The sequence below is a fragment of the Notolepis coatsorum genome (genome assembly GCF_963971535.1).
Source record: "Notolepis coatsorum genome assembly, chromosome: 5".
NCBI lineage: Eukaryota > Metazoa > Chordata > Actinopteri > Aulopiformes > Paralepididae > Notolepis > Notolepis coatsorum.
Window position 1 is genome coordinate 109,710,568 of NC_140169.1, and position 144,179 is coordinate 109,854,746.

The 144,179-nt window shown below is 44.3% G+C and overlaps 2 protein-coding genes across 2 annotated transcripts; one reads left to right on the forward strand and one right to left on the reverse strand.

Annotated features, from left to right (window-relative positions):
- Positions 1 to 34,021: 34,021 nt before the first annotated feature.
- Positions 34,022 to 50,207, reverse strand: LOC311229331 (mitochondrial basic amino acids transporter-like). The gene is made up of 4 exons (XM_084315415.1): positions 49,895 to 50,207; positions 40,146 to 40,189; positions 39,046 to 39,129; positions 34,022 to 37,952 (listed from the first exon to the last, which is right to left on the reverse strand). The coding sequence occupies exons 1-4, from the start codon at positions 49,920 to 49,922 to the stop codon at positions 37,176 to 37,178; spliced, it is 933 nt and encodes a 310-aa protein (XP_084171541.1). The 5' UTR covers positions 49,923 to 50,207; the 3' UTR covers positions 34,022 to 37,175.
- Positions 50,208 to 50,957: 750 nt separating this feature from the next.
- Positions 50,958 to 105,460, forward strand: slc25a47a (solute carrier family 25 member 47a). Its single transcript, XM_084313976.1, has 6 exons — positions 50,958 to 51,106; positions 66,773 to 66,816; positions 68,008 to 68,079; positions 69,625 to 69,807; positions 92,738 to 93,002; positions 102,598 to 105,460. The coding sequence occupies exons 1-6, from the start codon at positions 51,070 to 51,072 to the stop codon at positions 102,909 to 102,911; spliced, it is 915 nt and encodes a 304-aa protein (XP_084170102.1). The 5' UTR covers positions 50,958 to 51,069; the 3' UTR covers positions 102,912 to 105,460.
- The last annotated feature ends 38,719 nt before the right edge of the window (positions 105,461 to 144,179 follow it).

Genomic DNA, 144,179 nt, shown 5'->3' on the forward strand with positions numbered 1-144,179 from the left:
AACGGGTTACAACACCCAGAATGGAACTTACTGCTGCAGTACTAGCAGTGAAAGTGAACAGGAATGTGGATGAAGATACATTCAGAACCCAAGTGAACACCAAGATCAACCCTGCAGACCATGTGTCCTGAGGTCTTACAGCTGATGCATTCTGGAAGAAGGGACCGGACTTCCTACAGGAAAAAGAAGAGACATGGCCTAACTTACCTGCTGATCTCACCCCCATACCAGCCGACGATCCGGAAGTCAAAAGAGAGAAGGTTACAGTCAATACCATTCAGATGATGGATCAAGATTCTACTAGCACTCTCATACACCACTACTCAAGTTTCTACAAATTGAAAAGAGCTGTAGCATGGATGCTGTATTTGAGAACTCACCTTTTGCAGTTGAGTAAAAAAAGGAAAGATCTGATGCAAATTCAAGAACCAGACGCAGACAAACAAAGACAGACAATTGAAGTGGAGATGAAAAAATTTAAAAACACTGTAAAGGCATGGCGGTTAGGTGGTCGAGCGGAGATTGCGTTCGTCACCAGCCCCGGAGCTGTGAGCTTGGTTCGCCTGTTCGAATCCAGCTCACAGCTCCGGGGTTGTCACCAGCTTGGCTGGCCGTCTGCACTGATACAATTGGCTGTATCAGAGGGTGGGAGAAGCTGGCGGGGTGGGTCCGGGTCGTTGTAAACAGCGACTCCTACAGTTCGGTCGGGGCGCCTGCTAAGCGCGGATTGGACGTGAGGGGGATAGTGTGGTCCTCCCACACGCTACGCCCTCTCAATGAGAATCCGCGCTGCCAGGTGAAAAGAAGCGGTGATTGGCTGGACGTGTGTCGGAGGAAGCACGTGGTAGCCTCCACTCTCCCAAAATGATCTGACTGTGGGGGGTAAAGCGCAGCGACCAGGAAGGGACTGGGAATTGGCATACGACTAACAATGGAGGGGGAAAAAGACCAATAAAAAGAAGAAAAAAAACACTGTAAAGGCACACAACCTCTCTCTGGAGGAACTGGACACTTCAGAGATAGCCGTTGTAAAATTCTGTCTCAACCAAGGATTTCAAGAGGAAATCAAAACATTGCAGAAAGGAAGTTTGAACGTGCAGAAACACAGTTCAACCTACAAGCTTGATCCCAAACTTGAAAATGAAGCCATAAGAGTGGGTGGGAGATTAAGCAGAGCAGCCATGCCAGAAGATGCAAAGCACCCTGCTATCCTCCCAAAAGACCATGTGTATGCAAAGCGCCATTGGAGACAAGTACAGTACCTGTCAGATCTATTTTGGACTAGATGGATAAAAGAATACCTACCTCTTATGAATGTACGTCAAAAATGGAACCGCATCCGCAGGAACTTTGAAAAGGAAGACATTGTGATCATAGCTGACACGAATGCACCAAGAGGATCCTGGATGTTGGCTAGAGTTCTGGAAACAATGCCAGACTCAAGAGGACTTGTGAGAAGTGTGCGTCTTCAGACAAAAACCAGTGTACTTGAAAGGCCCATCAGCAAGATTTGCCTGCTGGTGCCAAACTCAAATTAGGTACTGAAGATTCAAACAGGCCTATACACCATGCCTGTTTCCCACCTCACAAGTATTTATTTTGTTTTGAACATTTTGTATGGCTCCAGCAGTTTTTTGATTTTGTATTGTTATTAGAGCCTGCCCATAACAATAGGGGCGGTTATGTAGGAGCCATTTCATTTGACTAAATAGCGCCGCCACTGGTCGCCTCGTAAAATGGCACCATGGTCCTCCTATTAATTATGGCCCAGCTGTGTGTAGGGACACGCCAGACGAGAAACAGATCGCTCGCTTGCTACACACACACACAGCGCAGATTGAATGAATGAAAGACTGAAAAGAAAGACTTTGTTTAGAATCATTTTGAGTTTATTTGAAACCCTTTTGCTGCGCCTGTTTGTTTTGAAACCCTTTTAGTACAAGTCTGGAGCCTGTTTTGTTTCATTGTTTTCTCCGTTATTATTTGGAACTTTACGCAACACCTTCCATAAAACTCAACCGGTTCGAACCCCATCAGATGCAACTATCAACAAACATCAAACAGTGAGTAACAAACAGCCCAAGTCAATGTGGTGTGAGCGCGTTGAAGACGTATCCTGGCTTAGATAGGCAAATTGAGCCTACAGTTGCTCCTGGTAGAAAAATATAGAACAAGAAGATCTATTGTCTAGTACATTTATTTAGGTGAGTACAAAGACACAAGTGTGGACACACACACGCACATACACACGTGCACACTCACGAACGCACACACACAAACACACGGTTGAGTTTACAACTGGTTCTAGAATTATGTTTGACCTAAAAGGTTTTTCATTTACAATTTTGAGAAAAGATTTTACTAGAGAATGGTCATTATCATCAATAAGTAGTTATCAGTAAGTAAGAAAATGAATAATTAAGTAAATACATAAATAAAGATCAGTTGTCACATGAAATCAAGTGCAGACTCACATCGGTTCAATGTCTTATCTGCTATGTGAAACACAAGTGACATATACAATCCCAGTTCAGTTAGTTTGAGCTTGAACTATGACCTCTGCCAGTGGGTCTTGGACTTCCTGACGGGCAGACCCCAGGTGGTGAGAGCAGGCAACTGCACCTCCTCATCCATCACTCTCAACATAGGGGCCCCCCAGGGCTGTGTTCTGAGTCCCCTCCTCTACTCCCTGTACACACACGACTGTGTGGCTCAGCGGAGTAGCAATACAATCATCAAATTTGCTGACGACACAGTGGTGGTGGGCCTGATCTCTGCCAACGACGAGAGGGCCTACCTGGAAGAGGTCAAGGTCCTGGCGGGATGGTGCCAGGAAAACAGCCTCTCCCTGAACGTCAGCAAAACAAAGGAGATGATTGTGGACTTCAGGAGGTCGGGGGTCAAGGACTACAGCCCCCTCAGCATCGACGGGGCACCGGTTGAGAGAGTCAACAGCTTTAAGTACCTCGGAGCCTACATATCCGAGGACTTGACATGGACCACACACATTGACAGTGTTGTGAAGAAGGCACGACAACGCTTCTACTTCCTCAGGCGCCTAAGGAAGTTCCAAGTCAGTCAGAAGATCCTTAAGAACTTCTACTCATGTACAATAGAGAGCATCCTGACTGGCAACATCACCTCCTGGTTTGGGAATAGCACTGCACAAGACCGAAGCAGACTACAAAGAGTGACACGTTCAGCCGAATGCACAATTGGAGGGGGGCTCCCCACCCTCCAGAACATTTACAACAAGCGTTGCAGGGGCAAGGCTAAGAGAATCATTAAAGACTCCAGTCACCCGAACAACTGCCTCTTTGAACTGCTGCGGTCAGGCAAGCGATACCGGAGTCTCAAGGCGAGCACAGAAAGACTCAGAAGAAGCTTCTATCCCCAGGCCATCAGGCTGCTAAACGAACAATGAACACTACACACCAACAACCATCAAACGCACATAGCACACACATCCACACGCACACACTCACTTTAAACAAACACACTGTAGCACCCACTCCACACACTTTATAGCACACACCCACTTTAAACAAACACACTGTAGCACCCACTCCCCACACTTTATATTTATTAATGAAGGATTGCACTACAACTCGTACACCTTACTGTAAATTGTACATAAATTGTACCTCATCCCATTTCTGCTTTGCACTATATAGTACTGTACATTAGTACACTGCATAGTATTGTATATTATATGGTAACTCAGTTACGTCTATTCTGCATCGAACATTGTACATATGTCTATACTGAACACTGTGACCTCATTTTCTACTTCTAAATTACATGCTATACTATGTTATTTGATACTATCTTGTCTAGCACAGTCTCTGGAGCGTAACAGTAAGAAGCATTTTGTATGAAAGTATTCTGTACTTCTGTATGACAACTATTAAAGAAACTTGAAACTTGAAACTTAACCATTTGTATCCCCGTCTGACAAAGTGGCTTTGCAGCGTTGCAACTCAATAGAAAGAAGCAATACTTGTGTTTGCGTTGTGTGTCTTGCCTTTCTGTAGACGCAGCACTTCACAAGGAAGAATTCACAGGCGTCCAGAGACGTGTCATTGTGACATTGTCACGTTGGTCCATTCCAGACTCTACTATGACCATATAAGTACTTTTGGTAGAAAAATAGACAGTGTTTGCAAAAAAAATTAAAAGTGACAGTAAGGAGCGTGCAGTGGCATCATTGGGGGGGCAACAACAGGGCAGTCAGCCTCACACCTACAGTCTTTGACAGGGAGGGGTGGGGTGCCTTTTACTATTTTGACAGATATCCTGGGCCCTCTATGTCCATCGTTTGTGAAGTTCTTGTGAGGGACAACTGTCTATTTCGTCTTCCTGTGAGGGATAGCTCAGCTGTCAATCACTGGCCTCTGTGTTTAATTGCCTCATGGTAGGGCAGGTGTGTGGGCTTGATTGCACCTGATTCACAGTGCAGCTGTGCCTATGGTAAAGCTGAGTATTTAAGTTTGAATCTCGCAGTGTTAGCTGCTTTCTCATTTCGTTTCATGTTGGCTACCCTTCCGGCCAGCGTCTATACTTTCCGCAACAGAGCTCGGTTTCCGGGTTCCTCTGATTGGCCGCGACCCCCACGTGACCCGCGCTAGCACGTCCCCTTAACCACCGCTGCTGCTGCCCCTACAGCTCGCCGCTGTGTTGCAGCGCAGAGCGGCTTTGACGCTCGCTTCCTGAGTCAAGAAACGCGCCACTCTGAGTCAAGAAACGCGCTGTTGGTAACACCACCCACTTCAATGACAGAGCTCTCTTGTTTAATAATATTGTCGCGTCATCTTAATATGCTGCTTATGCAGTTATCAGCTGTACGCTCGCTTCCTGAGTCAGGAAACGCGCCACTCTGAGTCAAGAAACGCGCTGTTGGTAACACCACCCACTTCAATGACAGAGCTCTCTTGTTTAATAATATTGTCGAGTCATTTTAATATGCTGCTTATGCAGTTATCAGCTGTACGCTCGCTTCCTGAGTCAAGAAACGCGCCACTCTGAGTCAAGAAACGCGCTGTTGGTAACACCACCCACTTCAATGACAGAGCTCTCTTGTTTAATAATATTGTCGCGTCATCTTAATATGCTGCTTATGCAGTTATCAGCTGTATTTGGCATAGACGCCTGAGTCAAGAAACGCTATTGTCGCGCCCGCCACTCTGAGTCAAGAAACGCAGTCATCTTAATATGCTGCTTATGCAGTTATCAGCTAGCTGACTAAATGTAAATCTTATGCAACGCCAGTCAAGAAACAACCGCCTCAGCAGCATCACGCATCAACTGTAATGTGGAGTGGACTTAAACATATTTACAATTAGCATTTTATAAAGTAGAACTGTAATGTTTACTTTCTTAGTCAGCGCTAAGTGCAGCATCTGCCGCACGCGCGTCAACACACAGGCGAGCGTCAACACAGCGGCGAGCTGTAGCGGCAGCGGTGGATAAGGGGGCGTGCTAGCGCGGGTCACGTGGGGGTCGCGGCCAATCAGAGGAACCCGGAAACCGAGCTCCGTTGCGGAAAGTATAGACGCTTCCGGCCAGGCTTTGCTATATTAAAGTGTATTGCTGATCTCTGCCCTATTCAGCATTTAGCCTTTTTCTGTAGCCATTCTGGTTTTAGGCTACTGGCTTATTTTAGCACTTTATTTTCTAGTAGCTGAACCTTTTATTGTAGTGTGTTTCTTTTTATGACAGTTTTCTTTTGTTTCCTTTTTAACTGTCATTAGTCCACTACTACATAAACTCCCTTAGTGGAGGTTTATTGTTATTTAGGTAATTTTTTGTATGAACTCCGATATTAGGAGGTGCCTTTGTGGCTTATTTCAGTTGTTTCTATAATACCTCTTTATTGAGTGTTGTCCTGTTTTTTGGACTTGATTTATTTTCTTAAAATACTCATGTTGAGGCTTCCACCTGAAAAGGTTGTTTTTTGTTGTTTACTTTCCCCCTTCTCCAACACTTTGGATGCCATGGACGATATATATATCGTTATTTCATGCCCCCCGTTGGGTGCCGACGATGCTAACTATAGTAATTCATATTTCATCAATCGAGCCTCCCGTTAGTGCAGCAACCTCTCTCTGAGCTCCATTGTGAAAATACCGCCCCTACCATCTATCCCTGTGTAACTGCACCCCATTCTATTAGACTGGTGGATGGGGGGGGGGGGCAGCTTCCTCATTCTACTCTGCAGGCAAGCCGTCTGATGAATACCGAAGTGATTGCGAGATGGAAAACAAACTGGAATATATATTTACAGTAGCCAATAATCAATCAATAAATGCGATCGATATTTGGAATGGCGATCAGGAATTAGAATAATCTTTTTGGAGAACATCTGATGTGAGGTAAGGAATCTATGTTACCAGTCTTGGGGTAATCGGAGCTGTTTTGACCTATATCATTCTCAGCATGTCCCATATGTGTGTGTGTCGTTGATCAGGAAATGAGATAATAGGTTTTTCAGATCGCTTCTATAGCGTGCATAAGTACACATATACTATCGATAATCTAGCGTTTATTTGAAAACGATTCATAAATAGGCCGAAAAATGACAACGTTTTAGTGTGTTCGAGAATATTCCAGTAAATGTCGTTTGACGGAATATTTCTATTTTCCTGAAACTTTCGAGAAAACGACAGCTTTTCGAAATGCTATAAAACGGAAATGAACCGATTAAAAAACAATCCGTTTCGACAATGTTGACTGCAAACAAGTCATTGATAAGCGACGGGCAGATTAGACACATAGCCATAATTTAAGACATAGATTATGCGTTCAGAACGCTATCATTGAAGTGGGTGCTGGCATCTAAGGACATTTTACCATGTTAATGAACGGCACTGAAAGTGTGTCTGCTTAGCAGTTTAGTGGTTATTCGTTACACGAATAACTTAAAGAGTCCCTATTATCTGCTCATGACCCAAACACCCGCAGCCCTCACACTCTATGCAAGAACAACATACAAAATGATGTACAATAAAAAAATGAATGTATTTGGGTCATAACAGACAATAAATTGAGTACTGGAGGTAATCCAGTTTGACACAAGTGAATGATGGACATTTACATTTTACTAACTAAAACACACTTTAAAGACTCAATTGACTCAAATGATAGATAATACCTGAAACTATTTTTACTTTACCTGTAGCTGTATATTTAGAGACAACGCCTGTGGTTGGTTCAAACATTTCAAGTGTGGAGAATGTTGCTCCGCCCAAGCCCTCTGTAAAACGGGGCATCAAGTTTACTGCAAAAGGGTTGGCATTTTACATGCAAACATGTCAAGAAAAGAGGTCTGCGAAAATCAAACAGGCCAAGAAATACATTGAACCAATACGTACCTTGCTGAAATCTACTGACAATGTGAACTATGTGCAAGCTCATTTGAGTAACTTCATCAATTGTTATGAGGACGCTAAGGACATGCATGAGTCTTTCATAAATATGGATTTGCCTGAGGAAGAGGTTAAAAGGCAAAATACATGTTTCAATGCAACAATAATGAAATTTTGTAATTTCACAGAGGATGTAAGGGTTTGGTTGTCTGCTGCTGGGCACCCTCAGGTGGAATCAAATGCAAATATTGACAATGAAACTAATGATGTTGTTGAAACAAATGAAGATGATGATGAGGCTCAATCTAAACAAAGTGTTGTTATTGATGATATCAATCCTGAGGACAGTGCCTCTAACATTTCATGTACAAATGAAAAGCAACAAAAGCCACACTCCAGTGTATCAAAGACATCATCCACCGCGTCTACCAGGCTAAAGGCGGAGGCTGACAAAGCATCACTACTGGAGCGGATGAAAGCTTTAAAAAGGAAACATGAGTTGGAAACAAAGCAGGAGGAACTAAGGGCAAAGCAGGAGGAACTAAGGGCAAAGCAGGAGGAACTAAGGAAGGAAAAGGAACAGTTTGCTCTGGAAACTGACCTAGCTGCAGCCAATGCAAAAATCAATGTGCTGGAAACCAATTCAAAATGTAACTATAAAAGGTCGGATGGAATGAACTCGTATCTGGACAGGAATATAGCTCAAAGAATGACAGGCCAACTCAATCCTCAAGCTGGTCAATTTGTCCCGCAGGGGAATAACATGCAAAATGAATTTCATCCTGAGGCCCAGGCTGTCACTGTAAGGCCCAAAGGACCATCACAGACTGTCAGGCCTAAACAAATGGCAGTATTACAGACGGACCTCAGACCACTATACACTCAAGCACCAACACAAGTGGTCCATGATGCTCAACAGACAGGACGAGCATCCTCCCTGAATATGGCATGCAATAATGACACCCAAATGACATTGTGAATATCATGCAATGCCAAACTGACATCACTACAATGTTGGTACAGCAAAATTTTGGCATCTTCTCTACCGGTGAGAAATATAGCCATATTTGATGGTGATCCTCTTCAGTATCATTCCTTCATCAGATCCTTTGAAAATTGTGTTGAGGTTAAAACCGACAATGCAAGTGATTGTTTACACTTTTTAGAGCAGTACACCAGGGGACAACCAAGAGACATGGTGAAAAGCTGTCAGCACCTACCCTCTGTTCAGGGATATCAACGCGCTAAATCCCTGCTTGCTGAACATTTTGGAAATGAATACAAAATTGCTTCTGCTTATATGGACAAAATTGATAGCTGGCCTCTGGTTAAAGATGAAGATGTAAAATCACTACAATCATTTTCTCTGTTCTTGCGAGAATGCTCTAATTTAACACAGAGAATCATGCAAATGAATGAGTTGGACATGCCATCAAACCTCAGGAACATTGTGATGAAGCTTCCTTATAAGCTGAGGGAGAAATGGAGGAACGTCGCATGTGATTTGCAGGAGCAACGTGGTTGCAGAGCACTATTTATTGACCTTGTGAACTTTGTTGAAAAACAAGTTAGAATTGCCTCTGATCCACTGTTTGGAAATATTCAGGATTCAAAATGTACCAGCCGCAACAAACCCCCCATTGACAGTCAACCAAGGCAAAGGAAACAGAGCACCTTTGCCACCAGTGTCACTGCAATGAAAGAAGGAAACAACAAAAGGTACATGGATAATAAGATCAAGTCCTTCTCTGCCCAAAGTCACATCAAATGCTGTTTATTCTGCCAACGAACAAGCCACTCACTTGAAAAATGCTCACAGTTTAAGTTAAAGATACAAAAGGACAAAATACATTTCATAAAGGAGCATGGAATTTGTTTTGGTTGCTTGAAAGTGGGACACATAAGCAAAGACTGCAGGAGTCGATTGGATTGCAGTGTGTGTCAGCAAAAGCATCCATCAGTCCTACACATTGAGCAGAAGGGTATAAGTACACCTTTTAATAAGGCAGAAGAGGCTGTGAGCCATCTGAGTGTAACATCTGTTCAGTCTCAAACATGTGGCCATATAGGGGCCGGAGATGAGGACAATGCTGTGTTTTCAATTGTTGCAGTTCAAGTGAAAAGCCAAGTGACTGACAGAGTTGTGCAGACATATGCATTTTTGGATCCCGGAAGTTCCAGTACTTTTTGCACTCATAACCTGGCAAAGAGACTGGGGCTAAGTGGCAAGCCAGCCAATATTCTATTACGAACAATGGGGCAAGAGAAAATTGTGAGCACCAATGTATTGTCTCACTTGGAAGTGTCTGGCATGGATAAGGAGGATTTTATTGAATTGCCCAATGTCTTAACCCAAAGAGCTATGCCAGTGTCACGTGTGAACATTCCACGACAGGATGATGTGGAAAAATGGCCTTACTTGAGTAACATAAAACTGCACGGCTTGAATGCAGATGTGGATTTGCTCATCGGAACCGATGCAGCAAAAGTAATGGAACCATGGGAGCTGATCAACAGCCAAGGTGAAGGACCATATGCAGTCAGAACAAGAGTCGGCTGGGTCATAAATGGACCACTTAGGAGTGGAAGTAACAGCAGAGTTAAGACTGGCTGCTCTGTTGTCACAACAAATCGAATATGTGTGGAACATCTGGAAGAAATGCTCATGAAGCAATACAACCATGATTTTAATGAAAAAACATCAGAGGGGTCATTGGAAATGTCAAGGGAGGACATTAAATTCATGAAGATAATGAGAAGAACAACAGAGTTGAAAGATGGACATTATTACATTGACTTACCTTTCAGAGAAGAGGAACCGGTCTTGCCAAATAATCGCTGTGTTGCAGAGCAGCGACTTCAAGGCCTGAAGAGGAAATTTGAAAAGAACATCAAGTTTAAAGAGGAGTACACCTCATTCATCAATGATATGCTGGTTCAAGGTTATGCTGAAGTTGTACCCATTGAACAGCTGGAACAAGATGAGGGAAAAGTGTGGTACATTCCCCACCATGGAGTACATCACCCCACCAAAGGAAATCTGAGGGTTGTATATGACTGTGGAGCCTCATTCAAAGGAACATCTCTGAACTGTCAGCTCTTGCAGGGCCCCGATCTCACCAACACTCTTATGGGGGTCCTCATTCGCTTAAGGAAAGAGCCTGTCGCAATCATGGCTGACATCAAGGCCATGTTTCATCAGGTGCGGGTGCCTGATAAACATGTGAACTTTCTTTGCTTTCTTTGGTGGTCCCACTGACCAGGAACCAAGGGAATATCGAATGAGGGTACATTTGTTTGGAGCTGTTTCGTCCCCCAGTTGCGCCAATTACGCCTTGAGGCGAACTGCAGAGGACAATGCAACTCACTTCCCTCCTGAGGTGATCAAAACAGTCAATCACAACTTTTATGTAGACGACTGCCTGAAGTCTACATCCTCGGAGGGAGATGCAATTAAGCTTGTAAAGGATTTGACTCTGCTCTGTAGTCAGGGAGGATTCAGCCTTCAAAAATGGGTGACAACCAGCCGTTATGTTTTGTCATCGATCCCAGGTGACATCAGAGCAGCAGAGATGAAAGAGCTGGATTTGGACAAAGATCACCTGCCTATGGAAAGAGCACTTGGACTGCAATGGTGCGTTGAGTCCGACCAGTTCAGCTTTAGGACTTCATACAGCCACGCCCACAAACCAGGAGAGGTATCTTGTCGGTGGTCAGCTCTCTGTATGACCCTATAGGATTTTTGGCTCCTTTTACAATGCCAGCCAAGTTACTGTTGCAGGAGCTTTGCCGGCAAAACCTGAAGTGGGATGAACACATTTCCCCCTCCTTCTCCAAACAGTGGTCTGATTGGCTGAGCGACCTCCAAAGGATGAGTGTATTCAAGGTGGAACGCTGTATCAAAACCCTGAACTTTGAAACATCTGTGACAGCACAAATTCATAATTTTGCTGATGCCAGTGAAGCTGGTTATGGTACAGTGTTACGTTCTGGACACCGACCTCGGTCGGTGACCACCCACATTCCTGGCATATGTCACTGGGCTTGTCACCTGTCATTTCCCTGTCAATTAGTGCTGTCACTTAGGGGTGGTTCCTGATTGGCTGTCACGGGGGTGTGTGTGGAATGTTGGTATTTGGTGTCTATGTAACATACCTCTCTTCTGCTTGTCCATTGTCAGGTCTTCACTAATTGCGTTCGGGGATAACGCGGACGGTTCTACTCTGGACCTCCAATAAGCTCCCATTTACCTTATTTTCCACTTGTGCTATTAGCACTTGTTCTCTCTTAGAATTTACTCTGTGTTCTTACTATTAAAGTCGAACCTGTTCAAGAGTAAACACTCTCTGTCTCTGTGATTGCCTTCACCCATTGGAATTCACCTACCTGCATTCTGACAGAAGACCTGACCATCAGAATTCCATGGAGGCCATCATGGAGATGCTCCGGACGCAGGGAGCAGCCCAGACACGGATGGAGGAACATCAGCAGCTGGTCAGCGCCGAGTTAATCCGACTCAATGGGGTCGTCGGATCATCCCAAGCGGTGGCGCAGTCGGCGTTGGCCACAGCCCGACAAGCCCAAGAAGGAGTGGCTGGTGTTCAGTCGGCGGCGGGAGAAGCAGCGCTCCACGCAGAGGAGAGTCGGGGGGTGTTCGGGGTCCAGGAGCGGTCCCGCGAACCACATGTGCAGGCGCCCGCTCGCTATGACGGATCACCGGATGGTTGTCGGGAATTCATCACCCAGTGTCTACTCGTTTTCCGGCTGCAACCACGATCATTTCCATCGGAGACAGCGCAGGTAGCGTATATTATCACACTGCTCACCGGTCAAGCTCTCTCCTGGGCTACGGCGGAATTAGAGGCAGGGGCGATAATCTGCGACAGTCTGGACGCCTTTACCCGGGAATTGAGAAGAGTATTCGATACTTCCCGGGTACTCTCGATCTTCGAGGCTGGTGGTTGTCTTCTCGACTGCCGGCAGGGCCTCCGCACGGTCGCAGCTTATGCTATCAATTTTCGGATCTTGGCTCGGGAGACAGCTTGGGCGGAGAACGTCTGCGTGGTTCTGTTCGTCAGGGGACTCTCAGCGCGGATGCGAGATGCGCTCTCCGCGCGTGAGATCCCCGAGCAGCTGGAAGTACTGATCAACACCACCATCAAGATGGACAATCGGCACCGGGAGAGGGAGAAGGAGCATGTCAACAACACCCAGCCCCAGGTATGTTTTCCTTCTTCTCCTGGTGTTGATAATTCCATGCATTACACGAGTGGGCCACTGGGTGATGAATCCATGCAGCGGACGACGAGAGGCAGCGCTTCATCAAAGAGCGACGCTGCTTCCGGTGCGGCCGCACCGGTCACCGCTTCGGCAGCTGTCGGGTCCAGGCTGTATCGGCTCGGCGCCAATCGGGGATGGAAGGTGCGCCGTCGGGCTTCGAAAAGGCGCCAGCAGGTGGGCTCATTCCTGCCAAAACCACGGATTCTCGTAAATTTTTTGAGGTGGCGATCGACTGTGGGGGTGACATTAGGGGAACTAAGGCTCTCATTGACTCAGGGGCGGCGGGCAATTTTATTCACGTGGGATTGGTGAAGGAGTGGGGAACCCCAGTGGAGGATTTAGGGGTTCCCTTACCAGTTTATGCCCTGGACGGTCGGCCTCTGGGCAGTGGGAGCGTCACCCAGCGCACAGTTCCCTTACACATCCGGGTGGAGGGTGGGGAGTGGGAATGGGTTACATTTTTTGTCATCTTTTCCCCCTATTCTGTCATGGTGTTGGGTCATCCCTGGTTGTCGTCATGTGTTCGTGTCATTAATTGGAGCACGGGCGAACTCTCAACGGCGGCCGACGTCAAGTCGATCGTCAGCGGGAGTTTGCCCAAACCCTTGTCTCCCCCCCCTCTTCTCTTTTGTCTCCTCCCTCTTTCTCCAGGATGGTGGGGAGCGTGGCAGATTCTGATCTACCCTCTAATCCCGATTTAATAGGGGTGCCTGAGATCTATTGGGACCTGGCGGACGTTTTTAGCAAGACGCGTGCTAAAGCACTTCCGCCTCATAGATCATACGACTGTCCCATTAATCTTCTACCCGGTACCTCCCCGCCTCGCGGGCGAATGTTCTCTCTCTCACGCCCCGAAACCTTGGCCATGAACACCTACATAGAGGAGGCATTGCTTGCGGGGCACATACGCCCTTCCACTTCCCCTGCCGGCGCTGGCTTCTTCTTTGTTGATAAAAAGGATGGGGATCAGCGCCCATGCATTGATTATAGGGGATTGAATGACGTTTCCATCAAGAACCGATATCCTTTACCCCTCATGGACACGGCCTTTGAGTGCTTACAGGGGGCACAGGTCTTTTCTAAACTTGACTTACGTAATGCATACAACCTGGTCAGGATTAGAGAGGGAGACGAGTGGAAGACTGCATTTAACACACCCAATGGGCACTATGAGTATTTGGTCATGCCCTTTGGTTTGGCTAATGCTCCGGCAGTCTTCCAAGCCCTGGTTAACGACGTGCTGCGAGACTTGATTGGGGTGTCGGTGTTTGTCTACTTAGATGATATCCTGATTTTTTCTCGCGATATGGTGCAACACCAAATGCACGTTCGGGAGGTGCTAGACCGTCTCCTCAAGCATCAACTATTCGTTAAGGCTGAGAAGTGTGTGTTTCACACGGACACCGTGTCCTTCCTGGGCTTTGTGTTGACGAAGGGCGATCTGCGCATGGATCCAGCTAAGGTGAGTGCAGTTTTGGACTGGCCACGGCCTTCGTCGCTCAAGGGGTTACAACGGTTTTTGGGCTTTGCAAATTTTTACAGGCGCTTTATTCGCAATTTTAGCGCCTTAGCCAATCCCTTAACAGCTCTCACTAAGGCCTCTCTCCCTGGCTTTGAATGGTCGCCTAGGGCTGAGTCGGCCTTCTGCGGTCTTAAACGTCGTTTTACATCCGCTCCTGTATTGATCCGCCATGACGCAGAGGTTCCGTTCATTGTGGAGGTGGATGCCTCTGACGTCGCGGTGGGGGGGGTGCTCTCTCAGAGATGCTTAAAGGATGGGAAAGTGCACCCGCGTGCTTTTTTTTTCTCGCCGTCTGTCACCAGCCGAGCGTAATTACGACGTGGGTAATTGTTATTGGCGATCAAATTGGCACTGGAGGAGTGGAGACATTGGTTAGAGGGGGCGGCACATCCTTTCATTATTTGGACTGATCATAAGAACTTGGCTTACATCCAAGGGGCTAAACGCCTTAACGCACACGATTTCGATATACCATCTCCTATAGACCCGGCTCCAAGAATATCAAACCTGACGCGTTGTCGCGCCAGTTTGATCTTCCTGGTCGGGAGGAGCAGCCCCATCCCATTATTCCACCGGCCTTGATTTTGGCACCCGTGTCTTGGGGCATAGAGAAGGTGGTAAGGTCGGCGCTAACGCGGGAGCCCGATCCTGGTGGGGGTCCTCCGGGACGGTCGTATGTTCCCAAGGTGGCGCGCTCACGCTTGCTACAGTGGGCACATGCGTCATCCCTCACCAGCCACCCAGGGGCAACCAGGACCCTGGAATTTATCCGTAGGAGGTTCTGGTGGCCGACAGTGGAGGGGGATACGCGTTCCTTTGTGGCGGCCTGTCCGGTGTGCGCACGTAGTAAGACCTCTCGACGGGCACCGGCGGGTCTCCTCCGACCACTTCCTATTCCTAAACGACCCTGGTCACACATATCTCTGGACTTTATTTCTGGTCTTCCCCTTTCGGACGGATTCACCACCATCTTGGTGGTGGTGGATCGGTTTTCTAAGGCGGCTCACTTTGTCCCTCTCCCCAAGCTTCCTTCGGCCCGGGAGACTGCTGATTTAATTATACAGCATGTCTTTCGGGTCCACGGGCTGCCAGTAGATATCGTGTCGGACCGGGGTCCTCAGTTCGCCTCCAGGTTCTGGAAGGCGTTTGCCGCCGGCCTCGGCGCCTCTGTCAGTCTGTCGTCTGGGTTCCATCCACAGTCGAACGGGCAGACGGAGAGGGTCAACCAGGATTTGGAGGGGGTCTTGAGATGTTACGTTGCCGGTAGTCCGGCAACGTGGAGTAGGAGGTTGGCTTGGGCTGAGTACGCGCATAATACCCTTCTCTCCTCTTCTACCGGTATGTCTCCCTTTCAGTGCCAGTATGGTTTTCAACCTCCTCTGTTTCCCTAGCAGGAGCAGGAGGCGGAGGTGCCCTCGGCCCAGGCACATGTGGCTCGCTGTCGCAGGACGTGGAAACAGGTTCGGAAGGCGCTACAGAAGGTTTCGGTTAGTACCCAACGGCAGGCTAACCGTAAGCGTCGTCCGGCTCCAGTTTACCGTCCAGGGCAGCGGGTTTGGCTTTCCACCCGGGATCTCCCTCTCCGGGTGGAATCCAAGAAGCTGGCTCCTCGCTTTATAGGACCATTTAAAGTGATTCATCGGGTTAATCCAGTGGCTTACATGCTACGACTTCCGAGCTCTATGAGGGTTCATCCGACGTTTCATGTGTCCCTGTTGAAGCCATTCCTCTCATCGCCCTTGGCCCCGCCACTGCCTGTGGTTCCTCCGCCCCGGTTTATTGGCGGTCAACCCATTTACACGGTGCGGAGGATACTGGGTTGTAGGCGGAGGGGTAGGGGGTTTCAGTTCTTGGTGGATTGGGAGGGGTACGGGATAGAAGAGCGTTCTTGGGTGCCTCAAAGGGATATTTTAGATCCCAGCCTGATCGTTGATTTCCGGCGGCTGAATCCCGAGGCTCCTAGGTGAACGTCTGGTGCCGTTCGTCAGGGGAGGGTACTGTTACGTTCTGGACACCGACCTCGGTCGGTGACCACCCACATTCCTGGCATATGTCACTGGGCTTGTCACCTGTCATTTCCCTGTCAATTAGTGCTGTCACTTAGGGGTGGTTCCTGATTGGCTGTCACGGGGTGTGTGTGGAATGTTGGTATTTGGTGTCTATGTAACATACCTCTCTTCTGCTTGTCCATTGTCAGGTCTTCACTAATTGCGTTCGGGGATAACGCGGACGGTTCTACTCTGGACCTCCAATAAGCTCCCATTTACCTTATTTTCCACTTGTGCTATTAGCACTTGTTCTCTCTTAGAATTTACTCTGTGTTCTTACTATTAAAGTCGAACCTGTTCAAGAGTAAACACTCTCTGTCTCTGTGATTGCCTTCACCCATTGGAATTCACCTACCTGCATTCTGACAGTACAGTATCGTACCTGAGACTGAAGGATAAAGATAGAGACGATAAGGTGCATGTTTCATTTCTTGCCGGAAAGGCCAGAGTTGCACCTCTGAAGCACATCACCATTCCTCGTTTGGAACTCACAGCAGCAGTCCTTGCTGTCCGAATGGATGGCATGCTTCAAAGGGAACTACAGTGGCCACTGGAGAAGTCAGTGTTTTGGACCGATAGCACGACTGTCATCAAATACATCTCCAATGAAACCAGACGTTTTCATACGTTTGTTGCCAACAGAGTCACTGTAATCAGAGAAGCTACAGATGTTGACCAGTGGAAGTATGTGGGCTCCAAGGTAAATCCTGCTGATGAAGCATCACGTGGATTGAGAGCTGAAGAATTTCTCACACACGGAAAATGGATTAAAGGCCCAGATTTCCTGTATTTGCCTGAAAATGAGTGGCCTACACTGGAAATGGATTTAGTGATTCCCATTGATGACCCGGAGGTCAAAAGAGAAGCGGCAGTGAATGCCATTGTTAAGGATTCAGAAAATCCAACAGACCATCTAATCAGCTACTTCTCATCTTGGAAGAAGCTTAAAACGTCTGTTGCCTGGTTCCTTGAACTTAAAAGACTTCTGTTGCTTCTGAGTAAAAAAAGAAAGGAACTTAAAGCTACTGAAGATGACAAAGATGCTGGAGTGAAAAGTACAGTTGAACAGAAACGCAAGAGCTTCAAAGCCACACTCTGTGGAAAACATTTGACTCCAGACGATTGTGATGAAGCAGAAAAGGCAATAATTTGTTTTGTTCAGAAACACAGGTTCAAGAGTGAAATTGCCTCCCTCAAACATGGCTTAAATATCGTCTCCAAGGACAGCCCACTGTACAAACTAGACCCCATACTGGAGGACAACATCCTCAGAGTTGGTGGTCATTTGAACAGGTCTGCATTACCACCAGAAACCAAGCACCCTGTCATTCTTTCCAAAGACCTGCATGTCTCCCAGCTCATTTTACGTCATATCCATCAACAACTAGGACACGCTGGGAGGAACCACATGTTGTACAGACTTCGACAGAGGTATTGGATAATCAATGCCAATTCAGCTGCAAGGAAGACTATTACAGAGTGCATGGTGTGTAGACGGCACAGAGGAAAACTTGGGGAACAGAAGATGGCAGACCTGCCTGAAGAGCGAGGTGTGCCAGACAAGGCTCCTTTTACTAAAGTGGGAGTTGATTATTTTGGGCCCATAGAAGTGAAAAGAGGAAGAAGCCTTCTAAAAAGGTATGGAGTGATTTTCACTTGTCTGACCAGCCGTGCAATACACCTGGAGGTGGCACATTCACTTGACACAGACTCTTGCATTAACGCCTTGCGGAGATTCATATGCAGAAGAGGCCCTGTGTCAAATTTAAGATCTGATAACGGCACAAATTTTGTTGGAGCAAACAAAGAATTGAAGCAAAGTCTTGCTGCTTTGAATAATGCAAGGATCCAGGATGCCTTAATTCAGGATGGAATTAAGTGGAGCTTTAATACGCCAACAGCCTCACACCAAGGTGGCGTTTGGGAGCGTCTCATTCGATCAGTAAGGAGTATACTGACCTCTGTTCTTGGACAGCAGGTTTTGGATGATGAAGGCCTGCAGACACTGTTTTGTGAAGTAGAGGCGATACTAAACGATAGACCCCTCACAAAAGTGTCTGATGACCCTAATGACCTTGAGGCCCTCACCCCAAACCATATTCTCCATCTTTCCCCCAGGACTCTTTGAAAAGAGTGACCTGTACATCAGAAGAAAATGGAAGCAAGTACAGTATATCGCAGAGCTGTTTTGGAAGAGATGGACATCCGAATACTTACTTGTGATGCAGGAAAGACAGAGATGGGCAGCTCCAAAAAGAAACTTCTCCCCAGGAGATATTGTCATTATTGCCGATGCTACAGCTCCAAGAGGATCCTGGAAGATGGGTCGAGTTTTGAGTACCAAGTCTGACTACAAAGGATTGGTCCGCTCTGTGTGCATCCAAACTAAAACCAGCGTTTTGGAGAGACCTGTAACAAAGATCTGCCTGCTGGTGGAGGCCACAGAATAATAATAATACCTGTTCTATCTATTCTCTCTTTCTATCCTGTCTTCTTACCATCTGTTTTCTTTCAGTGGCAGCAGAGAAGGAGACACAGAAGACGCTTGAATAGAAAGAATAGCTCCCTTACATGTTATATATATATATAAGGGTAATTGTGACTCACAATTAGGGGCCGGTTTGTGGGAGCTATTAACTATTTTTACATTTATTTAATATATTTTTTATTTGTTATGTGTTTTTGTAGTATTCATTTGTTTACGGCCATATTATTTAAGTTATTATGAGTCGCAGCTAAATGCTTTTACTTTGAAGGGGTTCTGGGCAATTGGGAAGCACAGCTGGGTGTATTTAGGTAATTAGAGTTGATAGCACAGTGGGCATCAGGGAAGGTACATGGTTTTTACCAGAGTCAGGAGATCATATAGAATCAAACATAATTTTTCTGTATTATTTGATTAACAGACAATAAACACCACAAAACTGTCAAATGCTGTCTGGACAATGGACTTTCTGATCTGCGTGAGATTCGCTGCCCTGGTGCTTCAGTGGCTTTTTAGTTTTTATTAGTTGTTGTTGACAAATAGCCACTACAATCTTCATGTGTAACATTTCTGATATGTAGAGAGCATGCAGAACCTACACTTAGTCTGTCTGCTGTTGACTGAGGGCTATCTCTTTGAGTCTCCTCCCCATTGTTAACCTTGGCAATTGTAAAAGTACCAGTTAATTTGCTTAATTGCCAACTAACAGAGGAGCAGACTGGATCAAGGTCATCACCACATGATAATGTGACATCATCGCCCACTCTGCCTAATACTAGACCATGTTGTCCTCTTGCACCTGTACAAATGAAAAATCATAGGATGAATAAATGTTTACTAGTACTTTACAAAAGAGGAAGTACGTCAATATACTCTAATAATACATTACTATTACTACACTATTTGAAAACAAAGGTAATGTGAAAGTCCTCCTAGCCTATCACATTTATCTCATCCAGACATTGTCTCTCTCACCTGTATTGAAGAAGGTGAGCAGCATCAGCCCTGTAAGAATATAAAGCATCCTGAACACACTGTCAACTATTCTGTCAACCCTCTATAATGCCAATGAAGCTCTGTGTTGTTTATAGGTTTAGTTATCATTGGTACAGCAAGTCACCACTTCCTACATTTGCTAATATCCTGAGTCTACTGGTATGACCAGATATGGTGATGTACACAAGACCCGTTCACTCATTGATCGCATTGAATGATACATTTAAATGAAATGTATTGCTAAACTACTGAAAATGTGTTTATTTAGACTTTTATTGAATGTGCATTTGTCTTAAAAATAACTTATTTTGTATGTCAATGAAGCTCGTTTCTATCATCATTCTTCACAGTTTAGCCTAAAATGTAACCCGGTCATATGAGTTCTCAGATGTTAATGGTAACATATGACTAATTATCCGTAGGTGCTGACAGACCCTGTGCTACACGTGTCATCTCAGTCCCTGGATATTGAATTGGTGCACGATGGACTGTGGTCAATGAGCAAATACTTAAAGGCTCAATCAGTGATCCAAACATAAACAAATGGGTAGCCCCACCACCAACAATACGAAATAGGAATGGAGGCATGTTTTCATTTGAGCTGATTGACTGAGCTCTTGATGAAAGGAATAACAAGTAAATATGAGTTTCTAATTGTATTTGTTGAATTTTGTGGCTGTAAAAGGTCTGTTTATGTTTGTAAATGCTGGAGTAAAACAGATCAATATTCTGATTTGCAACAGGTGGAGAAAGTAACAAATAGCATATTATCTATCTTCAAACCAAACTCTTTCAGGATGCATCCTATGTGAATACAATCATAATTTATAATTTTCCAAAAAAATCTAGATTGGGCCTTTAAAAGAGACGAAAAGGATACTACTGAGTGTAGGAGCTATTTGATGGTTTTTGTGCTTAGTTTGTAGTTTGTTAAGTTGATCACTGGGTGGCAGCACGGAGCACTGGGTGACAGCACGGAGCTCATATGTTTTGAATAAAGGCACAGGTGTAGGCTATGTCAATCAAGGTATCTAGGTATGGGTGACGGAGAGATCTCACGGTTTTTACCGCATGAACACACGCACGTAGCCTCGCTCGTTTTCAGTATTATTAACAGCATTATGCAGACATTATTGTTTTGGCTCATCACATGTATTAAGTTGAATACTTCAATTAAATGGGAATTTCACCCAACGGCAGGTGACACGGACTCGACATTGTGTTTTTTCTAATCGCGCGTCAAAGACGAGGAATCCCCGCACCCAACCGAGCGTCTATCAGAACATCAAGATAGCCGCTACACAAGTAAAAACCTGATCTTACTTGGACAAATGGAGGATTTTGGAACCTGGCTTGGAATGCTGCTTCTGGATAAAGATCATCATCCCGAGATAGCACACCAAAGGAGGACTGGTTAGTGTATCGCACTGGGTTGCTTGCTAATGGAGCAGCAGCATTGAAAGTTTTGTTGTTATTGTATTGACTTTTTTTCACGAGAGAGACTCCAGTCTCTTAAAGGAACAGTACGTATTATCAAAAATTTGTTTACGTCATGATATTGTGGAGCCCAGCCAAGGGCAAAATGTTTGTGAGCCAAGAATAAGAAAGCCTTCTTTAAAGGGATTATCAATTTTGATTGAAAGGCTCCAAACGGACAGAAATGCATATTGTACACAAGCAAGGAAATTGAAAAGGGAAATCATCACTCTTCTAGTTTCCAATGACAATGTAAATCTTGTGCACCAAAATCTAAAACAGTTCAAAGCTCTATGTCAAGTTGCCTCTGAGGCACATAATACATTGATGACTGAGTATCCTACAACTGAGGATACGCAGAGAAAGCAGGACGAATGGTTTTATGCAACAAAGGAAACAAATGATACATTTGTAAATGAAGTATCAACATGGTTGAGCGAAAATGGGATTTTTCAGGTCAATGATGATAATGCTGAATTGGAGAAAATTAAATCTGATTTGCATGAGGAAATTAAAGCTGGAGACAGTGCGTCTAATGTGTCTAGTAAAAGGTCAAGCAGAAGAAGCAATGCCAGTAGAGCATCAGGTTCTAGTACTGCATCTGCACGTTTAAATGCCATGGCAGAGAAAGCGGCTTTAATGGAGCAAACCGCTGCTCTGCAAAGGAAACATGAAATAGAGGCACAAGAGGAGAAACTCAGACAGGAACAAGAGAAACTCAGAAAAGTTAAGGAGCAACTGGAGCTTGATACACAAATGGCTGTTGTTACTGCAAGACTTTCTGTGCTGGAAGGCAGTGCTGTTGGAGGAAAGGCCCCTTCAGATGGAATGAATTCCTACCTGAGCAAATCTATGAAAGAGCTGAGACCTCAATTCAACCTACAGGCAACTGCATTTGTGCCGAAGGAGAACACCCTGATTTCGGATCAAGGCTCAAGAGCGCCACCTATCTTTTCCACATATGATGTGCGACCAAAGGTGAATATGCACACACACTTTCAGGAGAAAGTACAACATCATGGAATTCCACAAGCAAAAGATACTACTCTCATGCCACAGTGGCAACCAAACACTGGGACGTCTCTCACCACTACTCTAAAGCAGTGGTTCCCAAAGTCGGGGTCGCGACCCAAAGGTGGGCCGCGAGCAGCCACGGGTGGGCCGCGAGATGATTTAAAAAAAATAAAATAAAAATAATAAAAATAAAAAATAATTTTTTTTTTAATTTTTAATTTTTTTATTATTATTTTTTTTTGTCAGGCCACTGAACTAGAAGCAGGCCAGGACAGTGTTTCTAGTTGTATTCTAAAATTATATTCTATTGTATTCTAAAATGTGACTATATGGTTTTATATTAACTTAATAAATAAACAAAAACGAAAAATCTACTTATTTCAACGAACATTTCAAACTAAATAACAGATTATGCACATAAAACGCTGAAAACAACCGAAGCAACAATAGTATTTTAATGAGGCTATTATTATTATCATTATTATTTTGCAACAAGTTAGCCCTCTCATAAATAGCACATATAAATGAATAACTAACTTGAACTAACTTAATAGGATTGAAGTGATATTTGGCTTAAAAAATCGGTCGCCTAAAAAAAAAAAAAAAAAAAAAAGCCTGACGATGTGCATTGGGCCGCGGCTCTCTGACGCCTTATTTTCTGGGCCCTGGCCTGAAAAGTTTGGGAACCCCTGCTCTAAAGCATCAGTCTCAAAACGCTTTCACAGCCTCCACTGCTGCACCTCGTAGGTCAGTAGCTGCACAGGAACGACAGTCTACACAGAACGCTGCAGTGCAGAATACAGTGGACCAGGATGCCATTTGTGGAATCATGCAAAGGCAGAATGAACTCACCACATTGCTCATTCAACAGCAAATGTTATCTACTTTACCAAAAAGAGATATAACCGTATTTGATGGTGATCCATTGCACTTCATTTCCTTTGTTAGGACATTTGAACATTGTGTTGAAGAGGTAACATGCAGTTATCAAGACTGTTTGTATTTTTTGGAGCAGTACACCAGGGGGAAGCCCAGAGAGCTGGTGCGAAGCTGCTTACACATGCCACCACAACAAGGATATCAAAGAGCAAAAGGTCTTTTGAAAGAACACTTTGGTAATGAGCACAGGATAGCAACAGCCTACATGGAAAAAGCCTTTCGCTGGCCTGTTGTTAAAGCAGAGGATGTAGAGGCACTGCAGGAGTTCACACTGTTCCTAAGAGGGTGCTGCAACGCTATAACAGAGGTACAGTACATGGAGGAGATGAACGTTCCATCAAACATGAGGAATGTTGTGATGAAATGGCCGTACAAGCTGCGGGAGAGGTGGAGGTCTACAGCTTGTGAGATACAAGAACGGCAAGGCTACAGGGCCACCTTCCCAGAGATGGTGAACTTTTTAGAGAAACAAGTCAAAATCTTGTCTCATCCCATTTTTGGTGACATTTCAGATGCACGACCAAGCATCACAATAAAGCCTGTAAATAAGAGCGCGCCGCTACCCAGGAGCAGCATTAAAGGAAGCAGTTTCGTAACAACCATTGCAACCAACCAAGATGAAACTGCTAAACCAACAGTGCACATGATGCCAAAGCAGCCTACTGTAACTAAGGAGTTGTCCTCAGAGTCCTGCCTTTATTGTGAAGAGTCGCATCCATTTTTCAAGTGTTTTAAACTGAATAAAATGTCTCAAAGGGAGAAAATCTACTTTCTGAGAGGAAAAGGAATTTGTTTTGGATGCTTAAAGGCTGGTCACATGAGTAAGGAATGCAGAAATCGTCTGACCTGTGATGAATGCAATCTTAAACACCAGACTATTCTGCATATCCACAACAAAGACAAGGTGACCAAGTCACAGGAAACACCAGTCAGTAATGCACTTGTGTCTCTTCAGGCATGTGATTGTACTGGGGCCGGAGACCACGACTGTACCCTTTCCATCGTTCCAGTACAGTTAAGATCTAAAAAAGGAAATACAGTGGTGCGGACCTACGCTTTCCTAGACCCGGGAAGTACAGCAACCTTCTGTACCAACCATCTTATGAAGAAGCTCAATCTTCAGGGTACAAAGACCAACATTCTTATGCGCACTATGGGTCAAGAAAAGGTAGTCGAAAGCCAAATCCTTACAGGACTGGAGGTGTCCAAGTTGGAAAGTAACCACTTTATGGAGCTCCCAGAAACATTCACACAGGAAACAATCCCTGTTTCAAGGAGTAACATCCCTACTCAGCGAGATGTTGAAAGATGGGAATATCTGAAAGGTATCAGGATCCCAGAGTTGGACGCTGATGTTGAACTTTTGATTGGAACTAATGCACCACAACTCATGGAACCCTGGGAAATCATAAACAGCCAAGGTGATGGACCTTATGCCGTGAAGACCCTATTGGGGTGGGTCGTCAACGGTCCTTTGAGGGGTAATAGTGGTTGTCAGAGAAGCTGCTCGACCATATATGCCAATAGGATATCCATTGTTAAACTGGAGGAGCTGTTGATCTCTCAGTACAACCAAGAGTTCAACGAGAAGTCACTGGAGGAGAAGCAGGAGATGTCAAGAGAGGACCTGAGATTTATAGAGATCTTGGATAAGTCTATTTGCATGCAGGAAGGACATTATTGCATGGACTTGCCTTTTAAAGTGGATGACATCACCATGCCAAACAACAGGTGCATTGTGGAACAGCGCCTTCAGGGTCTGAAAAGAAAATTTGAACGAAATAAGAGCTACCAAAATGAGTACACAGAATTTCTTACTCAAATGATCGACAGCGGCTACGCAGAAATGGTGCCTCAAGACCAGTTGGAGTGCAAAAATGGCAGTGTGTGGTATCTCCCTCATCATGGGGTGTACCACCCAAGGAAGGAAGCACTGAGAGTGGTTTTTGACTGTGGAGCAGCATTTCAAGGAACTTCCTTGAACTGTCAACTTTTGCAAGGTCCTGACCTCACCAACTCTCTCTTTGGTGTCTTAACCAGGTTCAGACAGGAGAACGTTGCACTGATGACCGACATCCAGGCTATGTTCCACCAAGTAAAGGTGTCTGAAAAGCATGTGGATTTTCTTCGCTTTCTGTGGTGGCCCATGGGAGACACATCACAGAGGCCAGTGGAATACAGAATGCGAGTGCACATCTTTGGAGCAGTTTCATCACCGAGCTGTGCCAACTACGCTTTGAGAAGGACTGCAGTTGACAATAAGGATGACTTCAAAGTGGAAGTGACTGACACCATCTGCAACAACTTTTATGTTGATGACTGTCTGAAATCTTTGCCCACAGAGGAAGAAGCAATGCAGTTGGCGGTGGACCTTGCTGACATATGCTCAAAGGGAGGATTTCAGTTGTTGAAGTGGACAAGCAACAGTCGGACTGTACTGTCATCTATTCCCGAGGTAAAGCGGTCCAAAACAACCAGGCAGCTGAACTTGGAGCAAGACAACCTGCCTGTGGAAATGGTACTTGGCTTGAATTGGTGTGCCGAAAGTGACACTTTTACATTCAAGCCCAAAGTGGAAAAACGACCACACACCAGACGTGGAATTCTTTCAATCGTCAGTTCCATCTATGACCCTTTGGGGTTCTTGTCACCATTTACCTTGCCACCAAAACTGCTGTTGCAAGAAATGTGTCGAAGGAACATGTCTTGGGATGACCCCATACCCCAGACATTCTCACAATGGGCAGGGTGGCTTCTGGACCTGGAAAAGGTGGCGGAACTCAAGGTGGACCGCTGCATCAAACCAAAGGACTTCAGAGGACCCATACATGCACAAATGCATCATTTTGCAGACTCCAGCGACCATGGTTATGGCACCGTGTCCTACCTGAGGCTAGAGAACCAGGATAAAAAGGTGCATCTTGCATTCATGCTGGGTAAAGCCAGAGTTGCACCGTTAAAACAAACAACAATTCCTCGCCTCGAACTTACCGCTGCTGTGCTCACAGTCAAAGTCGATAAAATGTTGAGAAAGGAACTACCACTTCAGTTGGAGGAGTCGTGCTTCTGGACTGACAGTCAGACCGTCTTGAAGTATATCAACAACGAAACCAAACGATTTCACACCTTTGTGGCAAATAGAGTGGCTTCTATAAGGGAAGCAACAAATGTTGTTCAGTGGAGGTACGTCAGCTCGAAGAACAATCCTGCCGATGAAGCCTCCAGGGGTCTGACTGCAGACAACTTCCTGGCATGTAGGCGATGGATTGAGGGCCCAGACTTTCTTCGAATGCCAGAGGTGGATTGGCCAATACCCTTTGATTCGAAGCCCGTTTCCTCAGAAGATCCAGAGGTCAAAAGAGACCTAATGGTGAACCTTGTTGTACATTCCAAAGATGCAACTACTACACTCATGCACTATTTTTCTGAGTGGACTAAACTCAAGACCTCGGTCGCCTGGTTCCTTAGGCTCAAGACTATTTTTCTGGAGTTGAGGAGAAAGAGGAAGGACATTGTTGCTTCTTTAACCACTGCTGGCTCACCCACACAACCAGACAAGGTAGAAGAAGAAATGAAAAGGGCCAGAAATGCAGTGGGAAAGCAATCGCTATCTGTAAGCGACCTCTTCAGAGCAGAACTTGCCATCGTTCGCTTCAATCAGCAGGCAACATTCAAGGAAGAAATCTCTCTGTTGGAGAGCAGAGCATCTGGCATAAGGAAAACCAGTAGTATCTACCGATTGGATCCTGTGTTAGGGGATGGTTTGTTGAGAGTGGGTGGACGTCTCGGTCGGGCTGCCTTACCCGAGGAGCTGAAACATCCTCTAATACTCTCCAAGGGTCAACACGTGTCCAGCCTCATTTTGAGAAATATTCATAAACAGCTTGGACATGCCGGTAGAAATTATATGCTCTCAACCTTGCGACGGAAATACTGGATCACAAATGCAAACTCTGCCTGTCGAAAGATAATATCGGACTGTGTGGTCTGTCGACGGCACCGAGGACAGCCAAGTGAACAGAAAATGGGCGACATGCCGAAGGAAAGAATTAGTCCAGACTTGCCTCCTTTTACCAATGTAGGAGTGGACTACTTCGGGCCCATTGAGGTCAAGAGAGGCCGCGCTATGGTCAAGAGGTATGGGGTAATTTTTACCTGCATGGCTAGTAGAGCTGTACATTTGGAGATAGCCTATTCTCTGAATACTGACTCCTGTATTAATGCCATACGAAGATTTGTGAGTCGCAGAGGCCAGGTGTGTTGTATGAGGTCAGACAATGGCACAAATTTTGTTGGAGCAGAGCGTGAGTTAAGAGAAGCCTTAGCTGCCATAGAACACAGCAAGGTTCAAGGCGCTCTCCTGCAAAAGGGCATCGAGTGGACTTTCAATACACCTGGTGCGTCCCATCATGGTGGTGTCTGGGAGCGACTCATCAGAATGGTCAGAAAGGTCTTGTTTTCTGTTTTACGACAGCAATCTTTGGATGATGAAAGCCTTCATACTATCTCTCAAAAAACACCTACGTGAGACTGCAATTCGAAACTGGCCCCTACAAATGTCCTAACCTAGTTGTACAGTAAATGACCAAGTAAGGCTTTGTCAATATTCAAATGTACAGTGTAAAATGTGTGTGTGTCCCCTTCCCAACCCCCCCCCCCCCCCCCCCCCACCTCCAATGTACAGCCCTCACCCAACCCACCCAACCCCACCCCACCCAACCAACCTCCTCCAATGTACAGTTTCTATGCCAAATGTATATACACTCCTTTTCTGGACACTTTTGTATCACAAACAGTACTGTATTTGCAAATCTGATATGTCATAAATGTATAGATGTAGCAGTACTGTCTATCTGTATGTCATGTATGTCATATATGTTATGATGAATTGAAAATGGGGGACCCTGATGTAAACAAGTCGAAAGTCTTTCTCTGGTCTGCATCCCCTTAACAATTGTATGTATTGAGCTGTACTGTACTGTACCCATTCTGCAATCTGTTAATAAACTTTTCAATCAATCAATCAATCAATTCAATCAATTCAATCAATCAATCCTGTGTGAGGTGGAGGCCATTCTCAACGACCGCCCCATAACCAAGGTATCTGATGATGTCAATGACTTGGAAGCTCTCACTCCAAATCATATCCTTCTGCTCAAAGGGAAACCCATTCTTGCCCCTGGACTCTTTCAAGAAAACGATCTTTACATCAGGAGACGATGGAGACAGGTTCAGTACCTGTCAGATCTGTTCTGGAAGAGGTGGATCAGGGAGTACCTGCCGCTGCTACAGGAGCGTCAGAGATGGACGAAGCCTCGGAGAAGTTTTGTGACAGGGGACATTGTTGTTGTCATGGATCAGACCGCTCCTCGAGGATCCTGGCTCATGGGGAGGGTGACAGAGACGTACCCAGACAAGAAAGGGCTTGTACGGGCAGTACGGTTGAAGACCAAGACAGGGCATTTGGAGCGGCCCATATCCAAGCTCTTTCTGCTTCAAGAAGCAGTGTAAGGTCTGGCGGTAAAGGTCACGACCCAACGTTGAGTTACATGCTGGTAACCTCTGGCTCAGAGAAGAACCAAGAACACTTGTTATAGCTCCTTTTTTCTTCTTTAATGTAATTGTTTTCCACCTTCACATTTGGGGCCGGTGTGTAGGTGCTATTTGATGGTTTTTGTGCTTAGTTTGTAGTTTGTTAAGTTGATCACTGGGTGGCAGCACGGAGCACTGGGTGACAGCACGGAGCTCATATGTTTTGAATAAAGGCACAGGTGTAGGCTATGTCAATCAAGGTATCTAGGTATGGGTGACGGAGAGATCTCACGGTTTTTACCGCATGAACACACGCACGTAGCCTCGCTCGTTTTCAGTATTATTAACAGCATTATGCAGACATTATTGTTTTGGCTCATCACATGTATTAAGTTGAATACTTCAATTAAATGGGAACTTCACCCAACGGCAGGTGACACGGACTCGACATTGTGTTTTTTCTAATTGCGCGTCAAAGACGAGAAATCCCCGCACCCAACCGAGCGTCTATCAGAACATCAAGATAGCCGCTACACTGAGAAAGAAGGTTTTGTTTTAAATTCTGTTTTTATTGTTTAAAATGCAAAAGTCATAGCAGTGTTAGCAGTAGTTGCAGGAGAGACTAGTTTTGTCTCAACAATTCCAATTACATGTTATTTACAGGACTCAAAAAAATTATTTGCGATTTGGAGGTTCCTCTCCTATCCAGGCTGCTCCTACTAGCAAGGTCTCCAAGGTATCCTAACCCAACCCCCTCCAATGTACAGTCATTTACCTAGTATGGTTTTGTCAATAGTCCAATGTACAATTTTGTTTGTTTGTACAGTGTCTCCCCCCCCCCTCAATGTACAGTTTTGCTTGTTTATACAGTGTGCCCCCCCCCCCCCAACCACCTCCAATGTAAATTACCCAGAATGGTTGTCAATATCCCAACGTACCCAACCCCCCCACCCAACCTCCTCCAATGTACAGTTTCTACATCAAATGTATATACCCCCTTTTCTTGACTCCTTCTGTATCACAAACAGTACTGTATTTGCAAATCTGGTATGTCATAAATGTATAGATGTAGCAGTACTGACTATCTGTATGTCATGTATGTCATATATGTCCTGATGAATTGAAAATGGGGGACCCTGATGTAAACAAGACGAAAGTCTTTCTCTGGTCTGCATCCCCTTAACAATTGTGTGTATTGAGCTGTACTGTATTGTACCCATTCTGCAATCTGTTAATAAAGTTTTCAATCAATCAATCAATTCAATCAATCAATCCACTACATTTTCAAGAGCCTAGAGAAAGCTTGTGTAACTAATAATCATCATGGCATTTTTTATAATATCTTTGGATACCTATTTCAGAACACGCTGCATCTATTCTATCCGCGCTGCGTCTATCCATCTATTTGCGGCATTTTGTCTGAACGCACACACGATGACAGCATTATGCGAAGAGATTCCCCATCACATGTATAATGCTGTGAGTTCTGTGTGAAAAGGGCTCCAGCCATGTTAGTTGCATTTCCCACAGTCACCACAAGAGGGACCACCATCATACTACAGTAATAACAGGAGGTACTTGATTGAATTGATTGAAAAGTTTATTAACAGATTGCAGAATGGGTACAGTACAGTACAGCTCAATACATACAATTGTTAAGGGGATGCAGACCAGAGAAAGACTTTCGTCTTGTTTACATCAGGGTCCCCCATTTTCAATTCATCATAACATATATGACATACATGACATACAGATAGACAGTACTGCTACATCTATACATTTATGACATATCAGATTTGCAAATACAGTACTGTTTGTGATACAAAAGTGTCCAGAAAAGGAGTGTATATACATTTGGCATAGAAACTGTACATTGGAGGAGGTTGGTTGGGTGGGGTGGGGTTGGGTGGGTTGGGTGAGGGCTGTACATTGGAGGTGGGGGGGGGGGGGGGGTTGGGTAGGGGACACACATACATTTACACTGTACATTGGAATATTGACAAAGCCTTACTTGGTCATTTACTGTACAACTAGGTTAGGACATTTGTAGGGGCCAGTTTCGAATTGCAGTCTCACGTAGGTGTTTTTTGAGAGTGTTTTTGAAGGTGGGTAGTGATTCACATTCCTTTACAGCTTTAGGCAGGGCGTTCCACATTGATGTGGCATAATTGCGAAACGTGTTTAGTCCCTTGTTTGAGCCGAATCTGGGTTTTACATGATTTGTGGAGCTCCCTCTGGTGTTGTGATCGTGGTATTCACTGACCTTTGGGAAGTATTTTGACATGTACATGGGTACCTTGGTCGCGTAGTGTATCTTGTAGACCAGGCCCATTGCAAGTTGCTGTACTCTGTCGTCTACTCTAAGCCATCCTAGGTTGTCAAAGTGGGCAGGGGTGAGGTGGGTTCTAGGAGTCAGGTCAAGTAGTAGTCTGACTAGCTTGTTTTGAGATGTTTGTAATTTGTTTTTTAGTGCCTTTGAGGTGCTTTGGTACCATGAGGTGCAAGCATAGTACTTCTTGGACCATACATGTGTGAACTGTTTTACACTCTTACACTTGTCACTTGAATATTTGTAATAAACGTACTGAAATAATATTTAGGAATCCCTGTGTTTAACCAGAGCGAAACCAACCTTTACTTGTATTATTCTGTTAACATATTGATTAAATAATATCATATTGTTCCCACCATATTTCTTTCTTTTATGAATATGAACCGAAAGAGTTGAAAAAAGTAAAATAACTTTATTTCAGGGTGTCTGTGGAGCCTTGTTTATTCAAAGTGTCCATGGAAACGATGAGTCATAAAAGTATGGTTTCCTACACAAAAAAATACATAGCACTATAGTGCTTAGTGCTTCATTTTTGGTTATTAGTGTTACTCTGTATGTATACACCCAACTTATAGCCACATTCTCTATCAATCTAATTTGATCGAGGATGTCAGGATTAGGTAAACATTTTAGCTTTCTTGGACAGAGGTGTTTAGCAGGCTGTAATGTGCAGGTGTAGAGACAGCTCTCTGTAGGAGGGTGGTGTTTGACAGTTATAGATGGTATAGCTTTACGCTCTGCTCTATTGGAACTATCCCTTTATCCATTCTAATATTGAAAATAACTTTCACATGTACACACCCCTATTCACCTCCGCCTGGCCACACCCACATCCGCTCCTATATAAGCGGGGTCGTGGCCACACAATCAGCTCCTTGCCTCCTTCCCTACTTTCACCACGGAGAAGTGTCTGTATACACTACTTTAGTTTAGTGCCAAAGTAGTTTGTTGAAGAGAAGAGGAGCTGCGTTGACATTGTATCTTTGTTTTCTCTCTCACTATTTTTCAAGGAAATAAAGCGATAATGTCTTCACCACCGGAGAGTCTAGAAGATGATCATTCTGACCTCCACCGGCGCTTCGCATTAGGGGCGCGCGTCGCTGAGCAATCCCCGCCGGCATTGTCTCCGGCTCTGCAGCTGGCCTTGAGGGGCGGTCGGCTGTGTGAGAGCTGACGGTCCCTCTGGGCGGGTGATGTTTTTTGCGACGCGAGCCTCAGGTGTGTCAGTTGTGGGGGGACAACTGTACAGCTTGCATAAAGTCGGCTCCAGGCTAGAATCCCTTCGCAGAATGGGTACAGTACAGTACGGCTCAATACACAAAATTGTTAAGGGAATGCAGACCAGAGAAAGACTTTCGTCTTGTTTACATCAGGGTCCCCCATTTTCAATTCATAATGAGTTGAAATGAATGAATACAAATCTGATCCAATCGATGGATTACAAGTTTTGAACTCCTGGGCCCTGATGATGGTAAACTTAAATCTTTATCCAAAAAAGTACATTAATAAACACTTTCTGTAATGGCAGGCAAAGACTGGTGACCAAAGTGTTGACAAGGAAGTTAAAAGGGCAGTTCACCCCCTTATCTGGAGTGCCATCTATCCATCCAGATGGTTTGGGTGTGATTTGCTTAGTTTTGGGGATATCTGCCGTCACTCCAATACAATAGAGCTGAATGGCACTCGGCTGAATACCGTTTCTCAAGAACAGGAATTCCATTTATGAAAGGGGTGGGAGACGAGATGGAGACTGAGCGTACAATGATATATTTTTTGCTAGGGTAAGGAATGTATTAGGTGTAGCATTGACAAGACATTTAATTAAAGACATCAATCTTTGAGGTTGCAATATCAAAGATTGATGTCTTTAATTAAATGTCTTGTCAATGCTACACCTAATACAGTTTTTACAAAACAAAGCTTTTCTTTTGTGAAGAAGCGGTTGTTCCATAATATGGGGTGTGAAGCTGTGATTGTAAAATAATTGCCAAAAAAGTCAAACCTGCTGGTGCCATTTGGAAAGATTAAGACGATGTGGTGACATTTAATCACATTTTAAGATAAACTCTACACTACCCATCTCGTCAATTATAGTTTGAGGGAATTATGTGTACGAGTAATGGGATCTTGGGGTATAGCACCACCATGTGGCCAAATGACAGACCCTTGGCACACCTCTTCCCCATCATGGGCAAGGCTGATATAATCACCAGTAAATCACCCAGTGGGAGCCGTTTGGAACGTGTGCTTGTGCCCGTTTGGAATGGGTCAATTGCTTGGCCCTCGATATCGCTGCTTGCAGCTTTCTAGAGAACTGCTCATCCAATCAACTTCACACTAGACACTGCACTTACTTGGATCCTCAGCAATACACCAACCCAGTGGGAAGTTGATCGGATGAATGATTTTCGAAAAACTCAAAAGGACAGACATAAATTCCGTCCATTTTAGTTTGTGATGATACGATTTGGCCTAGCAACCTTCTGAATTGGACAATACAACAAGTTGTCCATATATGTGACACAGAAAGTTGTGAGAATTGGGTAAACAGCCTAGGAGTACTAAACACATTTATTTATAGCAGAAAATAAAATATGACAGACATGGGTGGTCCTATTGAAAAAGTTGCATATCAAAGAATATAGCTGCAAGTCTTGTCAATCACAATCAGACTTATAATGTATGAGTTACAGCTTTTCTCATTTTGACCTTTTATTATAGTGCCACCATCTGGTCAATTGGCATATTTGTTTGCATATGCAAACTTTTAGAAGATTATGTAACGGACTGGCTTATACTAGCTGCTTGGTTGCAGCAAAAAATTGTCTAATACATTATACAATATGCTAAACAATAAAGCCTTTCTTACAGTTTACCCATGGTTGAATATGTGCGTTAAGATATGCAGAACTATTAAAACCAACTACGTTTTAATTAAAAAGAGACAAGCAGCAACTGAAGTAGGAGTCAGTCATTTTATTTACCCACTTGTACAGATTGTCAAAATAGACAAATAGGTTAACTGGCTCAGCTTTATCAATACATTACAAAAATATCACATCTCAAGTCTCAGTCTTTGAGTCTCCTCTGTGTAATTTACCCCACTTGATTAGAATATATGAGGCTTTTAAAACTGCTTAAAAGTTTAGACTGAAAGATATGTCTTTTATTGTACTGTATATATATATAATACACTTTACATCACTTTTAAACAATCTAGCAAATGTCAAATTTAATCACATACTGTACATATTGCATTTTCTTTTAATTAGCTCAAGTCTGGAACTGGAATTTGACCAATGCCAATCACAAAGCGTTGCCTCTGTAAGAGACACAGGGGGAAACATAGGAAAACATGGGGGTAAATTAAATTAAATGTATGGATTCACCAAACAAAAGGCAGGTAATTTACATACATAATAACCATGACCTTAAATAGACATAATGGTTAACGTTTCAGAGGCGGGATAGATGATAAGAACGGCAAATTGAATATGCCTAACAGCTCTACATGTTCTCACAATAAGCCTATTTTTAAGATACTGCAGGAAAGCAGCAGATCAAAGGACCGTGACCTATCTGTTGCTTCCCTTGTGATTGGAGGATCAAAAAAGAGGGCAAGGACGGTTCAATAGTTCAGTTCAATTGAGAAAGTTATTTTTTGTTCAAGGTCTCCCATTTATTTTCAAGAGCATTTTTCGGGAGAGGTAAAAGTACTTGTGTATTACATTCAACATACTTTAGTGCATCCAACATCTACATTTTCCAGTCTTTCATAAATAGTCTTCATACACAAAGAACAATACAAAACCCATAGTGGTAAGATCCATAGCTAGCCATTTCAAACTTGAGACAATCCAGTGGGCTAAGAAAAGAAAATATATTTAGACAGGTTGTACATATTCCCACTTAAAAACAATATGAGACATACAGTGTGCGACTCTGTGCAAATAGGCTACCACTTAGTTGTTAGCAAACCAATAAAATGATATATCTCTAAGGTGGGAATAGAGAATCAGCACTAGAAAACTAGATTGTTTACCTAACATTCAAGACAAAAACATAAATACAAGACTAAATGTGATGTTGACAACACATGCACAAAGCAGAACATCTTCACATTAGCATTAGTAATACACAATATTTACCAGATAAAATAATTTAAACAAATATAAATAAAATATTGCATTAAAGCCGCAATCCAGTTTTTCTTCGTCGTCTACTGAAACACTATTTATTGAATGTTAGGACTTTGACTGAGAATGACTGACAACAATAAAATGAAAACAAACCATTGACATCTTTGAAAAACATTAAAAAAACTCACATTTAGCCATCCTGTACTGTCAATCCTCGTGCTCAACTCAGTGGACTGAATGTATGACCAGCACATGTGCCACTGTACAGTACCGGGTATGGATTGGGACAGTAATACACCAACAAATCAATTAGGGACAAATCTTCACATTAGTTGGTAAAACACAACACACCATCCAGACATGAGAAATAAATAAAATAAATAAAATATAAAATAAAAACACATACTGCCAACTTTAAAATGTGATTCGCTCGCAGAAACTTTCTTCAAAGATCCCTCAAGTAAAGTTAAGGGTGTGTTCTTGTCTGCTATGAGACAATGTGATATATAAATTTTTTTAGTGCTAGTCGTAATGTAACCGCAGTATCCATTTTTCTTTTGTTTTTTAGTTTTTGGTTTGGGGAGCAGACAGAGAATGACAAGTCTTATATTCCCTTAGTGTTCCCCTCCTCTTTAGAAAATACAGTATCAGTGCTTCAACTTCCTTATACATCAGAAAAGTATTCATATCAGTATTCATAAGGCTTTTGCTTTCAACATACATATAAAAGAAAGGACTCAAAATAACTATATATATATATACATACATATACTGCAGATCAACACTGCATGTTAAAATATATACATTATAAAGGTAAGTTACACGATTCCTTACGATAACCCAGTTGTGTGGCTCAGTGAGGACTAGACAGAGCAATAGTTCTCATGTGTATTGGAGTTATGATGCCGGCTACAAGGCTGACGCAATTCTTCTAGTTATTTCCAAAGCACGTCAGATAAGACCAACATTACTTTCAAGTTTAAAACGGGGGAATCTCAAGCATGTCTACCATTGAAATTATTATTAAAAATAAATATTTCATAATTTTGAAGCCAAATCCCCATATAGAAATAAACATGTAAAAAAAAAAGAAAGAAAGAACAATTTCTGACTCATAATTGACCAATCCCAAGCTCAGCATACCTTGGCAACATTATCTGCAGCGGATGTACCTGGACAGTGGACACATGCAGAAGTGAGGGAGAGGGGGCTGTTTTTATAATTCCATCTGTGTCCTTGTCCCATGATCAAGCTTTGCTCAAAGTTTGGCCATGTTACGTGAATTCGTTTTAGAAGGTTTGGACCTTTTAGTTCTAAACCACTGCCACTCCCGTTTTTTGCCAGTTGGCATGAACAGTTAATCAACTGTACTTTAGTTCATGACCCGACCTTTCCACAAAATCTGTTAATCCATTTGGAAGTTATGTGCCTTTTTGCGATATGCCACGTGCATTGCCACACCTCCTTTTAGCCAATTGGTATGAACACACAAACACTTGACCTCCATGCAAAATGTGAGCCTCCTAGGGCGAAAAAAACTATGGCCGCTAGAGGGTGGGGAATTTTGTGGACAGACCAATTGACCGACAGAGTGACCTAACAAACACAGGATCTAATGTTATGTCTGCACAAAGGTCAGTGACTGAATAGTTGCTATTCATGTACATGTACTTAGGCCAACGACTGCTAAAACTGCTATTGTTAGACATCGGTTTCACAGAATGATATTGTGGATAGCAAAAATAGTCTATCATCATCCGTCCTATGAAGTAGTATTAGCAATCGTAATGAATGCAAGGGCATGTTGAATCTGAAAAGGTTTTGTCGGGCTGAATGTGACCGTGGTCAAGCTAAGGCGCTTAGCAATGATCGTTACGGTATGATTGGAGGGTCAAGGAAACAAGGCAGCACTTGGGATCGGTCAATTGGGAAACACTGATCTGACGTTAACACAGAGTCAGACAGCATTGAAGGATACATGGGTTATTCCTTATCTCTCCTTTCTCATGTAAAGTGCCTCAGTTGAGGTTGAGACCTCCATCACCCTGTCACAGGCTTGAGGGCTGAGTCTGCTGCTGTAGCTGTGCATGGTGGCTGGGCGGGGCCGGCTCACAGTCTTTGGGTCCCACCTCCACTCCCCGGGCGTACATGAGGACGAGGGTGACCGTGGCGAAGGTGGCCGCATTGACGGGGAAGGCTCTGAGGAGCGTGGAAGTGAGGCCCCGCGTGAACACCATGTAACCCTCCTTCCTCACGCTCTGGCGCACGCAGTCGGCGATGCTGCTGTAACGGTAGACCCCGCCCACTCCGTCCGCCTGGAAGCGTGACTTGATGACGTCCACAGGGTAGGTGGAGAGCCACGACGCTATGCCCGACATCCCACCGGCGAACAGCAGCTTGGGGATCATGTAGGGGTCGTCGGGTTCGCAGCCCAGGGAACGCGTGAACACGTCGTAGGCCAGGAAGTACACTCCGAAGCCGGGGGTCTCGCGGATCAGCGTGGTGACCATTCCACGGTTCACCCCCCGCAGGCCCTCGCGCTTATAGATGCGTGAGAGGCAGTCGAGGGAGTTCTTGTAGAGCTTCCTGGTGGACCTGATGGACTTCTCCCCAGTGCCTTGCATCTGCATCCGGGTCTTGGCCAGCTCCATGGGGCAGCAGATGACACACTGGATGGCACCAGCCGCCGCCCCGGCCAGGAACTGGTTCATAGGGGTGTCTTGGTCCAGCATGCGCATGGTGTTGCCCTGGACGCCGAACACTATAGCGTTGATGAAGGCTAGACCCATCATGGGGGAGCCAATGCCTTTATACAAACCAGACAGCTGGGGTAGAGAGTTTTACAGCAGGGAGAAAAAAATGGGGGGGGGGGGGGGGTTATTATAAGTCATTGTAACTATGTAGTTTTGCAGGCCTATTCCAGTGGTACATTAACGAACCGAGTAAAAGCATAATTTACTGCACCTTGGGGTGACATTTTTTATTAAACGAATGATGATCTCTGCCAAAAGGTGACCAAAAACTGGCAGAAACCACTGGATCGTGCATGTGTTGGTCTAAGTGGAAAAAGGTATTGGTCCTTTTTGACCAAATGAACCATTCCGTGTTGTCAGTAATGTACTTATTATCAGCCTATACTAAATCAGAAGTAAAAAAGAAAATAGAGAAATAAAGAAGATTTTCCTTCATGGCTACGTGGGAGAACGAGCTTTCCTGGGTGCCAATATATAACCATGTCTTTATCTTGTAATACAAGTATCACTATTTCATACAAACTTGTTAATTTTCTTTAACTTTTTAAAATTGCTCCAAGGAACAATTTTGTTATTAACTAATAGTAATATACAATATGTATATCGTGGACGACGGTATAGGAAAAGATCCATACCTTTGCATGGATCCATGAAGGTATACCTTGATATTGGGTATACCTCCCCATCCTACTAGGTAGGCCTTGTCACAAGGGCTTAGGCTATTGACAATTTAACAGATAAAAACATTTGGAATGACACCAAATTCAATTGAACTTCAGAGTATACCTATGTGTTATTCACCCACGCATATTTCGAGACTTGTGTTCATGCTTACTATTGTACAAATTTGTACAATAGGCCTAATATTCTGACCTAATATTTGAAACACTAAGAGTTGCATTTGGTTTTAACTTAACTTAGGTGCAAATAAACATGGCCCAAACTAAAACAAGGAGCTACTTGTACGGAAGTGTTTTAAACCCATGAAAGAACAATATTACATCACTTGCGTCATACAATCACCCAGTCACCTACAGTCACTTTAAAAGCAGAAAACAATAGGCGTAAAACTGACATGAAGAGCAAACATGCTGAATATAAGCTATGCCAAGCCAGTATACGATGGTCGTTACATGTGAGATGCAAGTGAAAGGAATGGACGTACCGACTCCTGCCGTATGATGGACTGGAAGCAGTGAAAGGTCCCGCGATACAGTGGCTTGTCCACATTCTGGACCTGGAGTCTCACCTAGGACAGACACGGGACATAGATCAGTTGTCCCCAAGAGTACGGCTTCCTTATTTGAATATTATCATCAATCATCATCATCATTATCATATCCTGTTGAGATGAAACACAGAGAGGTGGGGGAAGGGGCCATGTACACAACACAGGTACTTTATATACTCTGATGATGTCACAACTTAAGGAGCAAAATACATTTAAGTTTGAATAATCTATATGGGCTGTGGAAGCAGAGAGGGTTGTGGAGGGTCCCTATTCTTGCTCTGATCATTTTTACCCATCTCAAACTCAAACCCTGCCATATTTTCATGGAGGATGAAGGAAAGAGGGCGAGGTTTGAGATAGGTCAAGTAACTAACTCACACGTCACAGACATGCAAAATTGCCTGAACTGCACTTACTACTGTGTATTGTTGTGAAGAGGTAAGTTTATCCCTCATTTACAAAACACATAAAAAAAATTGTCCAGTCCGGTATGAGTCCCTGTAAGCATCAAGGAATTATCCCACAGTCAACTGACCCTCAAACATGATTCATACAGTATTGGCATCATGCAATTCATAATAAGCGATTCAAAGTTATATTTAATATTTCCAAGTATTTAGACAAATAGCGTTAGTTCTCTAATTTTACAACAATAGCCTAAAGGGAAGGGAAACTTAATTTTAAACTTTAATTTAGGGATGCTCGATATTGGCTTTTTTACCGATACCGATATTCCGATATTGTCCAACTCTTAATTTCCGATACCGATATCAACCGATACCGATATATGCAGGGTTTCCCCGTCCAAAAAACTGAATAATTTCAGGTAACTAATCATTTCACTGGATATATATATAACAAATATTGTTATTGTTTTTTTTTTTTTTTAACCGATACCGATATTTTCCGATATCACATTTTACTGCCGATATCGGCCGATAATATCGGTCGGCTGATAATATCGGACATCCCTACTTTAATTTAATAGCCAAGTAATATAGGCCAAATTATATAATGTAAAACTCTTTGCCTACCTTAACCGTGTCAAATGGGTGTCCAACTAAAACTCCAGCAGCACCTAGAGACAATACAGACAGGGCATGAAATTAACTTTTTGACTCACCGGCCAGTGGCGGGTAGATGGGAAGAATCTACCCGCCAAGCATATTTCTTACCTGCCAATTTTTTTTTATATTTTATATAATTTTTTTTAATAAAATATATATTATATAATCATACTTGTAGTTGTATTATCTGCGAGACATCGCCACCACGCAATAAGTCAAAATGCTCGCCATCTGCAAACAGCTCCACTGTCTGTGTGTATACTTGAGTAGCCTCCAGCTCCAGCAAGGATTCTCCGGCGCTACAGCTAGACCCTATATTCAGCTAGACCAGGGGTCAGCAACCTTTTTGACATGGAGTGCCTGTTTGAAATATAGTTGTAACTAGTGTGCCTCAACAATATTCCATGCATCGTATTTTTTTTCCCTCATAATCGGGTCTTTTTAATGATAATTTTTACATTATTACATCATTATTGTTATTGTTATTATTAAAGGGGAACTATTTCACTTTCTTTCACTATTTGGGCACTTTTACACAATTCCTGTGAGTTTATGGAACACCTGTCATTTTTAATTTTTTTTAATTCATTGTTTTGTATTTCTAATCAAGTCCTCAAAAACAGCATTTTTCTACCTGAAGATCTTAAGCCGTTTTTGAGCCTGGGCGCCAACCACAATGGTAAACCTGAACCACCGCCTGAACATTATCATGCAGCGGTGTCTCTCTGACATCACAAATCAGCACATTTTCAGATGACTCAGTTCAGTGAGGGTGAATATTGTGAGAGGAGAATTGGAAGAATGCGCCAATATGAGAATTAGAGACATAGATCATATTAATATAAGTCCACATAGCTAGGAAACAATGCTAAACACTGAAAAAGGCCATTTATAAGATAGTTCCCCTTTAACAATATTATTATGATGGTTGTATCAACCCTAAATCTGAGTTGGGGGGGGGGGGGATGCAATGCAGACAAACAGCTGCATACAGTGCGACCATTTCACTCACATTTGCCCATTCATTTTTGGACACATCACACACCATCTAGCTATGTGCTGTCATAGCTCCACCTACAGGCCTAATGGATAACACCAGGAGAACACCAGGATGTGAATGGAGGGTGAATGTGAGGTATATCGTGTAAATAAGTTTTGATTGATCGCAAGACTACACTGTACAAATAATAATAATAATAATAATAAGTTACCAGAACTTAAAAATATTGAGTTCAGTTACTGTGCATTAACACTTTGGTTGCCTAAGGTTAAATTCATGATATACCATAGATTGCCAGCGCTATTTGTCTATGGAGAAAGTCCCCTTCTTTGCAGGGCTATAACTTTTTAAATTCTATTGCTACATTGCCATTATTAGGGCCCATTCAAAGTCCTATATGTATTGTTCATTGTGTAGCAACGTTAAACTTTTTCATTCACATATTCATAGTAAAGTATGGTCTCTAATGTATAAGTATGTTTTCATCTCTTTCTGCAGCTTTCTCCAGAACGTGATCTATAGCCCCAAATACATTATATTGATGATGCAATACAGTTTTATGGCAATCAGCGCGATATAAAAAATTACAACTAGACGTACTTCTAGAAGTTACTACACGTCATCTGATGTTGACCGGATGGGCTAGGGGCCGTTTATAATTCCGTGGGCAGCGTTATACCAATCATCTAATGTGGGTCAAATGTTGATAATAGCAGTTAGTATCGAAGACGCTAACGTTACACGCTGAAACTCACCCCAGTCTCCGCGCGCCGTTGGGCGATCATCGTAGAGTTGAAATCTTATCATTATGGGATGTAAATTTACCCGGTCCATCTCCAGCTTGTATAATGGTATATACGTCCAAATCATGTTGTTTATCGAGTTATTGGCAATCGATCACTGTGTAGCGTGACGAGCCAGAGTCGCGGGACCTATAGCGAGCACCCGGAAGTACTACGGACGTAGCACAACCTCTATGCCACTTCCTGTTAAAGCGATTGCGCCGATCGGCCACCAGATGGCGCTCCTGAACCGCCAGAGAGCTCAGTGGGTCCTGCTGGTGGATCTCAGGCCAGCGGAGGGGACATATGAATCCGATCGCAGATTTTTGAAATATTGATATAAGGACGCTGTACAGCGTCCCCCGGCAACTTGAGCATGGCCAGCAATGACGTCAAAACACGTTTCATGGCAGTCAAAGTGTTAAGGTTTTCAGTTTTCAATCCATAATAAGTTAACAGAAAAATAAGTACACAACCACATTATTTCAACCTAATAAAACTATGTTTATTGTCATTGTTTTAAGAACACAAGTTGACTTGGTAATACTCACATTTTGAGTAAAAAAAATGGCTTTTAACATGTGCAATGTTCAATGAAATAGAAAAATAAATAATAAAATGTGTTGAATAATCCCACTGGTCACAATGGTGACCGTAATAATGTTTTTGTTATAAGGCTCTGCAAATGTTACTGAATGATGTAGCAATGTATTTCCAGCTAAATTGAAATAATAAACAAATAAAGGGTCTCAATTAAATATGTGGTAGTAAAAAGAACCTGTGGGAGGATTTCAACAAGATAAATGCGACAACAGTGCAAAAAATTTCACTGTAATATTTCAAAAAAAGAAAAAAGAAATATTATATATATATTTTTTTTTCTTTTTTTTTTTTACTGCTGCCCCCTGTGCCTATGAAAATGCCCCTGCGTGCCTAGGGTTGCCTACCCCTGAGCTAGACCCTACATTCAGCATGCAAGGATTCCCCGGCGCTGCAGCTGGACCTTATTGGTATAATGTTACGGTTCTTTGGTCAAATCACATTCAACATGCCCTCAGCTAGAATACGCATTGAATCAATGTTATAAGACATTGATATCAGGAGCTATCTGTAGCTACTGCTAGCCCGCTAGATAACGTTAAGACAATTTAGTTTACTGGAACATATAGAGCTAACGTGAGCTAGCTAACGTGAGCTAGCTAACGAGAGAACGGAGGTATTATGCACTCGAGTCGACTATTGCTGGAGCATTTGTTATCAGCAGCTATCAGTAGCTAGCCAGCTAGAGTAGATACCGTTAGACAATGCCTCGTCATGTATTAAACTAAAAGTGAATAGTTGACTGGGTCATTGTTTAAACAGTAACGGTACGGTAGCTCATGGAGGTCCGCTCTAGACTAGAGCAGACTGCCTCTGTGTTGATACGAGCAGAAGCCAATAGTATCCCGCTGCAGGGCTTGGCGGATATGACTCGTTGCCACGTTTTTTTTCAAAATAAGAGTATCATACGAACCGAATGTTGCTAACTGCCGGAGCCATCGATATGACTGGAGATGCGCTTGCGGCGGAAATGAGACCCGCACAGATTTTCAAAATAAGAGTATCGTTATGAACTTGATTGATTGATTACAGGCCACACGGCGGGCAGACCTCTCAGTGGGAGGCGCCAAACGTAAAAACTGAGCGCCAATGGCGCTTGGCAGGCTCTAGTTTCGCCCCCTGAATACAGATAAGACATGGTATACGTGAGAATTGACCTAGCCACTTAAAACCACTTCACTTGTGTCTCAAAATGCAAAAGCAATCAAATGCAGTGCTTTTAGACATCTAGGGACATGAGGCCAAATTAAGGACTTTGAGGAGGAACCTCCTCTAGCCAAAATAATACTGCAACTGTATTCAATGTGTTGTGTATCCAAAGTGTTTGTCTCATCTGGGCAGCTTATTGGGCATCGTCTGCCTAAGGAACAACCCTTGGAACTTCTCTGAATCTTCATAACTTGACTGGGCTCATGCAATCCTAATGCCAATTCTGGCCCTCTGACTTCTCACCCTTAGCTTATGGTGTAACCTGATACACAGGGGAGGAAACTAACTTTTTGGCTTACCAGCCAACTGGCGAGTATCTGATTTTTTTTACCAGACAAACTGATTTTTTACCAGCCAAAAAAAATCGCTAATTGTGATAATTACTTCTTTGTATGTCTTCGTCTAAATTGATTTTCAATCATAGTAAAAATCACACCGTGTCTCTACTCTTTAAAATATTTATTAGCATAAAACATTAATAACAGTCTCTACTCTTCACAATATTAGCATACAACATGTATTAATCACACTGTCTCTACTCTTCAAAATATTAGGATATCACATATTAACATGAAAGAGGGAACTATTCTGGACTGGGTTGGGCTGAACTAGGCAGTGAAAGATGCTGGGCTGGGCTGGACTAGGTTGGACTGGGTTGGGCTGGTCTAGGTTGGACTGAGTTGGGCAGTGAAAGAACCAAGCATTTCACTGTAATGTAATAGCTAAATAAAACAACTTGACTTGTTACATTTGCACTCTGGTTGTATGCCAAATGTATTCTGGTTGTACTGTACTTGTGCTGTAAGATGACAATACATTGGAACCGAATCGACAACGCTAGGGGTTCAGCAGGTGTATTCTGAATGCCAAGTATGACAACATCACCGTTGTGAAGGGCATATGAGCGAGTGGTGATATGGGGGGAAACCCGGTAATAATAAAATGTCACTCGGCTGCATTTAAGCAAAGCCGCTCAGTATAGTCCACTATGTTGAACGCGCGTTATGGTAGCTTGTTACATGCTAGGTAGCTAGCCGGCTAATGCTGGTTGACTTGTCATTCTCATCCGACTCGAAGGAGACGCGTCGCATGCTGTTGTTCGCCCCCATGTCAGACCGCACTGATATCCGAAAGCGACGACTCTACATGCAATTATTTTCATCCACTGATGTGTTTTTGTCTAAGTTTGTCTACGTTGTCAAGCCGGTGGCAGGAGTCTGTAGGTCCGCGCGCAATGATCTGTCCACTTCCCCTAGATGGGCGGCATCTTCTAGAAAATGAGTGTTCATTGGAGGAGCTTAGAGCGCATCTGTACAACGATGATGTTCATTGGTTATGGTTGGATTATTATGAGGCGCAAATGGGAGGAATCAAGGGGGGAGTCAGAGTTCGGCTTGTGCCAGTGAGCGAATCAGCAGATTGCAGAATGATTTTTTTGTTTTGTTTTGTAATTACTAGTACTCGCCAGACTGGCGAGTGCTCTTCATGAATTACTCGCCAAACGTAAAAAATACTCGCATTTGGCGAGTAAAGTGGCCTAATTTCCTCCCCTGCTGATACACGTCTCTGGTCTGACTGAGCCTAATGAAAACGTACACCTGTTATACCTGACAGAGTGCCGGTCTATCGTACATCCCTAGAGGGGAAAGGGGTTTGGAATGGGATCCCAGACCAAAAATTTTCCTGCCCCATCGATTCAATACAAAACAATCCTAAGCAGAAACACGGGAGTCTGACTTTCATTAACGTTGGAGTGGCAATTCATTTGTGACAACAGCATTTCATATTTATAACATCAATTACAGAAATAAAAGGAATTTTCTTGGGAGTTATAGGGTCAGAAAACCAAACATGTAACATTATAGCTAATTATCCACCTATGTGACTCTGGGTAAACTACAAGTAAGTAGGCCTAATCCTCTTTAAGCACGTCTGCTTTGTCACACGGCACCAGCCAGGACAGAGTCCTTGTTGTAAGCCAAGAAAATAACACACGTAGGCAATGGCATATGTTTCAGAGGAAGACAGTCTCTCACTGACCTCAAATACAACAATGAGTTGTGCCCTTGAAACCAGGCTTTGCACCTGCTGCTAACCTCTATTGAATTGAATTTAAAACGTTATTAACAGATTGAAGAATGGGTACAGTACAGCTCAATACGTCACAATTGTTAAGGGGATGCAGACCAGAGAAAGACTTGTCATGTTTACATCATTTATGACATACACAACATACAGATATAAAAATACAGATATAAAAATCTAATCATCTAATCTAATCATGACATTTATGACATACAGATATACAGTACTGTTACATTTGTGACATACAAGAGATACACAAATATACAGTACTGTTAAACAGAGATCCTAACAGGAAATATATACATACGAGGGGGAGGGAACTGTACATCGGTGGGAGGGGGGGGGGGGGGGGGGGGGGTTCGGACATTTACGGGGGCCAGTTTAGAATTGCAGCCTCCCGTAGGTGCTCTTTGAGAGCCGTTTTGAAGGTGGGTAGGGATTCACATTGTTTTACGGCTGTGGGTAGGGCGTTCCACATTGATGTGGCATAATTACAAAACGTGTTTAGTCCCTTGTTTGAGCCGAATCTGGGTTGCACATGATTTGTGGAACTCCCTCTGGTGTTGTGGTCGTGGTATTCACTGACCTTTGGGAAGAACCTCGACATGTACATGGGTACCTTAGTGGTGTAGTGTATCTTGTAGACCAGGCTCATTGCAAGTTGCTGTACTCTGTCGTCTACTCTAAGCCATCCTAGGTTGTCAAAATGGGCAGGGGTGAGGTGGGTTTTAGGAGTAAGATCAATCAGTAGTCTGACCAGTTTGTTTTGTGATGTTTGTAATCAGGGAACAAAATAACTGGGCGCCCATCGCCAAATGTGTGTAGATTTACCATCTGGCGTCTAACAATAATAGTCTGCCCGCCAGCTGGCGTGTTCATATCGATACTCTTATTTTGAAAATCCTGTGCAGGTCTCATTGCCGCCCCAAGCGCAGCTCCAGTCATAATATCTGGGCTCCGGCAGCTAGCAACGTTCAGGTTCATATGATACTCTTATTTTGAAAAACCCTTAGCAACTCCGCGAGTCATATGATATCCGCCCACTCAGTGTTGTTTCTTGAAAACAGAGCAGCGTTGTAAACAGAGCAGCGCGCCTACAGACGCGAAATAAGTCTGTGATGTTTTTTTTCTTCTCACGAGTCCAATGCAGCTACATGCTTTGCACTGTCGCCATTCCTTTATGCCCACATCGCCCGAAATTAACGTTTATGTACCAATCACTACAACGTTAACGTCAGCTAACAAGCTAATCCTGATGATCAGACGAGGCAGAGCCACAGTGAACAGCACTGAGGAAAGGGAAATGGGGGGGGGGGGGCACTCTCCCCTTCCCTGTGTGTGTGTGTGTGTGCGTTTGGAAAGTCGACGGAGTCACTAGTCAGGACTCAGGACAGGAGTATATTATAGTAAACTGAGGATTACTGAGGATGGACAGATAATGTTGATATTCAAATATAAAAATGTTTGAGAGGAGTGGAAGTTTGAAGACAGACTACAATATGATGCGGGGGTGGTGAGTTGAAACACAGTGTGTGTGTGTGTGTGTCCCGACCCCACTTCTATGTTTCAATAAATTATTTGCATTTAAAACTATTAACGCTGACTCATTCCTTCAGTCCACTCAAAATTATGCTAATATTCCTTATGTTGTTTATGATATTAATTGAAAATAGCATATGAGAGTATTATATGTAATAATAACACATGGCGATATACTAAAAAGCTATTTATAATTTTTGGCTAGTAAAAAATCTGCCCGGCTGGTACTTTTAAAAATCTACCAGCCAAATGGCTGGTAAGTCAAAAAGTTAAGTTTGTTCCCAGTTTGTAATCTTGTTTTTAGTGCCTTTGAGGTGCTTTGGTACCAAGCATAGAAGTCATAGTACCCTTGAATGAGTGCTCCTGCTAGAGTCTTCAGGGTATTCTTGTTTACCAGAGAGGAGATCCGGTACAAGAATCTTGTTCGTTTGTTGACTTTTTTGATTACATTGTTTGCCATTTTGTCACAGGAAAGATTTGCCTCTAGGATGGACCCCAGGTATGTAATTTCATCTTTCCTTGTGACAATATTGTCACCCACTGTAACAGAGAAGCTGTTTGTCTTGCTGAGTTTGTTATTTGATCCGAAGAGAATGGGCCTGGTCTACAAGATACACTACACGACCAAGGTACCCATGTACATGTCAAAATACTTCCCAAAGGTCAGTGAATACCACGATCACAACACCAGAGGGAGCTCCACAAATCATGTTAAACCCAGATTCGGCTCAAACAAGGGACTAAACACGTTTCGCAATTATGCCACATCAATGTGGAACGCTCTCAAAGAACACCATCCTACGGGAGACTGCAATTCGAAACTGGCCCCCACAAATGTCCTAACCCAGTTTAGGGCTGCACGATTAATCGTTTTTTAATCGAAATCGCGATTTGGAATGATGCAGTTATCAAATCGCCAAGCCTGCAATTAAAAAAATATATATATATTTTTTTATTTAACCAGGAAGTCCCATTGAGATACAAGATCTCCTTTGCAAGGTAGACCTGGCCAAGATGACAGCAATAACATTTGCAATACATCACACAGCAATAAAATGTGCGATACATCACACAAGAACATAATAAATGTGCATGTAATACAATACATCACATGTAAACACAAAGCAGAATAGTCTACATGATAGTAAAAGTGTATAATACAGGGTAATACAGTAATTTTGCAGTTGGGACCCGACTACAGAAAGCAGCAACATTCTTCTTGTAATTTTTTTTTTAAATATGTTATAATCGCATCGCAAATCGCAATATCTGTCAGAATAATCGCAATTAGATTATTTCCCAAAATCGTGCAGCCCTAACCCAGTTGTACAGTAAATGACCAAGTATGGCTTTGTCAGTATTCCAATGTACAGTGTACAGTGTCCCCCACCCACCCTTTATGTCACACACACTATAACACCACGCACACCAACAGTGGGGACCGTGTGATTGGCCTATGGATGGGGTGTGTACTGCTGAGTATCTAAACTATCGTGTGTGCCCCAGTATGTAACGATACAGGACACCTATGTATGTATGCATGCCTCAAATTCTTCACACAATGTACAGAAGACATTTGGGACATGGGTTTTGGAATGCTTTCAATCACACTCCTATGCAGAAAGTTGGGACGATGTTCCACTGTCAACATGGGTGAAAGCGTTTTGCAGGCTATATGATGACGTATACAGGTGTAAGAGGCAACTTACACAGGAGTGTGGTTGTCAATAAACAGAGTCATCTTGACCACATTGAACGGACATAGCCTAAGTCTATATTTACTGGTGGATAGTAATACAGACTTCTATAAACCTAAACTGAAAATAACTTGTGTAAAAGTTATATGACCCTGCAGTGAAATCTATACAGAACATAATTGTCCTCACTACTACCACCCACACTGTCAATGGGATCTGCTGGCATATCAAATGTAATCAACTGCATAGGGAATTTGGAAAATGTGTTTAGTATGCCGACCTGCGCTGGAATTTTGAAAATGTTGAAAAACAAGCAATGGAATTGCTTGTGGGCGTTGCTGGCCGACTCATATGCAGCGAAAAGAACAAAGTAATAACTAGCTATTTGAATTATTCTAGACAGTATTGATTGAAAACTTTATTAATAGATTGCAGAATGGGTACAGTACAGTACAATACATACAATTGTTAATGGGATGCAGACCAGAGAAAGACTTTCGTCTGGTTTACATCAGGGTCCCCCATTTTCAATTCATCGTAAAACTTCACGTAACTTCACACCAAACAGAAAGGTGGATCGATATCCAGTCTCATCGTCCTTGCCCTCATATCAAGAGGGAAATACATTTTGATTCATTGAAAATGGGGGACCCTGATGTAAACAAGACGAACGTCTTTCTCTGGTCTGCATCCCCTTAACAATTGTGTGTATTGAGCCGTACTGTATTGTACCCATTCTGCAATCTGTTAATACAATTTTCAATCAATCAATCAATGGCCCGTGCCACAGAACTGTAAACTTACCTCCAATGCAGCCAGCAAGGAAGTCCATCACCACACTCTCCTACAGTATTTAGATTAGAGTTGAACTAAACACCACCTAGCTGTCGAAGCTATGTTATGGTTAGTTAGCGACAATTCAAACGTTTCGTTTGTAGCAGCTTTCGTGGCTGACTGAACACTGCTGCTAGGTGACCGGCTGATTAGATCACTTTGGCGTTATCTCAAGTTAGCTAGCTACGAGTTTCGTACGTTACTAGGCCAAAATGGCCTGACAAATCGCAAATGCCAGTCAGTTTATTATCTTATTACGTTGAATTAGCTTGCTGGCATTACCCGTGTCCTCCCCATAAACACAATAGCCTCCTATCCTACTAACTAACAGTTGTGTAGCTAAGCTAAGCTTCTATCACTGTGGACGCCGCTGTCAGCTGCAGTCAGGCTGCTACAGTAGCCGTCTCGCGCCACAGCCGACACCAGGAGGCGGGGGGACGGAGTGACGCGCCTCTGGTTAGATCGTATCCAATCACATCGAAGCGCATACGCCGACACCCCCCGCCACGAACTTACCCCCGCTCCTCATTGGCTGCGCGCGGGACCACGTGGGATGCCCTCTATCCTCAAGGTTGTGTCAGTTGTGAACAAATAATTATTACAGTCACCGCGTGATGGTTTGCTTTTGAATGGGAAGTGTCAGCGTGTCCAGCGTCTAGATCCCATCGTCCGAAGGACCTTGGTTGACTTGGCTGTGATTGATTGATTGATTTATTGAAAACTTTATTTAACAGATTGCAGAATGGGTAAAATACAGTACGGCTCAATACACACAATTGTTATTAATAAGGGGATGTAGACCGAGAAATACTTTCGTTTCGTCTTGTTTACATCAGGGTCCCCCATGTTCAACCTAAGTGGCCAAGCTCTACATCCACAAAAGGTCAAAATGTTACGAAACTCTATGTTAGCATATTTTAGACGTTTGACGTAATGACGTACCTAAATCGTTTCAGTATTTGCACATTCGTGACCACGTGCGTGAAGGGCAATAACAACAGTAACCCGCATCTTCGGCATTCTTCGTGTGAAGTCGGTTTCAATGTTTTGTAACGTCGACACTCGCGTTTATGCATACCCCGAAGAATGTAGAGGGACAGCCACACGTGCAAATGTACTAGAACAGAATATATATTTCGGAGAGGATGCATATTGCTGACTTTGTAGCTGGATCCATTGGAGGTAAGCGCTAGAGCTACTGCCATTAGTTTGGAAGGCTATTTCCTGCTATGGTATTAGTGATAATGCGATCTATTCTGATAGTATTTATACTATCACCAGAAATATATGAACCCATACAACTTCACACAACAACAGTAACGTTAGCTATTTTAGAGATGTACATTATCTGGTAAACCATGCCTTCGTTTATTGTGGTCATATACATTATGGGCTGTTCATTTGGTACGGCAGAAATTATGTATTCTAGGCTAAGCGCTTGCTTTATAACGATAATGTAAATAAAAACAAATAACTAACGTTACTGTTGTCTGGTGAAAACCTCCATAAGGATACGTTTCAGGAATTAGGAAAATAAACCTTGCTGTCACTAATGTATTTATGAAGTTATACACTGGGGGTGTTATTTTCTTTCGTAGCCGCATTTTGCGGAGACGCTCTCTGATTGGCCACTGACTGACGCTCTCTGATTGGCCACTGACATGTGCGCCCAATCGCGTGACGAGCTGTGTCTTTGCCCATTTCCGGGTCTAACAGCCTGCAAACTACCTAACGCCTAGTTTATGTAAGTAAGGGATTGATTGATTGATTGAAAAGTTTATTAACAGATTGCAGAATGGGTACAGTACAGTACAGCTGTAAAGGAATGTGAATCACTACCCACTTTCAAAAACACTCTCAAAAAACACCTAAGGGAGACTGCAACTCGAAACTGGCCCCTGTAAATGTCCGAACACAACCCCCTCCAATGTACAGTAAATTACCAAGTATGGTCTTGTCAATAATCCAATGTACAGTGTTGTTTGTACAGTTGTACAGTGTCCCCCACCCACCCCTCCTACCCAACTCCCCCCTCCCCCCCACTCCCACCCACCCCCCCCCCCCACTCCTAACCACCCCCCCCCCCCCCCCCCACCCACCCAACCACCTCCAATGTACAGTCCCCCCCCACCCCCACCTACCCAATCCAATGTACAGTTTCCACGCCTAATGTATATACTCTTTTCTTTCTGGACTCTTTTTGTATCACAAACAGTACTGTAATTGCAAATCTGGTATGTCATAAATGTATAGATGGAGCAGATCTGTATGTCATGTATGTCATATATGTTACGATGAATTGAAAATGGGGGACCCTGATGTAAACAAGACGAAAGTCTTTCTCTGGTCTGCATCCCCTTAACAATTGTATGTATTGAGCTGTACTGTACTGTACCCATTCTGCAATCTGTTAATAAAGTTTTCATTCATTCATTCACACAGCTCAATACATACAATTGTTAAGAGGATGCAGACCTGAGAAAGACTTTCGTCTTGTTTCCATCAGGGTCCCCCATTTTCAATTCATCATATGACACACATGACATACAGATAGACAGTACTGCTACATCTATACATTTATGACATACCAGATTTTCAAATACAGTACTGTTTGTGATACTAAAAAAATCCAGAAGAAGAGTATATACATTTGACATAGAAACTGTGCATTGGGGAGGTTGGGTAGGTGGGGTGGGGCTGTACATTGGAGGTGGGGGGGGGGGGGGGTTGGGTAGGGGGGGACACACACTGTACATTGGAATACTGACATACATTTGACATGGATAACGAGGTCATTGTCGCAAAATAATTGACCGACACGGAGTTTAAAATACCGAGCCGCCAGTGTCCGCCAGGTTCTGTGTTTGTTGGTTAGCTCCGTTAGCTAGCAGCCTATGAAGACCAGCCATTGGAATACTGTTTTCTAAATTGGGGAGGCTTTTAATCGTCAAGCTAAGAGGATTTTAAGTCATGGTATCCATAAACTTCAATCGGTTCGGATCCTTTGAATTAATGAGAATGTCAACAAACACGGCTTCACGTAGAAATCACTGACTGCGCCCAGAGACGAGTGCTTAGGCAAAAAATTGTTCAGAGTATATATTTGCTTAGAAAACGTAATTGTCGAATTCAATTATTTTGTATTTCTCCACGTGGTAAATACACAAGTCACAACATGTTTACAAGAACGTTTTGGAGTGTATTTCGTGACTGTAGGGCACTGTAGGGAACGTCAGGCTCTAACTCTGCCCCACTTCCAGTGATGAAGCTAAGCTACGCTAACGGAGTGACTGTTCCCTAAGCCTAATGCATGCACAGAGACAAAAAAGGTATGTATCTTCTTGTCTAACTCCAGGGAAGATGTTAAATAAGCTAATTTCCCAAAATGTTGGAGTTCCCCTTTAAGGTTAGAGTTTGGAATCAGGGCTGGTGTTCTATCGCCCTGCTCTAAGACAAACTCTAAAAAAATACTTCGAAAGAGTCGCCTAAGCTTAACCAGTGTAGAAACAGGCGTTACACGATTGGGCGCACATGTCACATGAAGTGGCCAATCAGAGAGCGTCTCCGCAAAATGCGGCTACAAAAAAAAAACGCACACTGGGGGGTTATGGGCTCCACTTTCTTGGTCCATAAAGGGACATTTCACTTTAGTAGAATTTAGCAGTCATTCTCACCTCTATCTGCTAGCGACCACTGTTGTCCATGTCGTCAGCTGGGTCATTCCTGGCTATTGGTGACTTTTCAATGTGCTAACCTTTGGGGGAAAATCATGTTTTTTTTGCGTTTTTAGAATTATATATCGGGTAAATAACATGTTTAACCTTCAGGTACTTGTATTGGTAGAGCTCAAGCATTTAAATAATAATAATAATAATTATGTGTGGATTGTTCAGCCATCGACCATGAGAGAGTTCCACCCTGTTAGGGACATAATAATAATAATAATAATAATAATAATAATAATAATAATAATAATAATAATAATAATAATAATAATAATAATAATAATAATAATAATAATAATAATATTGGATTTTAAGAGAGAAGTGCCTTTCTCAGACTCAAGGACACACTGTACAAGGAAAGGGTGGACATGTTTTTTTTTAAAAGATAAAAAAAAAAAAAAAAAAAAAGGCAAGTGTGAACAGGTGGGTTTTTAGCTTGGTTTTGAAGAGGTTGATGGTGTCAGAGCCTCGGATGGAGGGGGAGAGGGAGTTCCATAGTCTGGGGGCAGCTACAGCGAAAGCTCGGTCTCCCAGACAGTGTGGAACGCCTGGTGCGGGGGATGGTGAGGAGGTCGGAGTTGGAGGAGCGGAGGCCTCGTGCTGGAGTGTAGGGGTGGAGTAGGTTGGTCAGGTAGGAAGGGGCCAACCCGTGCAGGGATTTGTAGGTGAGGAGGAGGACCTTGTAGGGATTCGGTAGTTGATGGGGAGCCAGTGGAGTTTTTGCAGGGTGGGGGTGATGTGCTGCCAGGGTTTAGTGCGCGTGAGGACCCTCGCAGCAGAGTTTTGGATGTACTGTAAGCGATCCAGAACCTTCTTGGAAGCACCAAGAAGGATTCCGTTACAGTAGTCGAGGCGGGAAGTGATGAAGGCGTGAATGAGTGTTTCCGCTGAGGTGTCGGAGAGTGAGGGGCGGAGGCGGGAAATGGTTCTGAGGTGGAAGAAGGCGGATCTGGTGACAGACTTGACGTGAGGGTGAAATGAGAGGGTTGAGTCCAGTATTACGCCCAGGTTCCTTACCTCCGTGGAGGGGCAGATGGAGTAGCCATCCACGGAGAGAACAAGGTGGTCGATCTTTTGGAGGAGGGCTGGGGAGGCTACAACTATTAATTCGGTCTTCTTGCTGTTGAGTTGAAGGAAGTTGGTGGTCATCCATGTTTTTATGTCCTGGAGGCAGGCAGTGAGGGAGGGGGGAGGAAGGGGAGAAGAGGGTTTGGTGTGGAGGTAAAGCTGCGTGTCGTCTGCGTAAGAGTGGAAGTGGAGGCCGTGTTTCCTTATGATATCACAGAGTGGGAGGAGATAGATCATAAAAAGGAGCGGACCTAGCACCGAACCCTGGGGAACACCCTGTTTAACAGGTGCTGGAGCTGACCTGGACCCCCCGAGGGAAACATACTGCCACCTGTTGGTAAGGTAGGATGTGAACCAGGACAAGGGGGTACCAGTGATGCCAAGGACACTTTCCAGGTGGTCTAGGAGTATTGAGTGTGAGATGGTGTCGAAAGCAGCTGAGAGGTCCAGGAGGATGAGGATGTTGATGTTGCCAGCATCAGCAGCCATGAGGAGGTAATTTGTTACCTTGATCAGGGCGGTCTCGGTGCTGTGTTTAGCCCTGAACCCAGACTGGAGTGGTTCGAACAGGTCATGGTGGGCCATGTGACTCTGTAGCTGGGCGGCTACTGCGAGCTCGAGGACCTTGCTGAGGAAGGGGAGGTTTGAAATGCGGCGGAAGTTGTTGAGGTTATCGGGGTCCAGACCGGGTTTTTTTTTTAATTGGGGTGACTGCTGCCACCTTCAAGTCAGCAGGGACGGAGCCAGTGGACAGGGATGAGTTGATGATGTCTACCATGAGAGGACAGAGGGCAGGCAGGCCAGCCTTCACCAGGGTGGTGGGCATGGGGTCCAGAGAGCAGGTGGAGCTTCATAATGGAGTCTGTGTCCACCAGGGAGAAGGATGAAAAGGAGTTACATAGCTATTGAAAAGTGTTAATAATGTAAATATTCAACAATACTTAGCTTTTCTTACACCTTATGTGTGTGTCCCTTATTCCATCATATATATATATATATGTGGCACGGTGGTGTAGTGGTTAACACTGTCGCCTCACAGCAAGAAGGTCCAGGGTTCGATTCCCGCTTGGGGACCAGGTTTCCATGATGCCAGTTACCCAGGTGGGGTATCTCCCAGGCCTTTCTGTGTGGAGTTTGCATGTTCTCCCCGTGCTCGCAAGGGTTTCCCCCCCGATAAGATAAACCCAATGGAAAAACATGCACAACAACAAGATTGCTAACGCTGTGGCGTCCTTGACGAAGACGGACAGGAGCACTTGGATTGGTCCCCTGGCGCGGCTCACGTTGACGCCTGTCTGCTCCCGGCTGCCCTTGGGGGGGAAGGACGACGGGATGGGTTAATCGCAGATACGAATTGCATGCATGCATCGCATGTGTGCCAATTGATGACCTCGGAGCAGGTCCTAAATTATTATTATATGGTTTTATTTGAATAAAAATTATTGTGGAGTAGAACATTTGTTTTATTATTCAGAACAATCACATATGCACCCAATTTACCCAAAATGGTAAATAATTAAACAATCTTGCCTAATAAAAAAGATGTATGCTGTTGATCCTTTTCAACTGTGCAAATTAACATAAAAACATGTAAAACATTTAACATAGTTTTAAATGTTAAAAGATCACCTTTAGGCTCAAGCACTAAACAAAGGGTCGGTGCAATTAGATATAACAACATGGAGATACGTTGAGGAATCTATCTGGACAGTGTAGACAGAGACAGAGACAGGCAGAGAGATTAATGTAACGAAAACCTTAAATGGATTGAAGTGTAGTGTAGTATACTTATTACCTCAAATGTAGACAAGTATTGCAATGAATTACAGTTATTAAGACAATAGAATGCCTGAAACAATACAAAGTATCCTATACTTACCCAATTACCTGAAATCTAGTCATATATACTTACCTGAAACTAAATTGAAGAATGTGAGACAGACAGACAGACAGAGAGAGAGACAGAGACAGATAATTATTATAATGCAAATCGTATAGACCTTTTCAACTTGACAATATAAACATTCTAAATGGCCCCATTTGTGTTTCCTGTTGCAATGTTTGATAATACAGTATCTGACAGGAAGTAAACATAGGACAAAGCTGTTCTCCTATGGAATTAGAATGAAAAGGTATATAGACAACACTTTATAATAATGATCAATTACTGTGTAATGTATATTTACACAAGAGGGTAAATCAATTGATACATGATCACAGGTGTGATGTGGCAGGACAGAGGTATAAAGCCAAATAATGCTTTATAACCAATTTATAAAAAAAAAAAAAAAATAATAATAATAATGTGTTACATTATATATATTGGTCAAATACAGTTTACATGACAATTGGATATGTATCAGCATTTATATGTATTTCCTTACATTTTGTAAAGATTGTCCACCCTGTTAGGTGCATGTTCCACCCTGTTAGGTTCCCCCTGTTAGGTATATAAATAATAATATAAACCTAACAGGGTGGAACATTTTCAACCAAATTAGCCGTTGCTCTGTGAAACAGAAAACCTAGCTAGGTAGCTCTCCAGACTTAAACAATACTTTAGTATATATATCAAACACGTTTAACTTTATTTTTTTTATGTGGTTTACTTTCCTCATAATTTTGCCTAACAGGGCGGAAATTTAAGAGTGGGACATACAGACTAAAACCATAAAACTTGCACACACAAAAAGCAACAGATAGTTGGCGCTCACCTCAATTTGCTTCTTTGAATTTTCGGCCAAATGAGTGATTCCACTTCCTGAATGTTGGTTCATGGGAATTGTAGTTTTCTTTTGTTCAGAAGGCTAAAAAACACAAACGAACAGGGTGGAACGCAATTTTGGGGACACACAGTCAATTAAATAAAAATAATAAATAACATAAATGTATAAATGAGATTTTAACTTGAACTATATGATCATAAAGGCATATTTCAACTTATTTATAATTATATTGCAAATGTTTCTAATTGAAACTAAACATTTACTTTGGGGACATTGTAAAAAGGGGTGTATGTGCACACCAATGACACACAAAGGGCAGATAGCATAGGATTGCAGCCTACCTTCTAGTAAATCCAGTCATGTAGCCCCATGAGCTTGTGACAAAGCTTTGATATAATCAAGAACATGTAAAAAACAGGATTAACAGCGGCTGTCCAGCTTACTTTTAATGGAAGTCCACTGTAGAGGTTGGCAGTCTGAAAGGAATCTGAGGCACTCTGATCGTAAATCAAAAAATAAGTTATTCGGTCACAGATAACTGTTTCAACTCAAAATAGTCTTCAGGGTATAAAATACAATGTCAGAGGACAGGTGTCCAATTTAAAACGCATCAAATGATCGTATGACTAGAACATCACTAGGTCACATGACATGTAAGTACAGCACATATAAGACAACAGTGGGAAAAAAACACAAAACCTGGGCTCCCAGCTAATTCACATGCATACTGTAATAACCTCACAAGTATGATGGCTGAGAGGGAAGAGATGAGAGTCACTACTAGGGCTGCAACTAACGATTATTTTGGTAATCGACTAATCTGTCGATTATTTTTTCGATTAGTCGACTAATCTAACTATTATTTTTGTCATTCGATTAGTCGACTAATCTAACGATTATTTTTGTCACACCCTCAATCTCTGCTTCCTGTGGGCATGGCTCCTTCTCCAATGCATGTTTTACCTCACATGCTCAAGTCTGCACACCTGTGAATGTCACCCTGTTGTCCAGTCCCTCTGCCTTAACAGTTAACTTAACATAACATGATGATCCCATAGCAAATTAAAATAATGACTCATGAAACATTTGAATTTGGATCTTAAGCAACTTTAAATCAAAATGTATTTGAACAATACAACCAGGGGAGGAAATTAGGCCACTTTACTCGCCAAATGCGAGTATTTTTTACGTTTGGCGAGTGATTCATGAAGACCACTCGCCAGTCTGGCGAGTATACAAAAAAAAAAAACATTCTGCAATCACTGCACTGGCAAACGGTGCGCGTCTTCTGAGTGCTCGCTTTAGTTGACAGTGCCACGAGAGCACTGCACAAGACCACCCGCGGACATATAATGATAAAAGTCCTGCGTTACTAGGCTAGCCATCAGGAGCACTCTCAAACGGATAACGTTAAACACAGCAGAAGATGGAAAACAGACAGACTGACCAACGGGGAACTGCATCCAACCCTAGTACAACCCTCGAGTATAAGTTACTAAGGACACATTTAAATCACAGAGGTGTAATGTTAGTCTACTGGAAATGTATACAGTGGTTAGCTTCTAGTTTTAGCGATAGCTGCTTGCTAGCTAACGTTAGCCCCGTGTGCTCAAAGCAGCCAGCTAGGTGTATCTGTTATGACTATAATGTTTCCAAAAAAGCACCGGACTACGACGTAAGGTTAGACATTTTATTTCATGCTCAAAAGCCCCTGGCTTGCACATCGCAGTCACGAAAGGGGCTAGCTAAGCTCAACCAGTGCACTGTGTACAACAGCACACCAACCCAACTGACGTTATCACAACACTTGACGGCACCTGGACAAGAGGCAGGGGAACTATGTGAGAATGCTGTTCATCGACTACAGCTCAGCATTCAATACCATAGTCCCCTCCAAACTCATAGCCAAGCTCAGGGACCTGGGCTTGAACTATGACCTGTGCCAGTGGGTCCTGGACTTCCTGACGGGCAGACCCCAGGTGGTAAGAGCCGGCAACTGCACCTCCTCATCCATCACGCTCAACATAGGGGCCCCCCAGGGCTGTGTTCTGAGCCCCCTCCTCTACTCCCTGTACACACATGACTGCGTAGCACAGCGGAACAACAACACCATCATCAAATTTGCTGATGACACAGTAGTGGTGGGCCTGATCTCTGCCAACGACGAAAGGGCCTACCTGGAAGAGGTAGAGAACCTGTCACAGTGGTGTCAGGAGAACTGCCTCTCCCTGAACGTCAGCAAAACAAAAGAGATGATTGTGGACTTCAGGAGGTCGGGGGTCAAGGACTACAGCCCCCTCAGCATCGACGGGGCACCAGTTGAGAGAGTGAACAGTTTCAAGTACCTCGGAGCCCACATATCCGAGGACTTGACATGGACCACACACATTGACAGTGTTGTGAAGAAGGCACGACAACGCCTCTACTTCCTCAGGCGCCTAAGGAAGTTCCAAGTCAGTCAGAAGATCCTTAGGAACTTCTACTCATGTACAATAGAGAGCATCCTGACCGGCAACATCACCTCCTGGTTTGGGAATAGCACTGCACAAGACCGTAGCAGACTACAAAGAGTGACACGTTCAGCCGAACGCACAATTAGAGGGGGGCTTCCCACCCTCCAGAACATTTACAACAAGCGGTGCAAGGGGAAGGCTAAGAGAATTATTAAGGACTCGAGCCACCCGAACAACTGCCTCTTTGAACTGCTGCCGTCAGGCAAGCGATACCGGAGTCTTATGGCGAGCACAGAAAGACTCAGAAGGAGCTTCTATCCCCAGGCCATCAGGCTGCTAAACGAACAATAATCGCTAAACGAACAATAATCACTATGCAACAACCATCAAATGCACACAGCACACACACCCACACGCACACACTCACTCAAACAAACAACACACTGCAGCACCCACTCTCCACACTTTAGATCACACAAACACACTTACACTTTATATTTATTGATAAAGGATTTGCACTACAACTCGTACACCTACTGTGAATTGTACCTAAACTGCACCTCGTCCATTTATGCCTTGCACTATATAGCATTGTATATTAGTACACTGCACAGTATTGTATATTGTATGGTAACTACGTCTACGAACATTGTACATATGTCTAAACTGAACACTGTGACCTCTTTTTTTACTTCTAATTTTTACTATGTTTTTATTTCATACTTATCTTGTCATGCACAGTCTCTGGAGCGCAACAGTAAGAAGCATTTTGTACAAAAGTATTCTGTACTTCTGTATGACAACTATTAAAGAAACTTGAAACTTGAAACTACTGTCGTAAGACCACCGTGCTGTCTTAAAGGCACAGTGTGCCTACCCAGATGCATACACAACATTGACGAGGCTTGACAACCGAGGTTCAAAGTTAACTTGATTGATTGAAAACTTTATTAACAGATTGCAGAATGGGTACAATACAGTACGGCATTTTCAATTCATCATAACATATGACATACAGATAGACTACTGCTACATCTATATATTTCACATCTATCTATACACTTCACAACATACTTCGGTTTTTTTCTTTCACTGCCCAACCCAGTCCAACCCAGCATCTTTCACTGCCCAGTTCAGCCCAACCCAGTCCAGAATAGATACCTCTTTCATGTTAATATGTTTTATGCTAATATTGTGAAGAGTAGAGATTAATGTTTTATGCTAATACATATTTTAAAGAGTAGAGACACGGTGTGATTATTTTACTATGATTGAAAATCTATTTAGACGAAGACATACAAAGAAGTAATTATCACAATTAGCGATTTTTTTTGTCTGGTAAAAAATCTGTTTGGCTGGTAAAAAAAATCAGATACTCGCCAGTTGGCTGGTAAGCCAAAAAGTTAGTTTCCTCCCCTGAATACAACAATCACTCATAACAAGATAAATAAATAGAGTGGAAGTGTTTAAATAACAAAAAAAATATATATAGCAGACTTCTTAGCTTAACATCCCAGGGAACTAATGGGATAACTGGGGATGTTGTTTGCTCCTGACAAGAGTCTCAAAGTCTGGGGTGATGGTAGACAAAGCAACTCTGAGGTCATGCTCAATGTCCAATCTGTTCCTCTGCTTTGTCTTCAGCTGGACCAGAGCTGAGAAGCCACTTTCACAAAGATAGGTAGTGCAAAAAAAAAATAATAATTTATGACTAATCGACGCAAAAATTCTGCGTCGACAAGTTTTTATGATCGACGTCGTCGATTATGTCGACTAATCGTTGCAGCCCTAGTCACTACACAATCATGGTTTAATGGAATATAAGTTGAATACATTCCATAAATTATATACAGGGCCATTGACCTAAATCAAATCAAATGTATTTGTAAGGCCCGAACACACGTTAATGTCCCCATGGGCCGGACACGTCTTCTTTAAACAAGTCAATAAGGGCCCTTTCTCACTTACGTTTGGGGATCGAATCACTGCTCCCGGGAACGGGGGGGAGTGTTCTCACTCACCCCTTTTGGGATGCGAAACGGCGCTGATTCGTTTGACCCCCTGCTGAACGGGATCAGTTGGATTAGGTGGTCTCGGAATCGGGCCGTGCGGGTGCGGGGGCCGTGACACACAGCGTCGTTACTGTCATGCTTGCTTGAATTTTGGGCAGATAACACCACACAGCAACAACTGGAGAATACCCACAAAAACGATATTTATGGGCAATTTGAGAGTTCAGACCTCAACCAAAAACAAGTAGATGAAAACATGAAGCCACGTTACAAACGCACGTTAAAAAACGCACAGCACTTCCCTGGCTCGCATTAGGCCTGGCAATTTTTGTTTGCCATGCTATTTTCTATACATTAGTTTCTTGTTTGAATGTATTTATTTCTATTAGACCAGTGGTGCCCAACCAGTCGGCCGTGGTCGACCAGTAGATCAATGACATGTAATATAATTGCCACGAACGATGGGATAATGTTAGCTGCTGGACAGGCTAAGCTAACTAGCGTTAGCTTAGCGTTAACGTTAACCCTGCAAAACGCTCAAAAGCTGACTCTACAACAGAGTTCCATTTGTGAGAAAAGAGGCAGAACACACAGTGAATGTATCCGTTTTGTTTATTGCACGTTCTTTGCTGAAAAGAAAAAGTGCTACAGGCTATACTAGGCTAAGCTAACTAGCGTTAACCGTTAGCTTAGCGTTAGCCCTGGGAAACGCTCAAAAGCGAACTCTACAACACCATCCATTCGTGATAAAATGGGGTGGGTTATATTGACAAGGCTTGGCAACAGAGGTTCAAATATAACTTCATATTTATTGCTTATTTATTCATTTTATATCAGCATCCAATCTCCAGCGCCATGTTAACACTTCCTGTGTTTACATTTTCGAACGTGACATCATCACCTACGGCAAGCGTAAACGCTCAAAAGGCAAACCGTAAACAGAACCCGGAACGAAACAAGACTGCAGTGTGTACGCAAACTAGAGGGGGGAGAGGGGGGGGGGGAGTTCGCATCAGATCTCGGAACGGGCCAGAACGGAACGAAATAGAAACGAATAGGGTGAGTGAGAAAGGGCCCTCAGAAACATCACAATAAATCAAGGAACAAAACAAAAAAACATGAAATCCAAAAGCAATATAAAGTAGCATCACAGTATACAATATCTATAAAACAAAGTTTTGAATCACAACAACATTGAGAAGGGATGAAACCATGCCAAGTAAAGAGACACTCCACATTGTCCTTAGAACAGGCTGTCATCCCCACCTGCCTGAAGAAGTCCACTATTATCCCTGTACCCAAAAAATCCAAGCCTGCTTGCCTCAACGACTACCGCCCTGTAGCTCTCACCTCCATAGCCATGAAGTGCTTTGAGAAGCTAGTAAAGGGCTACATCTGCTCCTCCCTCCCCATCAACATGGACCCCCTGCAATTTGCATACCGCCCCAACAGGTCCACGGAGGACGCCATAGCCCATGTGCTGCACACAGCAGCATCACACCTGGACAAGAGGAAGGGGAACTATGTGAGAATGCTATTCATCGACTACAGCTCGGCATTCAATACCATAGTCCCCTCCATACTCATAGCCAAGCTCAGGGACCTGGGCTTGAACTATGACCTCTGCCAGTGGGTCTTGGACTTCCTGACTGGCAGACCCCAGGTGGTGAGAGCAGGCAACTGCACCTCCTCATCCATCACCCTCAACATAGGGGCCCCCCAGGGCTGTGTTCTGAGTCCCCTCCTCTACTCCCTGTACACACACGACTGTGTGGCTCAGCGGAGTAGCAATACAATCATCAAATTTGCTGACGACACAGTGGTGGTGGGCCTGATCTCTGCCAACGACGAGAGGGCCTACCTGGAAGAGGTCAAGGTCCTGGCGGGATGGTGCCAGGAAAACAGCCTCTCCCTGAACGTCAGCAAAACAAAGGAGATGATTGTGGACTTCAGGAGGTCGGGGGTCAAGGACTACAGCCCCCTCAGCATCGACGGGGCACCGGTTGAGAGAGTCAACAGCTTTAAGTACCTCGGAGCCTACATATCCGAGGACTTGACATGGACCACACACATTGACAGTGTTGTGAAGAAGGCACGACAACGCCTCTACTTCCTCAGGCGCCTAAGGAAGTTCCAAGTCAGTCAGAAGATCCTTAAGAACTTCTACTCATGTACAATAGAGAGCATCTTGACCGGCAACATCACCTCCTGGTTTGGGAATAGCACTGCACAAGACCGAAGCAGACTACAAAGAGTGACACGTTCAGCCGAACGCACAATTGGAGGGGGGCTCCCCACCCTCCAGAACATTTACAACAAGCGTTGCAAGGGCAAGGCTAAGAGAATCATTAAAGACTCCAGTCACCCGAACAACTGCCTCTTTGAACTGCTGCGGTCAGGCAAGCGATACCGGAGTCTCAAGGCGAGCACAGAAAGACTCAGAAGAAGCTTCTATCCCCAGGCCATCAGGCTGCTAAACGAACAATGAATGAACACTACACAACAACAACCACCAAACGCACATAGCACACACATCCACACGCACACACTCACTTAAACAAACACACTGTAGCACCCACTCCACACACTTTATAGCACACACCCACTTTAAACAAACACACTGTAGCACCCACTCCCCACACTTTATATTTATTGATGAAGGATTGCACTACAACTCGTACACCTTACTGTAAATTGTACCTAAATTGTACCTCATCCCATTTCTGCTTTGCACTAGATAGTACTGTACATTAGTACACTGCATAGTATTGTATATTATATGGTAACTCAGAACATTGTACATATGTCTATACCGAACACTGTGACCTCTTTTTCTTCTTCTAAATTACACGTATACTATGTTTGATACTATCTTGTCTAGCACAGTCTCTGGAGCGTAACAGTAAGAAACATTTTGTATGAAAGTATTCTGTACTTCTGTATGACAACTATTAAAGAAACTTGATTGGCTGGAACTTGGAAGACAATTGAACCTTCCGTTGTAGTTTTGTCCACTTAGTTTCTAACTTAGCTTGGGACATTTGACAGCCTAACATTTAGTTTGTTCTTGAATGTTTGATTATCTTTATTTTGATGTAGTCTAATCTGCTTATCTGTGGTTATAACAATTGCCATGATATTCCTGGGATACTGTTGTATTCCTGCAGTACACTGATTTCATGTGGTAGCCTATTTTTTTGGGGGGGGGGGTGTATCGAATGTCTGTAGTAGGGGTGGACGGTATAAACGGTATACGGTATAAACGGTATGAATTTGCTCTACGGTATGGATTTTGACTATACCGTGTAACCGGTAGGGCAGCTCTAAAATAGCAATGACGTCATGTAACCACAGCGCGACTATTTCAATCGCATTTGCCCCTAAAAATAGATCGAATTAGTCATAGATAATAGATATGTGCAAACTGGAAAAAGTTATTTAGGAGGCTTCGCGCAGTGGGCGACAACACGCAATTGTCATTTCATAATAAACACATATCACCGCGGCACACAGCAAGTTTCAATTTCAGTTCCTGGCATTTTTAACCAGTGGAGAAAGGTAAGAGATCTTACCTATCGTTTTTCTTATATGAATTATTCTACGTTAATAAAACATACCTGGTGATCAACTACAGTTTGCTGTAAACATTATGATATGTGTGTAGTGTTATGATAACGACGGGAGGACGGCTGCTGCAGCAGTGGATTTGCGAAATAGCATGCAGCTGCAGAGCCAGTGGCTCTTTCAGGTCTGGTCACAGGCCCGCTCAACAGCGCCCCCCCACCAAACGGCTGAACGACCTGAAAGAGCCACTGGCTCTGCGGCTCTGCAGCTACATATGCTTCTAGCAAAATCCAGCCCCGCTGTTTGCAATGGGAGCAGCACGGAGTCTCGACTCGGGACTTATTTTATTTGGAATATAATGACTTTATACGCAAAAGTAGCCTAGTTTTAAGTTAAAATATTATAAATCTAAATGCCTTGAGGATGTCATTCTTTATATAGCCTGCCTATCAGGCAAAAAAAATTATTCTAACGGAAACACTGATACCGTGATATATACCGTTACCGTCTATGCTTCAAATTATACCGTGATATAAATTTTAGACCATACCGTCCACCCCTAGTCTGTAGTAATATTTGCTACGATATGAATATGTTTTTTTGTAGTAGTCCTGTGGTATCTTGTGGTATTTGTATTTGTTGTTAAATGTAGTGTCAAATGAGATAATGAATTCTAGGATTCATGGTTTTACAATATAGAGTATACCAAACAAAATACCACAAGAATACAATGAGTACTGCAGGAAAATTCAGCACGAGACAATGGTAGTAATGGTAAGTACCAGATAGTAGGGGGGATACAGGAAATGGAGAGAATCACACATATGCTGACGCTACAAGATGAGAAATTTTAATCAAAATGGGAGGAATATAGGAAAAAAAGAAACGACATCACAGAAGGAAACAAAGAAAATAAATTGAAATGTAAATAAACTATGAATGGACCGATGACCCCATGTCACTATATGTTTACTTTTATTTATTATTTGTCTTTTTTTACTTGATTTAGATGTTATTTTCTTATAATTGTGTCTGTCAATTGTAATGTTGTAATGTTGTTGATGTTAATGTTTGTAAGTAAAAAAAAATTGCAAATAAAAAAAATTGTAAAAAAAAAAAAAAAAAAAATGTAAGTAGGCCTACCACCCTCCATTTCAGAAAACGGTACCATCCAGTTGTTCAGTGAGCTAATGAGAATTGTTTTTAAAGGAGCAGCCGCAAATGTAAATTCACATCCTTGAACATTGTTTTCACTTTTCCGTGTCCTTGGCTCCCTTCTATCTTCTACACAAACACACAGGAGCATGCGGGATTGCTGTTGGTTACCCTCTGGACACAGTAAAGGTAAGCATTCGTTTAAAGTAGGGATGGGTGGGAAAAATCGATACAGCAATATATCACCATATTTTGCATGCCAATATTATATCGACACCAAGTAGCGATATTTAAAATAACAAAAAAATATAGTATATCAATATTAAAAAAAATAAATATATATATATATATATATAATTATTATTTATTTTAAATGTTTTGCTTGACAATACCATTTTACTGCAATACAAATTATTGGAATGAGGTGAACAGACTGAAAACCGTATCTTAGTAGATTAGATAAAACAGATGATGTATTCTATTATTTTCAGTGCAGATGGTAACAAAACCTTCCGTTGGGGACATAATTGATATAGTTAAAATAATCAAGTTGCAGTCAGTCAGTGTGTGTTAAAGAGGCACTATGCAATTTGTTGTACATTGTACAAATGTACAATTGGCTAGTTTGTGATGCACACTAAATAATCTGATAAGCTTTCATGTCAATTCTGTGAATAAATTCCTGCTTTTTATTGGTATTTTTTCTTGTTCAGTTGCACAGATATTGTGATGTATCGTAGATGAAATGTCTTGCAATATATCAATTATCGCAGAGATCATGTATCATAATTATTATCATCATTGAGGGCCAAATATCGTTACAGTATCGTATTGTGAGTTACTCATATCGTTCAACCCCTAGTTGAAGAAGAAGAAGAAGAAGTCTATTTGTCATGCAGATTAACACACACACACATGCCAGATGGGCGACCCACAGGAACACACACACACACACACATGCACTGAGTCACAGATGAAATGTCTCTCTGCACTTTTCCCATTTGTCGTCCTTCCCCCCAAGGACAGCCGGGAGCAGACATGGGCTGCAGCGTGGGGCCCGGGGACCAATCCAAGTGCTCCTGTCCGTCTTTGTCAGGGACGCGACGGCATTAGCGATCTGTTCTGCATGTTTTTCCATTGGGTTTATCTTATTGGGAGGGGAAACCCTTGCGAACACGGGGGGAGAACATGCAAACTCCACACAGAAAGACCCGGGAGATACCCCACCTGGGTACCTGACACTGCGGAACCCAGGACCTTCTATCTGTGAGGCGACAGTGTTACTACACCACCGCGCCGCCAGTTTACAGTGTGTGTCGTTTTAAATCAGTCACAAATTCAGGTGAGCGTCATTTCTAAACTGAACTCTTCCATTCTTAGGTCAGGATACAAACTCAAAAGCAGTTCACTGGAATACGGCAGTGCTTCGTCACTACATTTGCCAGAGAAGGGGTGAGTAACACTAACGGTGTCTCTAACATGGCACTATTGAGTTTATTTGTGGTATAGAATGACCTGGGTGAGTAACACTAACGGCGTCTCTAACATGGCACTATTGAGTTTATTTGTGGTAAGGTGTACCTTTCTGTGCGTATTCATCCACAATCTATAGCTCAACATGAAAATATTCGCAATTAATCGTAAAATAATTACGTCAAATTTAATTTCAACCAAAAATGCTTTAACAATAATGTTAGTGATAGAAGGGAACTCATTTTGTGCAAAAATGGAAAGCTTGCCAATGTTCATGAGTCATAATTATTACAATAGCCGATAATCCATTTTCCCAATGATAAATCCCTAAACGGGTGTCCAAAGTGACGTCAGACTACACCTCCCTATAGAGAAGGGGTGAGTAACACTAACAGCGTCTCTAACATAAGATTTAAGATTTTAAGATTTGTTTATTAAGGACAATGCAAATTAATGAACATCATTTACATGTGTATGCATAACATCACAGCATGATAAGGGCGTAAATATGCCAGGAATAGCACAGGGCTAATTTCCACCCGTAGTCCTAACATAAAACAAACACAAAACGGACCATACAACGTTCATTCATAAAAACTGACATCACTGACATGACCACACTAACATGACATTCAGTCAGTACAACATCACTAACATCCCTAATGAGTGCATATTTGGCTGTCTAACAGTCATTTCCTGAGTTGGCCCCTAAAGGTGGACAGGGTGGTACATTCCCTTAACATGGCACTATTGAGTTTATCTGTGGTATAGAATGACCTGGGTGAGTTTGATTGATTGAGAACTTTATTAACAGATTGCAGAATGGGTACAATACAATACAGTACGGCTCAATACAAACAATTGTTAAGAGGATGAAGACCAGAAAAAGACTTTCGTCTTGTTCACATCAGGGTCCCCCATTTTCAATTAATCAAGACATTTATGACATACATGACATACAGATATACAGTACTGTTTCATCCTGACATTTATGACATACAAGATATACAAATATACAGTACTGTTTAAGTTTAAGTTTGAAGGAGGGTAGGGATTCACATAATTTTATGGCTGTGGGTAGGGCGTTCCACATTGTTGTGGCATAGTTGAAAAACGTGTTTAGTCCCTTGTTTGAGCCGAATCTGGGTTGAACATGATTTGTGGAACTCCCTCTGGTGTTGTGGTCGTGGAATTCACTGAAACAAGTAACTGAGTAACACTAACGGGGTCTCTAACATGGCACTATTGAGTTTATTTGTGGTATAGAATGACCTGGGTGAGTAACACTAACAGTGTCTCTAACATGGCACTATTGAGTTTATTTGTGGTATAGAGAAGGGGTGAGTAACACTAACGGGGTCTCTAACATGGCACTATTGAGTTTATTTGTGGTATAGAGAAGGGGTGAGTAACACTAACAGGGTCTCTAACATGGCACTATTGAGTATATTTGTGGTATAGAATGACCTTAGTTGTTAACCCACTGTTATTGATTTTACATTTCTCCCACTCTTGTGTCTCCAGATCCATGGATTCTACAAAGGAATGTCCTTACCGGTTACCACCATCTCCATGACCTCCTCGGTGGTGTTTGGCACGTACAGGAACTGCCTGCAGTATCTGAGCCAGATTCGAGGAGGTGCTGCTGGAGGTCCAAACACCAAACTGGAGGTCTTTCTCTCTGGTATGGCAGGTGGCGTGGCTCAGGTAATGAACCATGGAGTTAATGTATATATCTTTTTTAGTTTGACCATAATAGGATTATAATAGAGAATTATAATATGCCACAGTGGACTAATGCAGCTTTGTCTTTTAGTATCGTTTTTATTGAACAGATTCATGTTTATGATGTACATTAGAACCTTGTTTATCTGAACTTCAGTCATGAGAAATGTCACTTAACCCTTTCACTACCACACTACCAAATGGTTAACCCTTTCACTGCCACAATACAGAAGGTTAATGAATGAATGAATGAATGAATGAAAACTTTATTTAACAGATTGCAGAATGGGTACAATACAGTACGGCTCAATACACACAATTGTTAAGGGGATGCAGACCTGAGAAAGACGTTTGTCTTGTTTCCATCAGGGTCCCCCATTTTCAATTCATATAGACATTTATGACATACACAACATACATGACATTTATGGCATAGGGACATATAGGTATTTAGTACTGATACATTTGTGACATAAACGGTATTCAAATATACAGTACTTGTAACTGAGGGGTACAATTCCCTGACTGTATTACTAGATATGATACTTACTACCACTACCTTTGTACTTAATATTCGGCCACCCAGTACTCGGCATAAATATATTATGATGAACACTGTCACGTAGATGAAACGGATCCAACACAAATGTACGAATTAGAAATAGGTCTTTATTTCTACACAGCGATGGTGTGTAGAGCAAGCACTTAATCAAATCAATCACATTTATGAATGGGAATTAGTATGCACTTTTATGGCAAGAGTATTCGTCGGTATATCAATAGAGAATGTCCAATCTCTGAAGGCGCAGGTGGTACATATACGACCTGGAATAGTTAAGGAATAATAGCAATGATACTTTAATGATTATAGAACTGGATACACTAGGGGGGAATTCCAGTCGCTTGTAAGACAACTGGAGAAGGGGGGGGGGGGTAGAGTCTGGCTGTATCCGTCTGGCCGAGGGTATCCTGGGAGAACCCACGGTTGTGCGGCTCGGTGCCTCAGCGATCCTCGATCCACAGATGAAAGCAGTTGGACTCTCTGTGGGCCGGCTTCCTTCGGTCCACGATGGAGAGACGTGAAGCGACCTCGTCGTGTAGAGCGTCTCCTCACCTGTCGTCCTCTCCGGGGGGGGGGTTTCCAACACACGGCAGTGTTGGTCTTTATCCATAGAATAATCACTGTATACAAAGCATAATCCGCGCCTGGGAAGGCGGGCTGTCGTCGGTAGAATAATCCGGTATGCAGGTCCACTCGCTCGTCGGCTCTGGGGCTCCTCGGGTGCAGCCTCACATGGGGTCGGCCACCCTGGATAAGCAGCCAGTTTTCTGCCCGAAACGATGGGGTGCTGACTACGATAGTATTCTCACCGCACGAAGCACTACATATGAATAGACTATTATTAGCTTAATAGACTACGTCCAACTCGACGATATAGTGCCAAATATGACTATTCAAATATTAATATACACGATGTCTCAATACCGATGGTAGGCCGAACTTGGCCTTACTCCCACACGTGGCGTCGCGGGGAGGCTTTACGTCTGTCACTCTATTGGAGGGTAAGAAACTGGACTAAAAAGGAAGTCCTACTTTAGTAGCGCAGTATATATACGCACTATGAACAAATAGTACCGTTAGTGGTGCGGTAGCCAGATTCCTACGCGGAACTAGGACTTGTTCGTACATGTTGAGCGGTACGTTTGAACTGGGTCTGGGGGGTATGGCAGCCTGGCACCAAGGTCTCGACCAATAGTAGAATGGAGACTATTATGGGATGTTCAGTAGGCTAGAATGGATATTCAATGCATATTGTACAAGGAATATACAAGGGATATCAGGGAATATTAGAGAATATACAAATACAATTAAATATATATATATAAATAAATATATATATTCGGTTTAATCTGGCCCTTCACAACAGCCACCCCCTGATTGGTCCCAGACCTAATCAGTTAAGCAGAGACAGATTAATCGCGTTGTCTATTTACACATAAGGGTTTGCTGTAGGGGTCAGTCAACTTCACAAAGTCATAGGGTTATGGGGTCATGGTCATCATCGATTGTGTCTGGGAGTCGGGGCAGTTCTATGAGCCTCGCCACGGGACGGGTGTAAGTGCGACCCTGGACAAGCACTTCAGCTGCTCGGACCTTGCCGTCGGCACCGGTGATCACTTTGCTTACGCGGCCGGCCGGCCACATAGCTCTGGGCAGTGATTGATCAATAATCATGACGACCGTTCCTTCTGTCAAATTGTCTCTCTCCTTTACCCACTTCTGGCGGGTCTGTAGAGACGGTAGGTAGTGCAGTAGGAATGTCCTTTGTTGTGCACTCTCTATGGTAGTGCAATCATCTATGTTGGGGTCTGCGGAGATAACAGTGCTCAATCCACAGAACACAGGCTTCTTATTCTCAGCCTCCTCCTGACTGGCTTCCCTCGGGATAGGCGTGGGCCACTCTCCTTCCGGGAGCTTTAGGAATGCTGGGCCGTCACTGTAGACATTGCGACGGGTGAGGTCATCTAGGGGCATTCCCCGGGTAATGACGTCAGCTGGGTTCTGTTTTGTATCAACGTAGCGCCACTCTGTTTCTCCGGTTAACTCTTCGGTTAAGTCTTGAATCTCGGTGACTCTGACTCCCACGAAGACTTTGTACTTGCATGAGTCCGATTTGATCCAGGCGAGTACTGTCGTGGAATCTGACCACAGGATTGTTCTAGACACCGGTATGGTGAGCTCACGTTGGATGAGCGTGGCTAGGTGCGCTCCGGCTAGGGCTGCGCAGAGCTCTAGGCGTGGGATAGATTGTTGCTTGCGTGGGGCTATTCTCGAGCGGGCGAGGACAAATGCTGTGTAGATCTCTCCCCCCTCTTCTTGGGCCCGCAAGTAGGCTACTGATCCGTATGCGACCTCTGAGGCGTCACTGAAGACGTGTAAGTCCATTTTACATGTCTCTGGCCTCACCGTGGGTGGGAAGTAGCTTCGGCGCATATTAACGCCTGGGAGTGAGTGGAGCTCCATCTCCCACTCTCTCCAGGTGGATGCAAGGTGTGCGGGAATGGGGTCGTCCCAGCCCTGGTCCTTGTCCCACAATGCTCGTACAATCATTTTTGCCCTGGTGGTGTACGGTAGAATACATCCTAGCGGGTCATATTGTCGGGCGAGTGTTGTGTACACACTCCGTCTGGTGGTCGGCGCCGCCGCCGGCCTTCCCTGCTCCGTAGTCAGGGGCTTGTGTCTGTAGTGAAGCGAATCTGTTTTGAATCGCCACACCAATCCCAGGGTCATCTCCTGGGCTTCTCCCGGGATTGTAGCCATCCAGGTCTCGCTGCTGGCTGCCTTGTCCTCGGAGGAGAGGCTGCGCAGTACTTGCGGATCGCTGCTGGCCCACTGCCTGAGATCAAAGCCGCCTTTGATCAATGAGGCGCGGAGTTTAATCAGGAGAGCCTCGGCTTCTTCCTGGGTTGAAAGGCTTTGTAGACAGTTGTCTACGTAGAAGCTGTTCTTTACGCTGTGTCGGACCTCTTCGTCCGCTGCTGGGTCCTCTGCTACATGTTTCTGTAGTGCAAATGTAGCACAGCAGGGGCTGCACGTCGTTCCGAAGGGGAGGACTTCCCATTGGTAGATGGCTGGGTGCTCATCTCCTGGCTTCTCTCTCCATAGGAACCGTAACAGGGGCTTGTCCTCCTCTACTAATCTCACCTGCAGGAACATTCCTTTAATGTCCCCGCTGATGGCCACCTTTTCCTGGCGGAAGCGGAGTAGAACGCCGAGTAGGGAGGGGCCGAGTGTGGGACCGGGCAGTAACTCTTTATTCAGATTTTGGGATCCGATCTGGTAGCTGCAGTTAAATACTATGTGGTCTTTACCGTTGTGATGGACCTTGTGGTGAGGCACGTACCACGATTCAGTGGTCTGGTCAGCCTCTTTAATGTCCATCTTTGTGACGTGTCCCGCTGTGATGAGCTTCTCAATCTCAGCGCGGTATACACTCTCTTGGGCGGGGTTCTTGGCTAAGCGCCGCTCCGTGTTCAGCAGGTACCGTTCTGTGGCGTCTGTCTTGGCGTGGAAAGTAGGCATTCCTTCTCGCCGCAGGAGTGGCGTGGCGTATCTCAACACGCCGTTGACCGGGACTCTCTTGGTCCCTGTCTCGAGGAGGTGAATGGCGTAAATGTCATCTTTAGAGCGAATGTCTTTCTTTCCGTTCTTAAAGGGCATTTGTTCCAAGGTCCATAACCGCTCTACGTGTTGCAGGAGTGCGGTTTCTCCCTCTGTGACTCGGGAGTGGAGACATCTAGTGGCTGTACTTCGGTTGAGAGATTTGGCGAGCGGGCCTTGGAGAGTCCATCCCAAACGGGTCTCGACTGCTGCAGGACAGCCTCGGGGTCCGGTATGAACCCGGTCTATCGGGACAATGAGGTCTGCATGGTCGGAGCCTATCAACAGGGTCGGCATAGCATTGTCTATGAGCGGGATCGGTAACTTGCGCAGATGTGCATATTTCTCCATCAGCTTAGCGACGGGGTATGTGTACCGCGACAGTCCTATTTATTGGCTGGTGAAAGCGTCTGTAATCTGGTACCGTCGCTCAGGCTGGCCGCTTGCTGCGATAGAGAATGAGACATTCTCGCCCTTTATCGTCTTCAAATCTCGTCTTATTGTCCGAATTGTCATTTGGGTTTCGCTTCCCCGCAGCCCTAGCTGGGCCGCAGCGGAGGCGAGCAGAAGGGTCTTCTCTGACCCGTCATCGAGGACGGCGTAAGTGTCCAGGACTTTATTCTGGTAGCTTAGTGTCACATGCACTACTTTTAGGAGTACTCGGGCTCCACTGCTGCTGGCGGGATCGATGTACATGTCGCTCGCTTTGCTGCTGGATGGTGCGGGTGAAGGGCGCCGTCTGTTAATGTCGTGAAGTATGTCCAGATGGGCTCCATCGCACTTGGTGCACCTTTTCTTTAAGCGGCATTCGGCTGCCATGTGTGAGTGCGCACAGCGAAAACAGCGCTTGTTGGACTTTATCCATTGACTTGCTTCCTCCGCGTTCAGCTTGGGGAAGGAGTCACATTGCGCTAGCCAGTGTTCTTTCTCACAGTAGGGGCACACTATCTTCCACTTCTCCGTTCTGGAGGGGGTACTGTGGCTCCTGCTGCTCGGTACTGACTCCGATTGGTGCATCACAGTCACCGATCTTCTTCCATCATTTAGTCGTCTGGTTCCTTCTCTGGAGCCAGGGGTGCTCCGTCCGAATGTATCTAGCCGTAGGCTGCTGACTTCTCTCGCCAGGAAGTCTGCTAGATCGAGGAGGTTCGGTTCGGGGCCATTCGGGTCTCGGTGGTCTCTCTGCCGCCTAAAACGCTCCTGTCGAGCGGGCGGCAGCTTCTCCAAGATCCTTTCCACATTTGAGTTGGCGTAAAGTTCATGCCTCCCCTTCTCTCTCTGCGCTCCCAACATCCCTACCAGGGACTGCACTCTGATGGACAGGTCGTCCAGTGCTCGATTGTCTATTGCTGGGGGTAAGCGGTCGATGTGTCGGATCTCCTGGATCACGTAATCCCATATGCGCCCATACCTCTGGTCCAATGCTACCAGCGCTGCTGTGTATGGGGTGGTGGAAGTCGCGTAGGCGAGCGTTATATTATGTGCGCGGGGTACCTTTAAGTGCTTCAGTAGGATGGCGTATTTATGGCGTTCATCCAATACATCCACCAACATGGTCTCCAGACACATGCGGAGTTCTGTATACTGGGCCCGGTTCTCTTGGGTGAAGTCGGGTACCATAGGCGTGCCAATGTATGACGCTGACTGTGGATACATCGGCGAGCGTTGGGGGAGAGGCCTCCTAGGCGAGTCTCCTCCCGCTCCTTGGTATGGGCTGGTACCGGCAGTGTACCATGGCCCGCTTGTCCAGGTGCTGTTCCTCGGTGCGGGTCGTGCGTCGTGCTCACCCGTGTATAGAGTCGGGGGTCTGTAGCGCAGCTCCGCGGGAGTATAGCCTGGGCTGTACCGGACCTCCTGGTCCGGTAGAGTACTGTGCTGTCGTCGGGCGTGGTTCTCCTCCTCTTCCTCTTCGTCTTCAGTTAGGTCATCCAGCGCTTGTAGTCTCTGGTTTAGCCTCTCCACAGGATATGCTGCTCCTTCCCGGTTGCTAGGTCTCGCTTGGACCGGTGGGGGGAGGTGGTCTGTGGGGGGTATAGACCTCGTCTGTTGGTCAAGTTCAGGGTTGTTTACTCGGCTAGGGGATGCCGCCCTGGAGGTGTGTCTAGACGAGTTCCTGGAGCCTCTGGCGGAGGGAGAGGGTGTTGTCCGTCTGATCAGCTGTTCTATTAGTTGCGCTTGCTGTCTGTCGCGCTCTGCGTCCCGTAGAGCACCAGCAGCTGCTCGCTGGCTGTCTGCTCGGTCTCGGGCCACATTCTCTTCCCTCTGAATGCGTCTTATTTCTAGACGTATATGCTCTTCTTCGCTCCGCTGCTGGATCTGCAGTCGGTCGCGTTCAGCAGCGGCGTTCAGGCTGATGAGGAAGGCCTGCTGTAGGGTCCTCTCTGCCTCGCTGGGAGAAGGCGGTTGTATAGGGGAGCCTTCCCTCGGGGTACTCCTTGCGGAGCCTTGGAGCTCTATCTCCACGGTGCTCTCCCCGTCTTCTTCCGTGCCGAGTTCTCTCTCGGTAGCGTTGTATTCCTCCCGGGACTCATCGGGGACTACTTCTTCAGTACTGGCGGGGTGTGAAGTCATGTCTGGTTCCCACTGGTCCCCACCGTGAACTTGGTCAGTTCCATTAGAACCCGTAGGGGCCTCTATGGTCGGGGTAGTCTGGGCGTTGGGGTTAGACATACTTTTACTTTCTAGTTTTACCGCGTTTACTGTTAGTAGAAGACTAGGTTGTTGACTGACAGCGTAAGCCTCTAAGTACTGAGGGAGCCGTCGTTCGCGCTGCGGGCGTTGGTTAGGAGGATCGTTTCGTGGAGTGTTCATCATAGGCCATTTCAATATTAATAACACTATATTAATATTACACTAATTACCATCCGGCTCGAAGGACCAATTGTAACTGAGGGGTACAATTCCCTGACTGTATTACTAGATATGATACTTACTACCACTACCTTTGTACTTAATATTCGGCCACCCAGTACTCGGCATAAATATATTATGATGAACACTGTCACGTAGATGAAACGGATCCAACACAAATGTACGAATTAGAAATAGGTCTTTATTTCTACACAGCGATGGTGTGTAGAGCAAGCACTTAATCAAATCAATCACATTTATGAATGGGAATTAGTATGCACTTTTATGGCAAGAGTATTTGTCGGTATATCAATAGAGAATGTCCAATCTCTGAAGGCGCAGGTGGTACATATACGACCTGGAATAGTTAAGGAATAATAGCAATGATACTTTAATGATTATAGAACTGGATACACTAGGGGGGAATTCCAGTCGCTTGTAAGACAACTGGAGAAGGGGGGGGGGGGGGTAGAGTCTGGCTGTATCCGTCTGGCCGAGGGTATCCTGGGAGAACCCACGGTTGTGCGGCTCGGTGCCTCAGCGATCCTCGATCCACAGATGAAAGCAGTTGGACTCTCTGTGGGCCGGCTTCCTTCGGTCCACGATGGAGAGACGTGAAGCGACCTCGTCGTGTAGAGCGTCTCCTCACCTGTCGTCCTCTCCGGGGGGGGGGTTTCCAACACACGGCAGTGTTGGTCTTTATCCATAGAATAATCACTGTATACAAAGCATAATCCGCGCCTGGGAAGGCGGGCTGTCGTCGGTAGAATAATCCGGTATGCAGGTCCACTCGCTCGTCGGCTCTGGGGCTCCTCGGGTGCAGCCTCACATGGGGTCGGCCACCCTGGATAAGCAGCCAGTTTTCTGCCCGAAATGATGGGGTGCTGACTACGATAGTATTCTCACCGCACGAAGCACTACATATGAATAGACTATTATTAGCTTAATAGACTACGTCCAACTCGACGATATAGTGCCAAATATGACTATTCAAATATTAATATACACGATGTCTCAATACCGATGGTAGGCCGAACTTGGCCTTACTCCCACACGTGGCGTCGCGGGGAGGCTTTACGTCTGTCACTCTATTGGAGGGTAAGAAACTGGACTAAAAAGGAAGTCCTACTTTAGTAGCGCAGTATATATACGCACTATGAACAAATAGTACCGTTAGTGGTGCGGTAGCCAGATTCCTACGCGGAACTAGGACTTGTTCGTACATGTTGAGCGGTACGTTTGAACTGGGTCTGGGGGGTATGGCAGCCTGGCACCAAGGTCTCGACCAATAGTAGAATGGAGACTATTATGGGATGTTCAGTAGGCTAGAATGGATATTCAATGCATATTGTACAAGGAATATACAAGGGATATCAGGGAATATTAGAGAATATACAAATACAATTAAATATATATATATAAATAAATATATATATTCGGTTTAATCTGGCCCTTCACAACAGTACTGTTACCCCTAGATCCTGACAGAGTATATACATATGATGGGGAGGGGACTGTACATTAGGAGGGGGTGGGAGTTTTGGGCATTTACGGTGGCCAGTTTCGAATTGCAGCCTCCCGTAGGTGCTCTTTAAGAGCGGTTTTGAATGTGGGTAGGGATTCACATTCCTTTACAGCTTTGGGTAGGGCGTTCCACATTGATGTGGCATAATTGCAAAACGTGTTTAGTCCCTTGTTTGAGCCGAATCTGGGTTTAACATGATTTGTTGAGCTTCCTCTGGTGTAGTGGTTGTGGTATTCACTGACCTTTGGGAAATATTTTGACATGTACATGGGTACCTTAGTCGTATAGTGTATCTTGTAGACCAGGCCCATTGCAAGTTGCTGTACTCTGTTGTCTACTCTAAGCCATCCTAGGTTGTCAAAGTGGGCAGGGGTGAGGTGGGTTCTGGGGGTAAGGTCAAGTAGTAGTCTGACCAGTTTGTTTTGTGATGTTTGTAATTTTGTTTTAAGCGCCTTTGAGGTGCTTTGGTACCATGAGGTGCACGCATAGTCGTAGTACCCTTGAATGAGTGCTCCTGCCAGAGTCTTCAGGGTATTCTTGTTTACCAGAGAGGAGATCCGGTACAAGAATCTAGTTCGTTGGTTGACTTTTTTTTATTACATTTGATGCCATTTTGTCACAGGAAAGATTTGCCTCTAGGATGGAACCCAGGTAGGTAATTTTGTCTTTCCTTGTGACAATATTGTCACCCACTGCAACTGAGAAGCCGTCGGTCTTGCTGAGTTTGTTATTTGAACCGAAGAGAATGGACTCTGTTTTGCCCATGTGTAATGATAGTTTGTTATCAGCGAGCCATATGCAGATTTTGCCTAGTTCCGAGCTGAGGGTTTTTTCAACCTGCAACTTGTTCTTGTCAGAGACCAGCAGGGCTGAGTCGTCCGCAAACAGGAACAAGTTGCAGTCACAGGCTGACGACATGTCATTTGCATAAATTAGGAAGAGTAGCGGTCCTAGTATGCTTCCTTGTGGAACACCACAGCTCACTGTGAGGGGGGGGGGGGGGTAGAGTACCGTTTACCTCTACCATCTGTTCTCTCCCCTCCAGGTAGGATTGCATCCAGCTCACTGATAAGCTATCAAAACCAATTGCTTTTAGCTTGTCAATCAGAATGGAGTGATTGACAGTGTCGAAGGCCTTTTGTAGGTCCAGCATGACCATGCCGCAGTATTTGCCCGCGTCCACCTCTTGTTTGATGTGGTCGTTCAAATAGAGGAGGCATGTGTCAGTGGAGTGGGACGTTCTGAAGCCAGATTGGAATTCGTAGATTCGATTTTTTTCCGCCAGGTACTTTTCGACCTGTTCGTAGACTATTTTCTCCATGACTTTCGAGATGGAGGTAAGAATAGAAACAGGGCGGTAGTTGCCTGGGTCTAATTTGCTGCCCTTTTTGTGCAGAGGGGTCACTCTCGCAATTTTGAAGTCCTTGGGGACGTGTCCCTGTTTTATAGAGAGGTTTATTATGTGTGTGATGACTGGGGTGATGGCGGCTGCTGCGTCTCTGAGGAATTTGGAGGGGATGTTGTCATGGCCAGTGGCCTTGTTACGTTGGAGGGCGCTCAATTTTTTGAGTACCTCATCGGTTGTTACCATTTCAAGTTTGAAGTCGTCTTTGTGGACCCCTAGGTTTTTGTAGTATGCTACTATGTGTTCTACCCCATAATGCCCTGAGTGGGAGGGTAGTTTGTTTACCAGTGTTGTGGCTATGTTTTTGAAGAAGATGTTTAAGTAATTGGCTACATCCAGCTTGTCTGTGATGAGCGTGTTGTCCGTCTTTATGTTTATGTTTGAGAATCTGGTTTTAAGTTTTTTACTGCAGCCTAGTTGATTATTGAGTAATTTCCAAAGTTTGTGGGTTTGTTTTTGTTTTCCTCAGTTTTGTCGTTGATGAAATTTCTTTTTGCGGTTCTGATCATGGTGTTTATGTCATTTCTTAGTCTGTTTCTTTGAATTTTTTGTTCAACCACGTGGGCTTGGAGTTCACTGTTTGAGCTTTTGGAAAGCTTTGTCTGACTTTTATGAAGTTCAGAGCATTTTTTGTCTTTGTTTTCATAGCGGCCAGTATTTCAGTGTGCATCCATGGCTCAGCGCGATTTTTAACCCTGGTGGTTCTTATGGGTGCCATGTTGTTGAGTATTGCTGTGAATTTGGTTTTGAATCCAAGCCATGTTTCTTCAACCTGTGTACCACTGAGTTCATCTGACCAGTCCAAGCTCCCCAGTTCTAGGTTAAAGGCCTCTCTAGAGTAAGTTTTGAGGTCTCTAGATGTGACTGTTTTGTGACAGCCGGCCTTCTGTTTTAGCTTCTGTTTTTTTTTAACCCTTTCACTGCCACACAACAAGGTTAACCCTTTCACAACCACACTACAAAAGGTTCACCTTTCACTACCACACTACAGATGGTTAGTGTGGTAGTGAAAGGTTAACCTTCTGTAGTGTGGTAGTGAAAGGGTTATGACATCAGACAAGACTTAAAATACCTTTATTTTACCAAGCAAATGGATAAATAAAAAAAATTGACGAACCCCTTCTGGTCTTCAAAAGGATCCTGATATGTTGGTAATTCTTAATCTTCTGTCAATTCTTAATCTTTCATTTGCAATGTAAAATGAAAACACTTCAATTATCTCTTAACCTCTTCCACCCGTGGAATATTTTCTGAAAATCCGCCTAAACTATATACCTAGGTAAATGGAATATTGCTCCACTTCTACAAGGCTATTTGCATATTCTTGGTATCTAGGGACATCTATGGACCTCAGGGAATGTATTCACAGTGTCAGAAATATTGTGTCTATTACTAGGCTTGCTTAAATTGTGATGAAACAAAGGAGTAAAAAAAAATCGTAAGGAAATGAATAAAGGGAAGATGATTAAACAGAAGGTTCTGTAGATACAGTACTGAATTCTCCCATCCCGACCAATGTTTTGAAATTTGAAATATTATTATAGAATATAGAATAGGAGGCTTATAAATTACCTTATTATAGCCAATTCGAACATTTATATATATATATATATATACATATATTATCTTTCAAATGCCCAAGTTCAATTTGGATTTTTTTTGTGGCTTATTATCCTGAATAATAACAGTTATTGAAATAATTCATACAGAACTCTGAACCTTGAACCCCATAGAACCTTACAGGAAGTGTAGTCTTCCAAAATTCCAATGCAGAACCAGACCTGTGGAAGTCTGCTACAAAATGGCTGCAAAAAAACTACAATTCCCATGGTTCAAAATATCCAAAATGGTCGCCCTCGCGAAATCGACTTGACCAAATCGAAAAGTAAAATCTATCTAATAACACTTTTAACCTATTGCTAAACTAACGCATTGATGATAATATACATTCTACATGCTGTTGTGACATGTTTATGTCACAATGTTTATATGATGTTAATACTTGAATACGTTTGAAATAAAAATCGCTACTTTTAGCGGTCTGAACAGTCTGAAAAATATTGTTATATTATCGTATAGCTTACGCTCTGCTCTGTTGGAACTATCCCTTTATCCAGTCTAATATTGAATAATTTTCTCCACATGCACACACCCATCCGTCTGGCCACAACCACATCCGCTCCTCTACATAAGCATGGTTGTGGCCACACCATCAGCTCCTTCCCTATTTTCACCACCGTAAAGTGTCTGTATACACCACTTTAGTTTAGTGCCGAAATAGTTATTGGAGAAGAGGACCTGCGTTGACATTATATCTTTGTTTTCTCTCACTATTTTTCGAGGAAATACAGCGATAATGTCTTTGCCACCGGAGTGTCTAGAAGATGATGATCATTCTGACCTCCACCGGCACTTCGCATTAGGGGCGCATTGTCTCCGGCTCTGCAGCTGGACACTATGCTTGAGAGGCGGTCGGCTGTGTGGGAGCTGACGGTCTCTCTGGGCGGGTGATGTTTTTTGCGACGCGGGCGCCAGGTGTGTCAGTTGTGGGGGGTCAACTGCACAGCTTACGAAAGTCGGCTCCAGGCTAGAATCCTTTTCGCTGCCCTTTAGCGGCGTGGAGGGGGTTCTAGTCTGATGCCCCACGATAACATTAGCTCCTCCTCAGTGAAGTCGTAGCTTTGTTTTCCTGGGACCGTGATTCCGAATCTGCGGTTCAATTCCCCGGGTCTCTGGACAAACGGATACCCTCTGTTGCCGTGCTGGCCCCGCTTTTCAAGATGAAAAACACCCGGCGCGAGGGAGGTGAGCTTGGTGTTTCGTTATGGGAATATCCCCGAGCTCAGGTCGGCTGCAGCCCGCGTACAACAAGAGGCTTGCTGCCGATACCGCTGTGTCTGGTAAACACCGTTCTGAAGAGGTGCGTGTGTTGCCTTTTTTCTTCAGACAAGAGGAAAAGACAGCGGCTGTCTGAAGTGTTGGCCTGTATTGCTTTTTCTCACGTTGTACAGCTTTCAGTCGTAATCGCTTAGCTTGCTTCTGCGTTAGCTAGTGGCTAGCGATAGCCGGTATGAGCTAACTGTTAGCCAGTTAGCTGTTTAGCTACAACGTTAGCTGGCGGCTGCGCTCGGCTGGAAACGTTAGCTTGATGCTATCAGTTAGCCTAGAGTTAGCTGTTTAGCTTGTGCTACAACCATTGGCGCTAGCCGTGAGAATAGCGGGCCCTGGCACTCTGACTACGACGTCATCTTTGGCAGAAGATGTCGTCGGGCCTGCGCCATGACCGGCTGCAGGAGGGGGTGTCACGGCGGAGCAAGGCTCCGGCCATTGCCTCTTCTGGCCTTGCCAGCGAGAGGCCTTCGTCAACGTGGTGGACCAACCTGTGTTACGGCCTTTCGTCCTGCGTTCGTTGGTGCAGGTAAGGTGTCCATTGGACATTACCCCACTCTTCCTTCCTCCCCCTCCCGAATGTTTTTGGTTAATAACGATGTCTTTGTTTAACAAAACATATGTTACTTCACTTCATTTGGAGATAAGACGTGTGGTGTGAAAATTGTCTTGGTCGCTTTGTATAGCTTAGGTTAGCGTTGGCCAAGGCTTATGTCTTCTCTCTACCTAAGAAAAGCATTGTTTTTTACGTGAGTAAAAATGAACTGGGTTTTTTGTTGTATGATGAGAAGTTGTGTGTGTTCATGTAACGTTTAGACAACGTGGCTGAGCCCACAACTGGCTGGGTGTTACCCTACAATGCTGTGCATAGTGGTATATGATCGAGGGCCTGAGTCCCTCTCTTAGCTTGTTTTTCTTTACTTGAGGGTAATGATGAAAATAACAAGTGGCAAGTTTTTTTCACAGATAAGCAGAGCTGTGGGAAACCTGTTTTCAAACAAGGTTTTCGGCTGTGGCTGGCGTGCATGATGTAAAGCTTTTACTCTACACATTTGGCGTCGTATCAGGGGTGAGGTGGTGAGGGGGTGGGTGAAATTATTCCCCGGTTTGCCCCTGCCCCCCCCCCCCCTCCCCTCAAATATGATTTTGTTCACAAAATGTGTGTTGATTCACTATATTTTTGGGGATACCTTGTAAATCCCTCAGCTTCTGCTGGGGTTGTGCTCTTGCTTAGAGAGAGGCAATTTCTCTGAAAATTGTTTGGTCGCTGTTATGTAGACTTAGCAAGGCCTGTGACCAGCACTTGATCGAGGACTTATGTCTTCTCTCATCATAAAAATGTTAGGATGGGTGGGTCATGGGATTTCCCCCCGGCCATGGGATACCTCACTGGGCGCGTTTTCCTATTGGCCAGGAGACATCCGTGAGGTTACAGGCTCTGTGCTGCAGACTGTTGTCTTTGTCAAAGTTGGATGATGTGATGCACTCGAAAACTGTTTGTTTTCTGCTCTGCTCTCTATTACAGTGTGTATTGGGCCATTGGTCACTTGGCCCAATTATTATTGCATGTATCTTTTTTAATTGTACTCACGTAGAGGTCTCTCTGGGGGAACTTCTGTCTTCCCCTCTTTTTTTTTTTGGTCCACTTTTTCTCCCATTTTTCTATATTTTCTCCCATCCCAATTTTGTATCATCCAATTCAACCCTCCCCTGTCACGAACGCTGTTTCTTGCCTCCCACAAGCCGGCTGCAATGTGGACTAAGTCATACATAGCACAAGTCCCCTCCGGTACTTGAGGTAACAGCAGTCGCATCTTTTCACCTGCGCAGCTCGATCTCTCAGTGGTGAGGAGTAACGCGTGGGAGGCTCACGCTGCCCCCGACACTTCCTGATTCTACTGCGCAGGCGCACCAACCGACCTGTAGGAGTCGCTGTCCACAACGCCCGATCCCCACCCATCAGTTTCCCACCCCCTAATATGGCCAATGTGTATTAGTATGAACGACCAGCTAAACTGAAAGCAATGTGGAGCGCTGGGCTCGAACAGGCAAGCCCAGCGTCTCCGTCATTCGTGGCGAGCGCCTTGCCCACTACGCCACATAGCCGCCCCTGTCTTCCCCTCTTATGTGAGGAGCAGAATTGACGGGGTTGCCCTCAGACGCGTCATATAAGGCCCGCGTCTGTGTCTTATTGACCGGCTTCCTGCTGCTCGTCCCAGACAGCATGGAGGGAACGTTGTCTGGTGTTTCTTATTAGAGTTCATCATTGATGTGTTTCGGGTTCTTGACGTGCATATAGTGCTGGCCCTGGGTGCTTCCAATGTGGAACCACGTTATGGGCCGGCGCGCCTTGGTTGCCCAATTCATAGAAACAGCGTTTTTTATGCGGGCGACTAGGAAGGAGATTTTTTATCTCTACCGAGCGCCAGTGCACTAGGTTAGACTCGATGACTCACGTGCATCTCCGGGGGGAGATGACGGAGTAGATCATTACATTGGCGGAGGGGTCTCACGGCCATGAGGTGGGCCGCCAGGAGCAGCGCATTCACGTTCTGTCCATCTTGGTGGCGCCCTCTGTTAGGGCTGGGCGATATGGCCAAAAGCGTTATCGCTATAAAATTATTTTCATATAACTCGATATCGATAATTATCGTCGATATAATGTCTGTCAAGTTTAATTAACTTCTTATGCCCGGCGCCGATGGACGGGCTATTAACACTTTGCGTGCCGCACACGAGATATCTCTGGTTTATTTATAGGTGGTTGAAAGCCACTCACGAGATTTCCAGGAATTTTTTTTTTTTTTTTTTTTGCGATCTGAAATCATATTGCAGCACCCGAGTATACCCGAGCAGCGCCGGCGATCATTGTGGAAAAAAGCGCCCCCTGTCGTCTCCCAGATGACATAAGGGATTTTGGAATGGACTCAATGAAAATGGATGGGGAAAAAAATCCGGTACTCCACATTTTCCAGTCCACTGATCCAGCCGGGGTTACCAAAGTTCATTCTGGATCCTCTGAACCCCGCTGATCATGGAGTTCTACTGTATCGCGTTGGATCTATACACTTATCGATTCTTTCTAATGGTGATCAGGAATTGGAATATACCAGTTGGATACCATCTGGTGTCAGGTAAGGACTCTATGTTATCAGTGTTAGGATAATCAGACAAATTTTGATGAAGTTATAGGCTGTTTTGTGAAATGGACTCTTTCGGTTTCACTGTAAAAGTCCGAGAGGAAATCAACGCAGCGATTATCCGTGCGCAGCCCGAATGTGCTTGCGTGCACGTATAATATTGATCATCTAGCGTTTATTTTAAAACGATTCATAAAAAGGCCGACGAATATCAACGTTGTGGAATATTCCAGTAAAAGACGATTTTCATAGAATGCTCCAGAATGGGCTGTTTTTTATCTGAAAACGGGTGCTTTTCTAAATGCTCTGAAACGGAAATGACGCGATAAAAAAACAATCTGCCTTGACAGCACTGACTGGAAAATAGTCTTTGATAATGCGATCGGCAGATTAGACACATAGCCATAATTTAAAACATAGATTAGGCGATATTAACGTTAACATTGGCGCCGATGGTGGCATTCAGGGGGTAAAAAGGAAAACCCGGCGTGGCACTCAAAGTGTTAATAGACTTGTTTTTCTGCTGCGAATGTCTCGAGTTGATGTCGTCATCAGTCCACGCACGTTAGCAGTTAGCCAGAGCAAGCGGTGTATTCCATGACAATGTACTAAATATGACCCTAAAATACTCCGTTCCGCCCCAATACATTGCAACGGCGTCCACCGTATACCCCACACTACTCTAACCGTTACCCTCAGAATTCACGCCACACACCCACTCGGCACGTAAATTATAAAATAGCGCCGTGCAAGCTAATTATCCTAGCCAGCCTGTTGTTTCCAAGCGGTGTATTCCATGACGATGTACTAAATATGACCCTAAAATACTCCGTTCCGCCCCAATACATTGCAACGACGTCCACTGTATACCCCACACTACTATAAACGTGGCCTCAGAATTCACGCCACACACCCACTCGGCACGGAAATTATAAAATAGCGCCGTGCAAGCTAATTATCCTAGCCAGCCTTGTTGACTACTGGAGTCCTACCTCCGGGTCTCCTTCCGGGTCTCCTCCCGCTGTCGGCCATCTCCTTCACTGATTGGTTGTTAGTGCGTGTGCTCATACCCAAGCTTGGAAAATCGATATATCGAAACTTTGCGACTACGTTTCATGTTTATTTCGAGGAAATAATTTATCGCGATAGTTATCGTTTTATCGCCCAGCCCTACCCTCTGTGATGGTTTTAGATCGACACGCGTACCTACCCCCCTCTTAGGACTGGGGATGGCGGCGTGACGAGGATGCAGGACTGGTTCTGGTCACGCCGGACCAGGTCAATTAACCCGTTGTCCACCGGGGCGCAGATCTGCTGTTCTGGTACCCCGAAGGACTTGTGCTTTTCCGGGGGGGAAATGCCGGGCCGGTCCGGGCTTTGCAGGGATTGATGTTGTTGATGTGTGTCATATGTATGCCACTACGACTTGCCCATAACAGTGATGTGCTTGGTCCATACTGTGTTGTACCTTGCGCTGTGTTAGGGGGTCCCTGGTCCTTCTCCATTTGTTTCACTCCTCCCTCCCCCTGCTGGGCAGGGATGGGAGGGGGCTGTGGAGGTGGTTGCTGTCAACCCCTCTAGGCATCCCTGTGTGTAGGTCCCGGTCCGCCAGGCCCAAGTCCGGACTCGTTCTCGTCGACCTGTTGGCCTGGATTAACCTTTTTTCTTTTTCTACTTTTTCTCCCATTTTCAATTTTTCTCCCATCCCAATTTCGTATTGTCCAATTCTACCCTCCCCTGTCTCGAACGCTGTTAGGCCATGTCTCCCACAAGCCGGCTGCAATGTGGACGAAGCCTTGCATCACGTGTCCCCTCCGGTACACGAGGAGGCAGCCGTCGCATCTTTTCACCTGAACAGCGCGATCTCTCAGCGGCTGATTCTGCTGCGCAGGCGCACCAACCGACCTGTAGGAGTCGCTGTCCACAACGTCCGATCCCCACCCACCAGCTTCCCACCCCCTAATACTGCCAATTGTATTAGTATGAACGACCAGCCATGCTGGTAGCAATGCCGAGAGCTGGGCTCGAACCCAGAATCTCCTGCATTAGTGGCGAGAGCGCCTTGCCCACTGCGCTACTTAGCCGCCCCTGGGTTAACCTTTTGAAAACTGAAACACTTGTACTGCTTGTATAGCCTGTGTATACACGCAGTTATGTTTCTAAGTTTTCTTGGTGGGGTAAGGGAACAACCGCCTCCTGTTAAACTAAACATAGGGAGGTGGTTGGTTCTCCGGTGTGTTGGTAGCAGAGTCGACTCTCGGGTTGAGGCCGGGCTTGACCCCGTCTGCCCGAGGGTGTGCCCCTGCATCTTTCATGACGTCTGCCAATTGTGTCTGCCTCTCCTTTGAACCTCGACCCCGCTGGAGGGGTTGGGTTTGTTGAGGTCATGACATGGTGCACAGCATACCGAACACCCCTTCTGCCGGGTACTGTTCTTACAGTAGACCCCTTAGGCGCTTGTCTAGTCTGCAGTGCTCCAGGCACAGGTCGAGTTCTGACCTGTTGCCTGGATTGAGGGATCAACCCCCTTTGGGGGTTGTCTCCCCGGCGCGCCGTCTGACCCCACAGTATTGTGGGGGGGGTAGCCTCTTGAAGCTTACGGCCATGCCAACCTGGACACGCCCGATCTCGTCAGATCTCGGAAACTAAGCATGTTCGGCCCTGGTTAGTTCTTGGATGGTGCTAAACCCTCTTCGCACAGTCGGATCCGATTCCCTCCCGTCCTCCTCTAGGGGGGTCCTGGGGGCTCGGGTCCTCCCCGGTTCTGATGGTTGTGGGGGGCCTCAGCGGGTACATTTGTCGAGCTTCCGCTCTGCTCAGCTCCTGTGTTCCAACAGAGCAGAGCGTAAGCTATACGATAATATAACGTAAGGTTATTCTATAACCCTAGTTATATGAGTATAGCGAGCGCTCTGCTTTGACTCACTGAGGACCCCGTGGTCTTCGCCTTCGGTGGTGAAAGACTTGGGAAGGAGCTGATGGTGTGGCCATGACGCTTATGTAGAGGAGCGGATGTGGGTGTGGCCAGGCGGATGGGTGTGTGCATGTGGAGAAAATTATTCAATATTAGACTGGATAAAGGGATAGTTCCAACAGAGCAGAGCGCTCGCTATACTCATATAACTAGGGTTATAGAATAACCTTACGATTTATGACCAGATGTAATTTCGGGACTGGTCGGGTGGAAGAGGTTAAAAAGAATGTGTTTCTTTAGGAAGATATATTTATTTTTTTATAGTTTATACAGTAATATTTAAGAAGAAACACCCAAGCACTTCTCAGTGTCACATATATTATGCATGTTTCATATTTTCTATGAACTTTGGCCCAATAAGCTTTTCAGTCATTAACACTTTGATTGCCACGCAGTATGCCCATCCTTATGCCCAGTCTGCCAGCGCTGTAACCCTATGGAGATGTTTACCTTCTTTGCAGGGCTATAACTTTTTAAATATTATAGCTATATCGACATTACTATGGCCCATTCAACATCGGGTATCTATCGTTCCGGATGTGGGAACGTTATATTTTTTCATCCATACATTGTTGTGTTAATACCGTCGAGAATATAAGTATGTTTTAAGGTTTTCTGCTGTAATTCCAAAAACGCGAGTTATAGGCCCTGAAGCATATGATAGATTATCGATTGGCGTTTCTTTCCTATACACGCTATATTAAAAAATTCAAATGTATATGATCGGTATATATTATGCTTCATCATGCGTGAAGGAAAGGGGGGGGGGGGTCATTTATAATTCCTTGATCGTCAGTAACGGCTTTATTTAGTATGGGTTGATATGTTGATCAGATGGTTTGCAGTGAAATGAATAAACAATCGGGCTGAAAATTACGTTATATTCCTCTTACCGTTCGCCGATGAGACTGGAGGAAAAATATTCCAATTATTTGACGTTGATCTGCTAGATCCATTTCCCGTTTGTATGACGCAATAAACGCCAAAATCATATTGATTATTGCGTTTAGAAAGCGATCCCATGCACTCAAGTGTGTATCTAGACCCACGTTAAAAGATGCACCAGCGCCACTTCCGGTTTGGCTTGGAGTGTAACTCGCCCGATCATCCACCAGGCGGCGGTATTGAGGCATTGCAATATCAGACAGGGTCTAGCTGCAGTCCCGGAGGGAGGCTGGATGAATTATGAATGCCATGGCGAAAAAATTTAATATTGATCCCAAAAACTCGTTTCTGGCGCACAACGCATGGCGGGTAATAACGAGTATACTCGTTTTTGGTGTCCAATGTGTTAAAATATTCCATGGGTCCAAACATTCTTTACTTCCAATCAGAGCCTATGAGCGGCGCGGAGCGGCCGAGGAATCCGCTCTTCGCTCTGGACGGCGTAGTTCCGCTCTCATTCGCTCATGTTGCCCCCCCCCCCAAGCCGCTCAGCGCTCGCTCAGCGCTCGCTCAGCGCTCGCTCAGCGCTCGCTCAGCGCTCGCTCAGCGCTCACCTTCATTTGCGCATCAAGTGCTCCGCGCTCCTGCCCGCTCAGCAGATTTTTGATTTTTTTTGGAGCATGATGTAAATTAGCTTGATTTAACAATTGTTTGTATTGAGCCGTATTGTATTGTACCCATTCTGCAATCTGTTAAATAATGTTTTCAACCATTCTACTAGCTTTACTATGCTAATGTACGCTAGCCTAGCCACAATGCTAAGTGTTTATACTGGCAGATCCCATTCACGTTAGCATGTAAGCTAACAACATCAGCGCTCTTTTTGTGAGACTAAACTCTCCGCTCTTGGTGGTACATTGTGTTGATGTTGGTTTCGTTGCATCAATAAATGAGGCAGAACACAGTGAATGTATCCTTTTATTTTTTATTGCACTTTGTTTCTTGCTGAAAATAAATGTTGCTAAATACTTCCCGAGGTGATTTAAAGATGGCGGATTTCTGTTTTGACTTAGCAGGATGTGTACTAGTGACTAGTGACGCCTTCACCCTTCTGATTGGTTGAAAATGGCCTTCATGTTTGAACTACATCGCCACCTATTGCTTTGACATTGTACTACATGTATATTACATCAGTTTAAACCACTGTGTGATCGTGTGCACTAGGGCTGTCTTAAATACTTCGAAGCTTCGAAGCTTCATTCGATGGGCATGGGATTCGAATATGGAAAAAAGAAACGATTAAAAAAAATTAAACAATTTTAATTTCTTTTTTTCTTTTTTTTTGCAAAATCAACTCTGCCTCTCTTTGTTAATTACAACAAGCAATGCTGTTTGTTATTTAAGATGAGGTCGGACTCGGCACTGACAGATTTGTGTTCATTGTGCTGCTTTTATAAAGCCTCAAATGACGGCTTACAATATTTCATGAAAGCAAAGTGTTTTGTTTGTCTAAGATTTAAAAAGGTTTAAACTTTACAGCACTGACAAAGTTGAACAACGTTTTTTTTATTAAATCTTTAAAAACAAATTATTTCGAAGCTTCGAATTAAAATCGAATCTCGGCCCGAAGCTTCGAATTCCAAAAAAAAATCGAAGGTCAGCCCTAGTGTGCACTGAGCGGCTCGGAGCGGAGGACAGCTCTCGCTCCGGAAGTCACTCTGATCCATTTTAAAATCCACCCGCTCCACTCCTCGCTCCGCGCCGCTCATATGCTCTGCTTCCAATAGGTTTGGATTAGTGAGAGTCAGTTGTTTTTACCTGCTTGTTACACTGTGACTGTGTGTTACATTCCAGCATGTGGCTGTTGTATTCTTTTTTGTAACACCGAGTGTGTTATTATGGGGGCGCTGTTTACCTTCTGGTTAGAACGCCATTGCTGTAATGCAATGGGAGAATGCTGTGTTTGCGAGTGCTAAAACTATATGAAATATTATAGCTATGGATCTAATAAACACGTCGATTGTCAGTGAGTTTCTTCCAGTCAACATGCAAAAAACAGATAATCTTTTCATACATACATTTCCGTTTTATACCGTGGTGAATATGAATATAGTTTCAGAGCGATTCTGTCTAATCTCAAGAAACTCGAGCAAACCGTGCTTCAATGCATTTCCTTAGAAATCGTGCCATTTGTCGCTTGATTTATGAATCGTTCTGAAAAGAATGCTAGATTATCGGTATTATGTGTCCTCATGCACGAACAGAAGCGGGGGCTGAAAAGTCGCTTCTCCGTGCCTTGGTCGCAGCCAACCGCACGCACACACACACATGCGTGATCGTTACGAAAGAAACATCGGATTAACCCAAGATTGGTAACATAGAGTCCTTACCTCACATCTGATGTACTGCAAAAAGGTTAATCCAATTCCTGATCGCCATTCCAAATATTGATCTCGTTTATTGATCCAACGTTATATGTCCAAAACGCATAATCCACACTGCTCCCAGTCTCCCCAGTCCATGTGTTATAACAATACTGCATGCCTGAGAAGGAAAACCTGGACCGGACTTCTTAGATCAGCGTACAGCCCAAGGGGGAGGATTCCAATGATGTGCAACACCGGCCGGAAGGCGTTAGGTGGCGGTATTGGCCTTTTGCGAGCTCAGACCCATTCCCAATGATAACAGCAGGCTGGATGGATAAAAAATTAATGGATATAGCGAATAAAATAAATAGCGGTTAAAACCCGACGTGTTTGGCGCTCAACGCATGGCGAGTTAACCCGACTTTTCTCGTGAATGGCGCTGAATGAGTTAAGAATGACTTTATGCCACATCTCCAAACAAGTTACTCTTTTCATGGTGTACAACAATAATCTTGATATTATGCCTGAAAAAACTGTGTTGAATGATATTTTCTTTATTTGGCTCTGGCAGACTACAATAATAAAATCAATAAATTGCGTGCATGTGCTCAGATACACACACCCCAGATATTTTCGAAATATTATTTTCTCCTAGCATGACCCATTAGCCAGCACCTCGGTGAGTGTGTGCTCTTTTTTGTCTTGTCTATCTTTAGATATCAGTGATGTCGCCAGGTGATATTGTTAAAGTGCGTCTTCAATGCCAGACTGAATCCATGCGACAGGGCGCCAACATAGCCAAAACCAAATATCATGGCCCTGTGCACTGTCTACTGACTATTATCAGAGAGGAGGGGGTCCTGGGGTTGTACAAAGGAGCCCTTCCTCTGATGCTGAGAGATGGGCCATCCTTCGCCACATATTTCCTGACTTACCACACCATCTGTAAGTGGCTAACTCCCACTGGGAACAAAGGACCAGGTGAGTGAGCTTCTACTAGAGTCTATATTGTTTGATTCAATACAGTGCTGCCGTATTTTAAAGTGTTTCTGAATCAGCTGTCATCTTGGAGAATTATATAGTTTATATGTTGAGCTGTATAAGCATTCCATTCACCCAGCTCGACTTTATGTATTCCAAAGTTATGTAAGCCACGAGTCATGCAAAAAGAACATTACACAATTGCACAAACCGGAATCAGATGTTAAGAAGATGCCATCATTCATAACCTTGCTTAGTTCCGACCAGAACTCTCATTAATCTCACTCTGTTAGCTAGTTCTGGAGTGTGACTGTACGATTCAAAACTTGCCGTGTGTTCTGTGTGTTCACTGAGAAAGTCAATCACTATTCCTCTACACACAAAGGGCCCCTGCTTCAAAAACTCCACCACCGTGCCAGTCCCAAAGAAAGACAAGATTACTGGACTGAACGACTACAGACTCGATACTGCTAGGACATCATGACTACCAATGTCAATGTCATGTCATGATGTCCTTTGAGTGCCTGGTATTGGCCCACTTGACTGGCCTACAGACTCCCTCCTTGACCCCCTGCAGTTCCCACACAGGGCCAGTCACTGATGATGATGATGCTGTTTAACCGTGTCTCAACTACATCCTGGAACACCTGGACAAGGATCCTGTTTGTGCACTACAGCTCAGCTTTTAACCCTTTCACTGTGACAATACTGAAGGTTAACCCTCCCACTGCCGCACGACAAAGGGTTAACCCTTTCACAACGACACGACAGATGGTTAACCTGTTGTGTGGTAGCGCTTATACATTACTGGCAAATGTCTTGTTGCACTTGTGGCAACGAGCGTTGTCAGCATCGACTTTAGTCAAATAGACCCAGACTTTTTTTGAGGAATTTAAACGTCGCAAACTAATCTTGTTGGCCGTTTTCTATCTCTCCTCCCTGGGTCTCTCTCTGCCTGCGCGAGCCGGCTGTGCTCTTACACACACACACACACACACACACGGGTGCTGTCGAGAGCAGAGCTGTGTGTGTGTGTGAGTGAGTGAGTGAGTGTGTGTGTGTGTGTGAGTGAGTGTGTGTGTGTAAGAGCACAGCCGGCTCGCGCAGGCAGAGAGAGACCCAGGGAGGAGAGATAGAAAACGGCCAACAAGATTAGTTTGCGACGTTTAAATTCCTCAAAAAAAAAACTCCATAATTTCTCGAGTACCGATAGCAGTACCGATGACGTCGGAGCTTATAAATACTAAAAAAAAAATAATAATAATAATTTGATTAAAAAAATAATATATATATATACATTTAAAAAAAATTATAATACAATAAATATCGGTTATCGATATCGGTTATCGGCTTGAGGAGCATAAAATTATCGGTATCGGTGTCAAAAAATCAATATCGTGCATCCCTACCTTCAACCCGAACATCTGTGTGTAACGTTTGTCCACAACGTGTTCCATTGGTGACGATCAAAGCATCAAAAAACGACCCCCCCCCCGCCCCCCGCCCTTTCATGCATTCATGATGGAACATAATACCTATCGTATGCATTTGATTTTTTAATTGTAGCATGTGTAGGGACGAAACGCCAATGGATTTAGTATAATACACATTGCAGGCTATAACCAGCCTCCCAGGAATGACCCTAGACCGCTCTAAAACAATACTTATATTCACCACAGTATAAAACGGGAATGTATGGATACAAAATTATTGTTTTTTCTTTTTCACATATTGAACGATAGATACTCGATGTCAAATGGGCCATAGTATTGTATCCATAGCTATAATATAGAATATAGTTATAGCTCTACGAACAAGGTGTTTGTACGTGTTTGCTCGCCAACGTTTCAGCGCCATAAACATTTATACGTTTTTAGATAGTTTTTTCTTTTATTCTATCAATATTACACTCACGGACCTATATGTTACGAGTGAAAGCCATCTAGAGACCCAAAACCTGCTAGGCGGCAGTATCGAGAACGCTTGAAACCCTGTTCCAGACGTGTGTTACATCTAAACCCCTCCGGGCGCATAATTTTGGTTCAGGCAAGTCTAGCGGTTCACACGATCACTTGGAATCGCGTCCAATGCCCCTTGATGGATAAGCTGTGCCACATTATGTCCGGGACCAGATGGACATCAATACTGGAAATCGCGATCAGCCAGTTGGAATATTGTTTTTGGAATAAGCCTGATCTAAGGTAAGGAACATCTGACGTCAATTCCAGCATGAACCTGCAATGATTTCATACCGATCAGGCCGATCAGCGTGTGTGGTGTTCAAAACGAAAGCCGTTACTGGCGATCAAAGAATAAAAAAATTACCCCCCCCCCCTTTGATGCATTCATGATGAAACATAATACCTATTATATACATTTGATTTGGGAATAGTAGCGTGTCAAGGCTACTAGGATGCAGTAAAAAACTTAAAACCAGATTCTCAAACATAAACATAAAAACTGACAACACGCTCATCACAGACAAGCTGGATGTAGCCAATTACTTAAACATTTTCTTCACAAACATAGCCACAACACTGGTAAACAAACTACCCTCCCACTCAGGGCTTTATGGGGTAGAACACATAGTAGCTTTCTACAAAAACCTAGGGGTCCGCAAGGACGACTTCAAGCTGGAAACGGTAACAACAGATGAGGTACTCAATAAACTGAGCGCCCTCCAACCTAACAAGGCCACTGGCCATGACAACATCCCCTCCAAATTCCTCAGAGACTCAGCAGCCGCCATCACACCAATCATCACACACATAATAAACCTCTCCATAAAACAGGGACACGTCCCCAAGGACTTCAAAATTGCGAGGGTGACCCCTCTGCACAAAAAGGGCAGCAAATTAGACCCAGGCAACTACCGCCCTGTTTCTATTCTCACCTCCATCTCGAAAGTCATGGAAAAAATAGTCTACGAACAGGTCGAAAAGTACCTAGCGGAAAAAAATCTAATCTACGAATTCCAATCTGGCTTCAGAACATCCCACTCCACTGACACATGCCTTCTCTATTTGAATGACCACATCAAACAAGAGGTGGACGCAGGCAAATACTGCGGCATGGTCATGCTGGACCTACAAAAGGCCTTTGACACGGTCAATCACTCCATTCTGATTGACAAGCTAAAAGCAATTGGTTTTGATAGTCTATCAGTGAGCTGGATGCAATCCTACCTTGAGGGGAGGGAACAGATGGTGGAGGTAAACGGTACCCTATCCCCCCCCCTCACAGTGAGCTGTGGTGTTCCACAAGGAAGCATACTAGGACCGCTACTGTTCCTAATTTATGCAAATGACATGTCGTCAGCTTGTGACTGCAACTTGTTCCTGTTTGCGGACGACTCAGCCCTGCTGGTCTCTGACAAGAACAAGTTACAGGTTGAAAAAACCCTCAGCTCGGAACTAGGCAGAATCTGCATATGGCTCGCTGATAACAAACTATCATTACACATGGGCAAAACAGAGTCCATTCTCTTCGGTTCAAATAACAAACTCAGCAAGACCGACGGCTTCTCAGTTACAGTGGGTGACAATATTGTCACAAGGAAAGATGAAATTACCTACCTGGGGTCCATCCTAGAGGCTAATCTCTCCTGTGACAAAATGGCATCCAATGTAATAAAAAAAGTCAACCAACGAACTCGATTCTTGTACCGGATCTCCTCTCTGGTAAACAAGAACACCCTGAAGACTCTGGCAGGAGCACTCATTCAGGGGTACTACGACTATGCTTGCACCTCATGGTACCAAAGCACCTCAAAGGCGCTAAAAACAAAATTACAAACATCTCAAAACAAACTGGTCAGACTACTGCTTGACCTTACTCCTAGAACCCACCTCACCCCTGCCCACTTCGACAACCTAGGATGGCTTAGAGTAGACGACAGAGTACAACAACTTGCAATGGGCCTGGTCTACAAGATACACTACACGACCAAGGTACCCATGTACATGTCAAAATACTTCCCAAAGGTCAGTGAATACCACGATCACAACACCAGAGGGAGCTCCACAAATCATGTCAAACCCAGATTCGGCTCAAATAAGGGACTAAACACGTTTCGCAATTATGCCACATCAATGTGGAACGCCCTACCCAAAGCTGTAAAGGAATGTGGATCACTACCCACTTTCAAAACCTCTCTCAAGGGACACCTACGGGAGACTGCAATTCAACACTGGCCCCTGTAAATATCCTAACCCAATCATTCCAACCCCCTCCAATGTACAGTCATTTACCTAGTATGGTTTTGTCAATAGTTCAATGTACAATTGTGTTTGTTTGTACAGTGTCTCCTCCCCCCCCCCCTCAATGTACAGTGTTACTTGTTTATACAGTATGCCCCCCGCCCCCCCCCCCCCCCCCAACCACCTCCAATGTAAATTACCCAGTATGGTTGTCAATATCCCAATGTACCCAACCCCCCCCACCCAACCTCCAATGTACAGTTTCTACGTCAAATGTATATACTCCCTTTTCTTGACTCCTTCTGTATCACAAACAGTACTGTATTTGCAAATCTGGTATGTCATAAATGTATAGATGTAGCAGTACTGACTATCTGTATGTCATGTATGTCATATATGTCTATATGAATTGAAAATGGGGGACCCTGATGGAAACAAGACAAACGTCTTTCTCAGGTCTGCATCCCCTTAACAATTGTATGTATTGAGCCGTACTGTATTGTACCCATTCTGCAATCTGTTAAATAAAGTTTTCATTCATTCATTCATTCATTCATTCATTCATTCATTCATTCATTCATTCAAGGCGAAAAACGCCAACGACTTTAGCAGAATTCACATAGCGCCCCATTACGCAGCTTTTTGGAATTAGCCGGGATCATTCTGAAACTATACTATATTCACCACGAGATAACGCGCAAGCATATTCATGAAAAAAGTATTCTTTTTTGCATCTTGGACAGAAGATAGTTACTGTCAAATGACCATAGTATTGTATCCATAGCTATAATATATAATATAGATATAGCTCGGCAAACATCGTGACGCACAGTGAAAATAGGCTCTAGATAGCTGGCGCTCTAGCTACGAGGATAAGGCTAATCCCTGGCGTTGAAAGTGTTAAAAAAGTCGACTATACAAATCCTTAGTCGGGGACAAGCCTAATATATATGACTTACTTACTTACGCCTGCTACCCCTTCTGGGGCATAGGCCGTCAACAAGTGATCTCCAAGCATCTCTGTCTTGAGCTGTTCTCTCCAGTTGGTTCCAGGTCATGTTCATTGTCTTGGGGTCTGCCTCCAGGTCTCTGCGCCAGGTGTTTCTTGGGCGGCCCCTTTTCCGCTTGCCCTGCGGGTTCCATGTTAGGGCGTGTCTGGTGATGGTACTTGCAGGCTTTCGCAGGGTGTGGCCTATCCAGCGCCATCTGCATTTCTTAATTTCTTCTTCTGCGGGCAGCTGGTTTGTTCTCTGCCAGAGTTCACAGTTGCTGATGGTGTCTGGCCATCGGATGTGGATGATCTTCCGCAGGCAGCTGTTAATGAAAACCTGCACTTTCCTGATGGTTGCAGCTGTATGGTCTATAAATGCCTATGTGTTGTCCTGTCACAATGTGAGCTGTTGTATCTCCCTGCGCCGATGGCCACGTCAAATTCTGGTGCATTCGCATACCTTGTGTATCTATCAGTGGAGGTTTCTCTATGACAACACGTGAAACACAAATTCACTCATAATTCATAATTATTATTAATTTACATATACCTATATATATAAAAAAAAAAAAAAAAAAAAAAACGATATATGTATTATTATTTTTTTATTATAAATGTTTTCCCCTGTAAAAAAATGCCAGTGAATTTTTTTCTTCTTCAAAAATGGCCAAAATTGACAGCTCTGAGCAGGCCTGCACTGCAGTATTGCCTGCAGTAATTATTCGTGAAGAAAACTTCACAGGTGTGACCCTTTGTTAAATAAATAATAAATAACAGCGAATCAAAATAGGCTATTAACTTCATCTAAGCACGGTCTGTGCAGTTAAACTCTTGCCATTGAATGGAGGATTGATTGATTGACAGCCCTTGACATCCAATATTACACGGAGGTTGAATGATTGACAACCTTCAAAATCCAATCAGAGACTGTCTGCAAGTGGTGCCTGCCAGTCTGCAGCTGGACTGGCGTCAGTGTTCTACTATAGTCAACGTTGTGTTGCATCATCTGTTTGCCTGAAGAAGAACATTAATTTGCCTAATATAATCATTCATATTTTAAGATCTTTATTCACTTGTTCACTTATTGTTGTGCACTGTATCGTTTACTTGGATGATATATATATATTTTTTTAAATCTCAGTTGAAGACTAGTGTAGTTAACTAACTTCCTTGTTGTTGTAGCTGGCTAATATAGGAAATTATTTTTGCAAAGAATTATGGATGCTCCTCCAAACATCGTAGATCGGATCATACAGGAATCTTTTCACACATTCTCCTATGAAGAAAAGCTAAGAGTAAAAGCAGACGGTTATAACGAGACAGCAAATTAATGAATGAATGAAAACTTTATTTGGGTGAATCGCTTGGGTGACCACCTGTCGGGAGTCGGAGTCCCGAAAATGGAACGTGTGTCACGCATCAACAGAATAGTGGATTTCGACAGCATCCTCACGCAAATGAAGGATCGATTAGATCACAAAAGACTGCTGTTTGATGATATATATATTTTTTTTTAATCTCAGTTGTTGTCAAACGAAAGCCTGCAGTGCTTAGCCTGGACCAGCCGAAGTGTAGTAGTTCTAACGTCACTCGGGAGACAAAAGCCAAACATCAATTTGATGCAACAAGCTGGCTCGCGATGCTATATTGTTTACATTTACCATGGGATTAATGCACGCGGCTCGAGTCGGACTCGTCACATGGAGAAGCTGCACTATTCAACGATAGATGAGATCGATCGAGATACCGTCTTTATGGGTAAGTGTCTTGGCTTTAGAATGTCAGTTTGTGTAACGTTACTGTAACCGAATTTAAACCGCATCATAACTCCTACATCGACCATGTCACTTTTCAAAAGGCATGAATGAATGAAAACTTTATTTAACAGATTGCAGAATGGGTACAATATACAGTACGGCTCAATACACATAATTATTAAGGAGATGCAGACCAGATAAAGACTTTCGTCTTGTTTACATCTCCTTTCTAACCTCCCCAGAGAGCAGTCGCATTTTTTATCTCTCCTCCCTGCCCTCCAAGGCCTCCTCTCCTCCTCCCTGCAGCCGCCTTTATCTCCGTACACCAGAGCTGTCTTTCTGCTTCTCTCGACGGTGTGGACTCTAACCTGCAATTAATAACGGTGTGGATCCCTATTTACAACTGCCTTACAACTGCCTCCTTGACGGTGTGGACATTCTACCCTTTCTTCAATATTCCTGACTTCCCACTCAGTCAATCAATGGATCAACTAATAAGCTGGAGTTTTGCAGCAGTGGATCGAATCTTCTCTTCAAGAAAACAAAGTGCGACCGAACCATTATGTCCGATAGGGACATTCCAGGCCGGGTTTGCAATTGTCAGCTGGAATAATTGGCGATCAATATGCCTATATTCTATTGAGATTGAAGATGTTGAAGATCTATATCTCCTCGTCATCTTCCTGATCGGTTGGGGAGCGATCGCAATTTGGATTTGGATTTGCTGCCTTCAAGTAGTAGCAAGATTGGAAAATGCCCACATTGAATTGACCAAGCGGCTCGCTCAACATTCAGCCGATGAACAATGTAGGGGTCAAGTAATGTTGGGGGTCGCGCAGGACATTAGGACCGCGACAAAGAAGATAAAAGATCTGGATTAAATTAAATTAAAGCATTACAGGAATCATTGTAACCTGTTTCAACCCTCCCCCCCCCCCCCCCCGCCACGTACTCAAGTCTGTGGAAGAAAAGAAGGAATGTTTTGAGGTCAATGAAAGAGGCCGAGGAGAAGAAGTCAAGATAAGACCTGGTTTATGACGTCCGTACCCATCGCAACCAGGACGGGACAGTCTCTGACTGTCTGAAGATAAGATGGATGGCCTCCCTCCCCCCCCCCCCCTCCCCATCCTCACGCAAACCTCCCCCCCACGAGCACGACTGGCGACGTGCACGGAAGGAGGGGCGGATCCCTCGACTGCCTCACACGCCCAAAACCCTAAGCCACTACCCTCTCCTTAACTCCCACCCCCCACTCTCCGCCCTCCCTCCCATCCCCCAAATTCCCTCCCCCGAGGGTGCTTCCTGAAGCTCACTGACTTTCGGCATAAATGAACATTGCATCAACAAATGTGCTTTGTTTTGTATTAATTTAGGGTTGTGCCATTATTATTATGCAAAGATAATAATTGTGATTAATTCTGTAATGAGTTGTGTGTTTCTAGCATCCTTGACACCCAAGGACAACGATGGAATGAAGTCAAGAGGCTTATACGTTTCTATCCTTGACAACAATGTAAGCTGGAGTAATGATCTGTTTATGTTGTGGAGTCTAAATAAAAACCTGAAACCTGAAACCAGGGTCCCCCATTTTCAATTCATAGTGAAATGTATCTTGTGTTATTAGGAGCCCTGCTAAAGTTGGTAGCTAACGTTATATTGATAATGTTTCAATATTATCAGGTTGATATTATTAGGTTGATAATGGTGTCAGTGTTTCAGATAGCAAGGTGTCAGAGCTTTGGTTGAGAGAGATTACAGTGCTGTCTCTTAAAACTCATAAACAAGTATTGAGCAAGACGAGTTAGTCTGTTGTGCGTATTGTATGGGAGGGATAATGATGACTGTGTGTAACTAGGAGGGATATGAGGACTGTGTGTATGTGGCACTGAATTGATGTAAACAAGACGAAAGTCTTTCTCTGGTCTGCATCCCCTTAACAATTGTGTGTATTGAGCCGTACTGTATTGTACCCATTCTGCAATCTGTTAAATAAAGTTTTCATTCATCATTCATTCATTCATTCATTCATTCATTCATTCATTCATTCATTCAGTGTAGAAAGAAGAACTATAACATTCTCATTATCAAAGACCACAGTCTTAAACACACGCACACACAAAAGATACATGGACTATTGTTATTGGACACAAGCCACACACATGGACCCTGCACTGCACCATAATACACCTGTGATTATAGTATACTTGTTATTACACACACACACACACGTCACACACACACACACACACACACACACACACACACTCTCTGTCTCTCTCTCTCATTCAGTTCTGTTGTGAATATAAACCCGCCGTGGTCTCTCTCTCTCTCTCTCTCTCTCTCATTCATTCATTCATTCATTCATTCATTCATTCATTCATTCATTCATTCATTTGTTTATACTTCAGTATGACAAGTATGATATTTAAACATGGTCCCCAAAATGAATGGAAGCGAATGAGGAGCCTGACACCTGGGAGGAATGGGGGTGTTGCAGCGTTGGGGATGTTTAAAAAATATAATTTAATATATAATATAATATAATAATTTGTGCTTCACCTAAAAATTTGGTCAGCAGCCTCCACTGGTATCTATGTACATTGGAGAATAAATGTGATTCTTATTCTCAACTTGTTTCTTATTGTCAGATTGGACTGGCGTGATGCTGGCAGGTGGAATAGCAGGAATGACTGGTTGGACGGTGGGTACGCCCATGGATGTGATCAAGGCCCGTCTACAAATGGACGGAGCAAGGGAAGTCAGAAGATATAAGGGTTTTTTACACTGCATTGCTGAAACTGCTCGGGTTGAAGGATCGGTTGTGTTCTTCAGGAGCTTGGGCATCAACTGTCTGCGTGCATTCCCTGTCAACATGGTGGTGTTTGTTACATACGAGGCTCTCATTGATGTCCTCGAAGTGAGAACTGATGACATAGACCCACCTAGGCTGGAGATTGAATAGCGACCATTATCTTCTGTCCATTTGTCTCTTTGTCTCTATGTATGTCTTTCTTTCTTTCTTTCTTTCTTTCTTTCTTTCTTTCTTTCTTTCTTTCTTTCTTTCTTTCTTTCTTTCTTTCTTTCTTTCTTTCTTTCTTTCTTTCTTTCTATGTCCACTTGAAAAGGCATGCTGGTCAGAGTGGGTTGGTCTGATTGTTTTCATATAAAGGAAACACGTGATTTCAGTGCACTTTTATTCAGCATTTTATTTATTCATTTAATTGTCCAATAGTATTTTATAGAAAAAAGAAGCAAAAAAGACATGCATTCATATAAATGCAGTAATATATCCTTGTTTTGTGGCCATACAATGTTAAAATATAAATAGTTTACTACGAAATATCGCCTACCAGCAGGTTCAGTCCAAAAATTATTGGTATTGGTATTGACCTTTAAAAAACAATATTGGTGGAGAAAAAGAGGATTAAAAAAAAAGAATAAGATACTCAAACTCGTAAAAAGAGAAAAACAGTGTGCACTTTCTCCACAAGATGAATGTCATTACAACCATCAGAAGCTTGCTTGGTTACGACCTTCACGGTTAGGAGTTTAGCCTGATTTATGATAAATCTGGTTGGCACAGTGCGAAGAGGGACATATTGTAGGGTTGGTTGTAGACATGGGCATGGGTTTGATTTGAGCTTTGGTAAGGACACCATGCAGAAGAAATGTTTGCACTAATTTGAGTGTAAATTAAAAAAAAAATTTAGCATCAGATGACCCTGATGACTGTTTCCAGGTTGTTGCTTGGATATGGCAGATAATAGGATAGCTTGCCTATAGGTTCTTGATGCAGCTGTCAACTTAAATTTTCGCAACAGATAAAAAGGCTTTGTTTTGCAAGACCGCGATGTTGTGAATTATAATACTAAAACTACAGTTTTCACTCCATACCTCTCACCTTTCATGGTTATTCCATTCCTCCGGTCAGCGGAACAGAGAAGGAGGGTTCATTGTACTCCTGTAGCTCTTCATGTCAGTGAGGACCAGTATGGAACTGCAGTACAGTTACCACATGTGGGAGGCGTGCAGAGCCTTTGTGTGAAGGTGTGTACCCTCTGCAAGCCACCAACGTCTCAACAGTTACATCATATTGCTGGATTCAGGATTCAGCATGAATCATGCTTTATGAATTTTCTGGTCAACCCCAAACTAACACCCACCCAGCCCTGAGGTCCTTTGGGAGAGAGAGTGGGTATATGTTCTCTCATCCCTCTCAGGAGCACAGTAACTGGAATGTAACTGGGATGGTTTAATCAGTTACCTTACTATGACTTCTTGCACTTTTGATATAACTATCTTCAGGCTGCAGGACAAAAGTAGAGAATGTTGTCATAGTTCCTGCTCTATTGTACGTTATGTACATTTTGTCACACTCCATTTCTGGGGGGGGGTAGAGGGTTGTGCGGATGGCCAAGGGCGCAATTTATTTTATTATTTTACACAGTTACCTCCACCCTGTTTGGTCAGGTTATGGGCTATCACCCAGGCTGCATTAAAGGGATCCTCCACCCATTTAAACAAGCCTACTGTATCTGACTTATTACAATAAAAGAAAAGAACATGTACAGTATATAACATGTCTATGTAATTTCCTCGCCTTTATTAATTTATTCATAGTATTAATAAAAATATAAAATGTATCTACTTTTTCTCCCCATTTTTCAGTTTTTCTCCCATCCCCAATTTCGTATTGTCCAATTCTACCCTCCCCTGTCTCGAACGTTGTTAGGCCATGCCTCCCACAAGCCGGCTGCAATGTGGACGAAGCCTTGCATCACGTGTCCCCTCCGGTACACGAGGAGGCAGCCGTCGCATCTTTTCACCTGCACAGCGCGATCTCTCAGCGGCGAGGGTCTGCGTGGGAGGGACACGCCGCCCCCGTTGCGTCCTGATTCTGCTGCGCAGGCGCACCAACCGACCTGTAGGAGTCGCTGTCCACAACGTCCGATCCCCACCCACCAGCTTTCCACCCCTAACACTGCCAATTGTGTTAGTATGAACGACCAGCCAAGCTGGTAGCAATGCCGAGAGCTGGGCTCGAACCCAGCATCTCCTAATTTATACTTCTAAAAGCAAGTGCTTTTTTGAAATTAATGATCTCTGATTTGTGATAAATCGGACAGACTTCATATGGGTGTGGAGAATCCCTTTTTAAAGTGCACATCCGGAGATAATTCTAGCACTGTTTTAGCTCTTCGGCATGCCACTACTTGAAACTGTTCTTTGTACTTATTTAGTATTTTATGAACGAGCTGCAAAATGCACAATTAAACGCACAATTTAATAAAAGTTATTAAAAGCCAAATGATCCATGATGATGATGTAGAAAGGCAAAGAAAGTGTTGGTTGAGGAATTAAAATATATCTTATATACTAAACTGAGTCCGTCCATTACTGCTGTTAAGTATTTCAAAATACTGAGCTGCAGTCTACCTGTGACCTATTCTGCCTACTAAACATGGTCCAAGTGAAAGGGAAAGGTTTCATGTTCAATTGATGTTATTCTGACTGTCGCATTAAAACACTGAATTGAAACCCGGTTGCTCTGTCTCCTTCATTGCATAGTATTGCATATCTGATGCCATCTTCTGTCATTACTATAACCATTGTATGAGAAATACTTATGAATTAGATATTCTTGGAAGAAGCCAATGGAATCTTTATTCTGGAAAGAATTCTACAGTTGTTTGTATAATTCAATGAATTATGCAGGATCTTAAGTTGAACATTGTGTGATGTGAATATATAATGAACAGAATGACAATTCCAACAAATGAATTAAATCCCTATAATATAAAGCAGAATTTGTAGGCTACTTGCGTTGATTTTCTACCTGCCTTGCTCATGTGGATTTGAAAGATCATTCTGCATCTGATGTAATATAAATGGTACATTTATATAGCGCTTTTATCCAGCATTGTTCCTCACACTTTACCCATTCACTCAAACATTCACACACCGACAGCAGAGGCCAACCTGCTCATCGGGAGCAATTAGGGGTTAGTGTCTTGCTCAAGGACACTTCAACACTGCACGAGTGGGAATCGAGTAACCTTCCGATTACCAGACGACCGATCTACCTCCTGATCCACTGTCGGTGTAGCTCTAGTTCCTTGGTTAGTACCTGAACTAGCCAACTCTTTCCAACTAGACAGAAAATAAAAATCGATCTGAAAGATTAGATCTGTTTGATTGATACAGATATTCTGCTGCCACAAAAAAAATTGCAAATAGGTCCTGTGTACCAGTAGCTCAATGAGAGTGCTTGCCAATAATAATAATAAACTGCTAATAATGCATTCAAAACGATGTGCTATAAAGTCACAATTTCAGAATGTCTTCATAACTTAGGGATAATGTTCAAAAGTGTGATTATTGTGTCCATTCTGTAGTGTGGAATTAGTGGCATCTAGTGGGTAAAGGCATAGGTGCATTATCTTTATGGCTGGGTATGGACCTGTTCTAACTATTCTGCAAAGCATGCGAAGGCTAGAATGCTGCATGCTTCTAGGATGTAAAGTAGAAGCTCTCAAGTACTATGAATGAATACTTTGGCTTTACCCCAGACTCCAGACCAAGTTTATTTCCCCCTGAAGACAATACTATTTATTTTTTAACTTTTAAAAACATTTCAAAGACAAACATACAAACAAAAACAGCACTAAAATAAAGAAAAGACAAAAAGGGGCATTCACCAATTGTATTAATCCAAACTACACAACACACACACTACACAAAGTCTGGCCTCATGGGCCTCACCAACTCTTGGCATCCCCCCCCCCCCCCCACCTCTCCTCAAACTTTTCCCTCTGTGGTCTCAACAAATGGTAAATGGCTGCTTTTTTATATAGCGCTTTTATCCAAAGCGCTTTACAATTTGTTACTCACATTTTACCCATTCACTCACACATTCACACACCAACGGCGGAGGCAACCATGCAAGGTGCCAACCTGCTCATCGGGAGCAATTAGGGGTTAAGTGTCTTGCTCAAGGACACATCGACACGCTGCCCCTGCCCGGAACCTCCGGATTGCCAGACAACTGCTCTACCTCCTGAGCCACTGTCGCCCCTACATTTTTTTTTTATCTACCCTAAACAGATCTTTTTCAAGTTCCAAGTATTAATACTCCCCCAGGAGAGTAGATGGACAACTGGACATGAGAGAGGTCAGTTGCTGGTGGATATTGGCTATTTTTAAATTGAAAAAAAAAGTGGCGTTAATAGAAACTACCATCTAAGAAGGGAGATCCCCCCTTGAACGGCCCTTCTAAGGTTTCTCTCCTCCACATTGCCTGTGGTGAATTTTTTCCTATTGCTAGGTTTTAGTGAGTTTTTCCTTACCTTTGCGTGGGGTATGTCTGGGAGTGTTGCATTCATTTATTTAATTTATTTAAAACATTTTGGACTTCATGGTGTTTTTGTTTTGTTCTTGATTTATTGTGATGTTTCTTTTTGACTTGTTTAAAGAAGACGTGTCCGGTCCATGGGGACATTAACGTGTGTTGTTCGGCCTTACAAATACATTTGATTTGATTTGATTTTATTTTATTTGATTTTATTTTATTTTATTTTATTTGATTTGATTTGATTTGATTTGAATAGATGGGAAATCCCAGAAGATATCATAGTGGCATTTTTATTCCCGCGTTCCCCCTTTCCCCTGCAGACAATAATTTTTCAGTTACATCGACACGCTGCCCAGGAGGAGCGGGAACCTCCGGATTGCCAGACGACTGCTCTACCTCCCGAGGGAGCCACTGTCGCCCCCCCCCAGGTAAATGGTATCGCATGCAACTAGACATCTTCAGAAATCCGTATTACCAACCATCTTGCTACCATCACACTACTTCACCGGGAAAGTATGTAAATACTTCTCATATCTTTCACCTCAAGATATGAATGAAAATAGGCTCAATGAAACCATAAAACTCTATTCCCATGTCGTTTTTTGCATGCATTTGTATAAATTATTATTATTATTATTATTATTATTATTATTATTATTATTATTATTATTATTATTATTATTATTATTATTATTATTATTATAATTATTATATTTGTATAGAAATTATCAATCTTTGGTGATGTAATGTATAGGCATGCTGTGGCCTCAACCCTTAAATCCTTGGACTCTGTCTATCACTCTGCCCTCAGATTCATCACTGGTGATAGATACGACACTCATCACTGTGTCCTTTATGAGAAGGTTGGTTGGCCCTCAATGACGGAGAGGCACAACAAAAACTGGTATTTGTTCATTTTTAAGGCCCTGATTGGTAAGCTACCTCCTTATACTACATTATTATTGAAATACAATTTTGGAACCTATGGAACCCATTCTTGTGATTGGCTGGTTCTTGCGATCTCCCGAGTTTTCTCAGAACATTCTGCATTTCACTATGATGCGCACCTAGCTCATGGAACTCCAACAGTCCTTAAAGCTTGAAATTCTGCCCTCTGTTACAGAGTATAAGGCCTTGATCTCCAACCTTTGTCAATCAAGTTGTACGTGTTTTAATTGATCTATGGCCTGTGGCCGTGCCGGGGGGGGGGTTGTGCGGCGGGGCAGCGATTCTGGATGTTCGGGCAGATGGACATGGTGGTGGTTGGATGGGGGGCGTGTGGCATTGTGGATGGTCTGGGATGGCACTGGGGTGGTTGTGGTGGGTTCTTCACATACTGGGGTGTCGGTGAGCTGGGGGAGTTCATTGGTGGGGCACATGCGGGAGACTGGTGTTCGGCTCTGGGGGGGGGGTTGGTTGGGCCAGTGTGTGGGCCAGTGTGTGAGTCGGTGTGTGGGCCACTAATGTGGGCCAGTGTGTGGGCCGGTGTGTGGGCCAGTGTGTGAGTCGGTGTGTGGGCCACTAATGTGGGCCAGTGTGTGGGCCGGTGTGTGGGCCAGTATGTGGGCCGGTGTGTGGGCCAGTATGTGGGCCAGTCTGTGGGCCGGTGTGTGGGCCAGTGTGTGAGTCGGTGTGTGGGCCACTAATGTGGGCCAGTGTGTGGGCCAGTGTGTGGGCCAGTATGTGGGCCGGTGTGTGGGCCGGTGTGTGGGCCAGTATGTGGGCCAGTGTGTGGGCCAGTGTGTGGGCCAGTGTGTGGGCCAGTGTGTGGGCCACTAATGTGGGCCGGTGTGTGGGCCGGTGTAGTGTGTGGGCCGGTGTAGAGTGTGGGCCAGTGTGTGGGCCGTATGTGGGCCGGTGTGTGGGCCATTATGTGGGCCGGTGTGTGGGCCGGCAATAAAACAATAAACAAGTTGCATAAACTAAATCAGATTAAAAATTATCAGTTCTGGTTTGCCTTAAGATGCAGTTTAAGATGGGTCTTGAACATGGAGTATGTAGGGCACTCTCTAATCACAACTGGTAGGCTATTCCAGTAGTTACCACTTTTAACAGAGAACACAGTTTTTGCAATGGTAGTATACCGAAAAGGCACCTTACAGTCCCCTCTACTGATGGCCCTGGTGGTACAAGTGTCTGCTTTCTGTTGGATGAACTCATTCAATGGGGGAGGGGCAAGTCCATGCAGAACCTTGTACATGAAGCAAGTATATTTGAAAACTTGGAAATTCTCGAAACTTAGCATGTTATGTTTTTCTAAAACATTACAGTGATGAAATGAAATTGGTTTCCTATCAAATACTTTTATGGCTTTTTTGTAGAGTAATTCTATTGGTGTAAGAGTAGTGACATATGAAAGAGACCAGTTGATAAAACAGTACTCGATGTGTGATAAAATCATTGAATGCAGAAACATCCTTGCAGCATTAACTGGCAGGCAGGGCCTGATCTGCCTGAAGTTTTCGATGTTAAACTTGACTGTGTTTGTCACTTTCTTCACATGACTTTTTGAAGGTCAATGTAGAGTCCAATGTGACCCCAAGATACTTGAATTAATGTACAATGTCCAGCTCCGCCTCTCCCAGAAACACATTAGAGTGAGTGACCTCTACTGGTGACTTTGTGAACATCATACACACTGTTTTCTTGGTGTTAAGTGAAAGACATGCTTTTGTTAGCCAGTCTTGAATGAGACATGAGACATTCCTCCCAACCGCGAGTAGGCCTAGAAGCGCAGAAATGGAGAATGCAAAAAAGGAAAGAGTGGAGCTGAAAAAGCTAGAATTAAAAAACTAAAATTGCTAGTAAAAGACGCAGAACAATGTTCTAAAATTACAGACATGTTTAGTAGAGGAAGGGCTGGCGTTAGAGTAGCTGCTGCTGCTAATGATGATGAAGTTCAAGTGGAAGGAACCAACAGTAACATGACAGGTGCGTGCAGTAGCCTAGTGCATATTCTACTGTTGGTGTCTGCCGGTTCATGAGGGCTAGCTAGCCTATACTAGCTCTTGCAGTGATTTCAGTCATTCTATTACAAGACAATGTGCTTTCCGTATTCCTGATTCCTTACAGCACGTGGACGTAAATAGTCGTGACTCGTGACGTTTTTTCTATGACTAAAAGTTTAGTTAGCAATGTTAGGACTAGTGCCCACCACAGCATCAGAAGCTAAAGTGCTAACCTAGAGAGCCAATAAGAACCTAGGACGGGCTGCAAATTAATCGGCTACTAATATTATAATAGTAAATACTCAAATAAAATACTATTATGTTCCCTTCCAAATTTTCATGTTGATATAATATAGGTAATCTAATTGATTGAATTGATTAGTTGCCATTTTACATGCTTAAATAAGATGTACCTTAGAATTCCCAACTGCCATGTTCTCGATCTGTATATGATTAGTCTCATCTACATGTTTGTAAATAACCACAGCTAACTAGCTTAAGCTAACAACTAGGTCAACTACTACCCCGTAGTTAAACAAATGTGATTGCATATAACAGCTAACTGCTACAGCTAAGTTGGTAGTTAGCCTATTCCATTAATGTTGAATGTATTTATGAAGGTTGTTGATGGTGGTTGGCGCTGATTAGCAGACATGATTCTGTCAGTCTGCCACAGGGCAGCTGTGTTTGCTGATGCTGCTCACGACCACCAGTAGCGTATGACTGTGTGAGTGTGAATGCTTGATGGTTTCTGTGAAGCGCTTTGTGGAACAATGCGGATATACAGTTAAGAATGAGTAATTCGCTTTTGGTTTTTAAGAAAATGGTTTGTAAAGCTATTTTTGAAAACTACAAGGGTGAATAATACTGTTTTCTTTTGCTATTTTCTTTTATATTGCTGTTTTGGAGTCTTCATTTTTTTTTTTTTTTTTTAAGAATATAGGACAGGCATATTATAAGCATTATGCTTCAGTCTGTACCTTTTCAGTCACTGTAAAATCAAATATTGTTAAATGATGGTGTATATTGTATTGTGTGAGATGATGACTGAATAAACTACTACTACTACTACTACTACTTTGGGTGTTTTCAAAAGGCTGAAAAACGCTGTATGAATTCAAGCCATTATTTTTTATTGCTGATGTTCTTCTTATGCAGTTGACTCTGAGGAAAGAGAGAGCGCCCAGTCCAGCACAGCTGACCCTGAGGGGAGAGAGAGCGCCCAGTCCAGCACAGCTGACCCTGAGGGGAGAGAGAGAGCCCAGTCCAGACAGACAGACAGATACACAGAGAGAGAGACAGAGAGAGAGAGACACAGAGAGAGACACACAGAGAGAGGGAGAGACACAGAGAGAGAGAGACACACACACAGAGAGACACATACACAGAGAGAGAGAGAGAGAGAGAGAGAGAGAGAGAGAGAGAGAGAGAGAGAGAGAGAGAGAGAGAGAGAGAGAGAAAACAGGCTCTTGGAATGGGTGTCTGGGAGGAAGTGGGGGGTCTTTCGATGTTGATTAAACGGCAAGCAACTAATGTCATGAGTGCCAAATTAAAGGACAATAAATCCAATCTAACTGAAATTGTGTAGCACAGACCTTATCTATTTACCGATAACGATATACCGATATTGTCCAACTCTTAATTTTCGATACCGATATCAACCGATACCGATATATGCAGGGTTTCCCGCCTCAGGTAATTAACATTACATATCTCTTGTTGTGGAATTAACACAACATTATGCATACTTTTGACAATAAATAAAATCAGAATTTGTTCTTACTTGCTTGCCTGGGTAAATAAAGGTTATAGAAATGTAAAAAAAATATTATTTTTTTAAAACCGATATTTTCCGATATCACATTTTAATGCCGATATCGGCCGATAATATCGGTAGGCCGATAATATCGGACATCCCTACTTTCTATGGATCAAAACCTCAATATTATTATGGTGTAGTTAATACTTCATGTATCCTTAATCCCTAGGCTAATGATGTGAGGATTGGTTCGTTCCCCGCCACACGCTCCTTTAACACTTTGACTGCCATGAAACGTCTTTTCACGTCATTGCTGGCCATGCTCAAGTTGCCGGGGGACGCTGTACAGCGTCCTTATATCAATATTTCAAAAATCTGCGATCGGATTCATTTGTCCCCTCCGCTGGCCTGAGATCCACCAGCAGGACCCACTGAGCTCTCTGGCGGTTCAGGAGCGCCATCTGGTGGCCGATCGGCGCAATCGCCAAACAGGATGTTGAATAGAGGTTGTCCTAGACGACCGTAGTACTTCCGGCGCTCGCTATAGGTCCCGCGACTCTGGCTCGTCACACTACACAGTGATCGATTGCCAATAACTCGATAAACAACATGATTTGGACGTATATACCATTATACAAGCTGGAGATGGACCGGGTAAATTTACATCCCATAATGATAAGATTTCAACTCGACGATGATCGCCCAACGGCGCGCGGAGACTGGGGTGAGTTTCAGCGTGTAACGTTACCGTCTTCGATACTAACTGCTATTATCAACATTTGACCCACATTAGATGATTGGTATAACGCTGCCCACGGAATTATAAACGCCCCCTAGCCCATCCGGTCAACATCAGATGACGTGTAGTAACTTCTAGAAGTACGTCTAGTTGGAATTTTTTATATCGCGCTGATTGCCATAAAACTGTATTGCATCATCAATATAATGCATTTGGGGCTATAGATCACGTTCTGGAGAAAGCTGCAGAAAGAGATGAAAACATACTTATACATTAGACCATACTTTACTATGAATATGTGAATGAAAAAGTTTAACGTTGCTACACAATGAACAATACATATAGGACTTTGAATGGGCCCTAATAATGGCAATGTAGCAATAGAATTTAAAAAGTTATAGCCATGCAAAGAAGGGGTACTTCTCCATAGACAAATAGAGCCGGCAACCTATGGTATATCATTAATTTAACCCAAGGCAACCAAAGTGTTAAGGTACTGTGTTGATTGGTGCATTCCCCGCCACACGCTTCTGGAGCGATTACCAATTCCATCACGCACCTGTCATAGTTTGTGATTAGCGCTCCAGAGGCTTCATATACTGGGACCTCCTTTCAATTGATGTCGGGTTGTTTTGAATACTACTGCTTCTGCCTGCTTTCCCCCCGTTGTTGTGCCTCGTCTACTTTCCCTCCAGGACATCTTTGGATTGCCGCTGGTGAATATATTGATCCTCCGTTTGGAGCTGCACCTTGTTGCCCGCTTTACGCGTTTGCGCTTTGGTGAGTTTTGGAACCAAACCCCTTTTGGATTATCTGTTTTGTGTGTTTGGATAACACTGAAGAGTATCGTTTTTGTTTGCACTGGACTCCGCTAAATTGTGTGTTATGGATAACACTGAAGAGTATCGTTTTTGTTTGCACTGGACTCAGCTAAATTGTGTGTTTTGGATAACACTGAAGAGTATCGTTTTTGTTTGCACTGGACTCAGCTAAATTGTGTGTTTTGGATAAACAATGAAGAAGTACCGTTTTGTTTTGTTCTGGACTCAGCTAAGGGAGGACTGAACTGCACTGCCTCTGCGTACTGTTGGACTGTTGTTGATCTCTCTCTCTCTCTCTCCGTTTCCACTCCGAGTTGGAGCTGGGAGTATCTGCAGAGCCGCAACGGCGTCTACGCCGATTCCCCACCTCTAACACCGGGAGGATCTGCAGAGCCGCAGATAACTCTGCCGAAGGCAGTCTCCTTTTTTGTTGTTCAGAATTGTTACTTGACTCTTTTTGATTCTGTAAATAAATACGCCCTAGTGTTTGGCTAACTCTGAACTACCTGTCTGTGCCGTGCTGTTGAAGTCGGTTTCAAACCCTAACATTACGACCCGACCATGACGACCTCAACCGACACAGACAGAGTCAGAACAGCGTTGGCGGTCCAGATTGAATTAACCAACGACCACAGCCTACAGTTAGGTGCGGCTGCGGCTGCTGTACAGGAGCTCCGAGCCCAGGTCCTGCCTATTCAGGAGTCCCTTGGCTCTCTGGCTACCCTGCAGACAGCCCAGGGTAATCAGCAGGCTGATATTCTTCACCAATTGCAAACTCTGAGTGAAGCATTTAATGCCCTGCTTGTAACCCCACCTGCTTCAGGAGTCTCGGCCAGAGCACCACCTGCAGCCGTGGCAGGCCCCGCGCCTCCCGATCCCGCACCTCGGGAGCCCCGTCTCTCCGAACCACGGTTGTTCAATGGTAACTTCGAGGATTGTGCCACATTCATCATGCAATGTGAGTTGGTTTTTCTTCATCAACCCAGCCGATTCACTTCAGAGGGAGCCCGGGTGGCTTACATGACTAACCTGCTCTCAGGCCGGGCAGCACAGTGGGTTACTGCCTCCTGGGCAATGGGGGCTGATTTCTGTTTTTCCTACCCAGACTTCGTGGCAGAGCTCCGCAGGGTTTTCCACCACCCAGCCCGTGGCCAGGACCCAGGAGCTCGGTTGGGCACCTTCCGGCAGGGCAGTGGCGGGGTCACCGACTACGTGCTGGAGTTCAGACTGGCGGCAACGGAGAGCGGTTGGAACGATCAAGCGCTTCGTCTCACCTTCATGAGGGGGCTCAACGACGCTGTAAGGGACCAGCTCGTGACCCGTGAGGAACCTGAGTCCCTCGAGGACCTATTCAGCCTCGCCATTCGCATCGACGGACGCCTCCGGGACTGCGTTCCTTCCCCTCCCGTTCGGTGCCCACGAGGAGGAACCCATGCAGCTGGGACGCTCACACCTTAGCCCGGCTGAACGGGAGGCCAGGTTCAGGTCCGGCCTTTGCCTCTACTGCGGCCGGGATGGGCACCGTATCTCCAACTGCCCCACCCGGCCAAAAGACCAGGCTCGCCGGGACCCCGGGAGATCCTGGTGAGCCGTTTTTCTCGTTCCCAGAACCGTGCACCACCTAGTCGTCTGATGAGCGTCACCCTGGCCTGGGCGGACCAACGGGCGACGGTGGAGGCACTCATCGACTCGGGTGCTGACGAGAGTTTCCTGGATTTCGAGTTTGCTACCCAGGCCAACATTCCACTAGAGGACCTCGTGAGACCCTTGGAGGTGTTCGCGTTGGACCAACACCGCCTGGCTGACATCACTCAACGCACCTGTCCAGTCCTTCTCACCGTTGCTGGTAACCATGTTGAGAGACTCCAGTTTTTCATCACCAGATCCCCTCTTGTCCCAGTAGTCCTGGGCAGGCCCTGGCTCGCGCTGCATGAGCCCCACATCGCCTGGTCCTCCGGTACCATCAGGGGGTGGAGCTCCGCCTGTCATGCCCAGTGTCTTCAGGCGGCGTCCTGTCCCTCGCCCCGGAGCCCCCTTTGTGAGTCGCCCCCGGACCTCTCGACTATACCCCCCGAGTACCACGACCTCGAGCAGGTTTTCAGTAAGTCCCGGGCTCAGACCCTTCCGCCTCACCGGCCTTACGACTGTGCCATCGACCTCCGCTCAGGGGCTCCCCTTCCCGGCAGCCGCCTCTACAGTCTGACCGTCCCTGAGAAGGCAGCGTTGAGTCCTTGGAAGCAGGCCTCATTCGGCGTTCCTCCTCCCCTGTGGCGGCCGGTTTCTTCTTTGTTGGGAAGAAGGACGGAGACCTTCGACCCTGCATCGACTATCGCCAGCTCAATGAGATCACCATTAAGAACAAGTACCCTCTTCCTCTCATGAACTCCACCTTCGAGCCTCTCACCCAGGCTACCGTCTTTACCAAGCTGGACCTCAGAAGTGCCTACCATCTGGTCCGTATCCGAGAGGGCGATGAGTGGAAGACCGCCTTCAAGACTCCCAGGGGCCACTACGAGTACCTGGTAATGCCGTTCGGCCTCACCAACGCTCCGGCGGTATTCCAGGCGCTCATGAACGACGTCCTTCGTGACATGCTGGAGGAGTTTGTGGTGGTATACCTAGACGACATCCTCATTTTCTCCAAGACCCTCGAGGAACACATCCAGCATGTCCGCCGTGTGCTGGAGCGCCTCCTCCACAATCGGCTCTTCGTCAAGGCAGAGAAGTGCCGATTTCACTCCGACTCCGTCGATTACCTGGGCTTCATCGTGGAGAGAGGCTTGACCCGAGCTGACCCTCGCAAGATCCGGGCCGTGGAGGAGTGGCCGGAACCCACCTCTCGGAAGGAGTTACAGAGCTTCCTCGGGTTCGCCAACTTCTACCGAAGATTCATCCGGAACTACAGCCAGGTGGCGGAACCACTTACCAGGCTAACCTCTCCCGCCCTGCCGTTCGACTGGTCCCCAGCGGCGTGTGCTGCGTTCCGCTCCCTCAAGAAGAGGTTCACTACCGCCCCGGTCTTGCTCCATCCAGACCCCAAGAGACAGTTCATCGTAGAGGTGGATGCCTCGGATACTGGACTAGGGGCTATCTTATCTCAGCGGTCGGCAACGGACCAGAAGGTACATCCGTGCGCCTTCTACTCATGTCGTTTCCTCCCTGCCGAGAGGAACTATGACATCGGCAATCGGGAGCTGCTGGCGGTTGTGGCTGCCTTGGAGGAGTGGCGTCATTGGCTAGAGGGGGCCGAGGAGCCATTCACCATTTGGACGGACCACAAGAACTTGACGTACATCCGTGCTTCCAAGCGCCTCAATGGCCGGCAGGCAAGATGTGCCAGCTTCCTCAGTCGGTTCGACTTCTCACTGACGTTTCGCCCTGGTTCCCGCAACACGAAGGCCGACTCCCTGTCCCGGTTACACTCCAAGGGGGCTCCAACCACTGAGGACCCGACTCCCATCCTCCCAGAGGCCAGGGTGGTGGGAGTGGTCACCTTGGGCATCGAGGGGGTGGTAAGGCGTGCCCTACGCTTCCATCGCGCTCCAGGCAATGTACCGGTTCATCGCCTCTTCGTCCCCGACTCAGTCCGGTCCCGGGTCCTCCAGTGGGGCCATACCAGCCGGTTCGCCTGCCACCCAGGCGTTCATCGCACTTTCTCCTTCCTGGCTCATCGATTCTGGTGGCCCACCATGAGGAACGACATCAAGGAGTTCGTACTGGCCTGCGCGGTCTGCGCCCGCAGCAAGGCCTCCCACCAGGCACCCTCCGGGCTATTGCAGCCGCTTCCCATTCCGAGCCGCCCTTGGTCTTCGTGGACTTCGTCACGGGTCTTCCTTCTTCCCAGGGGAACACGTGCCTACTGACCGTGGTGGATCGGTTCAGCAAGGGGGTTCACCTCGTGGCCCTTCCCAAGCTTCCCTCGGTGGCCGAGACGGCGGACCTCCTGACATGCCACGTGTTCCGCCTCCATGGGTTTCCCCAGGACGTCGTCTCGGACCGGGAGCCCCAGTTCACTTCCCAGGTATGGCGGGCTTTTTGCAAGGGATTGGGGGCAACGGTCAGTCTTTCCTCTGGTTATCATCCCCAGACTAACGGACAAACGGAGAGGATGAACAAGAGCGTGGAGTCTGCTCTTCGGTGTGTGGCTGCCGAGAAACCCGCTTCTTGGAGCCGTTTCCTTCCCTGGGTCGAGTACTCCATCAACTCCATGGTCAGTTCCGCCACCGGCCTCTCACCTTTTGAAATATCCCTGGGCTACCAACCCCCTCTTTTCCCTGCACAGGAGTCGGAGGTGGCAGTTCCCTCCGTACAGGACCATCTAGACCGGTGCCGTCGGGTCTGGGAGATCGCCAGGACTGCACTGCTGGCGCCGGGTTCCTGCGCCGACGTACCACCCTGGGTAGAGGGTGTGGCTGTCCGCAAAGGACCTTCCGCTTCGGTCCTCGGCCAAGAAGCTTAACCCCCGGTTCGTCTGTCCTTTTGAGGTTCTGAAGGTACTCAGTCCGGCGGCGGTGAGTCTTAAGCTTCCTGCGTCCATGCGCATTCACCCCGTTTTCCATGTGTCCCGGGTTAAGCCTGTCTCTCTCAGTCCCCTGATGCCTCCTGCTCCGGACCCGCCTCCTCCCGAGATGGTGGACGGACACCCAGTGGCAGGTCCGCCGGTTGATGGGCGTTCGACGGCGGGGTCGGGGTTTCCAGTACCTGGTGGACTGTGAGGGATACGGCCCGGAGGAACGGAGCTGGGTCTCCCGCCAGCTCATCATGGACCCCGGCCTGATCACCGACTTCCATCGTGCCCATCCGGACGAGCCGGGTCGGGCTGGTCGCCGGGTGGCTCCCGTGGAGGGGGGGGTACTGTGAACATTGGTTTGTTCCCCGCCACACACTCCTTTAAGGTACTGTGTTGATTGGTGCATTCCCCGCCACACGCTTCTGGAGCGATTACCAATTCCATCACGCACCTGTCATAGTTTGTGATTAGCACTCCAGAGGCTTCATATACTGGGACCTCCTTTCAATCGATGTCGGGTCGTTTTGAATACTACTGCTTCTGCCTGCTTTCCCCCCGTTGTTGTGCCTCGTCTACTTTCCCTCCAGGACATCTTTGGATTGCCGCTGGTGAATATCTTGATCCTCCGTTTGGAGCTGCGCCTCGTTGCCCGCTTTACGCGTTTGCGCTTTGGTGAGTTTTGGAACCAAACCCTTTTTGGATTATCTGTTTTGTGTGTTTGGATAACACTGAAGAGTATCGTTTTTGTTTGCACTGGACTCCGCTAAATTGTGTGTTTTGGATAACACTGAAGAGTATCGTTTTTGTTTGCACTGGACTCAGCTAAATTGTGTGTTTTGGATAACACTGAAGAGTATCGTTTTTGTTTGCACTGGACTCAGCTAAATTGTGTGTTTTGGATAAACACTGAAGAAGTACCATTTTGTTTTGTTCTGGACTCAGCTAAGGGAGGACTGAACTGCACTGCCTCTGCGTACTGTTGGACTGTTGTTGATCTCTCTCTCTCTCTCTCCGTTTCCACTCCGAGTTGGAGCTGGGAGTATCTGCAGAGCCGCAACGGCGTCTACGCCGATTCCCCACCTCTAACACCAGGAGGATCTGCAGAGCCGCAGATAACTCTGCCGAAGGCAGTCTCCTTTTTTGTTGTTCAGAATTGTTACTTGACTCTTTTTGATTCTGTAAATAAATACGCCCTAGTGTTTGGCTAACTCTGAACTACCTGTCTGTGCTGTGCTGTTGAGGTCGGTTTCAAACCCTAACAAATGAGGCACTAAGATGTTAGTAAAAAAAAAAGAATATGCCAATGACAGGAAGTAACCGTATATGTATGTGTGTGTCTGTGTGTGTGTGTGTGTGCACTGTGCATGAGTGCACATCTAGGGGCGGTGTGTAGATTTGGTCTCCCTGATGTTGACTCCTTAGCCACAGCCTTGGGTTGTTTAATACTGGACAAGTGTTTCATAACGGCCGTTGTGTGGGCCGGTTTCGGGGCCGGTGCGTGGGCTGGTGCGTCTGAATGTCCCAGGCTGAATTTGTGTCCCAGTCCACCACTGGGAGTCGCTGTTTACAACGACCAGGACCCACCCACCAGCTTTCCCACCCCTAACACTGCCAATTGTGTTAGTATGAGCGACCAGCCAAGCTGGTAGCAATGCCGAGAGCTGGGCTCGAACCCAGCGTCTCCTGCGTTGGTGGCGAGTGCCTTGCCCACTACACCACCTAGCCGCTTTATACCTATTCTTATGTCTGCACTTTATGCATTGCTCTCAACTGTATGCTCATTTTATGCCTATGTTCATTTTATGCTATTTGATGTGAAGCACTTTGAGCTGCAATTCATGTATGAAAGGTGCTATATAAATAAAGTTATTATTATTATTATCCTTGCTTTTGTCTACCCTCATCTTGTTGTCTTACGATTTTGTATATGCTGTGTGATTTTATATGCTTTTATGCTTATTTCTGTATAGGTACACTTGATGTGACTGTAAATGAGGGAAGCCTCAGTTGCCTTTCGTGTTTTCTTTAATAAATAAATAATCTCTGCATACTGTAGTCCCTAAACAGTCTTGCATTGGCTTATGGCTGTAAAGCTGAGACTCGATATGGATCCAATAAACCCAATTATTTTCATGTTTAATGATGTGAGTCCTCATAGTAGCCATTTAAATGTGTTGACACCAATTTCTGAAACTTGACCTCACTGTGTAAAATGACATATTGTGACTAGGATAACCACAGCCTCAAGACACCTTTAAGGAAAGAAAGGAAAGGTCCTGTATCAGGGCTTGGCGCTCAATCGCTAAACTTTAATAATTTTTCAATAGTGCTCTGAGAGCTAAAAACAGGCAGATAATATAGGAGAAGTTTTCATTATTATAGAAGGAAGACGTGTCATGTGCCCTAGCTAGCTTTCGTATGTTCCATGGGTCGGACGTGTCAGGCTACCCGACTCGAACTGGCGCTGCTGTGATGGCTGCCTTTCTGATCGCTCCGACGAGACTGTGCTTTATTTTGTTAATTTTTATAGTATTAGGAGTTTTATTTGCACCAACTGTTGGTGCATTATATGTGTATGACCGTCAGTCAATCATTGACATTGGATTAAGAAAAACTTACCGTTTGGATTGCTCTCTGGATCGGATCGCTGAACAGCAGAAATGGCCCACCGAGATCCTTTGTTATGCCGGCCACGGACAAGAAAAAAAGCTGCCGCGAAGACGAGGAAAGAGAGCCGGGGTCCGGAACAGACTGAGGTCCAAACGACACAGAACCACATTGCCCAGCATATTGTTGGCCAATGTGCAATCGATAGGAAACAAATTGGACGACATCAGAGCAAGGATCCAATTCCAGAGGGACATTCGGGATTGTAACGTCCTCTGTTTCACAGAAACTTGGCTGAGTCCAGATGTCCCGAATCATGCAATAGAACCGGCAGAACACTTCTTCGTTCTACGAAAAGACCGGACGGCATTAGAGTCACTAAAGAAGAAAGGAGGCGGCATCGCCTTCATGATAAACAAGGAGTGGTGCGATTTAGGCAACACAAAGGAAATGTCTAACCACTGTTCCCCAGACCTGGAGTTTATCACGATAAAATGTCGACCCTTCTTCCTCCCAAGAGAGTTAACGTCCATCATCCTCATCGGAGTGTACATTCCACCACACGCGAACACTGAGGTCGCACTTTCAAAACTTCACGACGAGGTAAACAAACTCCAGGCAGCTAACGTTGACGCGGCCATTTTGGTCTTGGGGGATTTCAACAGCGCGCGTCTTAAAAAGGTGCTGCCGAATTTCTATCAGCATGTGACCTGTCCCACCAGAGGCGAGAACATATTAGACCATGTATACTCGCAATTTAAGAATGGGTACAAGTCACAGGCTCTTAGTCCATTCGGTAAAAGCGATCACGCTGCAATTTTTCTTTTGCCTAAGTACAAACAGTGTCTCAAGCGAACGCCGGTGGTCTCGCGAGAGGTTAAACGTTGGACCGTGACGTCAGTAGAGTCACTCCAAGCAGTGCTGGGAAGCACAGAATGGAGTGTACTCCGTGATAACACAGCCAATATTAACGAATACACCGAAACGGTGATTGACTATGTCTGTACTCAGGTAGAAGTAATAATCCCCACCACCAAAATTAATATCTACCCAAACCAAAAGCCCTGGGTAGACAAATCCGTCCGTGAGGCTCTGAAAGTGCGCACATCAGCATACAACACCGGGCTGGTGACAGGCAACATGGAAGAACACAAGATGGCAAGATACAACGTCAGGAGAGCAGTAATAGAGGCAAAACGGCGTTACAGGGATAAAGTTGAACTTCAGTTTGAACAGGCTGACTCTAGAGGCATGTGGCAGGGCCTCAGAACAATGACAGACTACAAAGGAACCCCCCTCAAACTGAACAGTGACATCTCCTTAGCAAATGATCTCAACTCCTTCTATGCGAGGTTTGAGGCTGTGAATAACAACACCAGCCTACAAACCACGGCAATGGGGGGGGGGGGGTCTGCTGATGGAGACTCAGTGTTCAGGGTAACAGAGCATGAGGTGAGACGGATCTTTAAAAAAGTGGATATCAGGAAGGCAGCAGGACCGGACGGCATCCCCGGCCGCGTCCTAAAAGTCTGTGCCGACCAACTGGCCCCGGTATTCACTGACATCTTCAACCTGTCCTTGGAACAGGCCGTCATCCCCACCTGTCTGAAGAAGTCCACCATCATCCCTGTACCCAAAAAATCTACGCCCGCTTGCCTCAACGACTACCGCCCTGTAGCCCTCACCTCCATAGCCATGAAGTGCTTTGAGAAGCTAGTGAAGGGCTACATCTGTTCCTCCCTCCCCATCAACCTGGACCCTCTGCAATTTGCATATCGCCCCAACAGGTCCACGGAGGACGCCATAGCCCATGTGCTGCACACAGCAGCATCACATCTGGACAAGAGGAAGGGGAACTATGTGAGAATGCTGTTCATCGACTACAGCTCAGCATTCAATACCATAGTCCCCTCCAAACTCATAGCCAAGCTCAGGGACCTGGGCTTGAACTATGACCTGTGCCAGTGGGTCCTGGACTTCCTGACGGGCAGACCCCAGGTGGTAAGAGCCGGCAACTGCACCTCCTCATCCATCACGCTCAACATAGGGGCCCCCCAGGGCTGTGTTCTGAGCCCCCTCCTCTACTCCCTGTACACACATGACTGCGTAGCACAGCGGAACAACAACACCATCATCAAATTTGCTGATGACACAGTAGTGGTGGGCCTGATCTCTGCCAACGACGAAAGGGCCTACCTGGAAGAGGTAGAGAACCTGTCACAGTGGTGTCAGGAGAACTGCCTCTCCCTGAACGTCAGCAAAACAAAAGAGATGATTGTGGACTTCAGGAGGTCGGGGGTCAAGGACTACAGCCCCCTCAGCATCGACGGGGCACCAGTTGAGAGAGTGAACAGTTTCAAGTACCTCGGAGCCCACATATCCGAGGACTTGACATGGACCACACACATTGACAGTGTTGTGAAGAAGGCACGACAACGCCTCTACTTCCTCAGGCGCCTAAGGAAGTTCCAAGTCAGTCAGAAGATCCTTAGGAACTTCTACTCATGTACAATAGAGAGCATCCTGACCGGCAACATCACCTCCTGGTTTGGGAATAGCACTGCACAAGACCGTAGCAGACTACAAAGAGTGACACGTTCAGCCGAACGCACAATTAGAGGGGGGCTTCCCACCCTCCAGAACATTTACAACAAGCGGTGCAAGGGGAAGGCTAAGAGAATTATTAAGGACTCGAGCCACCCGAACAACTGCCTCTTTGAACTGCTGCCGTCAGGCAAGCGATACCGGAGTCTTATGGCGAGCACAGAAAGACTCAGAAGGAGCTTCTATCCCCAGGCCATCAGGCTGCTAAACGAACAATAATCGCTAAACGAACAATAATCACTATGCAACAACCATCAAATGCACACAGCACACACACCCACACGCACACACACACTCACTCAAACAAACAACACACTGCAGCACCCACTCTCCACACTTTAGATCACACAAACACACTTACACTTTATATTTATTGATAAAGGATTTGCACTACAACTCGTACACCTACTGTGAATTGTACCTAAACTGCACCTTGTCCATTTATGCCTTGCACTATATAGTATTGTATATTAGTACACTGCACAGTATTGTATATTGTATGGTAACTACGTCTACGAACATTGTACATATGTCTAAACTGAACACTGTGACCTCTTTTTTTTTTTTCTTCTAATTTTTACTATGTTTTTATTTCATACTTATCTTGTCATGCACAGTCTCTGGAGCGCAACAGTAAGAAGCATTTTGTACAAAAGTATTCTGTACTTCTGTATGACAACTATTAAAGAAACTTGAAACTTGAAACTACATGCGCCCATAATAGCGCAAGGGGCTCCTGCTTTCTACTGACACAGCTATAGGATTACTTCTCAGCACAACTAAAATCAGAACAGGACTGGGTGATAAAAATGTCCTCTAAAATTATCGCAATAAGAATTGCTATGATATCGATGATAAACCTGAGTAAATGTTTTGATGATTCAGCTGTCGGTTCTGTTTCAGTGTTAATGTCAACTAGGCTAGTTCTGATAAATGATGGTAGCCCATATGTTGAAACATATCACCCGTGTGTATTCATGGTTCAGTCAGAGGACTACTACTCTTTTAGACTTCAAATATAGAGCTGTATGTATACCATATGATGATAATTATCAAGATGGATCAATATGAAACAAGGACCCAAAGTGTCATAGATGCAAAGCAATGCAGGCCTCAGAGGGCTAGTTTATATTTGGTGCAATATTTATTTTGGAGGCATGGGAGGCATGCAGACTTGCCATCAGGGGCGTTTTTAGGGTTAGAAAACATTGGGGGCTTCAGCCCAGGGGGGTGGAGGGGGGGTCACCCCCCCCCCACCCCCCCTTTTTTTTTTTAAGCACAGAAATACGCAATTTTAGAGTAATTAGAGATGAATACTGAATAACTAGAATCATTAGAGGTTCTCAAAGTGAGGTCCAGGTCCATGAGAGGGATCTGGGCAGTCCCCATAGAAAATTCAAAGTTAACAGGACCAAATCATCAGTTTCTTATTTATTTATTTATTTAGCCAGATAAAACATTGATCTGGTCCAAGAAGCCCCAACAGGAGTACAAATATACATATATACACATATATATACATACATATATATATATATATATATATATATATATATATATATATATATATATATATATATATATATATATATATATATATATATATATATATATATATATATATATATATATATATATATATACTGTACATACATACACATATACACCAATAACAAAATAAAAACACAGTTAAGAATCATACACATAAGCAAATAAACAAACAAACAAACATATGCACAGCCTTTGTACAAAATAAATAAACAGTTAATCTCTAGTCTTTACAGTTTTCTTCAATTGCATAAACACTCAAATCAAAAGTATTACACAATTATCAAAACCTTACACTCAAGGAGCAAAATATAGGCCCAGATTTGCACCCCTACAATGTCAGCCTCACTTTTTGCAAAACAATACACACGGTGATTTGCAAAACACCAAACACACTTGCATTACATTAGACACAGAATGTCAAATTACCACACATATGAGCCAATTGGTTAAACACAGCCATCAGATGTACAAACACACCATTGCTTAATTGTAGATACACAATCAGGTTTAAGCACTATAAAAATGCAGCAGGTGAGTTCACCTGTCTTCAACCAAAATGGAAGGAGAGTGAAGTACTGTACACAGAGAACGTGAAAATATACAATACATTCACCAAACACTACACAAGACAACCAATGATGCAGACTGATGAAAATATACATTTTCTCCCATTTTCCCAAATCAGTCAACATGTCAACATGGAGAATCACAACAAAAAATTATCTTGCCAGATCCAGCTAGGCAAAGAGATAATGTCTAGTATTTTCTGTTTAAATTTTTTCAAACGAAAAATTGTGTTACTGTAATTTTAACCTGTACTGGATACAGTATTTTATGTTTGTCTGATATTTGCTGAGCTTACAGTGTTATGCACATAGTAGCATGAAAACTGGGACATGTATTGTTGTGATTCTCCATGTTGAAATGTTGACTGATTTGGTTATATGGAGAGAACATTTATATTTTCATCAGTCTGCATCATTGATTTGGGTATATGGAGAGAAAATGTTATTTTTTTCATCAGTCTGCATCATTGATTTGGGTATATGTAGATAAATAAATTATATTTTCATCAGTCTACAGCATTGGTCTTGTGTAGTGTTTGGTGAATTTATTGTATATTTGCACATTCTCTGTGTACTTCACTTACAGTACTCTAATCACTGAGAAGTAGAATTGCTAAATGTGTTTTAGGTTAAGCACAGCAGTGTGTGTAACTGGTTCAAACAGAATTAAGTCATTATGTAACGTGTGTTTCATATGGTAACAAAATTAGTGTATGGTTTTGACAAGTGTTTAATTTAGCAAAGGATCTGAGGTGTTCTGATAATTGTGTGTGTGGTTGTGCTAATTGTGTGTTTTGAAACACCGGGCCCCGTTTTCAAAATCATGCTTAGGCAATCGAAAAAAAACGATTGTGTGTTTCATTATATACATATGTTTCAGTCTTCTCATAAAAAAAATATTTGATTTTTGGGTCTTTTCCTGCCTTTGGTCCGCTTTGCATTCACATCTCAAATGAACCGCAGCAGGGTTCACTTGCAAGAGTGAATGACCTTTCACACCACCCCAAACCAACCGGACTATCCGAGGTTCGATTAAAGCTTATTATAGGACACTGGACATGGGTATGGATGGCTCCAGGTGCTGCTGCGTTAAAGTGCACATCTTCAATATCTGTACTATTTAAAAGCACAGTGCAGGACACACTCAAAGGTTATCGCACCTCAGAGATGGCAGTGGACATGTATGACAGGACAAAGGCCATATGTAATGGCCTTTGGATTGAGGAACATACTACCAGCCAAAGGAGGAAGCAGAAAAGGATGGACGAGTATGTAGTTGAGTCATCTTGTGGCACAAGCTCAGACCTCAGCTCAGGAGATCAGCTGAGACAGAGACTGTTCTATCCAGTCGTCGACAGAATGCTGCAAGAGCTTGAGAACAGGTTCTCATGAGTTGGATAACAACTTATGAGAGGCATACAGGCATGTTATCCAGCCTCAGACCAGTTTCTCTCAGTGGAATTGCTGCAACCCCTCGCCACACATTACAATATCCAACTATTGCCAGAGGAGATCACAGTTGCAAAGTGTTTCCTGGTCAGGACAGGCAGAGATGCAGTCCCTACTATCCAAAGTGTCTTTTCCCTCCTGGATGATAATAATAATAATAATAATAATGCATTTGATTTATAAGGCGCCTTTCAGGACACTAAAAAAAAAGTCCACAAATCGGTGAATGAAAGAATTATAGGATCAAATGACAACTACTTACTAAAAATGTTTAAAAGTACTAAAAACCAACAAAAAATACCAAACACTAACAAACATTCAGCACAGACAATGGGGATGCTGACAAAAAAAAAAAAAAAAAAGTAAACAATTTTTTTTTTTTTTTTTTTTTTTAGATCCGGGGCTAGGAGAAAAACATCCGGGGCTGAAGCCCCGGAAGCCCAGGGCTAACGACGCCACTGCTTGCCATACTAGAATTTTAAAGAAGCTACGAGAGTGATCATCACCAAGCGGTGCTGGGTATCATAGTTATCTTGCTTAACTTGATTTAAATGCACTGGTGTGTATATTATGGATTTTGTATCATGGATATATTAAAGGTTAGTCCATAAAATGCAAGATAGAAAAAGCCCAATGTTTTTTTTTTAGAAAAAGCCCAACATTTCTGTTTCTGTTTTCTGGGAACAGCCAGGGAAAGGGGTGGAGCTCTATTGTCCTAATTGACCAATCCCTACCTTGGCAACACCTTGACAACCACCTTTAGCTTGTCCTGCATGCCATTCGTTCATGTTTTGACGAGCGCGAAACACAAAGTAATTATTTCTATGAAAAGTAGCCTACTTGGATTATCTGCAGCGGAGGACGTTTAAAATATGTACCTGGACAGTGGACACATGCAGAAGTGAGGGAGAGGGGCTGTTTTTTTTTATCCTTTCCCTAAAAACCAAAGACAATTCCGCAAAGTTGCAATATTCAGTCAATCGTTTGTAAAGTTCAATGTTTATAATCCCAGCACTGTTTGCAGATGGCTTTTCCTCAAACGGTGTGACTGCATTTGCAGGCGTGAGTGCATTTGCAGGTGACTTGCCATGCCCAATATACACAAGTAATTGCGAATGCCATGGGATCGACTGGGATTTATTCATTTTGGAGTACTTTCTGACTGAGGTAAGGTCTATCTTAGGTAACCTGCTGGTATTTTTTATTTTTTTTTTTGTATCTACTTTTTCTCCCCATTTTAAATTTTTCTCCTATCCCAATTTTCGTATTATCCAATTCTACCCTCCCCTGTCTCGAACGTTGTTAGACCATGCCTCCCACTGGTCGGCTGCAATGTGGACCAAGCCTTGCATCACGTGTCCCCTTCGGTACACAAGGAGGCAGCTGTCACATCTTTTCACCTGTACAGCGCGATCTCTCAGTGGTGAGGAGTAACGCGTGGGAGGCTCACGCTGCCCCCGATGCTTCCTGATTCTGCTGTACAGGCGCACCAACCGACCTGTAGGAGTCGCTGTCCACAACGTCCGATCCCCACCCACCGGCTTTCCCACCCCCTAATACTGCCAATTGTATTAGTATGAACGACCAGCCAAGCCGGAAGCAACGCCGAGAGCTGGGCTCGAACCCAGCATCTCCTGCGTTAGTGGCGAGCGTCTTGCCCACTGCGCCACTTAGCCGCCCGCTGGTATTTTTTTAACGTAAAACATGCTTCTCTACCGATCACAGTGTCGTGGTTTACCAGACGTAAAACTTGCTTTTGGTAAAGATCACAGTTTTGTGTTAAAACGACCCCCCCCCCCCCCTTTTTTGTGAAGACACATATGTACTTGGTATATACCTTTGATTTGGAAGTATTTGGGGTTTCGGGCGAGCAACCAGATAGATTTGGGCATATTGCATATAACGCGCCATATCTCGCGATCTATGAAAAAATACTGGATTATTTTGGAAAGGGGCGATGTTTAGCGTGTAATAGTGCACAAATTACAGTATGTAGAAATTAACTCCTTAGTCAGTGATGGACTATGAACAATGCCTGTCAAATGAGCCATACTATTGTCTCTACAGCTATAATACAGAACACACGATGGATCTGCAAACATCGCCAAAATGGTCAATAACGCCGGTGCCATTGAGCAAAGATGGGAAAAGGGCGTGGTGCTCAATGAGTTAACATCCGTCAATTGACGGAGCATAACGATGTTTTTATAAAAAGTCAATTTGCTGTTATTAGTGTATTGAATAATGGCTCTTATTACATGGCGTTTTCACATTCGCCGAAATGCTTGCTTGTGATTGGTCAACAGCCCCCCGACAGCGGTCATTATTTTTCAATAATGACAGCTGTTTTTTCAATAATGACCGCAGTGCGCAGCTGTTGGCAATCAAGCCCACTGACACACACTGTTTCAGTGCAATTAGACACTGGTGTTCTGCTGCCGGCGATGACAGGGGGCGGAGCGACGAGCGGAGCCAGAACACAGCGGAGCCAGAACAGAGCTGCTGCCCGCGATAATAATAATCACTTTATTTGGGCTGACAGAGCCACAGAACAACTGCGATTTGTCAAATGAATTAGGTATATTGTTAGTAAGTTAGCCATGTAATAAGCGGGATAATGTATAGCCTACTCGGTCATTGTCGCAAAATAATTGACCTTCACTACGTTTAAAACACCTCGGCGCGGCGCCTCGGTATTTTAAACTCCGTGTCGGTCAATTATTTTGCGACAATGACCTCGTAGCCATACATTATCCCTTACATATTCTATATATATACAGTATATATATATTTTTTTTCATCCACCATGTCCTCCAGATATAGAGATGTTTGAATATCCGGCGGACTCCCTCAGCAAAGACGCCCTCAACTGAAACCTGTAGGACGGCCACCAGATGGCAGCAGAGCTAGCTTGTACCTAGCTGGAAGCTAGGTTCTAGCTAGTCAGAACCGACGTTCCTGGGAGACCCCCACTGACCCAGGAACTGACGCTGTGAGGCAGGCAGAGAGACAGAGACCAGTGGTACCTCGAGGAAGAGAACGGAGTAAGTTTGAATAGAATTTTTAACACAGATATTAAATTATTATATAAATAATAATTATGTAATACAAATCTTTAAAAATAATTCCTGGAAAACAGATTTGATTTATTATATTTAGTTTCATTCATTCATAACTTTTGAACAATAGATGATATTTCTAATCTGTCAGCTCTTCTATATTGCCCACAACATTGACTAAATATCATACACTAAAATGTGTCTAATCCCAAATAAGGAAAGTCCTTGAAAATGATTTTGTTTCTTCAAGTTCAAGTTCAACTCAAAATATTCGCTGTACATATGAAGAATAATAACAATAATAATGATGATAATCATACACATATTTTATATCATTGGAAAGCCCTAGTTGTTAGCTTAAATATGGTACCAAATATGAGGTACTTTGACATACTCAGTAATAATCTATTACAAACCGATGTACGTTCAAGTTCAGGCATTTTCTAACTGGGCCTGGGAGGGGTAGGAGGGTTTTAAAGTGTCCTCTCAATGTTTAAACCAAACCTACCACCAGGCTGTTGTCCCTGGGAACAGAAATGACGGCATGCTGTAGAACTAGGGATGTCCGATATTATCGGCCTACCGATATTATCGGCCTATATTGGCATTAAAATGTAATAGCGGAAATTATCGGTATCGGTTTTCAAAAAAAATTATAAATACATTTTTACACTTATTTAACCTTTATTTACCCAGGCAAACAAGTAAGAACAAATTCTTATTTTATTTATTGTCAAAAGTATGCATAATGTTGTGTTAATTCCATGACAAGATATATGTAATGTTAATTACCTGAAATGATTCCGTTTTTTGGGGGGGAGAAACCCTGCATATATCTGTATCGGTTGATATTGGTATCGGAAATTAAGAGTTGGACAATATCGGTATATCGGATATCGGTAAAAAAGCCAATATCGAACATCCCTATGCAGAACCTCTCCCCACACAGGCCATACAACATCACAGTGGAAGCCATCTATGTTGAAGGGCCAGGCGGATCCCTGAATGGAAATGGACACACAAAACAACTATAGTTAAAACTATACAGACAGCAGCACCCAGTGGTCTTGCTGGATTTCATGGGGAGGAGTTTCTTCAGTGGAATAAAAATGTACAATAGACACACATCCACCAACAGTTCCAACAGTAAGTTAGAGCAGTACATGTGTTTCAGTTTAATGAGGTTAGAGCATTGGGGACTTGAACTTGGAGCTGGTGAGCATTAGTCCACTTTACGCAAACAATAGAAACTTCATGTCTTGGCTCCCAGCAAGGTGCTTCTGTGCCAGGCAGTTTGGACGGGCGTCCGTCCAAAGACGAGCTCAGGCCATGTCGGCTACCCACCTGCCCCCTCCTTCAGCAAACCCAATGTAAACACACGTATTACTCATACTAGTGTTCATAAACAGCCGTGAGGGGGGTAAATCAGCAGTTGCTGCTGAGCAGGCTCAGATAAATGGTAATGCAGGGCCATTTTTCCACCGGGCCCTATAGCCTGGAAATGGAGTCATGCTGCTGCTTGTTGTTGCATGTAATTACTGTGACTAATTAAGTGTTGACAATCATACAGTTCGCCTGCTCTGCTTTGGTTACAGTGGGTCTGCTGGATCCCAGGAACCTGCGTGTTTCAGACGAGTGGTAACGTTCTCAGCCCCGGTCCTCTGATACAAACTGTTCTACACCCCTGAGGGTGAGACGATGTTCACAGGAACAAATGCCACTTGCACCAATTCATGGAAACTAGGGATGCGATCGGTATCGGCCGATATTCAGTATAAATATGAGATTGGTGATCGGTGATAATGCTTTATTTTCGCAGATCGTCAAAACCGATAGAAAAACATGATCCAATTCTTAGCGGAGATCTCACTGCTGACTTCTCTCTCTCCCCAGCCCCTCCCGCACTCGTGTAAACAAGAGGCTGCCTCCTATGCCTCGCAGTCTGCTATAGTCTGGTGCATGCGACGTGAGCTAACGTTGGCTACCTACCGAGCTAACGTTACTGTTTAAACTAAATGACCCAGTGACTACATGAGGCATTGTCTAACGTTATCTAGCTGGCTAGCTACTGATAGCTGCTGATATCAACAAATGCTCCAGCAATAGTCGAGTGCATGATAAGTTACCTCCGTTGACTCGGTAGCTCACGTTAGCTCACGTTAGCTCTAAACTAAATAGTTCACTGAGGCGTTGTCTTAACGTTATCTAGCCGGCTAGCAGTAGCTACAGATAGCTCCTGATATCAATGTCTTATAACATTGATTCGATGCGTATTCGAGCTGAGGGCTTGCTGAATGTGATTTATACCAATAGGGTCCAGCTGCAGCGCCGGAGAATCCTGGCCGTAGCTGGAGGCTACTTGAGTACACACAGACAGTGGAGCTGTTTGCAGATAGCGAGCATTTTGACTTGTTGCATGGTGGCGATGTCTCACAGATAATACAGGTACAAGTCTAATTATATAATATATATATTTTATAAAAAAAAATAAAAAAAATAATATAAAATAATTAAAAAAAATTTAATAAAAAACGATCGGTATCGGATCGGTATCGGCCGATATGGCTCAAGACGATCGGTGATCGGTATCGGTGGCAAAAAACGTGATCGGGGCATCCCTAATGGAAACGCCACCTTTTAGATAGATCTTTGATCAGCTTTGATCCATCTGTAACTCATCTTTTAGTGGTAAGGCTGTTCTGCATTTAATTATGATAAGATAGACATAGTCATGATAAGTTATTCCATGTTAAGCTTGCGTGTGGTTTTGCTTGCAGGCAGCGATCACAGCTTGGATGTCTTCGTGGATGACGTGACCTCTTACACGCTCCAGAACCTCATGCCTGGAACCCCCTATGATGTCAAAGTGTTTGCCCAGTACAGTGGTGGCATGAGAGGGATCATTGATGTGTGTGTAAGTTAAGTTAATTCTTTAATTCCTGAGACGATTTTGTTTCCTGCCTGCAGTCTACCTACAATGTCGGCCATGACAGTCATGCATCAAGTGGACACCCCACAGGTCTGTCACCTCCAACCGCATCAAATTCAACCCTGTAGACGTACGTTTTCTTTCTTGGTTTTTCCTTTGAATGATTCAAGCACCGGGCGGCCGGGTAGCGCAGCGGATTAAGCGTCTGCCTACCACCGCAGAGACAGTGGGATCGAATCCAGCTGCCGTGGTACCTCCGGCTTGGTCGGTCGTCCATACTGACAAAATTGGCAGTGTCAGTGGGTGGGAAGCCGGTGGGGTGGGTCCTGGTCGTTGTAAACAGCGACTCCTACAGGTCGTCGGGGCGCCTGCTCAGCGAGGAAGGGATCTGGGTGAGGTAGTGTGATCCTCCCACGCGTTACACTCAACCAATGAGAGTCCTCGCTGTCAGGTGAAAAGAAGTGGCTGGCTGACTCTGCATGTATCGGAGGAGACATGTGATAGTCTTCAACCCTCCCTAGACCGGCAAGTGGGGGGCAAATGTGCGCAATGACCAGGAATTGGCATAACGACTAAAATTGGGATGGGAGAAAAATACAGAAAAAGGGGAGAAAAAGTAGATTAAAAAAAAGAATGATTCAAGCACCTAAATGCACCTTTAGGTGCTTAAATCTATACCAGAGAGATGATAGATTAAATATGATCCCATTCTGTGAAGCAAATTTAACAGCAGTTTTAACAAGTGCTGTGTATGACTATTTTTGGAAGGATCCCGGATCAGCCCTTGAATGTAATATGAGAATCTATTCTTGTGTACTACCTAGAGAGAGAGAGAGAGAGAGAGAGAGAGAGAGAGAGAGAGAGAGAGAGAGAGAGAGAGAGAGAGAGAGAGTTCAACATCGCAAGACTTGAAGACGGTAAGCTGTGGGTTCTTCAGAAGACTAACCAGAATAGGACACGAGGCTGAGAGGTGTAGACGTGGACAGAGAGACCGAGCACTAACTAGACTGGGAGGGGCCTTCCCCCCCCCCCCTCCTAGGCCTCGAGGAGGCTAGCTCCGGCTAACAGGGAAGGTTTTGGCTAACAACAAGGCCTCAACCACCATTGGACTAATATCAGCAGAGACAGTAGAGATAATGAATTCGATATATTTTTCAAGGACCTTTCAGAACTGTTTTTCCATCTTGTGCAGAGTATGTTTATGAGAATAAACGTTAACACCAGGAGAGGTATCCTGCTTCTAGTGTCTCGTTAATTGTTTTTGAGACGAATGCATCCACGGGGTAAAAGGGAGGGTATCAGTCAGTACCATAAGAAAGAGATAAACACAACGCAGAGAACGTCATGGAACCACAGGTGACGAGGTGATACTGGCTGATTATCGAAGAATCCAACAACCTACCCCCTATCGGACAACGACGATTCTCCTGGATTACGGACTGTCTGATAATAAAATGTACCTCTTCCTCCCCTCAAACAGCATTAAACACACAGCAATCGCTTCCTTTCTCTCTCTCTCTTCCACTTTCTCTCTCTCTTCCACTTACTCTCTCTCAGGTTTCACCATAGTTACTCCAATGTACAGTAGTCCTGTCTAGGCTTCCATTTTCTAGCGTGAGCAATTACACTTTGATTATGCTCACATGCACCCCCCGTGCGAGTCTGGCATAGGTGTGCTGTGTTGGGCTGATGCGCTCTGCTCAACAGTATGTCTAACCGGATTTCCTAATATGGGCCTGTTCCTCAGTAACTTGGCTGAGATATAACGGCTTTCCAGTACCGTTCCAGTCGGTCTGCCACAATACAGATTACATAATAATATACAGCAGGCAGCGCTCTGAGGCAAATAAGTTAACAGTTATTTCTCAAGCTGGAATGCAAAAACATTTGAAGAAATAAAAACAAAATAATACAATAATAATAATAATAATAATAATAATAATAATAATAATAATAATAATAATAATAATAATAATAATAATAATAATAATAATAATAATAATAATAATAATAATAATAATAATAATAATAATAATAATAATAATAACAACAATAATAATAATAAAATAATATACATAGTTTTTATACCAGTCAATGATCACGCATTACTGTGATCATTGACTGGAGCTTTATTTGACCACAGCCTCAGCGCACATAAGCAAGTCATCCTCTTCCCATTCAGACTGCTATTTATTCAAAGTCAGCTTGGTAAATTGATCATCTGAAACTGAATATTTTCTGTTGACCAGGAATGGCGCTGAAGAATGTGTTACGAGAAAGCATTTTCCATCCTTCATTGGAATATGTTCCACAGCTGACCACATGCATCAAAAGAAACTCAATGGAGCCCGGTCCTTTCAACAGCTTCACAGTGTACAGACTTCATAAAGATGCCGTTCTGTACAGTGGTCGTTGCCTGGGTAAAAATGACTGAGGATGCCAAGTCAGAATGTTGTTTTTCTTTTTTTACAACCCATGTTTTGATAATGCATTATTAGATATACAACCGTTGCAATATGGGGCTGTTATGCTATAAGGCCGATAGCGGCATAATTTCACTAACAAAGCTTAAAGAAAGTGTTACAAAAGAAAGTGTTACAAAGTGGCGGAATAAATTTAACCAGACTGTAATGAGCTAATGCAGGGAATCAGAAACAAGAATCCTGAAGACCGTCACACGAGGTAATGCAGGGAATCAGAAACAAGAATCCTGAATGCCTTCTTGACCCAGTCAACATCTCTTTCTCTTTCTCTCTCTCCATCACTCTCTGTCTTGCTCTCTCCATCACTCTCTCTCTTTATCTCTCCCTCTTTCTCCTATCACTTTCTTTATCCATTGCTCTTCCTCTCTCTCTCTATATACATCTCTCTCTTGATGATGCAAAGCCTGCTAAACTAGTTCAGGCAGTCAACTCGAGTGGCACTGCTCTTAAGTGGTCATGTCTCAGCTAGCCTCAGATCAGTCTCCACATACAACATCATCTAATAGGTGGTCTTATTTAATTATCTGCTGCTTGCTACCTGTTATGGGCCTTTCCGACCCACTCCAGCCAAGTCTAGCAGTGTGGCTGCATTCAAATAATTTCCAATGTAAATGAGTGTATGCAGCCACGAGGTGCATGATTGGAAGGGTCGCTGTGAATTGGAAGGCATCGGCTTGTGTGCCGTAATGAATTAACTAGAGTTCAACTTCATGCAAATTAATCTTTCCAAAGCAGCAAACTTGATCAAACTTCCAAACTAGGAGTTGCAGATCAAATATCAATTAAGATCCAGCAACTGCAGGGTCTATTATTTATACATATATGAGTGGAAAAAGATAATGTTTATGATTGAAAGCTGCAAGCTGAAACCAAGTACCACCCACTTCGTGGTGCATCTCTCCAATCAGCTGTTTGCTGTGTTTCCATGGTAGCCAGTTTGTTTGAATTTCTTTTATATATACTGTATTTCCTATATCATGACATGATACAGTTTATAGTTCATGGAAGAAAGTTGTCAATGGGTTTCCCAATATTTTCAAATGCATTCCTGACGTCGTACAGGGACAACTTGCAGAGAAACAGATCATGGTGAGATAATAGTGACACTGTTGGAGTTGGTTGCTGGGTTGCCAGGTCCCCAGGTGGGGTATCTCCCGGGCCTTTCTGTGTGGAATTTGCATGTTCTCCCCATGCTCGCAAGGGTTTCCCCTCCAGAAAGAGATAACCCCAATGGAAAAACATGCACAACAGATCGCTCACGCTGCCACGTCCCTGACGAAGACAGACAGGAGCACTTGGACTGGCCCCTGGCGCGCGGCCCGCGCTGCAGCCCATGTCTGCTCCCGGCTGGCCTTGGGGGGAACGACAACGGGATGGGTCAAGCGCAGAGAGGAATTTCATTGACAACCCAATGCATGTGTTTGTGTGTTCCTGTGTGTCTCCCATTCACATCTGTGTTAATCTGCATGACAAAACTATTCTTCTTCTTCTTCTAACATCATAATGGAATTGTTTGTCACTCTCCCAAAACATGCTGGTAGCTTTATTTACCTGTTTACTGTATTATTATTTATTTGTTTAACATGCAACGGTTATGTTTTGGTTTTGTAATGTAATGGTTTTATTTGCTGCTACCTGCTGCTTCATGTTGCTGCTACCTGCTGCTTCATGTTGCTGCTACCTGCTGCTTCATGTTGCTGCTACCTGCTGCTTCATGTTGCTGCGACCTGCTGCTTCATGTTGCTGCTACCTGCTGCTTCATGTTGCTGCGACCTGCTGCTTCATGTTGCTGCTACCTGCTGCTTCATGTTGCTGCGACCTGCTGCTTCATGTTGCTGCTACCTGCTGCTTCATGTTGCTGCTACCTGCTGCTTCATGTTGCTGCTACCTGCTGCTTCATGTTGCTGCGACCTGCTGCTTCATGTTGCTGCGACCTGCTGCTTCATGTTGCTGCTACCTGCTGCTTAATGTTGCTGCTACCTGCTGCTTCATGTTGCTGCTACCTGCTGCTTCATGTTGCTGCGACCTGCTGCTTCATGTTGCTGCTACCTGCTGCTTCATGTTGCTGCTACCTGCTGCTTCATGTTGCTGCTACCTGCTGCTTCATGTTGCTGCAACCTGCCCTTCTGCTTCATGCTGCTGCTATTTGCTGCTTCATGTTGCTGCTACCTGCTGCTTCATGCTGCTGCTATTTGCTGCTTCATGTTGCTGCTACCTGCTGCTTCATGCTCCTGCTTTTTTCTGCACCCACCACCCCACAGCCTCCCTCTGTGGGCTCTGTTTCTCTGGTCCAAGAAGGACATGGCTTTATATGGTTCCCCCTTTTTTTTGTAATTGATCACTGCCTGCTCTTATGTTTGTCTGGCTTTAAATAATCATTAGCAGGGAGTGATTTAGAAACAGAGCCTTGACAACACAATAAAATCTCTTTATATTCATGCTCAATAAAATTGTTATTTCAATAAGTGAGTTGTCTGACTGAACTGTACTGCATGGTTGCCAGACAAATTTAGGCATCACAGCTCGTTTCCTTGTGCCTATTGATTATCTGTTTTTCAACCTTTATTTACCCAGTTTGCCACTGAGCAGCACCACTAGAGCTGTTGGGGGTAAAGTGCCTTGCTCAAGGGAACCTCGTTGGTTGTTTTTGTGGGAAGGGAGTGTGTTAGTCATCCACTTCGCCCTGCCAGATTTCTCTGCTGGTGTGGGGCTTCAAACTGGAGACATTCATGTCACCATTCCGCTTCTTTAATTTCAACATGTTCAAGCAATTGTGCGGGAAGAGAGTGATTTAACACAATAATTTAATTAAATTATGAGTTATTATGATGTTTATTTCTCCACAAGTACCCTTAATGGGGTTTGCTATTGACTCATATAGCATTAGTTGGGCTAAATTGGTTTGTCCCATACAGGACTTCCCTTTTCTAGAAGAGGAGAGGAGAGAAGATGAGAGTGGAGAGAAGACAGGAGATAGCGCATTGTTGTTTCAGAACCATGGACAGCGCTGTTTGGTCTATTTGTAGAATACTATCACGCATAGTACCTTTCGGCTTGCCATAATGCCTCCAGGAAACAAAATGTATCAAGATGGATCTTCCAAATGTTGTTTATTTAATTTTTATGTGTCAACTATTTGACAACTAAGCTGACAAGCTCATTGTTCAGTTCAGACGATTGTTACGATCAAGTTGGAAAATGGAAAAACAAATTGCCGTTCCATGGACTTTTCTTTCTGTGACGAACCCAGATAGGGTTATTTGGTGTCTGCCTGAGAGAGGCTGTTAGAGATAAAGTGACAGTACAGCAAAACACATCCCAAAATAGTTTTTGGCACCAAGTATTTGTGTCAGTTATTGGCTTAACTAAGATACATTCACTTGGACCGTGATTGTAAATAATAAATTGGCAGACTATTGTTGTTATTGTTGTCTGTTATGCAGTTTACATGCAACACTTTTAGCCGGTAACATGATACATTTTTCCCAGCTATGTTCAGACAGACTTTTAGAGCCTGTTCCCTCTAAACTAGGTCAATAAATTTATGACGTCCTGTAAAGTGAAGACTGGCTGAACCAGCAGGTCATGACAGAATATAGCCTGCCTTTAAAAACATCGTTCCAGTTTAATCTGAAGCTTTGGCATAAAGCTGGCTTACCTCAGCCCACAGAGTTCAAAGCCATCCATATCCACTATGGTAAATGGTGCATTTCATATAGCGCTTTTATCCAAAGCACTTTACAATTTTGTTCCTCACATTCACCCATTCACTCACACATTCACACACTGATGGCAGAGGCAACCATGCAAGATGCCAACCTGCACATCAGGAGCAATTAGGGGTTAAGTGTCTTGGAGGAGTGGGAATCACCTTCCGAAGTTCCAACTACGAGACGACCATTCTACCTCCTGAGCCACTGTCACCACTATGTTCAGAATGCACCTTTAAGGGCGGCTGGGTGGCGCAGTGGGCAAGGCGCTCGCCACCAACGCAGGATATACTGGTATCGAGCCCAGCTCTCTGCGTTGCTTCCAGCTTGGCCGGCCGTCGTACTAACACAATTGGCAGTGTTAGAGGGTGGGAAAGCCAGTGGGTGGGTCCTGGTCGCGTGAACACTTAAGGTAACTAACTTGCGTTCAGCGTTTCTCTGATTGGCCACGACGCCCACGTGACCGTGCGCTAGCACGCCCCCTTATCCATGCCTGCCGCTCTGTGTTACGCGTTGCAGCGCGCGGCAGAGTGGCACTCCCGGAAATTGGCTGCTGCTCGCGGAAATGTAATGTTATATTCGAATCGCTAGAATACACAACATATTTATCAAAACAACTACCAGATTCACTCATAACGTTATTTCGCGTGACAACACAGCCCAGCTGTCAGAAACTGTACATTGTAACGTTATATAACGCAACGTTATATAATGTTATTTTGCGTTTTTATTCATAGCGTTATTTCGCGTGACAACACAGCACAGCTGTCAGAAACTGCACATTGAGGGGGTTTGAATCACTGTACATCAGTGGAGGCTGCTGACTGATTAACTAGAAACTGTACATTGTAACGTTATATAACGCAACGTTATATAATGTTATTTCGCGTTTTTATTCATAACGTTATTTCGCGTGACAACACAGCACAGCTGTCAGAAACTGCACATTGAGGGGGTTTGAATCACTGTACATCAGTGGAGGCTGCTGACTGATTAACTACATTACCTGCTGTGCTGTAGGCCAAAGCAGAGGTACAGTAAAAGCACAGGTACAGTAGGTTACATGTTTGATTGATTAACTACATTACAACGTGCAAGCCAGCGCAGAGGTACAGTAGGTTACATGATTGATTGATTAACTACATTACCTGCTGTGCTGTAGGCCAGCCAAAGCAGAGGTACAGTAGGTTACATGATTGATTGATTAACTACATTACCTGCTTTGCTGTAGGCCAAAGCAGAGGTACAGTAAAAGCACAGGTACAGATTGATTGATTAACTACATTACAACGTTATTTCGCGTGACAACACAGCACAGCTGTCAGAAACTGCACATTGAGGGGGTTTGAATCACTGTACATCAGTAGAGGCTGCTGACCAAATTTTTAGGTGAAGCACAAATCAATCAAACATGTAACCTACTGTACCTGTGCTTTTACTGTACCTCTGCTTTGGCCTACAGCACAGCAGGTAATGTAGTTAATCAATCAATCATGTAACCTACTGTACCTGTGCTTTTACTGTACCTCTGCTTTGGCCTACAGCACAGCAGGTAATGTAGTTAATCAACTACCTCTGCACTGGTTTGCACGTTGTATGGCATGTGGCATTAACCAGGGGCATAGCGTGTAAACGAGCACCTGCGTGGCGGCTCAGAGCACCTGGGGGAGCCTCATGCGCATGCGCGGCCAACGCTGGCCAATCAGTGGTCTGCAGTGTTGCACGTGACCAGAAAAGTCACGTGAAACAATGCAGACCACTGATTGGTCAGAAGAGAGACGCGTCACTCGTTGGAGGCTCACGCAGAACGAGCGTATTCACGAAGGAGAGCACCTCTGCCGCGGGGGCGTGCTAGCGCGCGATCACGTGGGCGTCGTGGCCAATCAGAGAAACGCTGAACGAAACGCTGAATGCAAGTTAGTTACCTTAAGTGTTCACGCGTCCTGGTCGTTGTAAACAGCGACTCCTACAGTTCGGTCGGGGCGCCTGCTCAGCGAGGAAAGGATCTAAGGGGGGTAGTGTGATCCTTCCACATGTTACACCCTCTCAGTGAGAGTCCGCGCTGCCAGGTGAAAAGAAGCGGTTGATTGGCTACACATGTGTCGGAGGAAGCATGTGATAGCTTCCACTCTCCCAGACCGACTGTAGGGGGTAGGAGCGCAGCGACCAGGAAGGGGATTGGGAATTGGCATAACGATGTAAAAAAAATGAATGCTAACATGATTATATTATCATTATATTATAGAATTATAGAACATTTATTATTTTCAATGTTCTAATACCCGCAGTGACATCATATAATCAAATGTGCCTCTCCAAGAACGACTTGCCATGTTACTAATAAGGATTTTGAATAGGGAACATCCTGATGGCCTGCTTCACTCCTACACCATGATCATCATGTTCCGCCTCCTGCCAGACTCCCCCTCGGAGGCCTTCGACCTCTGGCAGGTTTCCAACCCAGACAACAAGCCTGAAGCTGGAGTCACCATTCACCGTAAGCATGCCTGAACAATATGGACACAATATCATATTTTTTTGTATTTCAACAGATACCGCGATTGCGATATACACGTTGCAATGCCAATTTTAAGGTCTAGTCTAGTCTTACATACAGTAGTGTTGTTTATTTCACAGATATGTGTTGCATATTCCTAAATGATTGTGTTTGCTGTAATGTTTTCTGATCCTGATTTTGAGTGAGTGCCTATAAAAGGAAGGAACAAGAACTTTGAGAGACTGCTCATATGAGTTATATAAGTCATATAAGTAAGATATTCAGCTCTGACAACTAAGTTGACAAGCCCATTGTTCAGTTCAGTGATTTCTACATTTTCACCATACTGTACCAGAGGTATAGGGGAATCCATGTACCTTATATGTACCATGCCCTTACACCATAAGAGTAACACTATGGCATTATGTCATCTCCCCTTGGATTTGCCAGCGATGACTCCTTGTATTATAAAGACTGTGTACCTTGTGTATATAGGCTTGAGTGAAGCCTGTCTGCCAGAGTCTTCTCAATCTCACTTTCTGTCAATGATGTGTTTTCTAAAGATCATTTAAATAATGCTCATAGTGCAGTTTTGCAACATGAATATTATGTTCTTTCATAGTGTGTCAGAATGAGTATTGATATACGGTATGTTCAGCCCTAACCATCAGTATCGAGATTTATAATGCTGTGTTTCCGGGGTGAACACAGTGCATGGAAATGTGCAAGGATATGTCAAGCAGCTGCGTCTGACATATATCTTCTCATGAAAGGAGCCAAATGTACTGTAATGGGCCTCCAGTGCTCTGGGCTGCTTTTGGCTTGCTTGAAAAGCACACTGGTGGCTCCTGAAGTACAAGCATCCTATGTAGGCGGAAATGTTCAGCTGGGCTTGTAAAGCCTCCATGCATAATGTTACCGACACAGTTTTCACAAGGCCTATCCGTTTGGCCCAAAGATATGTCCACTAGTGGGGGAACCGGTCCTGTTTAGGAGTCATTGCGCGACACCACATCTTAAATACATGTCTTTAAGCTTTTAGAATGTTTTATAGGAAATCCAGATGGTCACATTTGACAATGATCAAGTGAAGAGAATCTTCCACGGAAGGTAAACACTTTGTCATATGACTACTGGGAAATAAGCTGGGTGCACTTTACGTTAAAATAAGAGTTGAATAGCTCTACATTCTAACAGCCATCACCAATATAGAGTGTCTATACAGTATGTCTCAGTCCCTCCACTCTGCAGTAAACACCAAATAAATGTCCTTGTATCCCATGTAGACCGCTTATTTTAACAACAAAATACCACTTTTAAGACCTTTAAGATGTTGAATTACATAACGTTTCTATGGCCTGGCAGCCAAGAGGATCATAATGGAGATCCTTTGTTCTTGCTGGGTGGCCCGGGGGATGTACAGACACTGGGAACACCTGGCATAAGTGGCATTCCAAACGTGTTGTATAGTACAGAACGTGTAGCTCAGATACAGCTACAGACATGTGTGCCACATAACACACATTGTGCCATATGCACAACCATGGCAACCATATCACAATTATTAGGAGCTTAAATGTCTAACTGACAAATGTATTGATATATTTTTTTATTTCCCCGTCTGTCCTTCTGGTATTTTACGCTCTATATAGTGCTTCTAACAAGTGGACAAGTGGTCTTGCTGAGACAGACGCTTGATGCAGGTCCCCATGGTTTGGTAATTTCCTGTTCATTGTATTGGTTTGCCCTCTTGTGGACATAATACGCAATAACATCATGAATCAAGAATCAAGAGGTTTATTTGTCACATACATACCAGGGCATACAGTGAAATGCGGGGTGGTCATGCCCGCATTGATTGTGCAAAATACAATAATAAAAATAGGCATAGAAACAAATAAAATAGGTAAGACACAAGATATGCATGGTAAAAAAAGACATGCTAAGTTCCTGAGAAACTGGTTCCTATATACACTACTATACAATATACAATTTACAATTTTAACTCTTAATGTATCTAAACTATACTATACAGTACCTCCTTCCTTTAAGTGACTTTCTATTTTTTAAAGTGACATTTTGTGTGATTGTTTTAGCGGTTGCCGCATGAGTGTTTGTTTGTGTGTGTGTGTGTGTGTGTGTGTGTGTGTGTGTGTGTGTGTGTGTGTGTGTGTGTGTGTGTGTGTGTGTGTGTGTGTGTGTGTGTGTGTGTGTGTGTGTGTGTGTGTGTGTGTGTGTGTGTGTGTGCGTGCGTGCGTGCGTGCGTGCGTGCGTGTGTGTGTGTGTGTGTGTGTGCGTGCGCGAGCGTGTGTGCGTGCGTGCGTGCAGAGGAGCAGGAGCAGAGACAACATAGATAGTAGACAGTTGAGGGAGTGTTTAATATAAAATACATCTAATAAGGCTTGAGAGTGTTTGTTCAGTATATTGGTATATATAGCCAACAACCAGTCATAGCCTACATATACCTGTTAGGCTACTGAGGTCAAGTCAAAATCTTGAAATCAAGTCAAAAACCTCTTGGGAAAATTTAGGGTCAGACTATCCTCAGCACCTTTCCCCCTCCTCTCATCCTGGGTCGTAACCCACATTATGAAAACTACTTTAGTGGACATCACATATTAGGATATATGTATACCAGTCCCTCTAG

What these genes read in the sequence shown, in the direction of transcription:
- LOC311229331 (XM_084315415.1), bottom strand. Translation starts at nt 49,922, where the DNA reads ATGGACTTCCTTGCTGGCTGCATTGGAG. An exon ending in ACCCATTTGACACGGTTAAG is followed by an intron (nt 39,130 to 40,145) that starts GTAGGCAAAGAG and finishes TGTCTGTCCTAG; the next exon opens with GTGAGACTCCAGGTCCAGAA. An exon ending in CCATCATACGGCAGGAGTCG is followed by an intron (nt 37,953 to 39,045) that starts GTACGTCCATTC and finishes TCTCTACCCCAG; the next exon opens with CTGTCTGGTTTGTATAAAGG.
- slc25a47a (XM_084313976.1), top strand. Translation starts at nt 51,070, where the DNA reads ATGCATATTGCTGACTTTGTAGCTGGATCCATTGGAG. An exon ending in CTACATTTGCCAGAGAAGGG is followed by an intron (nt 68,080 to 69,624) that starts GTGAGTAACACT and finishes TTGTGTCTCCAG; the next exon opens with ATCCATGGATTCTACAAAGG. An exon ending in CACTGGGAACAAAGGACCAG is followed by an intron (nt 93,003 to 102,597) that starts GTGAGTGAGCTT and finishes TCTTATTGTCAG; the next exon opens with ATTGGACTGGCGTGATGCTG.